Below are 121,896 nucleotides of genomic sequence, written 5' to 3'. Positions count from 1 at the left end.
GGGGGAGGGGCAGCTTCCCTGGAGACCCGCCCAGGAAGTGGGGTTCAATCTTCAGGGGAGGAGCTGCCTATGATGGGAACCAATTTGCACTTTTAAAGGGCCACTGGGTGGCGGATGGAGGGCTGGACACGGCGGGGTTTCAGGTAAGAGTGATGGGGTCCCCTCCCCGTTCCCGGGGAGGGGCCGGCACACAGGGGGCCTTGGTCTAAGGAAAGCCTTACAGCCGGTGCACAGGTCAGGGCTACTGTTTGCCACAGACTGGGCAGCCTGTCCTGTAGGCTCCTGTACACGAGGAACAGCCAGGCTGTGAATAACGCCCCTGACTTTGAGGCAGAGAACACCCCTGGCAACACACGAGGGGCTCCGGCTCCCAGCCCAGGCTGCCCGCTGCCCGGGCAGTGCATCCGGCAGGGCTGGGGAGGGGAGTGAACTGGGCCCGGGAGCTGGTCCGGCACATGACCCCCAAAGGCTCAGAGGCTGTGTGCGGCTGCCCGGCCACTAAACCCCTCTGCCACGGGGGTAGGGGGTATGGGCACCCCCAGGCGCTGGTGGCCTGTGGCATCAGTATGTGGCTTGGTCTGCAGGGGCCCAGTGAGCTGCCTCTTCCTACAAAGGGCCCAGGAGAGGTTGTTCCGCTAAGGAAGTTAATCCATCCTGCCCGGCCCAGGGGACTGGCTCTGCTTCTCCTGGGAAGACCCCAGTCTCTCTCCTGATGACCAGCTGATGACCAGCTTGGCCATGGGATCGCTGTGGCCGGGGAAAGGTGGGCAGGACAGACGCCAGCCCAAGTGGAATCTTAGGATCCCTCGTGTCCACCAGTTTCCTCGCTCTTTGTCTCAGCATGAGAATGGCGTGTCCCAGACCTGCCCCAGGTGGGAAGAGCGAGATCTGGTGGTGCGGGTGTTTCTTATACAGCGTTACTGAGCAGAAGCTGGCTAATATATGAGCAGAGGGTAACAAGGGGCTCTTTCCAGACCCCCAAGTGAGGAGGACAATTTATGCTTTGAAGTCTCTAGTTGGGACAAGCGTTTATTTGGGTGACACTGGAGGGATCCTCGTGGTTTCCTCACTGTCACTTTACCTGGTTTATGGGGCAGACAAGGAGTGTGTCCCAGTGCCCGTCTCCAGGTCGTGCACGGAGACTTGAGGGGCAGAGACTGAATGCAAGCCCCTGCCCTCCAGTGGCAGGGACAAGCTGGCGGGAAAGGCCTCTGGGCACTTACTCAGGGTCCTGGGACAAGGAGGGGCCTAGGGACTCCCAGAGGCTCCCTGAGGAAGAGACGGAGAGCTGAGCCTCTGTGAGGGTAGGAATTGAGGCTGGTTTCTCCTGCTCTCAAGGGAAGACTTACAAACCCAGGAGAGAGGCCCGCACGGGCAGGCCGGACCCCAGCCACCACACGGCTGTCCTCACAGGTCTCTGGGAGCCCACGTGGCGGCCTCACCTGACACCCTGGGATTGCCACCCCTGGAAAGACCCCAGGAAGCCCCCAAGGGAGCAGTAGGCAGGGGCTGGAAACATCCAGCTGCCTAAAGAGACGGAGGCCAGGGCAGAGGGCAGATGTCACCGAAGGGGACTTGGGCCAGACCACGGAGGCCAAGCCCTGCATCCCTGCCCGGCCCAAAGGCAGAAGGCAGGCGGCTGCTGGGTCCCCGACTCAGTCTGTGTGCGGTGTCCCTGCGGCTTCCCCTAGAGGCACAAATGTGAGCATGGATATTCCCCAAGGCCCCGTCCCTCCCCAAGGCCCCATCCCTCCCCAAGGCCCCGCCCCAGAGGGTCGCCAAGATTTCCCCTGCAGCCCCTGCCCTGCCACCCGAGGGCCAAGGGAGAGCCTCCACCCAGCCTGGGCCTGGACATTCAGGGGCCTCTGGGCACACGGGGTGGGGGGTCTTGGGCACATAGAGGGGAGTCCCGGGCACACAGGGGTGCAGACGGGGACTCCATGTGCTTTGTGGGCTCCAGCCATGGTGCAGACCGACTGACTGCAGAGTTTGGATTGTGGTTCCACCAGCGGGAGCCCTTGCTGGCCCCAGGCCAGGGCCGCATTCTTGACATCTCTGGAGAGATGACCGCTGTCAGAGATTTGGGTGCAGAGAAATTGCATTTTCAAACAAAACTTTTTTTCTGGTTATGGTGACAGACACCAGGTGTGAAACATCGAACACAATGAAGAAGGTAACTGTCTGCCGCGTCTCAGCCCTCAGCCCCAGGTGGCGGTGTGGCCAGCGTCCTTTCCACCTCTGTCCACTCACCCTCCTTCACTCGTTCATACGACTGCTGAGTGAGCACCTGCCGGGGGGAAGACACTGCCCCAGGCCCCGGGGACAGCGACCCCCAAGGACAGAACGCACAAAAGACCCCGCATGTGGGAGGTCTCACTCTCTATAAGATCCGCCCCCCACAGAACTAACACACACGCTCACACACGCACGCTCCTGTCTGTGCGCCTTTTCCCACGGGGCCTGTGTCACGGCATCTTCATAGAACCGCTGTTCAGGGCCCAGAATTGCTCAGTCCTGCAGACCAGGTTTGTGGGTGTCCCGTAACGGGTGTCATCTTTAGCAGTTATACTGGGAAGACCACGGGGTACACATGCAAAACCTCCGATATCCTTGTTAGGACAAATTGCTGCAGGCCCCTGGCCGGACCTGGAGGTTTCTGTGTTAATCCTGCTGGTGTGTGGCGCTGCGGCAGGCGTCTTCGGCCTTCGTGATCTCACTTTGTCTCGCTTTCCTTCTCGCCTGCGGCTCCCCCGTTTCTCATCCTTTGTCACCCGGTCTGCTTTTTAGTCTCTTTTGGCTGGGGCACAACGTGGGGGCCCAGGAGCTCCCCCGGGAGTCCTGGGCCGTCCAGGCGAGGAAGGTAGGGCTGTCCCTGCCGGACAAACACAGTTTGTGGCTGATGTACAGACACCTGTGAGCAGAAACCGTGGGCCAGACAGTAAAACCTCTGTCATCTCGAGACAAAGCTACAGTTGACAACAGTGGAAGCTACAAGCTGTTCTGAAGACAAACCTGGCACCAAAATCCTTAAAAATGACAGAAATGCACAAAGAAGCAAAAAGAGACGCAGTTGTGGTCATGAACTTTAACTCACCTTCCCCATCCATGAAGGCCCAAGTCAGCTGCGGGACGGGAAGGATAAATGATCAATGCTGGGGTCTAATAAATGCATCGAATTCTCCGTCCTGAACGCGGAGGCATGACAGAGTTACGTTGAGTTGACCATACATTTTTCACAAAGAAGATATCAATAGTTTCACCAAAATAAACAGATTGCTTGTATCCTGGGAGCACAGTAACCCGGGGTGCGGCCGTGTATGAAGTGCGAGACGCCCACGAAGACATGCAAAGTGGGGGGACCCCGCTATGACAGCACTTCTAATATACTAACACTTTGGGAAAATCTGCGTGTCATTTCATCATTAAATATGTGGACACTTACCCAAAGAAAAGTCTTGGAAGTACCCGTGGCACCAAACCCTGCCCTGGGCAGGAGCCTGGGGAGGAGGGGCGGGGCTTGGTGTGGAAGGGGCGGGCAGATCTTGCCTTCCTTCCTATAGCCTCTGCTAAGCTCTTCGGTTTTTTCTATGAGCAGGGATTACTTTTATTTTTTTTTTATTTTTTTGCGGTACGTGGGCCTCTCACTTTTGCGGCCTCTCCAGTTGCGGAGCACAGGCTCCGGACGCGCAGGCCCAGCGGCCATGGCTCACGGGACCAGCCGCTCCGCGGCATGTGGGATCTTCCCGGACCGGGGCACGAACCCGTGTCCCCTGCATCGGCAGGCGGACCCCCAACCACTGCGCCACCAGGGAAGCCCAGGGATTACTTTTATTAATAAGAACAACAAAGGCCCACATTCCTGGGAACTGAGTGGCCGTTGGTCATGACTGATGAGGCCGGGCTGGGGTCCGGGAAGACCTGCGTTTGTTTGAGCTCGAGGACCATTTTCTCCGGCCGAAGTGAGTTCAGAACAGCCTGCCCTGTTGGTTGTGGGTCTGTCGGCAAAACCAGCAACGCAGCAGGAGGACGGCCGAGCCCGCGGGGCCGGGCGGCAGCGGGGTCAGCGGGCCGAGGGTTGTGGCCGGTCAGGCACTGCCCGAAGCAGGCCGTGGGGCGAGGTGGTCCTGGCCACGGGGTGGCCGTGACGCCCCCGTCCCCTGAGCACGTCCCCCCTGACTGGTTCCTAAGTGCACCACGAGCTTGCTGGGCCGCAGCCTCGGGCTTATCCGCGAGCCGACCTCGCCCGCTCGTGGCCCTGGCTTTCACGAGCCTCCACCGCGGACTGCACCCCGCGGGACCTTCACCGCGAGGCCATCCCTGTGCCTGCGTGGGAGCTGTCGTGAGTGCGAGGACTTTGGGGCTGGTCCCCGCAGCAGCGCGGCCTCCTCGGGGCCGCCCTGCACTGGGAGAGGCCTGTGCCGGCGAGGACCCCACCAGCCAGCGGCCGATCTCCTTGCCGGGAGCGCACCGACGTGCGCGTGCCTGCGAGCTGCCTCACCCCGGACTGCTAGAGGGGCCGGCTGCAGGCGGAGCCCGGCGGGGCGACGGACACGCAGTGGTGGTCAGCGAGGGCAGGAGGACTGCGCGGGGGTGGAGGGGGGCTGGAGGGCAGGGCAGGGGCCACACAGGAGGCGGACGGCCCCCGTCAGGATGCGACCCCTCCCGGCCCTGCCTGGAACAAGCTCCCATCAGGACCAGGCGGCTCTCCTCCAACTGATCTGAGCTCTGCGTCTGGGCAAAATCGTTTGTTTTTATCTTAATTTCTCATTAAACCGGTTCCAGAGCCAGCAGATCAGGTGGTGATTCTGTAGCTTTATAATACTGGCACTGCAGCTGGGCAGATGGAATCAGCCAGGATGCCTGAGTGGTCAGGATGCGTGGATGCTTGGGGCCGTGAGAGCTCTGATGCTTGGACGTTGGCCCCAGGACAGCAGAGGCTGCAGGTAAATCTTCTTTCCACTTTCTACTCAAATGCTAAGATTTAGGCTCTAAGGGTGATGTCTCTGCTCAGTTTTCAGGGAAATCCAAAATCATCTCTTGTGAGCAGTGGATCGGAGGAAAGGGCTCGGGGGGCAACAGGCAGCCCGGGGTGAGAGCCTTGTGGACGGCGGCCTGGGCCAGGATTCCGGCTCCTCAGCGGATGGCTGCACCTGTGGCCACAACTGGCTCTCTGTCCACACTTGTCCTGGCTCCTGAAACCTGTCCCCATCACCTGTCACTGCCCTGTCGTTCCTCAGGGGTCAGGTGTGACGGGTTACATCACAACCAGAGGAGGCTGTCCGTGTCAGTGACGTCCACGCCGACAGTGTCATGACACGGTCCCCAGAGGCAGCGGCAGAGGCCAAACACTGTCCTTCTCGCTCGGCTATCCCTGCCTCCGCGCCGCATCTCCCCGCCTGCCTGGGGCCCTGTCCTCACTGTCCCGGCCCCCGTATCCAGTATTCCCAGCCTCCCCCCGCAGCCTCTCCTCAGAGCCTGGGCCCGTCCAGGCACAGCTGCCCCTCCTGCAGAGGCCAGTCTCCCCCGTGGGGAGGGGCTGCGCAGGCCCAGCAGACCCTGATCTCGGGGCACCGGGGCAGAGGGGGCCTCTACCTCATTATCCCGTTGCCGTCTCTCACCTCGTGTCACAAAGAATTAAAATCTATAATAAGAAAATTTAAGAGCTCCCATCAGCTCCTTCCCGGCCATTAGCCAACCGCACGGGGGTATTAATCTCCTCATCTCCCTTTGGTCTCAATGAATTGTGATAAAAATGTCAAACAATTAGATTATATTGGCCGAGAGAGCCGTGTGATTGATTGGCAAGGCAGGACGCATCCCTTGAATCACCCTGACCAAGGGGGCGGGCTGCACGCTGCAGTACATCCCCCGGGACCCCCTCCGAGTCTGCGTGGGCACCCGGTCCATCTGAGGTCAGCGTTGGTGCAGTGAGCAGGGCTGTCCCCAGGGATACCTGCTGCTGGGCGTGGGGGCCTTGGGGACCAGAGTGATGCTGGGGGGAGGGGAGGGGCAGGCAGCACCCGCACAGGACAGACCCCTGGAGGCGGTGGTCACAGGCCCCTCCCAGAGTCTGCCCCACGGAAGCGCTCTACACAGAAAGGCTGGCCCGTGGAGAAGCCCCGGGGTCTGCAGTCAGGCCCGAGCCGGGAGGGAGCTTGCGGGCGTCACTTCCCAGGAACCACGCCGCCGCCTTCTTTATAAGGGTGGAGACGTATTGAAAATTGATTTCTCTGCTGGAAACGGGATAATTAAACTGGTTGTTTCTATCTCCATCATCGTCATAATAAAATGAGAGGACAGTGGGCTGTGCACGGCATGAAGTAATACTGTATGTCTTAATGCAAGGGAACATTAATTGAATACAGATGGCCTTTCTTGAAGCGGCTGGGTTATATTTCAGAGATATGGGATAATGATGCCAGTTAATCATTTTTACAAGATATAAAATTACTGGCTCCTCCAGGACGATCATTAAGGAAAACAATTGTTCACAGTAATTGAAAATAGAGTTTTAATTATTTAATATAGAAATTAAACTATTAGAGACCAGCGTTGAATGAGGGAACTTAATAGAAATTTATATACAAGCGCCTATGAACATTTTAGCTTTATTAACCTGCCAATTTCTTAATCCAGATCAACCTGGAAGGGCTGCTTTAGCTGTGATTGTGAATTAACCGCTGGCAGAGGAGGGTGGGCCCGGGCTCCCCAGGCCCCAGGTGGATGGGGGAGCTGGCCGGAACCACAGGAAGCACAGGCTCCTGGGAAGCGTGGTGAGGGGCAGCCGTGCCCTCAGGTGGGAATCCCGGGGTGGGGGGGGCGGTCCAGGAGCTCAGAGAGCCTGTGCCTGGAGGTGTGAGCCCAGGGCCATGGCATACCAAGGCCAGGGTCTCCCACGCGGCGAAAGCGGTGGCCACGTCATGGAAGGTGGACCTTGGTCTGTGCTTGGTGATGCTGTTCCTCGGGATTCGATGAGGATGGAGGTGCAGACCCGGCCGGGAGCTGGGACCACCCACGAGGCAGGTCCTACAAGCATGAGCCCCCCACAGCCCGGCTGGCCCAGCTCCAGAGCCCACCGTCCCCGGGCCCCCAGCCCAGTCTGCTAATGCCCCCACTCACCCTCCGGTCCCCCCGCTTCCCCTCCAAGCCCGAAGGACCCTCGTCCCCGTGCATCAGATCTGTCGTGTTTGCAAGCAGCCTGTGTGAGGGTAGGAATGCTTTGAACAAGGTTTCTGATTAATATCTTGAAATGGGAAGTCCTTTACCATGTTGTGTGCAACCACCCAGGAGCTCACTGCGCAAAACACAGAGAAAAATCCAGAAACCATCAGAACACGGGCTTCTGCCTTTGTGTGGCTCTGAGGGCTTTTCTCCCTTTAATCCCCCCCCCCAATTTCCTACAATATAACATATTGTGAAAAGAAACTCCATATTTTAAAAATATGAAAATCACTATTTCCAAGACATAAATTCGGAAAACAAACTGAACTTTTAAGCAGGTGACTGACGAGCAGGAACCCACCGGTCCGATTCGCCGGCTGCCGCGGGTGAGGGACCGACGCTGCCGCCGGGGACCCGGTGGGGGGGGGGGGGCGGGGGCGGGGCCTGGACGCAGGCAGAGCGGCTGCGGGGACGGTGCTGGGCCCCGCTCCTCCCCATCCGGCCCGCCCTGGGTGCTGCACTTTCCGGGGGAGGGGCTGGGGCTCCTGGGCGACCAGCTCAAGGCCGTGGAGCCCATCCGGATTCTGGAGCTCAGCTTGGACCAGAGCCGACTGCCGATGGGGAAGTCGGAGGCTGGGCGAGGGCAGTGGCGGGATCTCCCGGGGCCCCCGGCCCCCCGTGCCCCGTGCCAGGGCGCCCCGTCATCCACCTGCGTCCTTTCTGGAACGTTTAGAACTTGCAGATCTGGTCGTCCTTTCTCAAAGGGCTGAAGGGCTGTCCACCATTCAAATTACATTCTGTCTCCTATTATTACCAATAAATTCCAAGCGATCTTTCTTCTCCTTATAGTTTTTAGGGTTACGCAGTTCTTTCATGCTTGGATATATTACGGAATGCCACTTCTGTTGTAGGAGCTAATTGATGCTGTGATTTGTTATGTCGCTGGGCCATAATTCAGAAAGTTATTGTAGCGGCTCTGGTACACGGAACGGCACTCACCGTTGAACATTTCTCACAGGAGCAGATGCAGCACCAGGTGAAAAATGTGACACTGCACAGATGAAATATTCCCAGAAGCTTTTATTCTTGTTGTTTGGGTGGCTGCCAACGTCCTTCTAGAAGAAAGCTCGTATTTCCAACGCGGCTTGATTTGAATTTATTCCCTGGTCATTAGTTAGTGCTTTAAAAAAAAAAAAAACTGGAACAAGCATGTGTATATATTTGAAAAAAGGAAAAAAATCAAACACAAAAGAGGGGAATCATGTGATTATGGTGAATTAATTATAGATTCACAGGAAGTTGCAGAAATAGCAAAGGCAGTGCAGCGCGTCCTACACAGCACACACTCCGCTGGGGAGTTGCCCCAGATAGCGGCAAACCAGGAACCCAGGTTGGTGCTGCAATCCGGGCTGTGGACCCGGTTCTGTTTCCACCACTTCAACAGGCATTTGTGTGTGTGTGTGTGTGTGTCTGTATTCTGTGTGTCTGTCTCTGTGTGTCAGTGTGTGGGAGGGGCACTGTGAAATGTTATCCCATGTATAGATTTGTGTCACTGTCACAACCGAGGCACAGAACCTGGCTTTGCCCCAAGGCTCCAGTGGGCCTGTTCTCCATCTCAGGTGTTCTGTCCTTTGAGGATGTTGTATAAACGATACCACAGGGCGTGATCTCATTGATGTTGGCTTCTCCACTCAGCACGACGCCCTTGAGGTCCATCCAGCCCCTCGTGGGCATTCTAGCAAGTAAATGTGCTGTTTGCTTAACTGTTAGAAGTGAAGGCATTTGGGTTGTTTCTAGTTTTTGCTCTAAGGGGATGGAGCTGCTATAAACATTCATGCACGTGTTTGTGTGAACCTAAGTTCCCATATCTCTGGGATAAATGCAGAGGCTGGGCCATATGCTAACTGCACCCACAGTTTATGAGCACCTGCCCAACTCTTTTCCAGAGGGTCTGCACCATTTTAGATTCCCAGGAGTGGCGTATGGGAGACCCAGTTTCTTTGCATCTTCCCCAGCATTTGGTGTTTGTCGCTGTCTTTCATTTTAGCTGTTTTAGTAGATATGGTAATGATATTTTATCTCGGTCTTAATTTGGGCCTTTTTCTTCTTTTTACTATTTGGGCTGTTGTGTGTCTCGGCCCAGGAATCTCAGCACTGCTCACTCTGCGCCTAAGAGCAGGGAGGCCACGCCGCAGGGATGCAGTCTCGCCAGCTGGTGTCCAGGGCACGAGGTCAGGACGGAGCTCCGTGCCTGCTCACGTACCAGGGGAACCTTCCCCTGCTGTGCCACCTCCCACGTGCTCAGCTCCTGGGCCTCCCAGCCCAGACGGGATGGTGGCCAGGGTCAGTCAGCCTGGGACTTGGCATCCTCTGGCCATTGGGTGGCTTCTTCCATCTGCCACGTGGCCCCAGAGGTAGGCGAGGCAGGCAGGGGACTTGAGGCCTGGTTGGGGACATGACTTCTGTGCGGACACCGCACCTGTGCTCGGAGCCTGGCAGGACGGGCCCGGGAGCCCCAGGAACACCTGGGCGCCCTGGAGACGGCACCCGAGCAGCCCCGGGGCCAGCGGCCCAGACCGTGCACTCTGCGGCCTGGCCTCAGCGGATCTGGGGGGCTGCCTGCCAGGACCCATGCCAGAAGGGGCTCTGACCCTCCCCGGCCCCAGCCTGTGCGCCCTCTAATGGGCTGGCTCCACCCCAGGGAGGCCAGGAGTGGGCTCACCCTCGACCCTCAGCCACAGACCTGGGGGCTCTCGGGACGCAGGGTCCTGGCCAGTCTGCTGCCCACACGTGGGCCAGGCTGGCCTGGGCACGGTGTGAGGAGCTCTCCCGGTGACTGTGGCATCTGTCCTCTTATGGCCACCTTCAGCTCCAGCTAAGTGTCCACCTCTGGGGACAGTGGCCTCTCCCAGGGCTCACTTTGCCCAGAGCGGTGCCCACAGGTGGTGGCTGGACGTCCAGCTCTGGAGGAGGCTCTGCTGCACGTCCCATAGTAGTGGGGGGCTCTGAGATCAGGGATGGGGCCCTCCCCACTCCCGTCTCTGGAAGCTGCAGTCACCCTGCAGCCCGTGACGCCCTCAGCCTCCTGGGCTCAGCCTCCGAGGCACGCCCGCTCATCCCTTCGCTCTGCAAGCACCTGCTGGCCCCGGCACGGCCTGGCGCTGGACAGTGCCCCTCTCCAGGGAGTCCCAGCCCGGTGGTTGGAGGTGACCACAGACTGTGACGCACCAGGAGTGGTCAGCGAGGAACAGGACAAACAGGGCGTCGCAGGCCCGCCCCCGGCTCCCCGAGGATTCCTGGCGTGTTCACACGGCCATTTCTGGTCCCGTGATTCAGGGGCAATGAGGTCCTGGACCCAGTCTGCCCACTGGCTCTTCCCGCCTGCCCCCTGCCCGGGACGCCAGGGCTGGCAAGGGTAGTGCCGGCCACTCCACTGAGAGGCATTTGCAGCGGACATCCCACCCCCTCACATCTCCTTGGCAAAGCCCCGTGGAACTGAGTGGGCGAGGTCCCGGGCTGGGACCCTGGGAGCCCTGAGGATACGGTCGCCTCTGCCCGGGACGTGAGTCCCCACCCCGTGGAAAGCTCTGGGCAGGGAGGGGAGGCCTGGGGGCTTATTTCACACAGCCACTTCCTCTCTTTGAGTTTTGAGGTGCTGGGCAGTGCTGGCGTCTGCGTCGGCCGGGGGTGCAGAACCAGAGCCGGTCCCTGCTTCCAGGGGCACAGAAACACAGCTCGGAGGTGACGCAGCTGTTTACTAAAGCACTTCAACAGACTCTGCCTCCCAGCGATTCTGGTCTAGCAGCCGGGGCACAAGGGACCCGGGGGCCCAGGCCGCTGTGGGGTGGGCCTGGATGCATTCCTCCCCCAACCCGTGCTGCCGAGCCCCCCGAGATGCTCTCCTCCCGCCGACAGGGCCCTGGCTTCACCGTGGAGGGAGAAGCAGGTTGCTGCCCTGTGCAGAACGGGGGCCGGGCGGGGTGGGGGTGGGCTCTGGCAGCGCAGCCTGGGAGGAGGTCACGGGCGGAGGGGCCGGGGACACCAGGGAGGGGGATGGCGGATGGTGGGGACGGGCTGTGGGGAGGTGCGGCCCCATCACACGATGGCCTGGTGCGGCAGCCCGTAGAGGACCAGGTTGAGGGTGACGGGGAGCCGCTCCGAGCCCTGCGGCTGCGGCCGGAAGAGCACCAGCCTGTCCTCCCAGGTCTGCAGAGCCTCATCTGTGGGGAGAGCAGGCGGGCTTGTGAAACGCGGGGCTCACGGGGACAGGATGCCTGCGGCCCAACCAAGGCTCACGGCGCATGCGGGGAGCACAGCAGAGGTGAGGGTGCTGCTGGCCCTGCCGCTGGTCGCAGCCCGGACAGGGACGCCGGGCGCGGAGGCAGCAGCCAGAGGCCAGCGCTCGCCCACCCCTCACACCTTCACTCGCTCATCTGCGCGCTCGCTCCACGAGCTTTTGTTGTTCGGCAACTACCTCCCGGGCACCCGTGGACCATGTGAGTTTTGAATTTGAAGCCCCTTTCGCCTTGTATATTTGAAAATTTCATGATTTAAATGACCCTGGGATGAACCTTTCTTAGTTACGGTAGATTCTCCAATCAACGTATTGCTAAAGCTCAGACTCCCTCGCGCTCCATTTAAGGTTTTTACACCAGAATCCGCGTGTAAGGCCGCTGCTGCACATGGACTTCAGGGCTCCATTTGCCTTGAAGGAGGAGTGGGTGGGCTCCCCGCCTCCCAGAGAACACACCAGGGCTTTTGGATTTGTGGGACTTGAGCTGTTTTGAAGATGAAGACGTGCCAGTGACCCACGTGTGTTTCCGTAAAGACATTCGAAGCCAGATCTCACTGTAGGCAGTGGCCTGTAGGAGGCTGAAGGTCTCTGTCAGGCAGGCTGACCTTCGGAGGCTGTGCAGAAACGGGAGAAGTGGGGGACCCCTGACCCTGCAGCCCGAGGGACGAGCAAGGAGGAAGGGCCGTTTCTAATCACCGTGGTGGACAGTTTCACCGGTTCCCCTCTTCTGAAGGAGGCGGGTCGTTCTCCCAATCGGCTTGCCAGCTGTCAACAGATCTGGAGAAGAAGCAGCCCTTCAGAGGGACCGTTAACAGCCCACAGGCTTCTGGGAGCCCCGCGGGGCTGCAGGACGGGCGGCTGCCGGCACGACTCACTTTCCCACAGGATGCTGGCCCGCGTCGCGTTGTCCCGCAGGACCGTCGGCCACTGGTTCGCCACGATGCTCCTGACCCCCACCAGACTCAGGAGGACGGCCGTCTCGACGGGCCCCTCCAAGGACAGTCGGGGTGCGCTGCAGGGGACCGAGCTCCTGGGGGCCGGGCCAGCACCAAAGGGCCCGGGCCGAGCCCTCCTCCACCCACAGCCCGAAGAGCGCCAAGTGTTGGACCGGGTATTTGGACTGACAGCTCTTAGGGTTCTCGAAAGAACCGAGAATTCCTCCCCCGCCCCCACCCCCGCCCCACACACAATTAAATACCATTTAACAAGAAAAGTCATTTCCGAGCCCTGCCAAGTCCCCCTGGGCGCTCCCAGTCATGCGGTGTGGGGCCAGGAGGGGAACCCCGCCAGAGGGTGTCCTCTGCTCCGCCCGCCTGCAGCCCACAGAGGCCCTGGGTGGGGGGGGTGACAGGTGACACGGGGAGCCGTGAAGCCAGGGTGTCCTCCCAGTTGCCAGCCGTCTGCTTCCTGGCCCAAACCCAGCTGCCTGAGGTTCCAGGCAGGCCTGTGGTCTGTGCCGGCGCCGTCCATCCATCCCCCCGCCCTGGGACTCTGCCGGGCAGGGTCTGGGGGCCGGATCACGGCATCCCAGCTGCCCAGGGGGTGCAAGGACAGTGCCCCAGGCGGACAGCCGTGGCTCATATGCCCCCCCAGTCCCTCGTCAGCTGCCGGAGGCCAGGCTGCAGGCTTGAGCCCGAGAGGAGGGGACCCCGGGCACCTCTTGCTCTGCGAGGACTCCACGTGGCGTCGCATGCTCTTGCAGGACCGCGCCAGGTCCAGCAGCACCACCATCTGGCACTCTGTGGTCACAGGAGGGGCGGCTCAGTGGCAGGGCACCCAGGGTGAGGGCGCCGTGCAGGCGGGGGTGTCGCCCAGGGCGAGGAGGATAGCGGGAACTCGGCCTGACCCGACCGAGGCTCCGACACCACTCGTCCCCGTCCTGGGTCGCGTGGGCTGCACGGGCAAGCCGGTCGTTATTTGCCTTGGCCGACCCACACCCTTCACGTCCTCCTTGGGTGACCGGGCCGGGCGAGGGAGGGAAGCCCACCCCGGGGCCTGCCACAGCTCTCCCTGCCTCGCAGAGGGGTCTTGGCTCCCAGAGGCCACCCATGAGGCACTCCGGCTTGCCAGGGGCTAGGCGTCGGTGGCCCTGGCCCCGTGTGCCCACTGAAACGGGGCCAGTGTCCAAAATGCAGCTCTTGGATGTGGGTGTGCGGAAAGCCCCACAGATGCTGAGGCCAAGCGTCAGGGGCCGTCCCCAGAGGGGGCAGAGCCTCCAGCTGTGTGAGGACAGGCCTGGCTGGGAACGGCGGGGGCACCCAGCGATGCTGTCACCCCTACAGGCGCCTGGGAGCCTATGATTTCTTCAGTGTCACTCACCGCTCGTCTGAGAAGGTCTAGAATTCAAGTTTCAGAGAAGCCTGTTTCTACCTTCTCCTGGGGTAAGAACGTGCGGACCCCACCCATATCGGCAGGGCCTAGGGAGGAGATGGGGTGACGGGCTGGGTTCAGGTATCCCGACCACGGACAGTGTCCACCTGTGCCACACACCCCAAGGGTAGGGGCCTCTCTGAGGGGTCCCTGAAAAGGCCCCCACTCAACCGTGCACAGTGGCCAGCTACCCAGCAATCCCCTCAGGAGAAGGTCACCTGAGGGCAGGCCAGACGACACTCACGGGCACCCTGGGGGTGGGCTGGGTGACGCAGGGGCCAGTGGACAGTGGGAGGGAAAACGGGGCCAGAGTGCCTGCATCTCAAGTAGAACAACTGGTGGGAAGGGGCTGTGACCAGCACTTTCCAGAAACACCCACCCAGCCTTCCTGCACTCTGCAGGCCCAGCCCTAGAGGGGTGACCCCTCCAACGCCTGACCCTGGCCAGGCCTCTAAGAGGAACGGAGGAGGGGCCCCCCAACCCAGGCCCCGCTGTGCCTTCCTAAAGCGCCCCCCCAGCCCTCCATCAGAGCACAGGGGAGACACCTGATAAGACACAGGGGCGCCCTGCTCTGTCCCCGTGTGGATTCGACTTGTGCCGGCGGGTCTGGCAGAGAGGCGGGCTTTTGGGGGGTCTCACCTTCCAAGTTCATGGCGGCCAACCTTTCTACCAATATGTGGGACAGGAAGCTCTCCATCCCGTAGAAGAAAAAGCCTCCGCAGCTGCCCAGCAGCTGCTCCCACTCTGCCTGGCTGCCAAGGGAAGGAGAGAGACCCGGGGTGGGTGCCTGCGGGAGCCGCGGGCTAAGGACGCGATCCGGAGCAGACCGTCCCCGCGTTCCGTTCCACACCCTGCCCCCGGGGCGGTTACTCTGAAAAGCCGCAGAGGGTCTTCCATCCGGCCAAGGAGCCCAGGTCCCTGCCCCAGAGGGCCCCGCCCCGACAGAGCCCCTCCCCTCCATCGCGCCCCGCCCTCTGGGGCCCCCGCCCCCTCCGCGAGGCCCCGCCTGGAGGGGCCCGGCCCTTGTGCAGGGGCGCACACACGGCGGGGGCCCAGGTCCGCATCCAGGATCTGGGGATCTAGGCGCCTCCATGCACCAGAGGGAAGGGTCTGACAGGACAGAAGTGGGGGTCAGGGCAGGAGGGAGCCTCGGCGGGACGGGGAGGGGGGAAGGGGCCGCATGCGGAGCGCCCCTCGGGCTGGCGCACCCCAGCCACCGCAGGACGGCGTCCCAGGAACCCAGATGCCAACCTGGGAAACTGCTTCTTCCCCAGATGCCCCGCCCATCTCGCAGTGAACGTGTCTCGGTATCTTTCCAAAATTTCCCGGGTCACGGAGACAGGAGTCAGCATTTCTGCAGCCAGAATCGGATGGTGAGAAAACTTAGGCGCACCGCGCGTGTGGGCACGGGCCGTCCCGGTGCCCTTGGCGGCTCTTGGTGTGGCAGGGCGGCCTGGGCCTTGGGCCCTCACAGACGGGGGCCCCGGGGGAGTGGAAATCTTAGTACTCCTTCCCTCCTTTGTGGAGAGATGAAAACACCAGCTCAGCAAAAGAGGAGCTGAGGAATCCTGTCCCCGAGCCGCAGAGGCAGCCCTCAGCCACAGCCGCAGGCCCGGAGTGGGGCACGGCGCCGCCTCGGGCCCAGGTCACACAGCTGTCGCCCTGACTGGCTGCAGACGGTGAGGGCGGGGTCTCGGAGCACACCAGTGTCCCCCTCCCGCCCACCGTCAGTGTAGCAGGAGGTGATGGAGGGCCGGGTGGCAGCAGAGGCCGAGGCACCCGGTCCACGATGCTCCGAGTGCTGTGGGCGGCGTATGGCTTGTGCGTGGGCGGGAGGGCTCACCTGGGCCTCGGGCCTCCTCGTAGGGGTCCACAACGACTGGGCCTTGGTTAAGGAGAAACAGGACCACACGCTCGCTGTCTGGGGCAGAAGCAGCAGCAAAGGATACATCTGAAGTTGTCCGCGTCGACCGCGATGCAGTCGGGGGGGATGATCCGGGACACGACGCGCTGCAAAGACAGGCAGGCGTCCTTGGGGATGCGTCCTGGGGGCACGGCCGGACCTCGGGCCCCGCCCGGCTCTCCGCCTCAGCGGGGCCTCGACCACCTACCTTTGCTCCCTTCTTTGCTGTGCCTCTCTTTCTGTGATCTTTACCTCTGCTCTCCTTTTTCACATTCCCTTCTGTTGAGACAATAACAAGAAGTGGTGATGTCCTGGAACTAGACAGAGGCCGTGGTACACGACGTTCGAATGCTTAAATGGTTAATTTTATATTACGTGAATCTCACCTCAATGAAAAAAACAAGAAGTGGTGTGAACAGTTGATTTCCATTTTTGTAAAGTTGAAATGGCAGTAATCTCTCAAAGGTAAAGGCTCACAGGGTTGGGAAAGGCCCGGGCCAGGAGACCTCAAGAAAGGAACGGCCGCCAGAGGTTCCCGGGCCCATGCGGCTGCCCAATCACACCTACCGGTGCACCTGCTGAGCTGGCCCAGTCGCAGAGGGCTGGGCCCTGCTGGCCCCTCTCCCTCTTGCAGGAGTATTTACACCTGCCCCCGCTGTGCTCCCATTCTGGTGAAGGTAACCGAAAATAATGCCAGTTTCCTTCATTCCCGTCTGGCCACCTCAGAGATGTAAGCGCTGATGTGGGCCTCTCTGCCGTGTCCCAGCCTTATGGGGGCACCGCTGGGAAGCAGCTTGCCCTAGATTTGGATGGCTTTCTCCACCAGGATGAGAAGAACTCCTGGTTTGCTAAGAATTTCTATTACGGATGAATGCTTTTTTTTTTTTTTGCGGTATGCGGGCCTCTCACTGTTGTGGCCTCTACCGTTGCGGAGCACAGGCTCCGGACGCGCAGGTTCAGCGGCCATGGCTCACGGGCCCAGCCGCTCCGCGGCATGTGGGATCTTCCCGGACCGGGGCACGAACCCGTGTCCCCTGCATCGGCAGGCGGACTCTCAACCACTGCGCCACCAGGGAAGACCCGAATGCATGCATTTTATCAAATGCTTTTTTTCCTGCATCATCTTGGATGTTTATAAGTTCGATTTCCCTTTAATCTGTTCCTCTGTGATACCTGTAAGTTTTTAAGGTCAGACTGGGTGATGAAATGTTGCATGTTTCTTTCTTTCTTTGCTACTCCTGAGAAGTTTGGGTGTCAGGGTCTGGACTGGCCAGAAGAAGGATGGCTTTTTTTTCTTCTACCTGGGGAGACATGTATAGACTGACATGAACGGTTTCTTGAAATTTTGGTAGAATTCAACAGAAAAATGGTAAAAGCAATATTTTTTGTGGGGAAATGTAAATGTATTGATCGTCCTTTCTTCGCTATGAGGCCGCTGGGTTTTCTTTCCTTCTTGAGTCTCCGAGTATTTTTGAATATATTGTCAAAAGTTGTTCATAATATTCTCTTAAATCTCTGATGCTCTTTAGAGCTGGTGTCTCTTGTATTTCTCATATTGTTTATTTATGTCTTGTCTGTTTTTTTCTGGATTATTCTCACCCAAATGTGTCTATTTTATGAGGTTATTTTTTCCCAAATAACTAATTTTTGTCTTTGCTTCCTATTTTGTTTTGGGGTCTGTTCGTGATCCTTTAAGCATTTAAAGCTAAAGGATCCTTCTAGATTCTGCTGTGGTAACATCCAGCCATCTTTGGCATTCCTATCATTGCTTCTTCTGAGTCCCGGGAGTTTTTAGAAGTCAGTGTTTTAAAATTTCCAGATGTATGGGATTTTAAAAAATCCGTCTTTTGGGAATTGGTTTCTAACTTAACCACATGTGGCCTCAGCCAGTTTCTGTGATTGTTTCACGTGCACCTGAAAAGAATGGGAGTCTCTAAGTCTTAGACGCAGGGCCCACGTGTCTGTTAAGCCAAGTCTGTTAAGTGCGTTGCCGCAATTCTCGCTGTTGGCGCTCTTTCTGCTTGTCTGACCTTTCAGTCGTGGGGGCGTGCGGGAATCTCCCATCGTGGGAGTGGCCACCAGCCTCGCCCCCGGTGCTTGTTACTTGCTGCTTCCCGTATCGAGGCTCTTTGATCCTCCCACGAACTTCACCGCTATCACTGTGTGATGACCCTGCGGACGACGCCCGCGGCGGTGAAGTCGGCTCCGGCGGACAGTGCGATGGAGGCCCTTTTGGGGGCTCGCCCGCCCAGCTCCTCTTTCCGCTCTTCTGCTTTCTGGCTTTTGTGCCCCCTTTCTGTTCAGGAGAGTCTCACGTGGCAGGCATCCTGTCTATGTGCTCTTGTTTACGGTGTCTTTAGTCGGCAGGTGTGCTGCACTCACTGGTTCGGTTCCTGATCTAATGGATGGGCCACAGCACCTTTTCGCCCGTGGGTTCTCCGTCCTCCCTGCTCCGTGTGTGCATCTCCACCACTGGCTCTTTGTAACTCGACTGAGGGGTTGGTTCACTTTTTTTTCTTATTCATTTTCCCTCTTTACTGGTTTGGAATTTATACACCAGTTATGCTCTTTCGTGATTATCCTTAAAGGTTTGCCATGAATATGTAACACTCAAAGGGCATTCCTCCAGCCTGAAGGGCTCAAGGCTCTGAGAACACTTCACTCTGGGACCTGCAGAATCCTTTTTATCCCCACTCCGTAATGCATTGAAAAGACTTCACTCACATTTATGCAGTATTTTTGTTACTTTATGGTGAGAGTTTGTATTAGGGTCTAGTTGCTGCTGTAACAAATTACCACAAATGTTGGGACTTAAAACAACACCAATTTATTACCTTACAGTCTGGAGGCAGGAGTCGAAAGGGGTCCCACTGGATTAAAGTCCAGGTGCGAGGGAGGCTGTTCCCCTTGGGAGGCTCCGGAGGAGAATCGGCTCCCTTGCCTTCTCCAGCCTCCAGAGGCGCCACGAGCCCCTTCCGCTACCTCCGCACCCTCCTGCCTCCCTCTTTTCAGAACCCTGGCGATGACACTGGGCCACCCAGACAATCAGGACAGCCTCCCCATCTCAGGACCCTTCACTGAATCACATCTGCAAAGGCCCTTTTGTCACATCAGGGCACCTCCTCTTGGGCCCAGGGTCAGGGCGTGGGCACCTTTAGGGACGCTATTCTGCTAACCCCACCAGGGGGTGGTCTGCTCCTCCAGACAGCGCTGGCGGCGCAGAGCGGTGGGGACAGGAAGGCCCTTTCAGTAAATGGGGCGTGCACAGCGGGGGACTCACGTGGGAAAGAGAGACCTGCCCCTTATCTCACACTGTGTGCAAAACCGATTTCGGATGGAAGGTATGTGAAGACGTGAAGGACAAAAAGAGAGACACATTTAGAAGACATCATAGAACCTTCATGATCTTCAGGTAAGAAGATATTCTTTATAAAAAGACTCCAAAAGCACCAGCTGTTAAGAGAAGATGGATACATTGGACTATATTCAAATATTTTGTTCACTAAGAGGTACCACGTAAAGGAGTGAAAAGACCAGCTGCAGACTGGGAGGACATCTGTAGTTCATAAAATGATCAGAAAATTTATACAAACCTAAAGAACAAAAGGCAGATAACCCAAGAGAAAAACTGGCCAAAGACTAGAACGGATTTTCACAAGTGAGGACATCAAACGGCCCATAAAATGTGGAAGGGCTGGGCTCGCCAGCAGCAGGGGCTGCAGATTGGGGGGGCTTGAGCCCGAGGCCCCGCCCGCAGCTCCTGGTGAGCCCAGCACCGTGGCCTCTTGGGGGCGCAAGACCTGTTCTCTCTCCCGTCCTTTGTATCTGGCCCATTAGCGTCCTTTTATTTACGCTGATTTCCTTAAAGAAGCATGTTTGGGACCTTGCGTTTCCATTCCCAAAGGTGATCTTTACCTTTTAACTGGGATGTTTTGACCTTGTGCGGAGACTGTGATTACTGATGTGGTTGGGTGGAAACACACCATCTTGCTGTTTGTTTTCTATTTGTCCTGTCTCTTCTTTGTTCCATGTCCCTTCTTTTTTCTGCCTTTTTCTGATTAATCATATTTTTTTTATGATTCCATTTCGACTTCCTCGTTGTGTACTAGCTGTACCTCTTTGTTTCTGTTTTCAGTGGCTGTGCTGGTCCAGTAGCCCGAGCCTCCATTCTCCACCCCCCACCAACCTTTGCTGCCCCACAAGTTACATTTAGATAATGCTGTAGAACCCCACGACACGTTGCTATTATTTTTCACTCCAAGCTGTCAAAATCTTTTTTTTTTTAAATTAATTAATTTATTTTTGGCTGTGTTGGGTCTTCATTTCTGTGCGAGGGCTTTCTCCAGTTGCGGCGAGTGGGGGCCACTCTTCATCGCAGTGCGCGGGCCTCTCACTGTCTCGGCCTCTCGTTGTGGAGCACAGGCTCCAGACGCACAGGCTCAGTAGTTGTGGCTCACGGGCCCCGTTGCTCCACAGCATGTGGGATCCTCCCAGACCAGAGCTCGAACCCGTGTCCCCTGATCGGCAGGCAGACTCTCAACCACTGTGCCACCAGGGAAGCCCCTGTCAAAATCTTTTAAAGAGATTTTAAATTAAGAAAAAAGCTTTAAATATTGACCCACCTAATTCCAGTTTCTGGTGTTTATTTCTCTGTGCAGATGCAGGTTCCCATCCTTTTTTCTCCTGCCTGGAGAACACTCTGCAGCATTTCTTGTGGGGTAGGCAGGCCTGCTGGGGAAGAATTCTTTCAGCTCACCTATTTCTGAAAAAGTATTTCACCATTGTTTTTGAGAGTTATTTTCAAAAATAACTGCATTGATAGATATTTTCTTTAATAATTTAAAGCCGTTCCTCACGGCTTGCATTGTTTCAGCCGAGAAGTCTGCTAACTCTCTTGTATTTGTTTCTGGATATATAATGTGTCTCTTTTCTTTGGCTGCCTGGAAAATACTCTGTCACTGGATTTAATCACTCTGACTACAATGGTCCCTGGTATGGTTTTATGTCTTGTTGGGGATTCATTGAACTTCTTGGGTCTGCAGGATTACAGTTTCCATCAAAATTGGGAAAAGTTGGCCATTATTAACTCAAATGCTCCCCCTGCAAAGACTCCAGTGACAGGCAGGTGCAGCCGCTTCACTTTGTCCAGCAGCTCACTGGTGCTCTGTTTCTGTTTCTGTTTTTGTTTTTTTTCAGTTTTTTCCTGCTGTTACTTCTTCAGGCTCACTAGTCTCTTCTCCTGTCATGTCAAGTTGCATGAATGCTGCCCAGGGCATGTCCCTCCTCAGCAGAAGTTCAGTTCTGGTCCGTTTTACATCTTCCGTGTCTTTGCTTACCGCCTCCTGGAACACCTGGATGATATTTCCAGGAACTGTCACCTGGGTCACCTCTGGTTCGCTTTCGATTGGCTTTTCTCTTAACCACGGGTCTTTGCATGCCAGGTGGTTTTTGATCGGACGTCAGACATTTTGAATTTTCCCTTGTTGGGTCCTGGATTTTTAAAAACACTCTATCCATCTTGAGCTTTATTTCGAGATGTGGTTAAGTTACCTGGAAATAGTTTGATCCCTTGAGGCCTGTTTTTAAGTTCTGTTGGTGGGACTAAAGCCAGTCTCCCTAGTGCAGACAGGCAATGCCCTCTGGTTCCTGTACCTGATAGCTGTGAATTATAAGATGTTCCATTCTGGCTGTAGTCTCCACACACGCTTGCACTGACCGGCTCTCAGCAGAAGACTGAGGGGGACCCTCTGCAGGTCTCTCCTCCCAGGACCGCCTTGGGTGCCCAGTCCCTCATCTCCTCACCTCGGGGAGACCGCCAGGCTCTGCCTGGTCCCCCCACCCCCGCCACCATGTGCTACAGCCTGTAGACTCTCTCCAGGCAGAAAGCTGGGGCTCACCTGCTTGTTTCTCTCTCTTGGGGATTGCTATCCCCCACTGCCTGTTCTCCAATATCTGAAAACCGCTGTTTCATATATTTTTCAAATTATTTATTTATTTATTTATTGATGTGGACCATTTTTAACGTATTTATTGAATTTGTGACAATTCAACATTAGCTCCCCGACCAGGGATCGAACCTGCACTCCCTGCATTGGAAGGTGAAGCCTTAACCACTGGACTGCCAAGGAAGTCCCTGTTTCATGTATTTTTGTCTGAGTTTTTGTTCTTCCAGCTGGAAGGGCAAATGTGGTCCCTGTCACCTCATCTTGGATGAAAACAAAAGTCCAATCTATCTACTTTTAATGTAATTTGATATTTATCGTAGTGCAACATACATGCAGAAAACTGCACACAGCACCAGTGTACATCCTGGAGAATTTTCACACCCCAGGCACATCCAAGTCACAGAACATGATCATGCCTGAGTCCCCAGCCACCCCCAGGCCAAGCCAGGTCCCCCTTGTCCTCTCCCTCATTGCCTCTCATCATCTGATTGATGACTAACTGTGTAGTTGGTTGGTTAGCACCAGTCCCCTCCTTTGAAACAGAAGTATGTGAGGCCAAGAACAAAGTTAAATTTCCCGTTCAGGGCACGTTTGGCACCTAACAGAGCACCGGCTCATAGCAGGTGTTCTCTGAATGAACCAGGGCCTCGAGAAGTATGGTAACATCTGATAACTATTTTTTGACAAGAGTTACATTCTCTTATCGTGAAAGTCACTTAAATATTTGCATTTTAAAGTCAAGTATCAGTGTAGCTCTTACCTGTCTCCTTTCTATGCAGGCGGTTCCACAGCATCTGGAGAGAAAACTCTCGTGACACGGAGGAGACCATCCCTTCATCGAACACAGAGAGACCTTCTAACGGCAGCTCCAGAAGGTGCCTGTCAGCGATCAGGATGACGTTGTCTGCGACCTCAGGCTGCACTGTGGGCGGGAACGCCAGCGGCTACCAAGGCAGCGGCAGACACCTGAGGGCCAGGCTCTGCCCCTTGCCACTGAGGCCGTCTGGCTGCTGCGCAGCCCCCGCCTGGCGGGAGACGCGGAAAGGATCTGAGCCGGGCACAGCTCGCAGGCACGCCAGCGCCGTCTTGGGGGTACATGCTGGTTTTGACGGTGCGGCCGGGTCACAGCCAGGACCTGGACAGAGGCCAGGCCATGGGGACATCGGGTCTCCTGAGGTTCTGAGGGCCGCCCAGGCTCCGCAGCCTCACCAGGGAGCCCCTTCAAGGGACGAACATCTGCACGAACCCCCCTCCCCGAGGGCCGTCCAGGCAGGGGCCACGGCCTCTGGGGACAGCTCCGTTCGAGGAAGGGTAGTGGCGCTCCCCTGACACCACGGCTTCTCCAGCCGCCGGGAAACCGGTGCAAAGGCTGAGGCCACCAGACATGTCAATGGAATTGATGTGTTTGCAAAGTCAAGTTACTTAAAGTCCAGCGGGTTTTCATCTGGGAACGTTTAGGGCAGAAGCTCCGTCACACAAGTGGTCACTGGGCTCCCGGCAGCTGCACACCTCGGCGCGGCCTGGGACCTCGGGCACCGGGTGGCTCAGCCACGGGGCAGGTGGCGGGGAGCAAACAAGAGCACTTCATCTTCCACGTAGGAAAGCAGCAGACTGCTGACCTGGGAGGCCCGTCTGCCCTCCTGCCGTCTGACGTGCTCAGGAGGGTGACGGCGACATCACCATGGTTTCTGCCCGGGCATCCGGCAGGGCAGGGGCATCTGCGGTTGCGTGGGCAGTGGCGGGGTGGCGCGAACCTTCCGGGAAGGCTGCCCCCAGCGGCCCCGCTGCAGCCACAGAGAGCGCAGCTCTGCCGGCCTCCATCCCACAGACACGGACCTGGGGCCCCACTCACCCTGCGGCAGGGACTCTTCCCTCTCCTTGTCTTTGCCCTTGTATTTTCCCAAATCCGCAACAACTGTGGGAATCGGCGCTCTGAAAGGCAAAGGCAGAGATTCAGTTTTTAAAACTCCATGAAAATCACTGAGAACAGGGACAGCATCTCCTCAGGCTGTTCCCACCAGGGCAGTGAGGGCCACAAGACTCTCCCGGCCCGCTGTTGGGGACCGGTCTCCTGAGATGCGGGCAGGGACAACAGGCAGGATGTGAACACACAGGATTCAGGATGCTCTGGCCTGCTGGCCAATCAGGGAAGTTCACCTGCCCGACTCTCTACCTTCTCTCCCACCAAACACAGACCCAAGGGGCCAGGCGCTTCACCGTGCTCTCCCCTCCTTCTCACACCCAGGCCAGCGGCTCAGAGGGCGGCAGGGGCCCGTACGGCGGGGACGCCCCCAGAAAAGGTTTCAAGCAGGGCCAGACTTCCTCCCGACGGCAGGCGGACAGAGCCCGGGCTTCTGTTCTCAAAGAGCCTGTGCACGTCTCCCGTTTAATCGAACGGTCCGATTCAGCGCAGAGAGAATCCCGCCAAGCCTACGGCGCTGTGGCCTCAGAGATGCGAGTTTCTACGAAGGAAACAGCTCTGACTTTCCCACGCCCACAGCCAGTCGCTCAGCTGGCCCTGGGACTCAGGGAGTGCTTGCAGGCCGCGCCCCGCAGCCCTGGGTGTCCCTGTACCTGTGCACACCTGGGTGCACCTGTGGGGACAGAGAGACGACACGACCCTGTACCTCGAGGGCTCGGGCAATCCAGACGGCGCCTGCTCTCCGCACCCTGTCCCTGAGCTCCTCAGGAATCAGCCCTCGATGGGTACCTGGCTTCCGGGGGGCAGCTGAGCAGCGGGAACAGTGGCCTCAGATACTCCTCCATGGGCTTCACGACCTCCGCGAGCCTCTGCACAGCGTGTTCTTCCCCTCTCAGGGCCGCGCCCTCTGACTCCTTCTTGCCCCAAAGACAGCCGCAGTCAGAGGCGTCAAAGGGGAAGAGGGGCGAGACCCTGCAGGCGACCCCCCAGGACAGGCCCAGCTCAGCAGCCAGCAGCCCCCCCACCCCCGACTCCTCTGCCAGCATCGCGGAGGCGTCTGCAACAGACTTGGCTCAAGGATTGGTCCCGTGCCTGGTCGGGAGCCTGACCCGGCGTCCAGCAGCGTCTGGGGGGTGGTCCTCGCCCAGGCCTCCCCACCCTGCCCTGCGGGGTGGAAGCAGCCCTGGCACCGGGCTCGGGGCCTCACCAAGCCTGGGCTCAGGGCCGTGTCCTCACTGTGTGCCTCAGCTTGGGTGTGCTCCCGGAACTGCTGGGCACTGGCCAACAGGGAGGAGAAGGCGGCTGGGCTCACGGCCATACGAGTCACCTTGCAGGAGCCTGCACAGACAGACGCCGCCGCTGTCCCCACACGCGGCTTCGCAGAACGCCCCCCGGGGCTGAGGGGACCGCGGGTGGGAACGGGTGCGCACGCTCGGCCTTGGTGCCGGTGGGCGCACCCCTGCACACACCCCGAGGGTGGTGCTCCGGCAGAACTCACCCCCGACCTGGGGCAGTTTGCCTTTGGCTGCGGGGATGAACTTGGATTTCTCGTAGGCAGCGCCATACAGATGGGTCCTGTTGGCAGGACGTAGGGTGGGGTCAAAGCCCGGCTCCGGGGATCCCAGAGGAGCCCCGACGACGAGGCCGACTCTGTACCACATACCCACCCTGCTGGGAACAGGAGCCTCCTCCCTGCGGTGCCCCAGCCAAGTCAGACACAGGGTTAAAACCGGCCCCTGGGGGGTCTGTGTGCGGTGCTGCCAGAGGCTGGGACACCAGCTTCTCCCCAGACCAGTGGGTTCTGCGCCACTTGAGCAGTGAACTTCAGACCAGGGCCACGTGCTGGCGGGAGGTGGCACCGTGCCCTCTCCCCTCCCCGGGTCGTACGGGCCAGCCTGGCCATCGTGGCAGAGGGACAGTCGCCCCCCGCCTCCACCCTCAGCGGGCAGCCCCCGCCGGCCTGTCTGTCCCTCGGCTTGGCAGCCCCGTGCTGTGTCCACAGGGACCTTAGCGGGCAGAAGCCTGGGTAGCAAGCCCGAGAACAGGAGAGAGAAGGCCTCACCTGTCCCGTGAGTGGTGCAGAAAGAGGATCCGAAAAGTGGGAGGGATTTCACTCAAGAAGTTAAAGTGCTGTTCGGTGACCCAGAGATTCTGCCAAGCCTGCGGGGGGCAGTCAGGAGTCAGCGCCGGGCGGCGGCTGCGGGGCCGGGCGCCGCCACAAGGGGGCAGCAGACGCACGCGGACTTCACCGCTGCCCTGGACACTGGCTCCGCCGGTACCGCCAGAGCCCGACCCGCCGCCGCACACCCGCAAAGGCACCGAGTCCAAAGGCGCACGGAAAAGCCCCGGCACGTCCTGCAGCACAGCTGGCGCCCTCTCCCCTCCCCGCGGTCCCAGCGCCCCCCGCGCAGACACCGGCAGGGCACGCGCAGGACCCGCGCTCCCGGCCCGCAGGCCGCGGGGGGCGGGGGCGGCCGGCGGTTCAGCCTGCCCGGACCCGGGTCCCCCTTCTCTGCGGGGAAGGGTCCGCAGCGGGGGCCACACAGCACCCCGCGGGCCGCCTCCCCGAAGAGCAGCGGTCGCTCAGAAGCCCATTCCCCACTTTCGGATGAAATGAGCTTCAGCTTTGCCCAAGCCGACCAGCGTCGGCACTCAAGCCCACGGAGGTGCGGAGGGGCTTCTGGGACGCTTGCCCCGGCGGCCAGCGGACACACGGAAGCCGTGGGAACGGCGCTCGGGAGGCTGCGGGCTGCTCACAGGGGCCACGGCCTCGCTCCAGGGGAGGCGCCGGCAGGCTTCCGCAGCTCGGGCGGCCCGCTGTGCGAGGCCCGGGCCCTCCGCGCTGGCGCACGTGGCGGCTGACCCCGCTGCCCTTTGCTGCCTGCAGAGTGTCCCATCGGTGAGGGCACCGCTTCTCGTCCCTTCTGTGGCCACTGGGCACCTGGGTGGGCTCCCTTTTTGGGCCACAAATGCTGCTGTGACGTCTGTTCTTTGGGGACCACCGGCCGCAGGGGAGTTGCTGGGGGACGTCGCTTCCAAAGGGGCCACCGGGCCCCACCCCCGCCAGGACCCCGCCTGCTCTCCCGCCCTTGGGGTTTGCACCTGTTCCCTTTCGGCTCTTCTGGTGGGTGTCTAGCAGTACCTGAACGGGGCTTTAAGTTTTCCATCTTCCTGATGAGCAGTGAACTTGCGCGTCATTTACAGAGTTTACTGGCCACTTGGGTATCTTTTGTGAAATTCCAGTCTTGTGATTGTTTTCTGTGGGACAGTCAGTCTTTCTCCTGCCGAGAGGGGACACCTCCTGTCTACACACAGGACACCAGCCCCTGGCCCCCCGCGTGTGTTGTATCTCCTCTGGGGCTTGCCTTTTGACTCCTGGGCTATGGTTTTGATGAACACAAGTTCTTACTGTCAGTGCAGTACAACTGATCATTCCCCCTTTGATGGTTAGCACCTCTGTCTCCTGTGTAGTAAGTCTTCCCTACTCCGAAGGCATGAAGAGGTCCCCTTAAAGCTTATTCTGAAAGCTCTGCTGTGTTACCTTCTCAGGTAGAGCTGCCCTTCGTGCAGGGCTGCACCATCCGCTCTTCTGCCCTAAGTGTCGTGCTTTTCATCTGTCAGGTGTGGATGGTGGGTCTGTTTCTGGGCGTTTTCTTGTCCCATCGGTCATTTTCTCCATTTGTGTGCCAATGCCACGCTGTCTTACCTTCTATAGTTTTAAATACGTCTTGGTATCTTGTGTAGTAAGCTGGCGTTTCCTTACAAACATCTTAGTATGGAGCCTTCCCCCACAAATACAGCTGCCTCTGGGCTTACTTAGTTCTTCTTGAATTTTCCTTAGGATAGGTTTGCAGTTTTCAGGGTAGAAGTCATGTGTATCTTTTGTTAGATTTCCCTTAGGTATTTGATTGTTTTTGATGTTACTGAAAACGGTATTATTCGGACATTGTCATTGCTTGTTTGTAACTGGCATGTAGAGATACAAGTCATGTTTACAGCCTTCAGCAGTGACCTGCCAAATCTGCATGTTAAATCTGTTATCGAGAGACTATGATTTTCAAGGCCCACAATCATGCTGATTGTGAATAATCAGTTTTACTTCTTCCTTTTCAGTGCTTCTGCCCTTTATTCGTTTTTTGAGTCTAATTGTTCCATTGAATAGAAGCAGTGATAGCTTTCTTGTGTCATTCTGACTCAAGGAGAAAATTTTTCAAAATTTTAGTATATAGTATGATGTGGGGTTTTTTTTGCGGTACGCTGGCCTCTCACTGCTGTGGCCTCTCCCGTTGCAGAGCACAGGCTCCAGATGCACAGGCTTAGCAGCCATGGCTCATGGGCCCAGCCGCTCCGCAGCATGTGGGATCTTCCCAGACCGGGGCACGAACCCACGTCCCCTGCATCGGCAGGCAGACTCTCAACCGCTGCGCCACCAGGGAAGTCCTGTGGTATGATGTTTGATATGGAGTTTTAAAGACATTCTTTATCAAATTAAGAAAATTATCTTCTATCTTGATATTTTGAAATCACAGACTGGTGCTGAATTTTGACAAATGTTTTTTTTGCGTCTATCAAGATGATCTTATGATTTTCTCCTTTTCCTCCTGTTAATACGGTGAATTATATTGAATGATTTAAAAGTATTAAACCACATGGAACACAGCCATTTGATCCTCATGTATTATCCCTTTTATAATCGCTGGATTTTACTTGCTAATACTTTGTGTCCACGTTGATGAGAGAGATTTTCCTTCCATGTAACGTCCTTGCTGGGTTTCTAGTATCGAGGCTCACTGGGCCTCTTTAAAGACAGTTGGGAAGTATTCCTTGTATTCCTATCCTCTGGAAGTGTTTTGAAGGATTACTTTTTCCTTCAATGTCTGGAAGAATTTATTGGCGAAGCCAGTTGGGTCTGGGATTTTCTTTGTGGGAATGTTTTTAATAAAAGCTGCCATTTCTTGCAGCGATATTATTCAGATTTTCCATTCTGTCCGCTTTGGTAGGTAATATTTTTGGGGGAATTTGTCCATTTCATCCAAATTGTCAAATTTATTAGAGTAAGGTCATAAAAAATAGTCTCTTACTAGCTTCTTGATGTCTGAAGGATCTCGTGATGTCTTTTTATTACCGATACCGAAATTTTTGTTTTCTTTCTCTTTTTTCTTTATCGGGTCTTTCTAAGTGTTTATCAATTTTATTAGTCTTCTCTTTGGAACCAACACTTGTCATGATGATTTCCTCTGCCGTAAGTGTGTTTTAATTTCATGGCTTCTGCTGTTCTCGTTCTTATTTGTTTTCTATTTTTCTTAGGTGTTTTTACTCTAGCTTCTTGAAATCACAGCTTAAATCACTGTAAGACCCTCTTTTGTATTCAAGGCTGTATTTTTCCTCCACGCCCTGTTCTGGACAAGTCTCCTAGGTTTTGATATACAGTATTTTTATTCTCTAAGTCAATTTAAAATATTTTCTAAATTCCATCGTGATTTCCTCTTTGACAAACTGATGATGATAGACATCCTGGTTAATTTCAAGGCAGTTGTGTGTTTTACAGGTATCTCTTAGTTACTGATTTCCGTTTTAATTTCCTTGTGGTTAGAAAACAAACTGAATGACTTCAGTGCTTTGGAACTTGTTGAGGCTCTCGTGGCCCAGGGCTGGTCACACTGGCGCAGCATTCCAGGCCGGGTCTGTCCAGACCTCCTGCACTCACAGATGCCCCACACGCTTCTGCAGGCCACTGCCTCTTCATCTGCTCATCGTGCCAGCAGCCAAGAGGGCGGCTGCAGCCTCCCCGCAGAGCCGGGGGTCTGTCTGCGGCTGCTCTGTCTCTGGCAGTTCTCTTCTGCGCCTTTGAAGCTGCATCACTGGTGCTCATGGATTCAGGACGGTGGTCCGCGCTGCCCGGCTCCTGGGCCGTTTCCCTCCAGTAAGGCATCTTAGCAGAATGCTCACTGCTTCTCACCTGGTAGTGTTTTCACGGTTCATGTACTGCTTCTCACCTCCTCCAGGCTGGCCTGGCCCAGAGCAGCCTGCACCCCGTCTTGCCTCCGCCCCATAGGAGGGAGGATTCCCATCCCTGGGTCACGGCACTGGCTCTCGGCCTGGTGACTTTTTTGGTTGTCACACCTGGGGAGGTGCTGGAGGCCAGGCTGCCGCTGAACACCCACAGCGCACAGGACGGCCCCACCACAGAGGGTCATCCTGTCCTCAGAGGTCAAAAGGAGGAAAGCAGCCGGGTCAAGGTCGGCCCATGCAAGTAACCGTGGAAGCCCCATGAAGGAGGAGGGTGGGCTTGACCAGAGCATCCGGGCCTGTTTTCTCTGTTGAGTTGCATCAAGTTTAATTTCTTTAAATCTCCAATTCATATTTGCTAGTCCAAATAAAAGCAGAGGTGCTATTAGCTACCATGCTCTGCAAATTTCTTTCAAAATTAAACTGTAAGACTTGACTGAGTATAAAACTTTTCTTCAAACACAGTGAGGGCTGAAAGCAGAGCCCCGGGGTACTGTCCCCCTCGCGGCCTGCTGCAGCCCCTGGGCATTTGTACTTGCGAGCTCGCTGACTCTCGCTGTCACCGAGGAGGTGGGTTGCTATCCCCCCACCGGGCCCATGAGGAAGCTGCAGCTCAGAGAGGTTGAGTGACCCTCCCGGAGCCACACAGCAAGCCAGGATTTGGACTCGGTCCGAGTATGTCTGCAGAGCCGCGGGGCCAGGGGCAGGGTCAAGGGCGTCCCTAGCTTGGTCACCTTGGATATGGCGGCCAGTCTCTGCTCCACGCTGGCAAACAGGTTGGTGGACGTCCTCTCCTGGCACCTCAGCCTGTGCTGCAGCTGCAGCAGCGCGGCCAGCTGTGAGCTGCTGGTGTTGGCCGTGGCCGTGAGCAGGACGTCTCGCATGCCCTCCGAGGCTGAGCAGCTCTGAAACAGACCACGGAGGCTGCCGAGGGGCCCGGGCGCCATCCAGCGCGGGTGGGCGCCCAGGTGCTCCTCCTGGCAGCCGGCACAGCCGCGGGGCGAGGTCAGGCCGGACCTTCACCGCTGTGCCCGCAGGCCTGCAGCTCAGGATGCAGGGAGGAGGGCTCGACGCTCTTGCCCTACGTCGCAGGAACACGAGCTTGGAGGGCTTCTGCTGCTCGTGCACCCGTGAGCCTCCGGGCAACCTCGGGGGGCCGGCCCCCTTCTCTTGGTGCCCACGGTGCTTCCTCCAATGAGCGCCACCCTTGAGGCAGAGCCCAATTGCAGCCTGGCTGGCAGGGCCACCAACGGAGGGAGCACCGGGGTCTCGGGGACCCTCCTTCTCCCCAGTGGCTAAGAGGGACCTTGTGGAAGGCGCCCAGAGCAGAGCGCACCTGAGACAGCGCCAGGAACTGGCAGGTGGCCGCAGGGTCCAGGGTGCCGACACACTCCACCATCTCCAGGCTGGCGGCTGCGGCGATGTCCAGGAGGTTGCTGCCCAGGGCTACCTGCAGGCACTGCAGCAGCACCTCGGACGCCTGGGCCAGGTACCGCTGGGCCAGCGCCATCCTCCTCTGCGGGGAGAGGCTCAGGCTCAGGCCGGCTCCGCAGGCAGGGCGCGCCCGGGGCGGGGCTGGGGGCTGGGGCAGGGGTACCTTCAGATCCCAGCCTTTCCTGCTGTGCCCCTCGGGGGTGGCCCTGAGGGCCAGCAGGCCGCCGTAGGGCCCCTTGCGGTCCTCGTCCTCCTGGATGATCTCCAGACACTCGCGGCTGTTCAGCTCAGCGCCCCCCTACGGAACACGCACCTCCAGTCGGCCCGCACGTCAGCACGGACGGCAGTGCCCGCCGTGGCCAGGCGTCTCTGTAGGACCCCGGGGTGAGGGCGCTGTGGGCGCTGGGCCGGCATCTCGCTGATTTGGGTGACCGGCAGGACCCTGGCCCAAGAGCCTGGTGTTCGGCAGGTACAGCCAGGGTGGGGCCTCGGCGCGCTCAGGTCAAGGGCCTTCTGTGCTCACTGCCCTTCAGTCCTTCAGAATCACCTCCCCCGGCATCAGGCCGGCCAGGACCCGGGGAGCCAGCTGCCAGTCTGCCCCAGGGGCCCGGGGGGCGAAGGCACAAACAAGGCCCTCCTGTCTGCAAGACAAGCCCCCTGACGGGGTCCTCAGGGTGCCAAGGGAAACTGCCTAGGGGGCAGCAGGCCCAGGAGGACTCGGGTTGAAGGGGAGCCCTGGGTTTGAGGGGACATGACACGAAGTGAGGCCTGGGGGGCACGTTTCCCCAGCGGCCCCTGCGAGTTGGGGTGTGGTGAGGGCCGCTTCATAGATGGGACGCCCGCTCAGAAAGGAGCTGTGTATCTGGTCCACGTCTGCCTGACTCAGAGCCACCTGCTCTGGTGCTCAGTAAATACAGGTTGAACAAGGGGCCAAACGCCATCAATTCACTCAAATGTGAGTCACGTCCTGCGGCCTGGAGACCCAGGACAGACAGTCACGGGCTGACCCCGGGGCCTGCACACCCAGCTGGGTCAGGGAAGTGGAGGCACCAGCCCCAAATCACACAGGGGTGCGGCGCCTGGCTGCTCGGGGCTGGGGGTCTCCTGAAAGAGCAGGGTCTACGGGGATAAGCCTGGCTGCACCGCCAAGCAGGTGCCTTCCAGTTGGAGGAGGTGGCACCTGCAGAGGCGGCTAGGACGGTGACCTGGAGCTTCCACGGCCAGCAGTGGCAGTGGCTGTCACCAGAGCTCCTTCCGAGGGGCGCCAGGCCTGCTGGGCAGCCTTGTGGGGGGTGAGGAGTGCTGGAGAGAAGGGTGTGGGCTTCTGTGCACTGATGCAGCTGCTGGGGTCAGGGCTTCACCTGACCGTATGGGTGGGGAAGGGGAGTGAGGGGGCGGGGCAGGGGAGTGAGGGGGTGGGGAAGGGGAGTGAGGGGGCGGGGGAGGGAGCGAGGTGGGCGGGGGCCCCCACTGTGCTATAGGATGCAGGTCCAGTGCTCAGGTGCAGGCCAGACGCCCAGGTGCAGCGCTGCCAGGGTGAGGGAGACACCAGGGACACCCACATTTGGGGTGGGGTGGGATGCCCCACTTAGGATGGGTCCGTCCTGCCCTCAGACCAGGACCAGCCGTGTGCCTGCCCTTCCTCTCCCACCCGTTCTTTGCAAAGGGTGGCCGCCCCTCCTCGGGCCTGTCCCCAAAGTCCCTGTCTCCGTCCTTCCCTGCAGGCCCCGGGCAGGGCTGCTGCCGCCCTTTCCTTCCTTCCATAGCCCACATCGCCCTTCTTGACGGGGATGATCAGAGACCTGTTTGCTACCTCAGTTCTTACTGAGGTCAGGTGAGCTCTAAATATCTTGTTTCTGTTTTTTAAGCGCAGGTGGTAGGTTTGTGAACCAGCCAGAAGCAGAAGCACATACCAAGAGGCTCTCCTCCCAGTAGAAGGCGGGGTGCAGGGGGTCTGCGTGCACGGCCAACAGGTGCAGGGCCTTCCCGGCCAGGCTCAGGAGCTGGGCACGGAGCTCCACGCAGCCGGTGCACAGTGGCTGCAGGCTCCCCAGCTGGGCCAGCACGGTGTGCGCCAGGGTCCGCTTCAGGGTGAACCACTTCTTCAGGGACACAGACCGCCTCAGTTACTCCACCCCCGCCCCAGAAACGCAATAGGCCCACCACTGCTGCCCCTCCCCAGTGGGACCCACCCTCTAACACCCCATGCATTGTGGCGAGGGTCTCCAAGGGTCAGGTGTTGGGAGGGTCTGAAGTCTGCTGATGGAACCTTAATTTGGGGCTGACTGACAAGGACATGAGTTTGTATGCAGCTCCATTTCAGGACTAATTTGATCCATTTAGAGTTACATCAAATTATTTGATTCATACTTCATGAAATCTAAGACAACGTCTAAAATGCCAGGACATGTTTCCCTAAAACAAATATTTTGCAAATGTAACTTATTTTCTCAACAGACTGCAGCTGACCTTTATGGACTCCTTACTGTGACGACATGGCCGTCAGAGCAAACTCGCGCCTTGGGAAGGGAAGCCGTCTGTGCACAGGGGGTCTCCCCCTAAGTACGACCCCGCTTTCATTAGCCAGTTAGACGGGGCCTTTCTGAGGCCCACCGAGCTGCTGGGGGCTGCTGGGACCTGCCGGGAGCTGCGGGGGCAGGGAACCCACTCTGAGGGTTCAGAGACCTCAGGGGGAGGCCTGTGAAACCTGGCCTCCTGGACTCCCACTGGCTGGTCTGCACTTCAGGCACACGGAGGTGGAGGCCCCACCGCAGCATGACAGCCCCCGTTGGTGGGGGCCCCGGGGGACTGGTGAGTGTCCGTGGACGGTTACCAGGCCGACAGAAGTGTAGTCACTGGGGCTCTGCAGGTAGTCGGCCAGCAGCTTGTCCACCGAGCCCTGCTCCAGCTGCCGCTCCAGGGTCTCCTCCCACGTGCGCTGGAGAGTGTCCAGACACACCTCCACGAGGCTGAGCTTGAGGTGCGCCAGCCTCCTCCCCAGAGGGCTGCTGACGTGCTGCAACTGAGACGCGCGTGCAGGCAGTCACGGCACGGGCGCTCCCGCCAAGGCTCCGCCTCCACCCAGTCAGCCCCGACGGGCGCGCGCGTGCCGACGTACGGATACCCACGAAGATGACGGCTGCACCCTCGCCCCCAAACCCCCTGCCCCCTCCGACTCAACCTCCTCCTTCTTAGGCAAACATGTGGCTACTTTCTGGGTCTACAAGGTAGCTTGCACTTTCTCGGAGTTTACACGAATGGAATCGTATAGCATGTACTCTGCCTGGCGAGCTTCACTCGGCGTGGTTACGTTAGGGTCCATCCACGTTGCTGCCTGTATGTTAATCCCTTCGTACAGCTGAGCAGTGTTCTGTCGTGTCGATGTGCCAGTGTGTTTACCCACTCACAGTCTGGGGCTGTTACAAATGCCACTGCTGTGAGCATTCATGCACACGTGTGTGTGTGAACACGTGCTTTCACGTCTCTTGCGTAAACAGCTAGGAGCGGGACGGCTGGGGCATACGGCGGGCCTGTGCTTAACTCTTCAGGAAGCTGCCAAACCACCTCCCAAGGTGGCTGCACACGTTGTGTCCCCACGGGCAGCGCAGGAGAGTCCCAGTTCCTCAGGTTGTTCTAATATTCAGTGTGGTCGGTCCTTCAAGTTGTAACCATGTTAACAGGTGTGCGGCGGTTTTTCACTGTGGTTATAATCGGCGTTCCCCTGACTCACTAATAACGTTGGCCATCTTTTCACCTGATTATCTACCATCCACATATTTTCTTTGGAGAAATGTCTGTTCAAATGTTTGGTCTGTTTTTATTGGGTTGTTTATGTCTTACTAAGTTTTGAAAGTCCTTTGTATACTCTGGAGACAAGACATTTGTCAGATAAATGATTTGCAAACATTTTCTCCCCGTCATCGGCGTGTCTATTCGTTCTCTTACTAGTGTCTTTTGAAGAGCAGCGTCCAGTTTATACATTTATTGTTTGATGGATCACACTTTTGGTGTCACACGTAAGAAAGCTTTGCTAAACCTAAGGCCGCCAAGGTGTCTCCCTGTTTTCTTCTAGAAGTTTGATAGTTTTAGCTCTTACATTTAGGCCTGTGATCCATTTTTGAGTTAATTTTTACATATGGTGTGAGGCGAGAATTGAAGTTTATTTTTTGGATGCGGACGTCCAGTTGCTCCAGCACCACTGTTCTAAAGATGGGACTTTGTTCACTGAACTCTCTGCACCTTTGCTGAAAGTCAGTTTTCTGTCTCTGTGCGTGTATCTATTTCTGGATTCTCTATTACGTTCCACTGATGTCTGTGTATTTTTAACCCTAAAACCACACTGTCTCAGTTCCTGTAGCTTTTATAGTGAGTCAAAATCAGGTGGTGTCAGTCCTCCGACTTTGTTCTTCTTTTTCAAAGTTGTGTTGGCTATGTTAGGTCTTTTGAAATTCCATATAAATTTAAAAATCACTTTGTCAATTTCTAAAAAACAAACAAACCCTGCAGTATCTTGATCAGGATTGCAGATAATTTAGGGGGGAACTGACATCTTAATAACGTCAAGTTTTCTGAGCCATGCACTTGATATATCTTTCCATTTATCTAGGTATTGTTTAATTTTTCTCAGCAATGTTTTGTAGTTCTCGGGGTACGAGTTTTCACTTTTTTGTCAAAGTTCATATTTATGCTGTCATAAATGGTGTTGTTTTAAAATTTTTAATATCCAATTGATCATTCCTAGTATATGGAAATACACAATAATATTTGTATATTGTTCTTGTATCCTGCAACCTTACTAAGCTCATTCCTTAGTACTAACAGCTTTATTATTTTGTAGATTACAGAGGATTCTCTATACAGATGGCCATGTTAGCTGTGAACAAAGACAGTTTTACTTCTTCCTTTCCAGTCTGGACGCCTTTAATTTCTTTTTCTTGCTTTGTTGAATTGGCTAGAACTCTAATAAAATTCTGCATCAAAGTGGTGCAGGACGCATTGCTGTCTTTTTCCTCACCTAAGGGGAAAGCATTCAATCTTTCAACATGTGAGCTCTAGTTCTTTTCATAGATGCCCTTTATCAGACTGAGGAAGATCACTTCTATTAATAGTTTGCTAAGAGTTTTTTTTTTTTTAATCAGAAATGGATGTTGGATCTTGCCAAATGCTTTTGCTGCATCTATTAAGATGATCATTTATTTTTAATTTTTAAAAATATATGGTGAGGGCTTCCCTGGTGGCGCAGTGGTTGACAGTCTGCCTGCCAATGCAGGGGACATGGGTTCGGGCCCTGGTCTGGGAAGATCCCACATGCCGCAGAGCAACTAGGCCCGTGCACCACAACTACTGAGCCCGTGAGCCACAACTACTGAGCTTGCACGTCTGGAGCTTGTGCTCTGCAACAAGAGAGGCCGCGACGGTGAGAGGCCCGCGCACCGTGATGCAGAGTGGCCCCCACTTGCCGCAACTAGAGAAAGCCCTCGCACAGAAACAAAGACCCAACACAGCAAAAATAAATAAATAAATTTAAAAAAAAAAGAAAATTCTAAAAAAAATACGGTGAACAAAATTGATTGAGTTTTGAATGTTAAACAAGTCCTGGGATAACCTCAACTTGGTATATAATCCTTTTTATACATTGTTGGACTTAATTTTCTAAATTCTGTTTAAAATTTTTCCATCTATATTCATGAAGAATAATGGCCTGTAGGTTGTTTTTTTTTTTTTTTTTAATATCTTTACCTTGTTTTGGTGTCAGCCTCATAGAAGAGTTGGGATGTATTCCCTCCTTTTCAATTTTCTCAAAGAGTTTGTGCAGAACTGGTATTAATTTTCCTTAAATGTTTGGTGGGATTCACCAGTAAAGCCATATGAGTCTGACATTTTCTTTGTGGAAAATCTTTGAACTACAAATTCGATTTATTTAGTAGACAGAGGGCTACTCAGTTTCTGTTTCTTTTTGAGTGAGCTTTGGTAGTTTGTGTCTTCCAAGCCATTTTCCATCCGTTTCATCTAATTGTCAAATATATTTTGGCATAGAGTCGCTCATGATACTCCCTTATTATCTTTTTAATGTGTGTAGAGTCTGTGGTGATGTCACAGCTCTTATTTCTGATATTGCTTATTTATGTCCTCTCTCTCTCTCTCTCTTTTTTTTTTTTTTTAATCAGTCTGGCTACAAGTTTATCACTTTACAGATCTTCTTAAAGAGACAGCTTTTGGCTTTATTGATTTTCTTTTTAATTTTTGTGTTTTCTATTTCATTGATTTGTACTGTGATCTTCAATTTCCTTTCTTCTACTTATTTTGAGTTTGATTTGCTTTTTCTCCTTTCACATTGCAGAGGGTGGTGAGATCATTGATTTGGGATCTTTTTCTCTTCTCATACAGGTGTTTAGTGCCACAAAGTTTCCCCTAAGTATTGCATTAGAGATATCTTAAACATTTGGATATGCGCCCCCTGCAGCACTGCAGTTCAAAATAATTTCCCTTTTGATTTCTTCTCTGGCCCATAGTTATTTTGATGTACGCTACTTACTTTCCAAACATTTGGGCATTTCCTCCATAGCTTTCTAGGTTTTTTAAAATTGAGGTAAAAATCACATAACACACTTACACCCTGAAGGGACAGTAAGCCCTGAATACGCTGAAATAGCTCTTCCTCTTCGGCAGCAGCTCTCTGGACCAGGTCGTGTGCCTCCAAGTAACACGCAGTTTTCTGTTCCGCATCTTCCTCATTTTGGGCAGATAACCTTTATTGGACGGAAGAGTGGGATTTAGAACAAGAATGGCAAAGCATTACGTCGTCAGTACTAACAAAATGTGTAGCATGTAATTTTCTTGTAATTATGATGTATATTTTATTAGTACTTTAAATTTTATAATTAGATGTTTTACCTGGAAATATATTCTCAATATATCTCAGAAAAAAATAAAAAAACAGGAGCGATCTGGAGGAATGCAGTAAGCACAGCATGACACTATGCTCATAACTAAACTGGTGCTGATACATCAGGTGAAGCAATGCCACAATATTAGCTGTGCTGGTTTAAACCCCTAATTTTCCTGTCTGTGTTTTTTTGCATTTTTTAAAGTTCTACATATACTGCTTCTATGATAATATTGTGTTAGGTTGGGTTTCACAGGCGTCAGGTTGCTTTTCCCGCATAAAGGCTGTTTGTAATACCCTGCCCTTGGTTTGCTTGTTGTGTCTTGGACGCTTGCGTGGCCCCGACCGCGGGGGGGCCCTGGGCGGGGTGCGGGGACAGGGGAGCGTCACGTGGGAGGGTTGTTGGCCCGCTGGAGCGGGGGCAGCGCCCGGGCCTCCCGAGGTGACGTGCGTGTGGCCGCGTGTGCACACGCGTGTCCGCGCCCGTATGGTCGTGGGAAGACGCGCGCGCCTGGGGCCAGGGCTGGGCCGGGACGATGTGGGCGGACAGAGCCCCCCAGAGGCTGCGGACCCCAGTACGTGTCTCTGGGGGAGGGTCGCAGAACCCCGCGGCCAAGCCCAGCCGTAGGGAGGCCCTGCTGGCGGCCGGCGGGGGTGGCCCGGGAGGAAAGCTGGGCGCGTGGGGGAAGCAGGGAAGCGCTGCGGAGGGCCGGGAGGGGGCGTGGGCCCACCCACCTCTTCATCTTGGCGCGCTCCAGCTTGATGTCCACACACTTCTCCTTGTGGCCAATGCTGGTAAACTTCTCCTCCATTTCCAGCAAGCGATTATCCATTTCCATCAGCAGAGCTGAGTTCTGGAAGGGCTCAGAGTCCCCCGGCTCCTGGGCGGCTTTGAGCTGGAGGCTCACACACCTGAGGGGGGGCGGGGCGGGGAGGCGCTTCCCTGAGACTCGTGGTCAAGGCCACCACCCACCTCTAGCTTCCCTCTGGGCGCAGGGAGAAACACTTTCCCCAGCGTTTCTTGACACCAGAAATCCTACAAGACACGCACGTTCTTTGGTCACAATGCCATAAAATTAGAAAGTAACAACTCCCCACCCCACCCCTCTCTTAAAACACTCAGGGGCAGAAAAGAAAACCCACTGGAAATGGAATCCGTTCACAGGTCACACCTGCAGGCTGCTGCAGGGGGCGTCAGAGGTGCCTCTGCTAGGGGCAGAGACAGAGCACAGGGGCCACGGAACCCATCCCAGAGGGAGAGACAGAACAGCCATGACAGAACAAGCCCTCTCCCAGCACAGGAAGAACTCAGCAAAGACCAAGAGAGAATACAGAAAACCAAAATCGGGCAAAATCCACAATTCCTTGGTCAGTGAAGCAGAAGCTGCTCTGAGAAGGCGGATTCAGCTGGAATCTGCAAACCCAACGTCGGAGACAGACCTCGCGGCTTCGCGCAGCTACGAGAAAGGCACCCACGAACGTCCGTGCTGAAACCGCGAGGAAACCGCTCTCTGGGAGAAGACAAACGACCAGGAGGATGGCTCGAAGATAAGCTGCGGATCTGAAAGCTGACGGTCCTACTTGGGGTCTCTCCTGCAGCCTCCCGCCTCCCAGGCAGCTGCAGAGACCCTGGCGCTGTCTCTGTGGACCCGACACGCGGCCCGGAAAACTGGCGAGCAGAGGAGCAGACAGACCAACAGACCCCAGGAGGACGTCTGACCGCCTGGCAACGTGGGGAGAGGAGAGGCCAGGCCTGCCCCAGCCTTAGAGGCTTCCCGGAGACGGAGCCACTTCCGGGGGAGCTGAGAATCCACGGGACACACAAGGCCACCCGCCCCCTCCCGAGAGAAATGCCTGCTGCCAGGAAGGGGTGCGGACGGACGCTGTGGGCACAGGGCCCTGCTGCCAGGAAGGGGTGCGGACGGCGCTGTGGGCACAGGGCCCTGCTGCCAGGAAGGGGTGCGGACGGCGCTGTGGGCACAGGGCCCTGCTGCCAGGAAGGGGTGCGGACGGCGCTGTGGGCACAGGGCCCTGCTGCCAGGAAGGGGTGCGGACGGCGCTGTGGGCACAGGGCCCTGTCCTGGGAGTCTCTGAACTTCGTAGGCTTGAAATTTGGCTTAAAGATTAATAGATGGAAAAAAGTAAACCACTATTTTCACGTTGATTAACATTTTTTTTTCTTTTTTTTTTTTTTTGCGGTACGCGGGCCTCTCGTTGCTGTGGCCTCTCCTGTTGCGGAGCACAGGCTACGGACGCGCAGGCCCAGCGGCCATGGCTCATGGGCCCAGCCGCTCTGTGGCACGTGGGATCTTCCCGGACCGGGGCACGAACCCGTGTCCCCTGCATCAGCAGGTGGACTCTCAACCACTGCGCCACCAGGGAAGCCCGATTAACATTTTTTCTTACAAAAAATTACCTGGCTTCTAGGTCTGTGGTCATGAATTCCAATATGGGCATTCGGTTCGGTCTCTCCTTCTTAAGAACGTTGAAGGTATCTATGAGCTTCTGGAACAGCTGGCAGACCTGAGGCAGGCCCAGCAGGGTCATGGCGGCCCCCGCTGTTCCGCCCCCTCCCCCCCGCCGCAGGCTGCACCGCCGGGCGGGCACGTGGCCGGCCCCTCACCACTGCCTCTCTCCTCTCGTTCTCGGTGGACAGGAGTGTGTCCGCCAGGGTCAGGGTGGACTCGTACCAGAACTGCTCACTGCCCCCCAGGTGCTGGGCCCTCTCGGCCATCTTCCTAGCTTGGCCGTAGTTCTTTTCCTTGTTTGCCAACCGTGCCAACAGGTGCAGGCATTTTGATTCTGCACAAGGATCGTCGAGCTCCTAAAAAGGAGGTGCGTGTTGAGACAGGACGGGGAGGGGCGGGGGGAGAGTGAGCGAGAGAGAGACAGAGACAAAGAGATAGAGAGACAGAGAGACAGAGAAACTGAGACAGAGAGAGAGAGACGGCAGCCGTGGCACCAGGCCTCTGCACACACTGTCTGAGCTCTTGTCTGGAGACATGCCTGCAGTGTGAGGGCGCAGGGCCTGGGCTTGATGCCTGTGTGTGTGTTAAAACCTACTCCCCTGACTCTGGAAAGCACTGACAGCCCTGGAAAGCCCGCTCCTGGCAGCAGGAGGGTCGGGTGGCGGCCAGGTGGAGGTGAGGGCAGCGCGTGGATGACTCTTTCGTGAGTCTGGGGGAGGCTGACAGGGAGGGTCACGGATGCACGGCCACAGGCCAGGAGACGGGACTGCGGCGCCTGTGGCATGTGGGTGTCGGCTTACAGCCCCCCACCTCCTTAGGCCACCTGTCCGCCCTCTGGTCCCCACTCCTGGCCCCCGGGAGCCCCTCCGTGCCTGTGCTCCTCTGCACCCCCCCCAGGGCCCACCCTGGCCGCTTCCCTTCAGCAGCCGCACGGCCTTCTCGGTCCCTTCCCAGGCCACGCTCCCTCTTGAGTCTGGTCTGCACACACCTGTCCCCCTGCCTAAGACAGAGAGCTGAACCTCCCAAGGCTGTGAATTTTTTGTACCTTTATTAGGGATGCTTCTCTCTCTGGAGTTCCTCTACAAAGAAAGTGTCAGCCTGTGTGGCTCTGTAGCTTCGCCCCACCCTCCCAGGGAACAATCCTGAACCTGCCCGGAGACAGAAGCATCCGCCTGAGGCCCTGGGAGCCGCTGACACTGCAGCCGAGCTGCCACCTCTGGGGAGGGAGAGACGCACACACGGGTGGCTCCGCTCTGTCCTGGGTTTTTCCCGAGGGCGTGTGTCCTCACGGGGGACAGAGCCCAGGAAGAAAGCCACATCTGAGCTGGGGGAGGAGGCAGGAGCCTGGGGCTTCCAGAAGTTGGCACTGGAGGGGGCGGGGCCGGGGGAGGGTCCAAAGACCTGTTCTCAGGGGCAGAGCACGCTCAAGAAACCCAGCAGACAGTAGTGGGGGCCTGAGGGGCTGAGCTGAGATCTGAGCGTCCAGGCTGGAGTCAAGCCTTTCTGAGGAGGCCGGGTGAAGCCCAGGCTTCCAGTGAGACCCCGGAGATGCCACAGACGCCTGCAGGGCCCACACCGATGAGCAGCAACAAAACAGCCAAGCGGGTCGGGGCCCCGGGGCCCCATCTATCTATCTGCCTCTCGGAACAAGACCGAAGCCCTCGGCCTCGCCAGGGGCGCCCATCCACACGCACATCGGGAGGCCGGCTCACAAACAGAAGGGGCCCCCCAGCACAGGAGGAGAAAGAGGCTCTAACACACTCTGATGAAGGAGCTCGAGAAACCAGAGGAGCCGACAGACAAAGGACGTGAAGGATGGGCCTCCGGCAGAGCTGGATCTGCACACGGGAGTGGGACGGGTGCTCTAGAACAGGCTTCAGCACAGACAGGTCCCTGCCTCCCAGAGAGAAGGGTCTCAGCGGGGGCACGGAGCTGGGGGGCTGCCACTCGGGGGAAGAGGCCCCACAGGTGCAGTGGGCCGGGCAGGTGTGGCCTCACCTGGAAGGCCAGGTACGCCTCTGACAGGAGCAGCCGGGCAGGCTGGTACAGGTCCATCTCCAGCAGGACTTCAGCCTTGAGGGTCCACAGCTGCGGGAAGGACATTCCATCCAGGCCCCTGCCGGTCTCTCCGTCTATCTTCAAAGTCTGTAAGACATGCAGGCCCGCCGGTGCTGCGTGGGTGCAGGGCCCATGCTGTCGAGCGAGGTTCCCCACCGGCCCCACACCCGCCAAGCCCAGCCCCCACTCCAGTGCCCGTGGCCGGGCTGTCCCCCGGGAAGTCTGTCTCTCCTCACCCACCAGGCCCACCAAGCAGTCCCGGGTGCAGGTGGCTCGCCTGGCCTGTCCTGCAGGAGGGCTCTGTGCACTCCGGGTCCCAGCCATCCCCCACCACGAAGGGAGTCCCAGGTGTGGCACTCCCATGGTAACAAGTGCTCATGACCTCGGAGCATGGGGTGGGGATGGTTATTTCCTTTACGGGCGAGCCCATATGAGGCGAGCCCACCACCGGACGGGGTCGGGGGCCGGCCGGTGGGCGCTGAGGCCTGCGAGGGCCTCGGCCTTTCCCCCTTCTGGTTGGCACGGTAGCTCTCCCGGGGGGGCACCCGCTACTCCCAGCCTGGCCTCTCTGAACTGCAGCTCAGGCCCTGCAGTCCCGTCTTCCCTGGGGACTTCCAGGGCCCGCAGGGCGGGGACACATCCCATCGGTCCCTGGATTTCCCAGGAAACCCCACACCAGGATTTGGAGGCAGCAGGCAGTTAAGACAAGTCCGAGCTTACTGGCTGGAGCGGGACCTGTCACTGCCCCCACTGGGCTAGGAACCGAGGTGCTTCTGCAGAGAGAGGCTACCTTATCCTTTGCTACGAGGGGCTTCATCTCTGCTTGCTGGGCTGGAGTGGGGGGCTCCCTCAGTGTTGGCAGACTTTCTTCTAATAGAGGTTCCTTATTTTTCTCCTTTTTCAAGGCAATTTCTTTTCTGCAGCTAATATAAGTAAAACAGGCATTATGCCAAGGAAGAAATACCATGGCCAGAGACACCTGAAAATGTTCAGTTTCAGTAGGAATCAAAGAAATACAGATGAAAATAGCTACAAGAAGCCGCTATCCACTCACGTGTTTACAAAGATTTTTTTTAATTCCCATGGTTTAGCAGCATATATGACTCCCAAATCTGCGCTCCTAGCCCATTCTCTCTTCCAGACTCCAGGCTCATGCACCCAGCTACTCGCCTGACATCCCGACCTGGATGTTTAACATGCATCTCAAACTTACATCCAGGCCAGAACTCCACCCCATCTGGAAAGGCAGCCCGCAGAGGCCCCTGCCCAGCCCCTGCTTCTTGTGGGACCCTCCATCCCCGTGTGCCCTCAGGACGCCGCCTCCTTCACCCGTCCCGCTCCCCCTGGCCCCCTGCACACGCCTGGTGCTGTGTCCCTCCGCCACGCGGCCCCAGCCCGGGAGACGCCCACACACGGGAGGGCAAGTGAGGAATGAACTGCCCCTGCTGCCCAGCCGTGGTGGGAGACGGGGCCTGGGGCTCGAGGAGACGTGGCCGAGAGCAGGGCCGGTGCCTGAGCGGCAGGGCAGCAGGCGGAGCTCCGCGGCTCGGCTGACTTACCTCACCTGCTCCACGTCGCAGATGTAGGCGTGCCCGACCACCTCCTCGTGGAAAGTGGCTGCTTCCCTCAACTTCAAATCAGAACAAACTAGGGCAAGTCTGGGGGGGCGAGAGGAGCGTCAGCCCTGAGTCGGGCTGCCCTGGGCTCAGCCAACTTGATACAAGTTGGTAAACGGGAAAAGGAATGGATAATCTGAGGCTATTTTCTATAATTTGTAAAGCTAAGCCAGATTACTAGGGAAACATAACAGACGGCTCCATCAAGTTCCAGCTGGAGCACGTTTCTACACTCGTTCATGAACTTTACTCCATTCATTCATGAACTTTACTCCACAGGCATTCATGAACTTTACTCCATTCATTCATGAACTTTACTCCATTCATTCATGAACTTTTTTACTCCATTCATTAATGAACTTTACTCCACACGCATTTATAGCCTCAGGGTCATCTTTCGAGGTCAAGACAAGGTGCCCTGGGTGGGGCTCTGACCCGTTACAACTTTAAGCAAACAAGCTCTGCTTTGATTCTTGTGTAAAACAGTTGTATTGTGAAATGATTTCAAGTTTCCAGAAAAGTTACACAAACACTACAAAGAATTACTACATCCTTCACCACCCAGGTTCTCTCTCTCTCTCTCTCAATTTTATATATGTAAAGATCTATTAAAATTTTATATAAAACTTCATAAAAATATAAAAATTGTATATATAAAAATTATTTCCTGAACTATATATAAACTTTCATATATAGTTCAGGAAATAATTAAAACTTATTTACACATAAATTTTATATAAAATTTATATATATCAAATGTTTTCCTGAACTATCTGAGAGTAAGTTGGAGACACAAAAATGCTCCTTTTTTCTACTTATTCTACTTCAGTGTGTATTTCCTTGGCATAATCATATTCTCTTAAGAACCAGGCAGAAATTTTAAAACTAAAAATACTATTTTTATGTTTAAGTATTCTGATTTATTTGGCTTTACAAATCGTAGGGACTTTATTATTTATATAAATCGTCAACTGCAGAATTAATATTTTAAAATCTTATTTGGTTTTATATTGCTTTGGGAAATATTCACTTTAGCCACTTGAATGTCTCCCAGCTCCCCCCAAAATAAAGCAGGTGGCACCAACCGGAGATGGTAGAGGTCCTCGAGGCTCTTGCTGTCGACCACGGAGGCCGCAATGAGCACCTCCAACTGCAGGACCGGGATGGCGAGCTCATGAAGGAACACCTTCTGCAGGGCCTCGACCAAGTGGTCCAGATAATATAAACTGTACGCCTACATCAATACACAGCAAACACGTAAGGTCAAAGACGGGGGAAGGGTGGGCCCCCAGCTCACAGGGTCTTCCCTCCAGAAACTCTGTCCACACAGTGCCACGTGCACAGGGGCTGAACTAGTGTCTGTTGAGGGAAGGAGTGATGTGCTCTCTGCCTCCTGTCCTTCAGTTAATGGCTTTCAGCTTGTCGTGTGCAATCTCCTGGAATCTTCAGCACCCAAGTATAAAGATGCTCACAAGAAAAATCTGTCTGCTTTCATTCAAATTAATGTCTTTGTTTCATTTCTTTATATACACATACAATTGCTTTCAAATTCAATATAGACAGAGACGAACTAATACTTCTTATAATGTCACACTAGGTTTGATATTCTCAGTAGAAAATTAGAGAAGTTGGATGAGCTATTTTAAAAATCTGCTTAAAAGCACTGAAGAGTGAACAATGCAGGCAAAAATGACTGGGCCGAGACATGGAAGAAGATGTGAATCGAGAGATGTGAACCTGGCACCTTGGGATACACGTGTCCTGGGATGTCTGTTGACAGAAGAGGCAGCTGAGAGCCTGAACAGCACCTGTGACTCTTCCTTTGCAGGTGGAGTTGAGGGCCCACTGAAGGCTAGTGCCCCGACTGGGTCCCCAAAGCCCGCACCTGAGGCTCAAGGGCAACGAAATAAAACAGCCCTGTCAGGGGTTACATCCCAGCCCAGTGGCATGTGGGTGGCCTGGAAAGCGTGTGTTTTTTTGAGAGACTAATAACTGATCATCCCTGGTGAGGCCGACACTAAAAGATGATAATAGGATTTAAGGGGCTTCCCTGGTGGCGCAGTGGTTGAGAGTCCGCCTGCCGATGCAGGGAACACAGGCTCGTGCCCCAGTCCGGGGGGATCCCACATGCCGCGGAGCGGCTGCGCCCGTGAGCCATGGCCGCTGAGCCTGCGCGTCCAGAGCCTGTGCTCCACGGCGGGAGAGGCCACAGCAGTGAGAGGCCCGCGTACCGCAAAAAAAAAAAAGGATAGTAAGAACCACATTATGCCAATAAATTAAAAATTTTATATTAACTGGAAACATCCTAGAAGAACACAACCCACCAACATTACAAAAAAATTATAAAATCTGAAGCATTCTGTAACTATTAAGTAAATTGGATCCATATTTGAAAATCTTCTCAAGTAGATCCAGGCCCAGAAGTCTTCACCAGGGAATTCTTCCAAACGTTTAAGGAAGAAATAACAGCTAATCTTATACAAATTCTTCCCCAGAAGAGTTCAAAAAGGGAACACTCTCTAATTGACTAAAAGGTCAGTGTGATATTGTGATATAATAAGACACATACCTCTGGTCTTTGTTCTTGGTTCCTGGCACTGAGCTCCTACAACCCTTGGGATTTTGTGGTTCATAAGCCCCTTTCACCCACACCTGAGTTTACACTCGCAAGGTGACTCCTGGCCATCCCTACAGAGCTTCAGGATGGGGGCTGGCGGTCGGAGGAACCAACCACATGATGGGAGAGTGAAACCCTCAGTCCCGTCCCGACCTCTGGGGCGGGGGGAGGGGCTGGAGGCTGAGTTAATTCCCAACAGCCCGCGAGCCGATCAGCCGTGCCCTGTCCCGGAACCTGTAGGGAAACCCTGCGGGAAGGGGTTTGGAGAGCTTCTGGGCTGGTGAACGTGTCCACCTGCCAGGAGGGTGGTGCCCGGCACACCCCAGCTCCACGGGGACAGACTCTCCCGTGCTCGGGACCCTTCCACACCTGCCCCATGGACCCCCTCATCGGGCTGCTCATCTGCACCCTTTACGACATCCTCTGTAACAGACCAGCGATCTAGTTAAGTCAAGCGTTTTCCTGAGTCTGGGAGCTGTCATGGCAAACATCGAACCTGAGGAGGGGGTCATGGGAACCCGACTCATGGCCACACTGCATGGAGTGCAGTGGCCTGGGGACCCGACACTTGAGACCGGCGCCTGGTGGGGGCGGCCTCGAGGGACGGAGCCCTGACCCTGTGGGGCCTGCACTGACCATGGCACATAGTGCCAGAACTGAGTTAAATGGGGGGTCACCCAGCTGGTGTCCACGGGGAGCGGAGAACTGGCTGTTGTGCGGAAACCCGCACACCTGCGGTCAGAAGCGCTGGGAGCAGAAAAGTTTAGAGTCAGTGCAGCCTCTTACCACTTCCTGACAAGCGTGTAGTATGAAAGGAAAATTAAACACCAATTTCCTCATGAACACAGAGGCAAACACCCCGAACAAAATACTAGCCAGTTGAATCTGATGATAAGTGAAACGAATAATATGTCTCAACCAAGTTGACATTATTCTGATAAGCATTAGGGAATAAAGTAAGGAAAGAGAAAAAAGCCATTATGTGATAGATGGAGAAAAATACTTGATAAACATCTGTAGCCATTTGTGATTAAAACTCTTAGCAAATAGAAACAAAGGAACTTCCTTAATCAATAAAGAATACCTATAAGCACCTACAGCAAACATCGATGACACTGAGTGAAATGCTGAAGCCCCCTTGCTAAGCCAGGGGGCAGGATAAGGAGGTGTCACCATCTCTGTTCAGCGCTGTGCTGGTGGCAGCCAGTGGAATAAGGAGATAAAAAGTGTAATGATCGGAAATGAGGAAAAACCTTTGCGGACGAAATGCAGACTCTGTGTATACACATAAGAGCCAAAGAATCTACGGATCGATTACCAAACTCATCTAGAAGTTAACTAAACTGATGGCTGCAAGGTCAAGATGAAAACAATTATATTTCTAGATTTCGTCTGGAGTTTAAAAAAATGAAACAAAAGAGGTATATTTATAACAGCAGCACAAACATCAAATACATAGAAATAAATCTAATGTGTGTAACCTCCATGCATAAAACTCAAATCCATTATCAAGAGAAGTTACAGAAGACCTACGTCAATAGAGAACTAGAACATGCTCATCGACTGGAATATTCAATGTGGCAAAGACGCCAGTTCTCCCCCAAACCAAAAACTGATCTCGAGATTCAGTGCAATCACAGCCAAAACTCCACCAGGGTTTCCAATGGAAGCCAACAAGCTGACTCTAAAAGACACATGGAAACAATGGACAATGGAAAGGACATCCAAGACCTTCCTGAATAACAAGGCCAGGCAATGTTCTCTCCCAAGCAGTCAAGGTGACGAACCTCAGGAGCTCAGACAGTGAGGTGTTGGTGCAGGTGTGGACGCCTGATTCATGACAAGCGTGGCAAAGAAGCCCGGCAAGCGATTTTTCAGTGAGTGGTGTTAGAACATTCAGATTATCCAGATCGGAGAGCTCAGAACCGGATCTTTCACCTCACAGCACACACATGAACCAACTTCAAGTGGATCTAAATCTGACATGTAGAAGTATAAAGCTTTTGGGAAAATACCATAAGAGGACATTTTCATGACCTTTGGGAAGGAAAACATTTTTTTAAACAGGACACAACAAGGCACTAGTCATAAAGGGAAAGATTAATGCTTTTTCGTACACTAAAACTTGGAATCCGTATTCACAAGAAGACCTCAAGACAGTCAAGGCCCAGAGTGGAGGGTGACCTGCTGTCCTAAACTGTCAGAGTGTTTTTTCCAAGACAGATAAGGAACTCCTTCAATTCAACAAGGTAAAGACAGAGGCTTAATAAAATATGGGCGACCGATTGCACACGCAGGCCATGAAAGAGGACATTCAAGTGGCCAAAAGGCGCTGAGAGGCGTCCGGCCTCACCGTAGTCAGGGAGTGTCCGGCTGAGCCCAGTGAGAGGCCCACGCCCCCCAGACGGCCAGGTGAGAAGGCGGGCCTCACGGCACGACCACTGCCAAAGGCAGTTTGTCAACATGCTGTAGTTGGAGATACACGTGCTCCGTGACCCAGAAACGCCGCTGCCGGGTGTGCCCTCCAGGCACGTGGGCACGTGGGCCCTGAGACATCTGTAACAGGCACGCTGGAGACAGCCCCGTGCCTTCCGTGGCTGAAGGACAGACAGGCCGTGGTCGAGTCACCAGACGGAATACTCATCACCGACGATGTGAACACAACCAGACACACGAAGCAGCGCGGAGGATTCCCGCGGACACCGCGCTCCAGAGAGAAGCCAGCCATGGGCGTTTAGAGGCCGAGAGTCTCTATTGCCACAAGCACAGAAACCAGGCAGGTGCGGGGCTGAAAAACAGCCCCCGAAGTAGCCCGGCGCTACCCCTGGAACCTGCGCACAGGTGTGATCAAAGTAAGGATGCCGAGCTGGGGAGGTTGCCCTGGATGATACAGGCGGGCCCCACGTGTCATCGTATGGGCCCCTGTACGTGGGAGATGAGACACAGACACAGCGGAGAAGCCACGTGACGACGGAGGCGGGGGGTGGGGGAGGTGACGCGGCCACAAGCCCAGGAGCCCCCAGGAGCTGGAAGAGGCAGGAAGGACCCTCCCCTGGGGCCTCCAGAGGGAATGTGGCCCCGCCGACATCTTGACTTCGGCCCGGTGATACTGACTTTGAACCTGTGGCCTCCAGAACTGTGAGGAAACCCTTTGTGCTGCTTTAAGCACCTGGTTTGCGGTGGCCAGTCACAGCAGCCGTGGGGCACTCCCAGGCATGGCTGAATTTCACGTGCAGGAGTGTGACCTGTGCGGGGAATGCGTGAGGAAAAGTCCCCGGGTGCTCAGGGAGGGGGAGGGGGCTGGGGATGGGCCTGTGGGAGGGTCTGGGGGCTCATGCCCAGGAGGCCCTGCTTCACAATTCCCTGAGCAAAGCCCTGTTTCTGCGCATCCCTCTCTGGTCCCACTTCACACCAGAAAGCGTCAGCTGTGACAACAAGCCAGGAGGCAGGACACGGACACAGGCCTGGGACGGCATCTTCAGGTCCACTCACCGGCTTCTGGAGAGTTGACCGGTTGACGGCAAAGTTGCTCTGATCCTGTTTAAATACTGATATAGCTTCTTCGGGGCAAGCGTAGGAAGCCCACTCTTCTATGCTTGCTGGTACGTCTTCAAGGCGTTTGCCAGGAGTGGGGCTTTGAAACTGCAAAGCAGGAAGCCAGGCTCTGCTTTAGGAGGTGGAGCTCAAAGCAGACACCCAGGTGGCCCCACAGGAAAGGACGGGTCGGCAGCGCCTCTGGGGACGTGCATGGCGCCCTCCCTGGGCTGCCAGCCCGACGGCAAGCCACGCCGGACCCACACGTGTCTCCACTTCCTGGAGAGCAGTGATGGGGGAGGGAGGCGGGGGCGTCCCCAGTGGGGACAGTGAGGCGGGACAGCCGGGAGGGGTGCTGCCGTGAGCACAGCCCCAGAGACAGGCAATTCCTCCGGTGACAAGGTGACGTGCAGCACAGGCCCCCAGTGGATGGAGAGAAGGTGCTGTCCCACTCCACATGGCCAGGGCCCAGATGCACCTGGGCAGAGGGAGGGACCCGCTCTGGGAACGCAGACGACAGACCACAGGGGAAAAGCCAGACCCTCCCCGTGTCACCTCCTAACACCTGGGGCAGGGGGACAAGAACCACTGGCTCCACTTCCCAGGGGGAGAAACCGGACAGAGCAGCCGGGACGGCTCTGCCCCCTGCGGCCCAGCCTCTGGGACGAGGAGCCTCAAGGGCGGCTGGGGCAGAGCCTGGCCACCGGGAGGGCACGGTCACCTGCTTCGAGGCCCTGCCCTTGTCCTTGTCTCTGTCCTTGTCCTTGTCTCTGCCCTTGTCCTTGTCTCTGTCCTTGTCCTTGTCTCTGCCCTTGTCCTTGTCTCTGTCCTTGTCCTTGTCTCTGCCCTTGTCCTTGTCTCTGTCCTTGTCTTTTTCTCTGTCTTTGCTTTTCTCCTTCTCCTTTTGAGGCAACAATGAATGTGAACTCGCTGCTGCTGGAATTCTACTTTCTGAAATTGATTTTCCTGCTGTTAATAAAGAAACCTGGGGAAAGAAAATCCGAATTTGCAACACTGATAACAGAGGCGGGTCCCCCTCCTCCCACGCACTCAGGTATGAGGGCAGGTTGGGAGGGAGTGGCCAGGCCATGAGCCGCCTGGCGCAGAGGTGGTGGCAGTGCCCCTCGGCGGGTGGACACGCGGCCGCCCTCCTCTGCCCTCGGGGGGCTTCCTCCAGGACTCTGGGCCTGCGGGGACGCACAGCTGACCCTTAAGAAGAGCTTGTCAGCCCCATAAAATGAATTAACGTCTCTAATGAAGAACACACTCAAGTGACTTTTAGCGGTTCTCAAAGAATCGCAGAGCTGCTGCATGGTGGGTGGTGGGTGGTGGGTGGTAGTGGCCTGGGGCATCTTCAAGACCCAGGACGGCCTTCCCAGTCCTTCCTGCTGCCAAAGGGCGATGACCCTGTTGTCCCCAGCACATGGCTGAGGGCAGGGTGCAAACCTGCCCCCAGAAGAAAGGCCTGTCCTGCCGACACTGTCCCACGGGGCGGGCACCGACGGCGAGAGGTCCTTGAGAACAAGAGTCGACCAGGAGCTGCCCCGGGGGCCCCGTAAAGAGGTGGTGGGAAGGAGGGCAGCTCGGAGGCCATGCAGAGGGGGCATAGAGAAGGTTCTGGAAGCCCAGTGGCAGCGCGGTGGAAAGACAGGCTTCTGCGGGTGGTTGGGCAAAGGCGCTGGGGTGAGTCTTGGGGAGGAGGGGCCACTTTGTAGGGAGCAGCGAGGCCCTCCCTCCTCCCCTGAGTCCCCAAAGCAGGGAGGGTGCTGCTGGGAAGGAGGGGAGAGGGACGCTGTCCCGGGAGAGACACAGGACCTGTGCAAGTGCAGGTTCCCGGGGCCTCACCTGCCAGATGCGGCGGAGAAAGGTGTAGGCCATGAGGCAGTAGTCCTGGTGGCTGGCGGCGCTCGGGGTCACCACCAGGGCCAGCAGCGTGTAGGCGCGGGCCAGCATCTCAAGCTGCCGTACATTCCGAAGCTTCTCCAGGGAGGGGGGCCCCGAGCCCTCAGCCCCCGGGCCCTCCGGGGCCGCCGGAGTGGACACCTGCTCTTCTGGAAGACAGGGGCCGCTGGGTGTCCTCCCTGCCCACCCCCTGTGCCCGTCTGGTCCCCAGGGGCCCCTGCCACCCGGCCTGGGGTTGAGACTCTTCCAGAGGGGCGTGCCACCTTCACAGGGGCCACCCTCAGGGACGGGCCTCCCAGGGCTCCCCCAGCGGAGACAACAGGCCCACCTGCAGGGACGCTGCAGCCACCTTCGGGGCAGTGAGGGGATGCCGCCCCTCCCTCCGTCCATCTGGCTGGGCTCCCACCACCTCCCTATCACGCCTGGGCTGGGCCTTCCTGGTGGATGAGCTCTGCTGGAGCGGGAGGGACCAGCAGCCGGGGAGGCAGGGCCCTGACCTCGCCAAGCCCACAGGGCGCTGGCCTGCAGGGGCGTCGCAGGGATAGCGGAGCCCAGGAGCCCCTCACGGCGGGCGGCCCCTCCGCCCGCCACCGCGCCGCTCACCTGTGGCCCCCGCGCCTGCGGCTCCCGCACCTGCCGGCTCTGGGGAGCCCCTGTCGGGCCGCATCCTCAGCAGGATGTCGATCGCCCACTCCAGGTGGAAGACGACGTCTTCAAGAGGAAACTGGTTGTGGTACAGCCACTCGCTGAATTCCATGATGTAGTCAACCTTCTGCCACTCACTCTCTGGCTTCTTTGGGATTAAACAGAAAAGGGTGGTAAAGACACACACCTGCCACTCAGCAGCCCGAGGACCACACGGCAGGTGTTGTGTTCCCCCACCTCCTAGAAACAGAGGGGCTGCTTCTCACCCGTCTCTACCGTCACGAGACCACCAGGCTTGGCAAGACCTCCCACGTGCAGCGGGCAGCAAGACCAGAGCCAGGCGAGTGACCCCGGCCTCTGCTCCCTGCGGACGCCCCGCCACCTGCCCGCCGGACCCCTCGCGGGCCCCGCGTGTCCCTCCCGCCTCCGGGGCGACGCCAGCCTGAGGGGCTCTCTGCGGGCGCTCCACCACCAGCCCCGGGTCTCCTCCGGCACTTGGAGGTATGGACGGTTCTGTGGCTCCCAGGGCTCGGAGGGCACTGAAGATGCTGCACCGTGCAGTGTGCAGCCCGAGTCAGACCCAGTATCGCTCATCAATCATCACTGCACGAAGGGAGGAAGCTGCCCTCCCTGCCCCCCCGAGAGCGGAGCCAGCCTGCCTTCCGCTTGCCGGGCCCCAGGCCCCACACCCCACACCTCATGCCTCACATGCCAGGAGGATGCGCGGCCGGAGGTGAGGGAAGGGGCCGGTTGGTGGGACACGCAAGGTCAGGGTGGACTCTCCCCAGGACACTGCCTGACGTCACCAGGGAGCGGGGGCATCCCAGCCCTGAGTGGGGTCCTCCCCCTCATTAGCAGGTGGGCAGAAGGGAAGAAGGAGTGGCCCTGAGCAGTGGGGCCTGGAAGCCAGGTGACAGATGACCACGAGTGCCAAGGAGGGGTCGGATGGGGCCTCAGAATGACCGTGACCATGTGGTCACGGGTGGCTTTGACAAGAGCTGTGCGAGAGAGACGATGGGGACAAGGGCGGTGGAAGAGGGAATCGTCATCGTTTCAACAACGGTGCTGGGAGAGCAGGCAGCCACACGCTGAGGAAAGGAGCAGGACCCCAACTCGCACCAAACACACGGCTGAGCTCAAGACGGATCAAAGGCTCAAATGTGAGAGCTGAAACTATGAGAGCCTCGGAAGGAAACGTAGAAATCTTCGTGACCGCGGATTACACGCTGGTTTCTCAGCTACGATGCCATGCGCGTAAGCAGCAGAAGAAATAGACAAGCTGGACTTCGTCAAGATTATGAACTTCTGTGCTACAAATGACATCATCAAGAATACAAGAAAGCAGTTGAAAAGACAAGCCACAGAATGAGAGGAAGGTGCCGAACCTTGCGTCCGACAAGGGACTTGTATCCAAAACATAAAGAACTCCTACAGCGCAGCAATAAACACACAAGAAACCCAACTTTTTTTAAAAGGGCAAAGGATTTGAATAGACATGTCTCCAGAGAAGATGCACAAATGGCCGATTAGCACAGGAAAAACATGCTGCCAGTTACTACGTTAGTTACTAGGGAAACGCAAGTCAAACCACGACTCAGGTAGCTAAAGACAGTCATCACGTGGCCTGGGAGTTCACTCCCAGCTATGTGCCCCAGAGAACAGCTGTAATGTGTCTGTGCAAACACTCGCACACGGCTGTCTACAGCAGCCCAGTCACAAGAGCTCCTAAGAGGAAGCAACACAGAGGCCCATCGGCGCAGCCTCCGTCCACACGATGGAGGACTATTCAACCAGCAGCGGTGAAGCCCGGACATGCGCTTCAACAGATGGAGCTTGGACGAGACGTCCAGGGAGGGCAGCCGGACACAGAGGACCCACCTCGTCTGGCTCCATGCGTGTAACGCTGGCTCACTGGGGCCGGCGGGGGTGGGGGGAGGGACACAGTGCCCACGGACCTGGGTTTTGGGGGGCTGGTTCTAAAATTGATTGTGATGATGGCTGCATAACCCCGTGAATTTACTATAAAGCACCTTGTACCCCTAAGAAAAAGGAAGCGAAGGAAGGAAGGGGCAGAGAGCCTTTCCACGGAGTCTGTGCAGAGGGTTCCGGCAGCTCGGCTCGGCCAGCAGCCGCCCCATCCATAGCACCGCCTGCTCCCCCGGCACAGCTGCCTGGCCCCAGGAACCCTGGCCTGGGATCCAGGCGCGAGACGCAGGGGCACCCACGGCCGCTTGTAGTGGGCCCGGGCCTCTGCTTGACCGATGGGTCATGACCGCACGGCCATCGATGGAGCCTGTGTTCGGACCCCTTCCTGGGGACACCCCGACCCTGGAGCGCTCTGAAAACCTCGGTGGGATCTGCTCCGTGAAGGGGAAACGTTCTGCTCAACAGAAAAGCCTGTCAGGTGCCTGCCGCAGGGCACGTCTTTGGGGGCTTCAGTCCCACAATCAAGGGGCCTTCTTTCCCCCGAGGCAAGTCCCACAAGCTCTGCACCAAATCAAGGTGCCCGCCCTCCCCCAAATCTCCAAGCGCGTCGAGAGGAACACGTGTCTTGGCTTCTCGGGGGCGGGGGCCGTCCCCAAGACCCCGAAACCCCAGAGGCTGCAGAGCCCCGCGGCCCACCCCCTGCCCTCCCCACACGGCCTCACAAGGACTGCGTCCCTCATGTGGGAGGACAGGCTCCGTCTGCCGCCCCGGCTCGTGTCCCGCTGCCCCCCCTTCCTTCCGGTTCTCCCGAGGGGCTGGGCTCCGCACCGCCCCCCCTCCCCCCCGCACCTTCCCACCCCCGGGGGCTTCATCCGCAGACACACGGTGAGTCAGAGCCAGACCTGCAGGGCCTGGATGGCGTGGAGGTAGCAGGTCAGCTCCCCGGGGACACTCATGGAGTTGAGGGCCAGGCGCCGCCACATGTGCGCCAGATACTCCTCACTCTGGTCTTTGAATCTCTGAATTTCCATCACGAAGTTCTGGCCGAGTCTAGCCTTCACCACGACCATATGTTTGAAAATCAAGCTGAAGAAAAGTAAAAGAGAGAAATTAGCGCCTGGCTGGTGAAAGCCGTCCCCATATAGAAGGCACACCCACTGGCGTGTCTGTGTGCGTTCCTGCTCACGCAGAGAAACAAGGAGACCTGAGTGCCTCGGGGGTCTTGGGTCGTGCTGTGTTTTGCTTTTTCCGTTTATCATTTGTGTGTGTTGGGCTTAAATCCCCTCCCTTCGTGTGTTGACTTCTTGGTAGGGAAATAAAGTCACCAGGGGAAAGGGGAGAGTGGGGGGCTGAGGAGGGAGCCACCCTGTTGGGGGGCTGCAGGGGAAGGTACCCCGGGGGGGGGAGGCGCGGGGAGGGGAGGCGCCCTGGGGGGCCTCAGGGACTCACAGGCGGTGCGCCGTCCGCGGCAGCACCTGCAGGGCCTCGTCCAGCACCTTGAGGCAGCCCTCCCAGTCATGCTGGTCGGCGTGGCTGTGGAACAGCAGGCCATACAGCGCGGCCCTCAGCGTCAGGTCATCCTCGGCCCCTGCGGTGGGAGAGGGGGCTCAGGAGGGGCGCCGGTCAGGGGGTCTGGGGATGGAGGTGCTAGCAGCTGGGGGTCCACAGGACCGAGAGGCCCCCAGGGAGCACTCGGGACACAGCCGCCTGTCTGGGACACCCCGGGCCTCATGCCGCAGAGCCGGACAGCAGGTGGGACCGCGTGGAGATCCAGCCACAGGACCTCGTCATCTGCGTCCCTTAGACACACGCAGAGCTGCCCTTCCAGGGCCGGGCCTCGAGCAGCGGGAGTGACCCCGATCGTGGGAAACACATCAGTCCTTTTGGGACTGAAGGCTCAGGGGCTCCTCCCGGGCAACACCTGCACTGCTGTCCTCCCTCCCCCACCTGCCTCACCTGCACCAGGTGCCCCCAGCTGCCCCTCACCCCACCCCGCCAGGCTTTCTCGGGCCCCGCAGTCCTCTAAGCCCTTTCCCTTTTGGAAACTCCCGTTACTCTTCCGTAATTTTAAAAATAAACAATGGGAGCGTCAGGAAAGAAGAAGCCTCTCCCCACCAGCCTCGCCCAGGCCGCTCGAGGGGCCGCCTCAGCCGCGCCGTCCAGTAAAGCAGAGCCCCTGCCCCTGGTGCCAGACACTCATGTTGTCCTGTTTTACCTCGCTGACCGTGTAGCTCTCTTTCCCGTTTTTGAATCGTTATAGCAAAGGGGTGAACACGCCCGTGGATCCTGCCGGCATGTTGTCCGGCTGCTGGCTAAGAGGACAGCACCAACTCACACCACTTAGGGCCTGAGGGCTCACCGTGGCCCCCCACTGCCAGCGCTGGGACGGAATACAGGTGCCCAGGAGCAGGGGGATTGAGGCACGTGACCAGATAAACTGGTCAACGTCTTGACACTTGGGAACGTGGGTTCCATAGCGTGCTTTCCTCCTCTCATCTCGGCCGGGCCAACTCGGAACCACACGCCGCGGTGGTGAGGGCTCTTACAGTCAGGGCTCTGCACCCCCTGGTTGGCAGCAGGGCCACATGCCCCTGGACGTGGCAACCCCGCTTGCCAGAAATTCCAGACGGTGCCTCGGACGAGCAGGGAGAGACTGCCCGTGCGAGTTCACCTGCTGAGCCGTCGGGGCCATTTGTTACTGCAGTGTGGCATCTCGTAGCCTGACTAATGCAACTGCTCGTGCATTACAGAAATGGATCATTTAGCCGCTAAACTTGATGCCAGTACTTTGCCAGTGTTTACTTTTTAATTTTCTCATTTCTCATTATTTAAATTTTCACGTATTTTGAAAGTGTGCCTCTTTGATCACTCTAAACTTTAGGCAGGAATCTTTCCTCAGAACATTGCTTTGCTCAATTCTACTTTCCCATTGTTTCCTATGGCTTGAATTGTTAACGCTGCTAAACCATTTAGCTGAGTATGTTTCAGCACGTGGAGTAAAGCGTACACGGGCTCCACGCGCTCCGGGCGGTGCCGGGACCCCAAGCAGCCGGCTCCTCACTGGCCCTTGCAGTCCTGCGGGTCTGGGCTGCTGTCTGCATCTCCCTCTGCGGCACCAGCAAACAATCTTACCTGGGGGTCTAGAGTTCAACTCAGTATTTAATTACACACGGTCACATCTTTGTTCACTATTTTAAATCGAGTTTCTCTCTCTCGTAGACTCTGAGGCACCTGATGGAGGGCCACGGCTCTAATCCACACATTCACGCTTTGCAGTACACACCGTGGCCCTTACGCTAACAGGGATGATAATTTTTTAGCAGATAATCATTTTTTATTTTAGAAATAAATTATACAATATGTTTTATTTTATTAAGGTCACTACTTTTTTTCGCAGAAGTATATCTCCACATTTTTATGGAAGTGGAAAAGTGTGATTTACCTGTCAGAAAAACCCAGAGCCTAGATTTCAAGGCTGCCTGGGAGGGCGCAGGGTGGCCCTGAACTGGGGGGCCACCTAGGCTTGGGGGGTTTCCTCATGCTTACAGTGGGGGTCCCCGATTGCTCACGAGGAGCCCTCACCCTCACCGTGCCTGCCCGAGTTCAGGGCTGAGCAGGCATTTCCCGTGGTCACTGCCACGACTTCACCTGTTCTACACAAGGCTCGGGATCTAACAACACCAGGCCCTGCCCGGCCTCATGTCTGCGGCTCTGTCTGTCCTGCATCTACAAACCTGAGAGAAAACACCCTTCCATCGTCCCTCCACTTTGGAAGTCGGCTGTGGGCCACTGGTGCAGAAGCAGCGTCTTCCCTTTTTCCTAAAGCAAAAACAAATCAACAATACAGGCGTTTGAAAGTTGCAGTTTCTTCTTTCACCAGTTTGTTTTTCATTTGGTTCAGCATTGAATTACAGAAGCTGCGGCTAAATTTCTGAAACACTAAGTCACAAAAAGTGGAATCACATTTCCCCTGTAAGAGAAGGCGCTCCAGTTCAAGGTTCACTACCTTAAAACACACACACACGCACAGACTAGCCCTGCAGCACAGTCTACGGCTTATAATGACACGAAGCAGACAAGTCAGTTGTATAGCTTTGAGTCAATAGGATCAAAAGCACATTAGGAAAACTTATGGGACACGAAAAAGCAGGGCTCAGGGGGAAGTTTACACCTGCAAATGCCGACACTGAAAAGGAAGAAAGATCTCAAGCCAACAACCTAAGTTTACACCTTAAGGAACCTGAAAAAGAACAAACTATATCCAAAGTTAGCAGAAGGAAGGATGCTAAGGGTTAGAGCACAGAGAATAAAAGGGGCAGAGTCAGTGAGCCAAAAGTCGATTCAATCCAAAGTTAGCAGAAGGAAGGATGCTAAGGGTTAGAGCACAGAGAATAAAAGGGGCAGAGTCAGTGAGCCAAAAGTCGACTCAATCCAAAGTTAGCAGAAGGAAGGGAGTGCTAAGGGTTAGAGCACAGAGAATAAAAGGGGCAGAGTCAGTGAGCCAAAAATCGACTCTTCGCAAAGATCAACACAATAGACAAACTTCAGCTAGACTGGCAAAGAAAAGAAGAGAGAAGCCCCAATAACTAAACTCAGAAATGAAAGTGGAAACAGTGCTATCAACCCTACAATGATAGCAAGAACTATAATAGAACCCTACTAGCAACTGTCTTCCAACAAATGAGATCGCCTACAAGGAACGGAAAAATCCCTCGAAACACTCAAATTGCCTAAGCTGACCCGAGAAGAAATAAAAAATGGCAACAAACTTCTAACAGTAAAGACTGAATCAGTAATCAGAAACCTTCCAGTTAAGAAAATTCCTGGACCAGCTGCCTTCCCAGGTGAATTCTACCAAACATTAACAAAAAGAATAACACTTATCCTTCTCAACTCTTCAAAAAATTGAAGAGGAAGGAACATTTCCTAACTCATTCTATGAGACTAGCATTACTTTGATAGGGGGTCCAGATAAAGACATCACAAGAAAAGAAAATTATAGACGAATACCCTTTATGAATATAGATGCAAAAATTCTCAACAGAGTAAGTTGCTGAATTGCAGATCAAATCCAACAACACAGTAAACATATTATTCACCACGACCAAGGGAGATTTGTCCCAGGAACACAAGGCTGGTCCAACCTAAGGAGTGTAACCCATCGCCTTAATAGGACAGAGGAGAAAACCACACGATCAGCTCAACTGATGGGGAAAAGGCATGTGACAAAATCCAAAAACGTTTCATCACAAAATCTCTCAGAAAACTAGGAGTGGTGGGAAAATTCCTCAACACAGTAACGTTATGAAAAACTCACAGCTAGCGTGATACTCAAAGGTGACAGACTGACGCCTTCTCTTTCAGATCAAGGGAGGTCCCCGGGCCGCGACCTACTGCACTCCTGGGTGACGGCGGAGGGGGAAGGAGGCCTCACTCCCCGAGGCCCACCAGATGCCTGTCCACTGTCAGGCAAAACCTCCCTGGGCCCTGAGTGGGTCTGCGCCCCCACCCTCCCTCCTCTCCCCTTTCCTACTGGCGCTTTCTAGGTCTGAGTTAGGGTTCCCTCAGGGATGGGGGAGGACAGAGCTGAGCCCTGAGCGCAGCCAGGAGCCGCCCCGCCTGCCCCGCTGGGATCTCACGGGTGTCAGCGTCCCCTGTCCCCCATGCAGCCGTCGTGTTCATTGCCTAAGTGCTTCCACGGGGCCCGTCTTTCCTCGGGAGCCTCGCCCACCGTGCTGGAGGAAGGACGCGAGAGGCGGCCCAGGGCACACCTGCTTTCTGGCCTCCGTCTTGTTGATGACGCTGATGACCTCCTGAGCGGCGCTCTTGCACTTCTTCCTGTTGACCGCAGAGGACAGCAGCGGCAGCCAGGTGTTCCAGAAGTGTCGGGCGGCCTGCATCACCAGGGCGCTGCTCCCCGCGATGCCCCCAAACCTGGAAGGGAAGGTCTGACCTGGACAGGTATAGGCGCCGAGGGGAGGGGTGGGGCCCCAAGACATCTCTGCAGGACCAGGACGGGCTCTGCTCAGGGCAGCCCCGCCGTGACCCGCTCACGAGCTCCGGCTCCCCGTTCCTCGGGCCCGTCCTGGCTCAGACGCTCAGGGCTGCCGGGAACACCCGGGGGTGAGGTGGGTGTCACCGCATGGGGCAGGCGATGACCCTGGTCACAGGGCCACTGGGGGAGGGGCCGGCCTCGGGGACAGTCCCCAGCGAGCACCACGCCCCGCAGGCACCATCGTCCCCACCCAAAACACGCACCCCAGACGCGCCACGCACACGACGACCCTGGCCACCAGGGGCCGCAGCCCACCTCGCACTCTCTACGAAGGCATTGGCGGCCGTCAGGCGCAGCTGCTTCCAGCCCTTGAGGTTATCCATGATGCTCCTGCCCTGGATGCAGGCTGCGGTGCTCAGCATCTCCGCCACCAACTCAGCCTCCACCCTGCAGACAGACAAGCGCCACGGCTCCCAGGAGGCTCCTAGGGGAGGGAGGTGCCGCCGAGAGGGGAGAGCCCTGGGGACACCCCACCCCGGCCCCTGGAGAGAGCCCTGGGGAGTCCAGAGTAACGTCATGAAGGTCCCCAAGCCAGAACTAACTGGCTGAGTCCAGTCAACCCGCAGAACCATGAGACAGAATCATAAGCTGATGTTTGAATGACTAATACGTAGGGTGTCCTGTGCGGCAGCAGCAGCAGAACAAGGCGCCCACCCCAAGTGAGGCCGGGCCCTGCCGGAGCGATGGGGCCCCGTTCCCCGTGCCCCAGAGCACGTCTTGTTCAGGGGGCCTAGGCTCTGCGCTGAGAGCTCAGAACGTACAATTTAGACTCAGCAACGTCAAGGGTGCCGCGAGCTCTCTTCTCTCAGCCAAGCCGTGGCTTGTGCACGTAACAACCACACGCACGTCCCTGCAACTCGGCTCAGGGGGCACCAGGCTTACTCTAGGAGAAAAGCACTGGTTTCTGGGTAGACCTCCCCGCCATGGCCTGGGAGGCCCCAAAGGCAGGTACCCGCCTGCAGGAGCCAGCTGCTCCGCCACCCTGCCCGTCAGGAGTCTAGGGGAGAAAGAGGCTGTCCCTCCGCCTACAAGGATCTGCAGGGCACGGCCAAGCTCATGCTCTAGGGGTGAATCGGAGGCTGGCCCCGTCCCCCAGGATGGGCGTGCCAACCCAGCAGGAGGTGGAGGAGAGCCTGGCCCCGCTGGGCCCTGGCGTTGCTGTCCTGGAGACCTGGATCTTTAGGACGTGGTCCTTGGGGAGAGTCTGTCAGTGACAACTGGGTGATCTGCTGATGGCGACCACCTGTATGCTTACGGCTTACTCTGTTCTATCAGCCACTGAGAGAGCAATGTCGAGATCTGCAGCTGTAATTGTGGCTGTATCTAACTTTCTGCTTCTTGAATTTTGAAGCTCTGCTGTTAAGTGTATACACGTTTAAGATTCTTATGTGTTCTTGCTGATTGAACCCCTTTATCTTTGTGAAACGCCTCTCTACCTCTGATCGCACATCCTGGGAGCTTTACTCCAGCCCCACGGCGTTCTTGCAGCTGCTGCCGCAGAGGCCACCTGTCCCCCTCCTTTTACTTTTCACCTGTGTCTTTGTATTTGAAGAGTGTCTCTTGAAAATGGCTTCGAGTTGGGTCTTGCTTTTTGGGTCCAGTGGGCTAAACTCTGCACTTCAACTGGAGTGTTGGTCCCTTTACATTTAACGGGTCTGTTGGTGTGGTTTTGGGTTAGACCTTCCATTTTGCTGTTCGCTTTCCTTCTGTCCCATACGTCCGTCCTTTCTTTCCTCCCCTCCTTTGGATTAATTGAATATTTTTAGTGTTCAGTTTTATCTTCTCCATTGGAGGTCTAGGTATAATTCTTTTATTGTTTCTGTAGTACTTGCTCCAGAGACTGCAACATACATTCCTAACTAATCACAGTCTGTGGTGAATTAATATTATACCACTTCACAGACGGTGTAAGAACTCTCGATATACCCCTCTCTCTCCCATTCCCGTCCTTTGTGTTACCACTGTCATACATTTTATTTCCACATTTGTTAATAATCCCACAATGCAATGTATTTTTGTTTGAAACAGGCGTATGTCTTTTAAAGAATTCAAGAACCGAAGGGGGGAAAACCTTTTATGTTCAGCCACACAGTCACCACCTGGGGCGTTCTTCACTACTTCCTGAACTGAGCTGCCTTCTGGCGCCATCTTCCTTCAGGCTGAAGAACCTCCTTTAGCATTTCTTGTTCTGTGGGTCTTCTGGGAATGGACTCTCTTAGTTTTAATTAATCTAAAATGGCTTGATTTTGCCTTCATTCTTCAAAGGCTATTTTTGGTGTATACAGAATTCTAGATCGACAGGGTTTTTTCTTTTTTACCACTTAAGATGGTTTACATTGTTCCTGTTGAGAACTCGCCTCTCATCCCTGTTTCCCTGTGTGCAATGCATCCTTTTCCCCTTCCACCTTCCTTCCAGGGTTTTCTTGTCACCTTGGTCTCCAGCGATTTGCCTACAATAAAAATAGGTGTGGTTTCCCTCGTGTATATCCTGCTTGGAGTTCATTGAAAATCCTGGATCTCTGGGTTGATACTGTTAATTCAATTTGAAACAATTTCAACTATTACATTTTCGAATATACGTATTCCCACCTCGCCCTCTGGTCTCTGTCCTTCTGAGACCACACCTGCACTTGTGCTGGCCCATGGGCTCTAGCCCACTGGTCCCCAAGGCACTGCTCCTCCGTTTTTCAGGACTTTCACCCTGTGCTTCAGTTTCCATAGTGTGCTGACCTGTGTTCAGAGTTACTGATCACTTCTCCAGTGTTCAAATGTCAAGCTCTCCCACTGATATTTCCATGTCAGAGATTGTACTTGTCATTTCTAGAATTTCCACTTAGTTCTTTAATTAGAGTTTCCATTTCTTTGTTGGAATTCACCACCTGCAATTTGCCCATTAAAATCCTTTCTTTCCTTTCTTGTATTTACAATAACTGTTTTAAATCCATCGTCTGCTAATTCCAACATCTGTGTCATGTCTGAGTCGGCCGACTGCTTTTTCTCCTGGGATGGGCCACAGTTTCTTGTTTTTCCACATGCCTGGTGATGTTTGCTGTTACGCTGGGCGGCGGGCGGGGGGCAGGGGGCAGGATGGAGGGCTGTCTTGCTGAGAGTGTGGATTATGTTGCCTTCCTTTCAAGGAAGGTGGGGTTTCATTCTGGCAGGCAGTGGATTCACCTGTGGCTCACCCTTATCCTACTGAGATCTGGACTAGGCGTCTTAGGGCAAGACTCGCGTGGCCCTTAGAGCCCAGCCCCTAAGGCGTGGTCTTCCTGAATGCCCCGGCGGTTCAGCAAGGGCTCCCTGACTCTCCTGGGTCAGCACGGGGCCTCTGGCATCTCTGTCACCTGCTTCCTGCCAGGCCTGCGGGATCTGGCCTTCTCTGTCCAGGAACCTCCTCGCTCGTCTTGCATTCTGTGGAGTCCAGAGGCCCCAGCAGCCCCAGGGTTTGGTCTCTGCCTCCCGAGAGCATTTCTTCGGTCTGGGCTCCAGCTCCCGGAGCTGCAGTTTGGGCAGCGCCCCGCGCCCCCAGGCAGAGCGCGAGGGTGCACGTGGGGCTCACTTCTGATGGCCTCTTCTTGCAAGAAGCGTGGCCTTGGGCCATCTGTTGGCCAATGTCTGGAAGCAGTTGTTTCATGTATTTTGTCAAGTTTTACAGTTTTTTAAAACAGCACAAGAGTATGAGATCCACTGTGTGTCATGGCCAGAACTGGTAGAAAAAGTGACTTTTAAGTTCACATAAAAACCGAACAGTGATGATGATTATGTCAAATAAAAGTGCTAAACAAAGTAGAAAGGTAATCTCTGTTGGTCTGTTTTAGGGATCTACATGAAATTCCTATTAATATATATTCCTTTACATTAATAGTATAAATATGAACCTGATTCTGGTAATTACACACTCAGAGGTGAGAATACTAATTGATTAGTAACTGCACTATTTTTCACCAAGATCTGAAAACTATTTTCACTATTACTGTGAAATGCTATCATAAAAATTACTGTGACCAATTCCACACTGAGTTTCTTTACATAACTTGCAAAATAGAAAAAATGAGCATAAAAATTTGAAATATGTATAATTGTTTTGAAAAAAGGTGCATCACCTGCGGTACATGCCACGTGCTGAAGTTGACCGCGGATCCTGCTGACTGGGGACCGGGTCCAGGGCTCTGAGGGGCCAGCAAGACCACCGTGCAGTCGGCATCCCCTAGAGAGCCAAGGGCCGCCCACCTCTGCCTGTCCAGCCTCCCAGCACCCAGCTCCAGGCCTAGACACAGCTGGCCCTCAGTGTGGTGAAAAAGGGGTCAGGTCCACAGTCAAGCCCGGGTAGGGGTGACCCCACTGAGAGTAGTGACACCGAGCACCACTAGAGGACAGCAACAGTCTACAGATGAGTTCTCTAAGGTCTTGAGGTGAAAACCAAACTTTTACATAGCCTTGCGCGACCTCCCCTTTCCCTATTACCATATGTAAACATTTATATTTTTAGCCTATTTTATTATAAGAATTGCTGTTTTAAAATAAAAGTTAATTTAAGGGTCACTGAGGAAAGAACGGCGAAGCTGGGGCACACACCCATCACCGCAGCAGGCACCCTGCCACCCCGTCCCCTGACAAGCTCTGCGGTGCCGGCAACGAGTAGTGAAATCAGCCTTAACTCCGCTATAAGAAGACGAGGCAGCAGCCCTCACACACCGACTCTTTCTTTATGAATGTAGTCTTTTTCTTTCTTTTAGAATTAACCTTCTAATTTTTATCAAAGTGGTACCTACCACATGGTTGAGAACTACTCCCCTACCCAGCCCCCAGTCCTATTCCCAAGAGGGAATGACTCCTAGGTCTTCAGCTCTATCTTCTAGCAGGTATACGCTTTCCTCCAAAAAACTGGCTTCTATCTTGATTTCCCAAAATCATTTCCCAATGATTTCCCATTCCTTCTAAAATGATTTCCCAACATTTCCCAATGTTTATGAATTTTAAACATTACCTACAGAAGTCCCTTTTCCCAACTTATGAATATAGCTGGTCCCAGCATTACTTTTAATTCCCTTATTATCTTTGTACCTCAGAATATTCAGCTTCTCAGATGAGGGTCTCACGCCACCTGTCCTCGTCCCCCTTCCCGCTGCTAAAGTATGTTATCTGTGCTTTTACTTTACTTTCGTACTGTCAAAATTGTAACATTGATATTTTACTGGGTAACCACAAATAAGCCTTCTTTGTCAAAATGCTAATCCTAACACTGGAATATCAATAAACACCAAGATAATGTCTGTGTTTTTCACTGAAGAGGCAAGCTATTACCTTTGTTACCTCCTGGCATTTCCAACTGGCTTTTCTCCCTCCCTCCTTTACCACAACACCTGTAAACTCTCCACCACACTGGGCCCTCCTCTGGCCCTGCCCGCACCCCCAGGGCCCTCCCCTACATCCTTGCCGAGGAGGCTCTCAGCAAGCAGTGCAGCTGGGCACCTTTTCTGGACTGCATCTCCATTTCCAGCATCCAACATCTTTCTCTTTTCTGGGTTACTCCCTTGTTTTTCTGGAGTGTATCCTCAATTAACTTTCTAAAAACAGGTGTGTGACAAATACATTTTCTAGGTCCTCATCTGTTTAAAAGTAGCTTTCTTTACCAGGATACTTGAAAGTTTGGGTGAGTTAGAATTACATGTTGAAAACTACTTCCACTTAGAACGTTCCACTTTCTTTTAGCTGCTAGTGATGGTTTCTGAGAAGACTGATGCGTTTCTATTTCCTTCTTCTTTTTCTTTTCTTCTAAACGCTGTAGGATAGTCTCCGTATCTACCGTGACCTGATGACCCCATGACGTATCTGGATGTGAGTATCTCTTCATTCTTCTCGCCGGTCATTTAGTGGGAGGGTCAGTCATGAGACGGTGTCCTCTGCTCAGGGAAGCTCCTGCTTTTCACCCCTTTCTTAAGAACGCTTTCTCCCCTCTTTCTGGAATTCCAATAGCTGGGTTTAGGACCTCCTACTGTTTCTTCTGGCTTTTCTGTCACATTTCCTTCTGTCCTTCTTCATATATTTCCTGCACGGTTTCCTCACACTTTATCTTCTAGCCCTTCACTGACCTTATTTTCAACTTCAGAAATTACCTTTTTAATTTTGAAGAGCTCTTTGGTCCTTTTCCTTTTATTCCTCGTTCCTTCTCCATAACACATTTTAACTTCTAAATGCTGCATCTTCTCAAATACCTTGGACGTTATTATTATTATTTTTTTAATACTTCTTCTGATCATCATGTAATCTGTTCTGTGGAATGAATTACAGAAACCTCAGCTACAGCTAGAGTCAGGCCAGGCCTGTCAGGGAGGTCCCACGTCCGCCACGCACCGCAATTACCCCAAACAGGAAGGGGCCTCACCTACATCTCAGACAGGAAGGGGCCTCTACTCACTGTGCAGCAGGAGGAAGGAACCTTCCCTCCACCCCCAACAGCCCGGCCGATCAGAGTCCGGCACAGACAGCCAACAGGAAGCCTCGGTACTTTGGACCCCCAACTCCCCCAGTGGACTCTGGCCATCACAGCCCCCCCTGACTCCCCCTTTTTCCTAGAAAAGCAAGATCCCCCTCCTTGTTTTCCACATTTCCTGTGGTCCACCGAAGTTTGCATTTCCCTAATTGCAATTCCTCTGCTATTCCTGAATGAACCCGCCTCTCCTGGTGAGATAACTGGACATATTATATTATAAAAGCTGACAGTTTCTTCCAGAGTAATTTTCCCTATTTCTTCTCGTTGGTCTTCTCTTCAGAGCTGAGGGCCTCTCAAAAGTCTGAGGAACCTCGGTTCACACTGGAGAGTGTGTATAAGATGCTGTGCGGAGCTCGGAAGGGCTCGTCTGCTGACGAGCACAGCTTTACAGTTGTTGGTGGAGACCAGTGTCTGGTGGGGACCCCTGTGCTAAGGACCAGAGGCTTCCGGGAATAACCCCGAGTCCCTGGCTGCTATCAGATGTCCTGCCGGGGGGCCGGGTGTTCCGTGCGCTACCGCTGCGCCTTCTCCATCTCCGTAGGCTGGGCACCTGAGCCAGCGGCCCCCTGGCCGTCACGGAGCCCTCGGCCCCCACCTGCTGCACGGTGAGGCCAGGGCAGGACGTTCGAAAGCCTTTCAGAAGCCAAGTCCTTCTCAGGATGGATTGTTGAGCAAAAGCCACCTCCGTTTTGGAGGAAAGGCAGTCACGAGGGAAAGCCCCTTGCGGGGGTGGGCGCAGTGAGACATGCTGGGCTGGCCTGGGGGCTCCGTCCAGCCTCTGCTTCAGCTGCCTTGGTTTTCACGCCAGCAGCTGCCGGGGCTCCCCGCTCCGCCTCCACCTGCTGGGTGGCCTTGGCCAGGGCCTCAGCCTCTGCCTGCCTTGGTTTCCTTGCTCCCAGTGCGGGCACGGCAGCCCCTGCCCAGGAACCGCTGCAGGGACAGATGAGGTGCGGGTGGGGCCTCCACGGGAGCTCGGAGCAGCCTGTGGCCCTGGCTGCATGCGAGGCGGGTGACCACAGCTCGGGTCATGGTCACTTGTCAGCCCCCAAACACCCACGGGGGTGTCCCACGCAGGCCCCAGAGCAGCTGCTGGGACGTGGCGGCCGCGCTCCCGCAGCTGGCCCCGGGATCCTGACCGGAAGAGGCTCAGGCCTCCACTCCCATCACCCAGAGGCAGGAGGCCAGGCCTCCCTGGATCCGGCCTCGAGCGGTCAGCTTGGCTGTGCGGCCACGATGGGTATCTTCCTGGCCTGGGGGCCAGGATCCCGTCTTTCAGGAAATAGACTCAGAAGTAAGGCAAAGAGAAGAGCCTCAAGGGAAACAGTCTTTACAGCAGAAATACTCACAACAGAAACAACTTTAAAACAACCTCCTGTTTAGGAAGACGGAAGGATCAGAAGCCCTGATTACCGACGAGCTGAACGGGGCCGGGGGCACAGGAGCAAGCGGCCTGGAGCGCCTGCGGCCATCCCGGGCGCCCTCGAGAGCCCGCCGCCAGCAGCGCTCGGGCAGAGAGGAGCCAGTGGCAGGGGGGCTATTTTCATTTCACTGAAATCACCCTTCAGTTACTTCCGAATTTACGTGGCCTCCTAAGTCGCCTGCTCAAAACTAACTCAACAAAGCTGCCTGCCTGTGGGAGCGGCCGCCGGTCGAGCCTTGCGGCCCTTTCGGCCTCTGAGCCCCCGTCACGCCCGCAGCTGGCGGGGCTCGTGGGGCCTCGGGACCCTGCTGAACACGGCTCTCCAGGGGCCGCAGCTGAGGCGTTGCCCCGGCCGGCGCGGGGCTGGTGGGGCGGCTCCAGGGCCGAGCGGGTGAGGCTGCCCCGCCTGGCGGGCTCAGAGGACGCACCGCGCCGCAGGGACACAGGTCGGGCGCTGGGGCGACTCACGGACTGAAGGCCTGCAGGTGCTTGATGCCCGTCTGGATGGCCTTCTGCGAGCAGGCCATGGTGGCCTCGTGGTCCCGGGCCACGTAGGTGAAGTGGGTCAGCCGCGTCAGGGTCTGCAGCTCCACGAAGGGGTCCGACCAGCTGCACTCCAAGGCCATCTTCACCAGCTGCCGGTGGCGGGGGAGAGGGGCGTCTGTGAGTGGGTGGGGGGCGTCTCTGCTGCCAGCTCACGGCTGACATCACATGGATGGGTCCAGTGGTCACCCGGCCTAGGCCGAGTCACCTGCAAGGCTGAGGCTCCAGCTGCCAACTGCGGCCAAGCCTGGGTGGGGCTGGTGGGTTGAGGACAAATGTCCCAGTGTCCACACTGCGTTCCTGCCACATGGGCAGCCCTGCCCTCTGACGAGCCAGGAGACCAGACTCAGGGGCCCTGAGGGGACCCTCGGCTCTGTTGGGAGCGCTGTGCAGAGAACACGGCAGGGCCGCTGGCCACCTGGGGCTCCTTGTCTCAACAGCACAATTCGAATAAGCACCTCGAGTTGGGGAGCCTTGTCGGGGCACAGCCCCTGGAATGCCTACCAGGCGCCTAGTGACACCTGCGTGGGCCAAGGGGGAGGAAGGTGACTTCTGGGGGGACGTGACACCTGTGGGGTGAGGGAGCGACAGCTACCTGAGCGAAGGGGGGCACCGTGAAGTCCATGAGGCCCAGCCCGTTGCAGGAGTGCATCTCCAGAGCAATGAGGACTCCGGTCACCGAGTTGATGCCCTCGTTGGCACTCTGGTGGGAAGGAAGTGCAGAGGGCCCGTCAGCCCCGGGGCTGGAGAATCTGGGCTACTCGGGAAGTGACCCTGTGAAACATCAGCTCTGCGGCAACGATCGGAGCTGTTTGTGTAAGTGTTTGTCTCCGAGCTACCTCTTCACGTAATAAAGAGGAGTAGGCGCTGCAGCCCCCAAGGTGGCCCGGAGGCTGGCTGAGCCGGCCAGAGGTGGAGGGCAGGTGGCCAGGCACAGCGGTGGCCCTCTGCCTGGAGGCCCCTCCCTTGGTCCTGCTCCAACCCGGTGCTCACTCCCGGCAGGCTCAGATGCCCCTCCCTGATGGTCCCTGCCTTGCCAGCCTCACTTCCCACCTGAGCCACGTGTTCTGGCTCCAGCTGTGGCCCCAGGGAACCTCCCACTGGCCTCCATCCACGGCCCACGTCTGCAGGAGGAGAAGCCGTGGGGCTGGCCCTGCCCCCTCCCCTCTGGGTCCCTGCATCCTCACCCTGACGGCCTTGCGTTCACAGCTCAGGTGGCCCATGGGGCCCTGCCAGGGAGGTGTCCCCCAGTGGCCTAGATGCACCTCCAGATAAAGCCACAGCAAGGTGTCACCGAGGGTGGACAGAGCCCCCAGAGGCCCAGTGGCTCTTGGTGGACGGTTAGAACCGTGGCCAGTCGGCTGGAGGAACGAGGGGATGTTCCAGCGGCCAGGCAGGCAGAGGAGGCCTCACGCCCCATCTCTCGGGGGTCGGCCTGGGCAAGGACGGACCCTCCTGAAGGGAAGCACCCCTTCCGCAGCCCCGCCGCCCCGTCCCCCAGGCTGCTCGCCCTCGGGTGGGGAAGACTTCAGCGGGGGCGCCCCCCGGCCGGCACCTGCTCGTCCGTGCCCAGGCGCGGCCCGATCTGCTGCCACAGCAGCTGCTTGGCCTTCACCCACGTGGCGATGAGCTGCTGCCGGGTGCTGACGGGCACTGCCTCCTCAGGCACCGTCCCGTTGGTCAGGTTCAGGGCGAACTCGCAGACCTGAAACAGAGGTGTCCTTGCTCGTGACACCTGAATCCAAACAGGGGACCCGAGCCAAGACCCAAAGCTGCAAAAACAAGCAGACCCGGCGCTGGGTCCAGAAGGGACGGTGGCCCGAACACGCCCTAGTCCTGGGGCTGAGGCACAGCCTCAGCAGGAAGGAGGCGCCGCTCCCGGCCACCCCTGGGGCAGTCGCAGGCTCTGCGCCTCCCTCAGACTCACTACGGAACTCACCTTCGCTCACGTTCACTAGGAATGGGTGAGGGGTCATCCGTGCTTGTCAGCACCCATCAACATCCCTCCTCCTCGACTGGGAAGACCGCCACACAGTCCACGTCCCCGGGAGACGCAATCAGGGCACAAACAGCCCCCTCGGTCACCGTGGAACCACCCGTATCCCCGGCCTGTGCATCTTTCCTTTGGTGTTGCGGCTTTCCTGTTCTGAACTGGCACTGGTCCTATTTTTCTGGCCTTATGTCCACCTTTTTCTGAGCTCTGGGACTTGCAGGGACGTCCCCACCACTGACACCCAGGTGTTCTCGTTTGTTTCCTTGCTCTTAGAGAAAGCGTGTCCCCCCACCCCACGCCCCATTTCTGGGCAGCTGAGAATGCCTGCAGCTTCCTTCCTGAACTGCTCTCCCACTGAGGCCTGCACTGCCCGGGGTCTGCCACTCCCCCGGCTCCGATCCCACCCTCGGGCGCGGCACCTCCACTGCGGTCCTGACTTCAGAGGCGGCCTCAGGGTCTAGCAGCGTATGAAGTGGGTTTGAGCGTGTGTGTCTTCTAGACTTCTCTGGCGTCAGGGCTGGGATCCAGGCGATGATCAGGCCTCGTGCCAGGGTGCTGCAGAGCGTCGCCAGCAGCGCCAAGTCTCTGGAAGAGAAGCATGTCCGGGCCAGGCCATCCCAGGGAGGAAGCCATGGTGACAGGACTGCCTGCGGTGAAGGCTCGTCCTCCACCAGGCGGCCTTCACGCCTGGGAGACACCTGTGCCGTGTGGGCTGGACTCCTCAGGGAGTCCTGTGGGGCCTGGACAGAAAGGCCCACCTTGCCACCGTGCCCACTGCCAGGCCGTCCAGCAGGCCCTCCACTGGGCGACAGATGGAGCGGGCTTGGACCAGAACCTCCCTGCTTCTTCCTGAAACGTCTCAGCACCAAAACATTTAAAACCATCAAAAGGGGTCCGAGCTGTGTCTACGACAGAGACACGGACACCCGCCTAGAAAGAGAGGTGCTCCCGCAACCCCTACGGTCCTGGGGACCCTGCCCGGGCCTCGCGCCCAGAGGAGAGGTGAGGGCACTGGCAGGCCGTCCTCCATGGCTGCTCCGTCCTATTCGCGGTGTAAAAATCCCCATGTGCACATGTAGCTGCGTCCTGACTCACTCAAGCCTTTCTGCTTCGGGATCTGGTGGAAAACTTTAAAGCTGAGTGTTTAGACTAAATGCCCAAGCAGCAGAGAACACAAAGAGAGCTTCACACAGTCACCCTCATTAGGTGAAGGTCTGGCCTGACTTGACGCTTTCACACTTCCAACTTCAGGTAGTGAAAACATCGGTCTCTCATGAGTTCACACCACCTGGATATGAAAACTCCCGGACACTGATTTCCAACCCGCCCCAAATCAGACCAAGGTCGGTTTCCACCCCTGTTCCTACGAGGCTTGGGCCTCGCCAACCTCCCTCAGAATCGCACTGTTTGCAACAAGAGTGTGACAGGCCAGGAAGCTGCGTGGCAGTGGTGCTGCTGGGAATCCGTGTAAGGGCCCGAGGGCGTCTGAGCACCTCATGGATCCCCACACGGTGCCCTGAGGCTTAGAGAGGGTGAGTATCTTGCTCGGGGTGCACGGCCAGTACACAGAGGCCGTGTCACTGCTACGCACTAGGTGAGGGTGGCCCCGCACGTCCCACCCCACAGCTCCCGGCCCGATCCCAGGGTCTCTGGCAGGGGCAGGATGGGGCCCTCCTGGGAAGCCAGGATGCACACAGCGACCGGCAGCCTCACCCACCCGCTGTGGCCCATGGCCTTGACGATGCCCAGGAGGGGGTGCAAGGCGTCCACGAGCTCCCTCTGGCGCCCGGCCGTGATGAGGTGCTGGTTGTGATTCAGGACGTAGACCACGGCGTTCTGCACGAGCCACGCCTCCTGTATCATCTGCCCAATGTCGGCCGAGCGCAGCCAGCTGTTCATGGTGTACTGCGACAGGCCCTCTATCCAGGTCCTACAGAAGGCGTGCGTCAGGCTCTCCCCGGGATTAAGACCCTTCCCAAAGCGGCAGGAAGACACCAGTGTGAAGCCATCCCTAGAGGCCAGGGGTCAGAAAGTTGCCCTGCTGGGGGCTGCCCCCCACTCCCGCTGAAGGACCCAGCCTGCCCATCTCCTCCCACCTCCACCCCATCCGCCTGGCTCTCCCATCTCCCTGCTGGACACCCCTCGCCCTGCCCCTCCCTGGCCGAGGACGGACCCCTGGCCGAAGCTTGCAGGCCGCCAGTCCAGCTCTGCACCTGCCTGTGCCCAGTCTCCCCGGCCCATCACACGCAGGCTGCCCTCCTCCGTCCACATGGGCGCGTGGGACCTGCTGGCCTCAGACCAGCGCCTGGCAAGCCCTTTCTCTAAAGGGCCAGACAGTTAGTACCCTGGGCTTCGACAGCTGCATGGAGTCTCTGTTGTGTGTTTCTCGCTATTTAACTTCACAAACTTAAAAGCCATCAAAACCACTGTTAGCTCGTGGGCTGTACAAAAGCGGTGGTCAGGTGTGGCCTGGGCCCTCCCCCAGGCGTGGGGAGCCCAGCCCAGACGGGAGCGGCGGCGGCCCCTGGGAAAGGCCGCGGGCTGCGCTCTCACAGGCGACTTAAAACACCAGGACAAACCCCATCTGCGCAAAATCAGGGCCCTCCTCCCTGTGCCTCTCGTGGGCAGAGGGAGTCCGGCGGCATCCCCAACCCCTCCACAGCAGGCGGGTGTGCGGGCCCGTCCACTGGGTGCAACAAACAGGAGAGTGTCCCCTGTCCGCATTCAGCGGGAAGCAGCCAACAGCCTCGGCTCCTGCGACACCGCAACGCGGACTCTCACTCACCACCGCGTTCACCTCTCAAATATTTAATTTTAGATGAAACAATGGCTAAAAACTGTGGTTGCTTCCACAGCACCTCGATTTCATGATTAAACCGCACTTGGCATCTCACGTGGGCAAGTCTCTGGGGGTTCTCTGTGGACCCTCTTTCCATGCACATACTTCCCGGGACAGTTTCCCATGGCCAGCCCCGACTACCGCTTCCCTCCGCAGACACCAACTCCCTCACATCTCGTTTCCACCAATAACGAGGAAGACTAACCACAGCGTGAGCTAGTGAGCCGTGCTGGACAGCCGGCCACTTCCCTCACATGTCTGGGCGCGGCCCGCGTCCCAGCCTGTGCCCCCGGGCCACACATGAGCGGTGCCAGGTGCATAGGACGCGCCCCCGCGGCTCCCCTACCGGTACGTGATCCACTCGGCGTTGTCCTCTGGGGACTCGGGTATGTAGCCCACCGGGTGCTGACTCAGGTCCTCGGGGGGCATGGGACGGTCATTTAGCTGCACGCCCTCTGATCGCAGCAGGTGGACGGTGGCCTGCAGAGGAAGTGAGTGGAGTGGAGGAGAGGTCCCGGGAGCACAGGCCCAGCGCGATGCCCCCGGGGCCTTCCCAGCCCCTGGGTCCTCCCTGCCTGCAGCAGCCCTTCCCCCACCCCATGCCGTTGCTTCACCCGTACACGCTGCATCTCAGAGAGAGCCCGGCTCCTTTCGAGAGCACAGCCTGAGCCCCCAGGGACACAAACGTCCCCTTGTCACACCACAGGCGTCCACGGCAACCCAGTCCCCGTCCCTCCACGGCTGCGCACGGAAGCCCTGCAGGCTGACAGGACCAAGGACGGGGGGCAGGTGGCCTTGCCTGCCTCCCGGGGGTGATGCCGGCTCCATCCCTGGCTCCGCGGTCACCTGCCCCCAGCTCTCAGCATGGCCTGGCCCTCAGGAGGCGCTCAGCAAACCCTCACTGAACGAGCCGGGGAGCTCTGGCCAGGTTACCCCATCGACCCCCAAAATAAACAACCTCGAGTGGCCCCAAGAATCCCGAAGTTACAAAGTATCACCAAAATCAGCACCGCGTGCAGGCGCGGGATGCCAGTGCCAGCTTAGACCCGGCCCAGCCGCCTGGCTGACGCTGGGGTCTCTGCATGCTCCCTGCAGGGCGCGGGAGCGACCCCAGGTCAGGGCTGAGGGGGGTGGCCGCCAGCAGCCTTCAGCGGCCTCTGAGCGGCTGAGATAGGACACACGCTCCTCCCTTACAATGGGTTCAAAGTGCTTTTGAAGCTATCCCCACGCAGAGGGCACTCCCAAATCCAGTAACCATCAGCCTGCGGTACCTACGTCACCGTGGATTCACAGTTCAAACATTACTTCTAAGGAAAATTAACATCTACACCCCTCACGATACATTCTGATTTATATCTTTCTCCCAGAAAATCTCCCAAGAACCCGGGAAAACTTCCCTAAAGGACAGGCTCCTTCGGGAGCAGGGCTGGGGTATAGGGCCACGTCCGTGCAGAGGCAGGTGACACGGGGGCCGAGGGGCTGTGGGCAGGGACGCACCTCAGCGTTGATGAACCCCACCTCCGCGAACTCGCGCAGCAGGCTGGGGGACACCGGCCTCTGCAGGGTGGCGTCTGACTGGCCCGAGGAGTCCTGCTCCGCGCCGTCCCCGCCCTTCTTCTTCTTCCCTGGAAACAGCAGAGCGGCAGGATGCTCAGAACCCGAACAGCCTTTCAGGGAACGCGGCGCAGCCCCGGGTGCGGCGGCGGGGTCTCTGCGAGGTGGCACTGTGCCCAGGAGGGGCTGGCAGAAACCTCCCAAGCGCAGGGGCCCCACGGGGTGGCGAGGTGTCCCCACGGCCAGCGTGGCCGCGGCCAGCCTCCCGCCGATTCCCTGACAGCTGGGCTCTTGGTTCTGTTTGCGCTATTCTGCCCCTCGAGACGCCCCGGCCCCGCCCCCAACACCCAGGCCCCGGGCCTCCTGGGACTGCCTGCAGGTCCCCCCATCCTCACTGTCCGCAAGACCAACCTCTTCCAGAGACCTGCAGGCCGGACTCGTGCGGACCCAGCGCTGACGGGGGAGCAGGCCCAGGCCCACGCTCTGCCCGCAGGCCCCCGCCTGCAGCCCTGGGTCCCCTCGCTGAGCCCCGCGGGCCCCGCAGCAACCCCAGGTCGCCTGGGGAGATCCCGCCAGTGCGGGCGCCCAGGCGTGGCCCCGGGGCCTACCTCGCCTGAGCCTCGCCTGCCGCTCCACCTTGCCGACGTCATACGCGAGGCAGAAGCGGCTGGCCGTCCGGCACACATCCCACACGCCCTGCTTCCGGGCCACCTTGGCCAGCTCGGCCCAGATCTGTACCCTGCACAGGTGCACGATGAGCTCTCTGCTCGGGAGAACCGGCGCAGGGCTCCTGCCACGAGCCCAATAGACGCCCCAGCCTGGACGCGAGGCGACGGGCAGACCCGCGGGGGTGCTGCCCGGGGCCAGGCGAGGGGGCGGGCAGCGGTCCGGTGCCCCCGCCGCGACGACCCAGGAGCCCCCGCACGCCCCCCGGCCACCGCCCACTCACCTCTCCTTGGCGTTCCGGCCCTGCAGGCGCTGCACGTGCCCCGCGGCCTCATCCACGCTGAGGGAGTGGTGCCGCGCCTTCGCGTACAGGTAGGTGAAGCGGCCCCGCTTTTCCCCGGTGGAAACTGAGGGTGGACAGCGGGACGGGGCAGTGACGCGGCGGGTCCCGGGTCAGGGCACGTTCCCGCAACCCCAGCGCGCAGGACTCTGGACGGGTGTGGTGGCGCCTCCCAGGCGTCTTTTGACCTTTTCATGAAGATTAGGTCCCACTAGCTGTGCCTTTGTAGGGGAGGGGCGCCGGGCACCAGGGGCAGCTGGTGCACAGAACGACCCCCTCTGCACCCGCCAGGCCGGCCCCAAGAGCCTCCACCTGCGCCCAGCACAGTGGTGGCCTCTGTCCCCACGGCCCCCCACCTTCAGGAGCCGACTGGCGGGGACCCCGCGGAAGGCCCCCGCCTGGCCAGGTACTCCTGCCCGGCCCCTCGCCGAGTGAAACGCACCAAGAGAGCCCGAGCGTGTCCGGGGCGGCTGCCCACTGGGCCCGTGCCCCTCACAGCCAGCAGGACAAGAAGGAAGCACGGGGTGGCACTGCCACGCCCTGGACGGGGTGACAACAGGACCTGGTGACGTGCGGCGGCCACAGAGACAGCACAAGGTCCGTGGCCCACCGAGGCCAAGGGTCACATCCTAGAGCCATCCCCCAGTCCACATCCCAGATCCACCACACTGGCCACCGTGGGCTCCCTCCGCGGCTCCTATCTGCAGACGGCAGGGGCTGCCCGGCTGAAGGCTGCCGGGGGAGCCAACATTAAGGGAGCCCTGGGCGACCTCAGGTGGGACTCTGAGAGGAAGGGCGCCGGGGTGCTCCAGAGCCGGGCGCTAATCTGCCATCTGCAAGGGTTCGATATACTTGGGGGTAATGCAGAGAAGCCCAGGACCCCCATCCTCGGGGGGGACAGTGGCATGGGGGCAGTGCCCCCTAAAGTATACGAGGAAGCCCTGACCCCCAGAACTCCAGAATGTGGCCTTGTTTGGAGATGGGTCTTACCAGGAAAAATCAAGTTAAAGTGAGGCCATTAGGGTGGGCCCTAATCAATTACGACGGGTGTCCTTAAAAGGGGAAATTGGACACAGAGAGAAACGGGTGCAGAGGCAAGCCAGCCGTGTGGGCCCCGGAGACAGGCCCAGGCGGCCCCTCCCTCCAGCCCCTCGGTCTCAGGCTTCGGGCCTCCAGGCTGTGTGAGCCTCCCCCCTCGCCACGGGAGGTGCTCTGTCGCGCAGAGTGGGGACAGGAGGCTGCACACCAGCACCTGAGGCCCGTGTGGGCGGAGGTCGAGGGCGGGTGGGTCAGGCGTGTGTGTGCTGCTGAGAGAGCCTGCACACCTTTGGCCTCGTTCTCACTGTCGAGCACGATCTGGAAGGTGTCAGGGGCCAGGGCCAGGCCCGCGGTCACCAGCAGCGCCCGCTTCTTGCGCACACTGTCCTCCGGCATCGCTTTCTTTGCCTGCAAAGGGTAGATGGCGTGATGAGCACCCGCGTCGTCCAGAGCAGCTCCGCTGCCCGTCTCTGCTGAGCGCTCCTGGCCTGACGGGGCCCCGCCCCGGACGCCTGCCCTCCCCAGGCACAGAGGCCCCAGGGCCCAGGTCCGGGGGGGTGGGGCGCACCTGCTCAATGGCCAAGGTGGCCTTGTCCTCGGTGCGCTCGGGGACCTGGCACGGCGTGGCGCAGAGGTGCAGGCGGTTGAGGGCCATCCTGAGCGTGTCCTGGTAGAGGCCCAGGGTGTCCAGGAGCATGGCCTTCCTCAGGTGCCCCATGGCAGGCTCCAGCCGGTCCGCACCCTCCTCAATGTACGCCATCTCCATGTGCACTTGGCAACGGAACAGGACCATGAGGCTGCGGGGACAGACAGCATTGCAAGAGCCCGGCGGGGCTGTCGCGGGACACCCTTGGTGCCTGGTTTTCCAGCCCCGCCTTCTGCCCTTCGTTACCCCAAGGACCCACGGACGACCAAGAGGTGGTCCCTGCAGACCACAGGAGACCTCGGAGCCCACTGGCGCACCAGGGCCAAGGAGCGGCAGCTGGGCCCAGCCGGGCTCCACACTACAGAGAACGGCTGCGGCATGAAAGCCAGGTGGCGGGCTCAGCAAACGCGGGGCGCCCGACGCTGCGTCTCGTCCAGCACCCCGGGAGGCTCCTGGCGTGGCCAAGCAGGTGAATTTAGCACAACCGAAGCCCAGGCTTTGCCTCAGCGGATGGGCCGTCTCGGCTCTGCTCTGAGTTCTCTCCATCTCATCGGCCGAAGCACACACACCCCTGCTCAGAATGCCTCTCGTGGACCCGTGGCCCTGCCTGGCGTTTGCTCCTGCTGCTGCCTCTGCTGGAGCCTCCTGGGCTGGGCGGGGCTGGAGACGGCCGTGTCTAAGCTGGTAACACAGTCTGCTCAAAGCCTTTCATCCACAGCACGCAGAGCCCCATGCCACAGCCTCCACCCTGGACGCGAGCATCAGAAAAGCCAACAAATTTGGTCGAATTAAAGTTCTAGGAGACCCACGAGCCGACCCTCAGCCACGGCAAGGCATCAGCGTCACACGCTAGGCCTGTGACCTCAGGGAAGAGGACGCAGTGCCCAAGGCGCCTGGAGGCTGGCGCTCCGCTGCTCGGGGGCCGGGAGTGGCGGGCAGGAGAGGGCACCTGGTTGATGCCAAGGGTGAGGTCTGCGCTCCCATCAGGGAAGCAGGTTCCACGGACTCTGCCCGGAAGCCTGGACAGCAGCCAGCAATAGGCCACTTTCTTCTGTGTTGAGGCAGTGGAAGAGGAGGCCCACAGAATGGGAGCTGGACCAGCACCGAACTGTGTGCTCTGGGCAGCCTGACCCTGAATCCATAATGCGAGACTCATCCAGGGCGGGACCACGCGAGGAGCCATCTGAGGCAAGCTGACACCACAGAGAGAGGGCTACACAGAGGCACAGCCCTGGTCAGGGACAACCCGGCAGGCGGAGAGGGCTACACAGCGGAACAGCCAGCATCAGGAACAACCTGGTAAACCATTGGCTCAAGGAAGCCACAGAGATGATGGTGAGTAAGCACAGCAGGCTCGAATGAGAGACTCCGTCCCTGTCAAAACAGGATGAATGGGACCAGATGAAAAGGATTAGAAATGAGTAATTTTCAGAGTTCCTTCTGCTTCCAACTGTGATCAAGTCTCTGCCACGAGTATCCACTGTGAAGCTGGACCAAACACAGCACTGGGTCTGAGCAGCACAAGCCTGGGGTCCCTGGAGGCGGGAACTCAGGAAGGAGCCCGTACCCTGCCTGGAGACAGTGTCCCGTGGCATCGCGGGCAGAGCACTGGGCCCAGAACCAGGGCACCTGCCGTCCACAGGGAGGGTCTCTGCTCTGGGCTGGGAAGGCTGCTCCAGGCTGGAGAAGAGGAGCCGGGTACCAGAGCAGCTGTTGCAGGCCTGCCCACCAGAGAGGAGAGAGCTGGGTATCCCTCACTCACACCCCGGATGTCAGCCGAGCCCACGGAGATCGCGGGTGCAACCGGGCTAGAGGTTGAGCCCCACTGAGACAGGCTGGAAGACACTGTAACCTTCCAGAGATATGGCCAACAAAACAAGAAGCCAGCTCTCAACCAGTAACTGAAGTACCCAAGAGAACAAAAAGCAACACTCTCTTTAAAAAGATCACAGAATCCACAGACTCCACAGTGCACCAACCACAACATTCGGTACACAATAAAAAACTACTGGACATGCAAGGAAACAGGAAAAGGTAACCCACAGTCAGAACGTAAGAGGGGCCAGATGCTGGGTTTTTATCAGAAACTACGAAGGCCAGAAGAAAATGAAACAACCTCTTCAAAGGGTTTAAAGAAAAAAAAATCTGTAAACCCAGAATCCAGCAACTGGTGAAAATAATCCTCAAAGATGAAGGTGAGGTGAAGTCATTTTCAGATCAACAAAAGCCAAAAGAATTCATCCCCAGCAGTCATGCATTACAAGAAGAAAAGAAAGGAAGCCCCTCAGGCTGAAATAACAGCAGAAAGAATCTGGATCTGAGGGTAAGAAAGAAGAGCGAGCCTGTGGGACTGACCAAGAAGTGGGCAAATATAAGAGACTATTGATTTTCTCTGTAATTTTCTTTAAAAAACCACTGGCTGCTAAAAGCAAAACAATGACCTGTAAGATGAGGCCCACAACACATTGAGAAGTAAAAGACATGCCAACAACCACACAAAGTGGGGTAGATGAAGGGAAATGCGTGAGGTTTTCCCTTTGCCGGGTGGGAAGCACCACTTCACACAGACTTGGCTAAGGAGGATGTGCACTGTTAGCCCTACAGCAATCCCCCCCACCCCAAGGGTACAGTGGACAAAAAAGCTGATAGAGGAAGTAAATCCAATGGTAAGAAATTCAATTAACCTCAAAGAAGGCAGGGAAAGAGCAGCAGCAGAACAGAAGGGACAACTGGAAACAAATGATGAGATCGTAGACAAGTTCAAAGCTACACTAAACGCAAAGAGACTAAACACTCCAGTTAAAAGGCAGAGATTATCATACTAGACAGAAAGAAGTGAGGCCAAACTACATGCTATTAAAAGCTGTGTTCTACACTTTAAATTGCAAGATCCACAGGGATGAGAATTGAAAGGATGGAAAAAGAAATGCTTCAGACGGGCCCAGATGGTTTCACTGGATTCTATCAAACATTTAAGGAAGAAAACACCAATATTGCACAAACTCCTTCAGAAAGCAGAGGAGGAAGAATCCTTCCCACCTTCCCAATTCATTTAATAAATTCAGCATGACCTTGATGTCAAAACCTGACAAAGACATTACAAAAGAAGAAAATCACAGGCCAACGTCCTCATGAACCTACACGTAAAAATCCTTAACAACACGCTGACATATGTCAGGACCATGCAGAGAATGCAAGGTTGGTTCACCACTCAAAGTTCAATCAGCATAATTCACCACATTAAAGAACAAAAGAGAAAAGTCACAGACCTTTTAATAGATGCAGAAGAAACATTTGACGGCACTCAACACCCACCCATGATTAAAAAACAACACAACGAAGGGACATTAACAATGTTTGTATTCTATTGTGTGCAATTATATCTCAATAAAGTTAATCACAAAAAGAACTGTCAGAGGAAAAGAGGGCAACTAGAAGACATTATTTTTAAAAATCAGGCAAATATGAAAATAAACTAAAAGGATATTTTGGAAGAAATAGTCATTAAAATTTAAAAACATAGGCTAAAGAAAGGAAGGAAAATTAGAGAATTTGTAAAATAAAAGAGTACTAATGGCCTGGAGGAAATCTGTCAGAATTCAGCGTGTCACACATGGGGGGTGGGGCCGTGAGCGTGGAAAGTTCGCTGGGGGCGGGGTGGGGGGGGTTGGTAGCTGGGCTAGGAGCCTGAGCCTGTCATACATCCCCATGGGATTCCAGAAGGAGAAACTATTTTCAAAATGGGTAAAAATCCCAGATTTGAAGAGAGATGCACCTCTTCACAGCCAAGACCCCCAGGTGCCGGCAGGAAATGAACCATACCGGACACCCTGGGGACCCCCCTTGCCCACCCTCAGGCTGACAACCAGGCCCCTGGCTCCCCTGCCGAGACCCCTGTTCCGAGGGCTCAAGTAGGCGACGAAACCCAACCCTAATTAATCACAGGAGCAGACACCCTGCGGCTGCAGCCCCTCCTGGGTGACCCCCCACAACTTCTCTCTGCCCACACACCAAGTCCCCGTCTCCCAGACCCCTTGTCTGCCAGGGACCAACTGCAGCATCCCCATGGGCTGCGACCCCCAGCCGGGGGGCCTCACTGACTCACCGCCCACTCCACCTTCCCTCCTGCGCCTGTGCCCACAGGCCCTGTGCCCTGCCATCCCCCTGCCATGCAGCCCAGGACCCTCCTGACAAAGCCCTATCTCCTCAGCCCCTCTCAACCTCAGATGGGTGCCGCCCGGGTGCCCCCCAGCCTCCCCCCTGCAAGGCCCTGCCCCCCGCACTCCAGACACACCTCCCCCACGGCCTGCCGGCCTCTCAAGCTGGCCCTTCTGCGGGGAGCCGTGGAGTCCTGCTGCCCTTCCTGCCCACTTTTTTGGGAAAATGAGTTGGACTTCGTCCTTACCCCAAGGGTCTCCCGCCCGCTTGTCTCCCCCCGGGGGGAGAGCCCAGGACCGCCACCTGTCCACCTTCTCCAGGACCTCCGCGATGCTGGCCAGCGACTTCCGCAGATGGTGCCGCAGGTCGTGCTGCAGCAGCGGGAGGCAGGTGTTCCACTGCGTGGCGCACACCACGTGGATGACCCGCGGGTCGCCCAGGCGCACAGCTCGCCGGAGCACCATGTCCAGTCTCTGTACTATATTCAGCTGGGTCTGCACAAAGGACAGTGGCCCATGTGTGAGGCTGGGGGCAAACGCGCAGCACAGGGCGAGCCAGGGCAGCCCCGGCCGACCCTGAGCCCAGGAGGCCGCGGGGGGCCCGGGCCCACAGTCTGAGTCTGTCCGTGGAAATGGCGTGCGTGATTTTCTCTAGAAGGGCCTGGCTCGGTCGAGACCCTGCCTTAGAACGGGCTCTGCGCCCTCTGGGTGCGTCTCTCCTCTGTGAGCCCATCTGAGCGAAGCTGCTGATCTCCTGGCCCTGTATATTTATGGGGCCCACGCCCAGTGACGTCCACTACCCAGTGAACAGCTCCTCCAGTCCGTGCCCCACATGCCCTGCCCAGCAGACAGGCGCTGGCCGGCCTCAGCCTGTGCAAGGGGCCTCACCAGCTCCATGCCTCCCTCAGTGCCCACTAGGGCTGCCTTGCCGCCTAAGCTCAGCCATGTCCATGGGCCCTGGCTTCTGGCACCTGGGGGCCTCCCCTCGTGCTGCTCCCAAGCCACAGGGACCAGCACAGGCTTGGGGTTCAGACCCTGTGACTCCTGCCTGCCAAGATGTGTCCATCAAAGCCTCATTGAACCGGTGCCCCTGAAGGGCCCCTGGCCCGAGGTCCGAGGCCGACAAAGGCAGAGGGACACAGCCCTGCAGTCTCTGCGCCACCACCAGCCAGCACCAGCACGCGGTCAACAGGTAGCCCACGACCTCCCTCGAGAAGATCAACGCCGGCAGGGGCAGCCACCTGGGCAAGTCCAAAGGGAACACGCACATCCCCCAGGTGGCCTCGAACTCGCGGAGCCCCGGCCCAGCTGATCGTCCCCTGGCAGAGCTCACGGCACCGACGCTGCCTCTCCTGCTCCAGAGGGGCAGCACAGCCCGGCTCCAGGGCTCCAGAGAGGGTCCCAGGAGCTGAGCCAGAGGGCGGACACCTGGGCCCCAAAGAAATGCCAGCCGCCATCACTCTGTTTCAGGGTATTTTGGTTCCCTTTTTCCAACTGCAGGATTCTTATGAAAGAACATAAATGATTGCTGGATTCCTTTTCGGGCGGTGGCTGCTGGACCAGCTCTGACTGCATTACATAGGACGCTGAGCTCACATGGTCTGTCACTTTGCCACCGTGTTCACCAGGCTGCCGTGCGCCAACTCCTCAGAGAGACAGCTGCCTCCTCAGTAAATACCAGTGGAATATTCTAGACAAGTCAGGGATTTCCAAAGGGGGCAGCGAGGGAGGAACGCTCGTGTGGGTCCTCTGGACCTGCCCTCCACCCTCCCCGAGGTCCCCCTCCCCCATCCCGTGATGACCTCACCACTTCACTGGAGCCCCTCTGTTTCCCAAGCCCAGCGAGGCCGACAGCCCCGCACTAGAGCCGGGGCAACGTGTGCCTTCCTGGACCTGAGTCAGGATGGCAAAGTGCTCTCATGGGGACTCAGCGATCACCAATGGCAAGTGTTATCAGTGTGCTGGGGTGGGCCACTCCACACAGGCCGCAGGAGGGCTTGGCCAGAGGATGGTCCCACCCCAGCCCCTGGCCCAGAGAATGGGCTGCATGAACCCAGACGTCCGCCAGGCCAAGGTGGCCCTGGGAGCCGTGGGGGGTCCAGCTCCATGCCGCAGAGGAGGACGGCAGCCGGCCTCGGCAGCTGGGGGCCACCCAGGCCCCTGGAGCTCCTGCCAGAGAGGCCACAGTCACGGGTGGGAAACCAGGGCACAGGGGGCTGTGCCTGTCAGGTCTCCCCCCCAAACCTGGCACCAGTCAAATCACAGGGTCCAGGGAACCTGCACAACAGTTCCGCATCTGCTGCGGCTCCCAGTCGAGGACTTACCTCCACAGCCTCTCGGGTGTAGATTTTCATTTTGTTTGCAAGTCTTTCCGCTTCCAATTCATACTCCAGGCATTCGATTTCAATTAGCTCCCCGGGACCCTGCGGGGCACAGGAGTTGCTGTGTAAGATGGAGAGTTTTAACGAAAGCGATCACGCACATTCATTAACTTCAAAGACCATTTAAAAATATGACTCGTGTACTAGGTAGAAATTCAACAAATAAAAATTAGATGATACAAATATATATAAGAAAAACTTAAAATGTTTCCAAAAGATGCAAAGATTTGAATGAGAAAGCTAGAAAAAAATTGTTTTTCACCTTTGATAGTTAATTTCACTGGACACAGAACTTTTAAATAACTACACCAACTTCAGACAAACGCTCTGTTACGAAACTTGGCCGATTTCTTTCATTGAATCCCTGCCGGGTTTGGACGGGGCGTCCTGCTGGAGGCGGCGGGGTGGCGGGGGCCTGGGATTTGCTGGGTGGGTGGCTGACACACACTTTACTTTTACAAACTGCTCAGCTGTTTTCCCAAGGGGTTGCCGTTTCCCATCCCACTCCTGGCCATCTGGGACGGTCAGTCTCCAGCTTAGCCGTCTACTAGGTGTGTGCTTGTGAGATAACAGCTCACAAAGTTTCCTCTTATTGTTTTCTCTTAACGTTTTCCCCAGAAGTTTTATCATTTTAACTCACGTTTTGGTTTATGATGCATTTTGAGTTGATTTCTGTCCACGGTATGAAGTGCAGGCCGATGCTCACGTTCTCGCACGTGGTTGTTTCCTTGTCCGGTACCATTTGTGGATGAGATGCTCTGTCACCCACCGGAAGCCTCTGCACCTCATGCAAGCTGGAGGCCCCGGGCTTGTGGGTCTGTTTCTGGACCCTGTCCTGTCCCTCAGTCTCTGTGAGTCTCCATGTCAAGGCCACCCTGTCTCAACCATGGAGACTTTATATCAGGTCGTGCTCGTCTTCTGACATCGTTCTGCTTTTTCAAAGCTGCTTTTAGCTATTCTAGATCTTTTGCATTTCCACATAAATTTTATACTCAGCTTGCCAATTTTTGAAACACTCCTGCCGGGACTTTGATTGAATCGCATTGAATGTACAGTTCAATCTGGAGAAAACTGACATCTTAACAATATTGAGTCTTTTGATCCATGTTGTTATCTTTGCTTTAAATAGCCAATTATCTTGTCAAGAGATGTACAGATTTTTCCGTCTCTGTGTGACTCATGCGGCTCCCCTTGATGGTCCTCCTCACTATTTGTGTGGATCCAGATTTCCGCCTGGCATCATTTTCCTTCTGCTTGAAAAAGTCCTTTAAAATTTCTTGTAGTGTAAGTCAGACTCTTTCAGATTTTGTATATTTTAATAAATACTTATTTTGCCTCTGATTTTCAAAGATATTTTCTCTGAGTGTAGATTTTTTAGGTTTATAGTTTTTTTGGTTTTGTTTTTTTATTCTTTTTCGGTACGTGGGCCTCTCACTGTGGGCCTCTCACTGTTGTGGCCTCTCCCGTTGCGGAGCACAGGCTCCCGACGCGCAGGCTCAGCGGCCATGGCTCACGGGCCCAACCGCTCTGTGGCATGTGGGATCTTCCCGGACCGGGGCATGAACCCGTGTCCCCTGCATCGGCAGGCAGACTCTCAACCACTGTGCCACCAGGGAAGCCCGGTTGATAGTTATTTTTAATTTTATTTTAATATTTTAAGGATGTTGATCTTATGTCTTTTGGCTTGTATTATTTCCTACAAAAAGTTTGCTGTCATTCTTCTCTCTGTTCCTCAGTACATAATTTCCTGCTCTTTACAGACGATTAAATTTAGAATTTTGAGCCGTTATTTCTTAAAATATTTTTTTTCTGTCCCCTTCTTTCTCTATTCTTCAGGGACTCTGATTACATATACATTAGAGTCTGCTTCAAGTCGTCCCAAGCTCACTGATGTTCCCTATATCCTCCTTAGTGTTTCTCCTTTCTGTCTCATTTTAGATAGTTTGCATTACTATACCTTCGAACGTCTGCTAATGTTTTTTTCTGAAATGTCTACTCTGCTTTATTTTTATGTAAAAATTTTAATTTAGGTATAATTGACAAATAAAATTGTATATATTTAAAGAGTAAAGTGTAAAAGCATAGACACTGTGCAATGATTCCCATAAGCAAATGAATTAATACGTCCATCACCTCACATTGTTATTGTTTTGTTTTCTTTTTGGTGAGAATGCTTAAGATCTTTCTTACCAAATTTCAAGTATACTCTACAAAATTCTGAACTGTAGTCACCAAACTGTACATTAGATCCTCAAAATGTATTCGTCTTAAAGCTAAAAGTTTGTCCCCTTTGATCAGCACCTCCCCACTTCCTGCACCCCCAGGCCCTGGCAACCCCCAGGCTATTCTGTTTCTCTGTCTGGCTTCTTTCACTGAGCATATTAATCCACACTGTCACAAATGGCAGGATGTCCTTTCTCATCGCTGAATAACACTGCATTACACACACACACACACAATTTTCTTTATCCATTCATCCATCAACTGACACCTAGGTTGTTTCCACATCTTGCTTTTGTGAATAATGCTGCAGTGAACATGGGGGTGTAGGTATCTCTTTGAGATCCTGATCTCATTTCCTTTGGACATACAAACAGAAGTGTGATTGCTAAATCATATAGTAGTTCTATTTTTAATTTTTTAAAGAACTTCCCTACTGTTTTCCATAATAGCTGTATCAATTTACATTCGCAACAACAGAACGCGAGGGCTCCCTTTTCCCCACACCCTCACCAGCACTTGCCTCGTCTTTCTGGTGACAGCCATTCAGACAGGTGCGGGGTGCCACTCACTGAGGTTTTGATTTTATCTCCGATGATGTTGGGCACCTTTTCATGTACGATTTGAGCATCTTCTTTGGAAAAATGTCTATTCAGGTCCTTAGCCCATGTTTCCCATTGGATGATGATGATTTCCTACTGATGTATGAGTTCCCTATATATTTTAGATATTAAACCCTTATCAGATACATGGTTTGCAAATATTTTTCTCCTATACCATAGGTTGCCTTTTCATTGTGTTGTTTCCTTTGCTGTGCAGACACTTTTTAGTTTGATGTAGTCCTACTTGTTTACTTTTGCTTTTGCTGTCATATTCAAAAAATCATTGCCCAGAACAATGTCAATAAGTTTTTGCCCTATGTATTCATATAGGAGTTTTACGATTTCAGGTCTTAAAGTCTGTAATCCATTTAATTTTTGTGAGTAGTGTAAGGTACGGGTCCAATTTCATTCATCTGCATGTGGCCAGTTTTCCCAGCACCGTTTATTTAAGAGGCTGTCCTTTCCCCACAGCGTTTTCTTGTTGCCCTTGTCAAAGATTAGTTGACATTATGTGTGTGGCCTTATTTCTGGGCTCTCAATTCTGTTCCCTTGGTCTGTGTGTCTATTTTCATACCAGTACCATATGTTTTGATTACTATAGCTTTGTGGTATAGTTGGAAATAAGGAAGTGTGATGCCTCCAGTTTTGTTCTTCTTTCTCAAGAGTGCTTTGGCTCTTCCGTGGTTCCGTACAATTTTTTTTTTCTATTTCTTGAGAAATGCCATTGGAATTGCAATAAGGATTGCATTGAATCTGTAGGTGATTTTGGGTAGTATAGACATTATAACAATTTTCATTCTTGCAATCCAGGAACATGGGATATTTTTCCATTCTTTGTGTCTTCTTCAATTTCTTTCATCAATGTCTTCTAGTTTTCAGTGCACAAGTCTTTCAATTCTTTGGTTAAATGTATTCTTAAGTCTTTTACTGTTTTTGATGCTATTGTAAATGGAATTGTTTTCGTAATTTCTCTGTCAGATAGTTCATTTTTAGTGAACAGAAACATAACCAATTTTTGGATGATGATTTTGAATCCTGCAACTTAACTGAATTTGCTCATTGGTTCTAATGGTTTTTGGTGGGGTCTTTAGAGTTTTCTCTGTATAAACAGGTTATGCCAAATGCAAACAGAGACACATTTACTTTTTCCTTTCTGATTTGGATGACCTTTATATCTTTTTCTTGTCTGACTGTTGTGGCTAGAACTTCCAGTACTATGTTGCACAGAAGTGGCAAGAGTGGGCACCCTTGTTTTATTCTTGGTATTAGAAGAAAAGCTTTTATTCTTTCACCATTGAATATAATGTTAGCTGTGGGCTTGTCATATGTGGTCTTTGTTATGTGCAGGTACATTCCTTCTATACCTAATTTGTTGAGCGTTTTTATCATGACAGGATGTTGAATTTTGTCAAACGCTTTTCCTGCATCTATTAAGATGATCGTATATTTACCCTTCATTCTGTTAACGTGATATATCACATTTATTGATTTGCCTACGTTAAACCATCCTTTCAACCTCAGGATAAATCTCACTGATCATGGTGTTTGATCTTTACAATGTTCTGCTGAATTCAGTTTGCTAGTATTTTGTTGAGGATTTTTGCATCTGTGCTCATCTGGGATATTGGCCTGTAATTTTCTTTTCTTATAGTGTCTTTGTCTGGTTTGGTATCAGGGCAATGCTCACCCTGTAAACTGAATTGGGGAGTGTTCCTTTCTCTTCAATTTTTTGGAAGAATTTTTGAAGGATTAGCATTAGTTCTTCTTCAGATGTTTGGTAGAATTCACCAGTGAAGTCATCTTGTCCTTGTTTGGAGATTTTTTGATTACTGATACAATCTCCTTACTCACTGGTCTATTCAGATTTTCTATTTCTCCATGATTCAGCCTTGGTAGGTTGTATGCTTCTGGGAATTTATCCATTTCTTATAGGTTACCCATCTTCCTGGCATATAATTGTTCACAGTAGTCTCTATGATCCTTTGTATTTCTGTGTTATCAGTTGTAATGTCTCCTCTTTCATTTCTGATTCTGAGTCTTCTCTTTTTTTCCTAGTCTAGCTGTTTGTCAATTTTGTTTATTTTTTCAAAAAACCAGCTGTCAGTTTCAATGATCTTTTCTATTTGTTTTCTGGTCTCTATTTCATTTGTTTTTTGCTCTGATCTTTGTTATTTCCTTCCTTCTGCTAACTTTGGGCTTTGTTCTGTTTTTTTGTTTTTTGTTTTTAGTTCCTTGAGGTATAAATATAGGTCATTTATTTGAAATCTTTCTTTTTTCTTATTGTAGGTGTTTTTGGCTATGAACTTCCCTCTTAGGACTGCTTTTGCTATATTCTATAAGTTTTGGTATGTTGTACTTCCATTGTCCTATGTTTCAAAATCTTTTTTTCCCTTTTGATTTTTTCTTTGTTCAGGAGTATGTTGTTTAATTTCCATACTTTTGTGAATTTCTAGCTTTCCTCCTGTTGCTGATTTCTGGTTTCATACCACTGTGGTCAGAAAATCATCTTAAATTTGTTGAGACTTGTTTCATGATCTAACACAGGGGTCCCCAACCCTCGGTCCGTGGACCAGTACCAGTCCACAGCCTGTTAGGAACCAGGCCGCACCGCTGGAGGTGAGCGGCAGGCAAGCGAGCAAAGTGTCACCTGCCGCTCCCCAGCACTCACATTACCACCTGAACAACCCCCACCCACCATCTGTGGAAGAACTGTCTTCCTTGAAACTGGTCCCTGGTGCCCAAAAGGTTGGGTACCGCTGATCTAATGTATGATCTGTCCTGGAGAATGTTCCATGTGTGCTTGAGAAGAATGTGTATTTTCCTCCATTGAATGGAATGTTCTACGGATGTCTATTAGGCTCATTTTGTCTAAAGTGTAGTTCAAGCCCAATATATACTTATTGATCTTCTGTCTGGATGATCTATCCATGTTGAAAGCGGGGTATTAAAGATTCCTACTATTGTTGCATTGCTGTCTATTTCTGCTTTCAGATTTGTTAGTATTTGCTTAATATATTTAGGTGTTCCAATGTTGGATGCATATACATGTACAATTGTTATATTCTCTTGACAAATTGATCCATTTATCATTAATGATACTATTGATGCAAAACTGCAAAAATCACATCATCTCAACTGTATGAATTGCACTTAAAAAAGACTGAAAGGAAATTTACCAATACAACAATTTAGGCCCTCCTGGTGAGGGGATTTTGAATTCCTTTCCCGTTTTTGTTTTTGTTTTTTGCCTTTCATGTCAAGATCACAGTGAGTAGGGGTGGTGCACCCAGTCCCTGACCACCTACTTTGCTGTCCATCTTCTTCAAGTCTGAGAGGCAGTCAGAGGTGATCTCCCCACATTTCAAGATCAGAGAAAGATGAGCTAATTCAAAAAGCAAAAGAATTCTGGAAACAGAAACAAAACAGCATTGGGTCAACAGGAGACACAAGAAACACCCACCTGTGGGTAGAATAAGCCTTCAGCTGTCATTTAGGGGAGGCAGGAATAAAATAGAGAAGAGAAATCCTATGGTGAGGGTCCCTAAGCCCAGCCCCCTCTGGCCCTGACACAGGATTTGGAGGGACTTCCACTGACTCAGGGCAGGTGCAGGTGCAGCCTGATGAGGGGCTGTGAGCCCTGGGCATCACCATTTGAGCCCTTGGTGGGGGGCAGGGGTGACAAGAGACAGACACACATTTCCTCGGGGCCGGCTCTTCCTATCCTGTGACCAGAGCATTCATAGTCACCAAGTGCCAATCGTGGTCTTTGTGGAAATCAGCAGGTTGATGCTAAGATGTGCACGGAAGTGCAAAGGACCTAGGCTCTCCTAAGCAACTCCGAAAAAGAACAGTCAGAGGACTAAACTGCCTGATTTTAAGACTTAATATAAAACTGCAGGAATCAAGGCAATGGTTCCCAGCCTGACACCATCACGTCCTGATGAGGCAGTTCTCTGCTGGGTGGGGACCCGTCCTGCACACGGTGGAGTGTTTAGCAGCACCCCTGGTCACCAGCAACAGTGGCCACCAGCAGCGTCCCCAGACATGCCAGCCTCCCTTGGGGATAAGCCAACACCTCCCTGCTCTTTCCGAGGCAGGCATCATAACCTGACTGTGGCTGGACCACACGGACTGCACTTGGTCAGCTCCTCTCAGGCCCGCAGTCTCACCCCCGCCTCCTTCTAGTGACCGCGACCCAGCTTCCGCCCACTCACAAGGAATGCGTCCAAAGCAGAGGAGCCCCGGCAATGCTAACCCTTGCCTTCACCTGATACGAAAACTGAAGAGTGCCCTGTGCTGACAGTGGTCACGGAACCCCCAGGGGAGGTAAACCCTCGGTCCCACTGGTAGTCAGGTGCCAGTGTTAGCTCTGGCCCCTTTAAGTCCTCCTTAAGTCCCCTGCGCCCCTTTTGGTGGCTCGGAGCACAGCTGCGGATGCCTCTGGATTGTCGTCCGCAGACCGGTCCTGCCTGTGTGTCAGTCCCCACAATGAACTTCCTAACTGCACTTTACAGAGCTGCCTGCTTTGTTTTTCAGTCTCAGAGACGCTTCTCAGCCGGGAGAACATTATCCAACACCTCCACCTCCCAGCACCCACTCCGGAAGCAAGCACCCTGTCCGCTGCAATAGGCGCCCTCCCGTCTCCCTTCAAGGGGGTGGGTGCAGGTCGCTGCCCTCTGCCCCGACCCGTGCAGCCCGGACCTCCAAGCACCCTGGTGGGGCCTCCAGACCCACAGCCCCTCTGACTTCCCCGAGCTCCAGCCCCCTGGGCCTGTTGTGCAGGGAAGAAGGGAGAACCCACAAAGGGAGCCAGCACTGATTTTCAGCGCTTTTTCGGTCTTAACCTCACAGAACTTTTATTTCTACCCGAATTCTAGATACAGACGCTCAGGTGGGGAGGGGTCAGCGGGCGCCTCACAGACGGCTGGAGCCTCGGGGCTGAGGAAGGACCTGACCCCACAGACAGCATCTCCAAGCGGCTGAGCCTGTGACCCAGGCCAGCAGGCGCCACGCCCCTCCCAGGCCTGGGGAGCAGCTGGGCTGAGCACTCGGGAAGCCACATCACAAGCCACATGCAGTAACCTGGCAACCGCGCAGCCACAGGCCCACAGGCGGGGTGGGGGAGGGGGGCGTGTGGCGGGCGCGGGAGCAGGGGCGCAGCTGGCTCCGTGCAGGCCACATGCCGGGGCTCCTGCGGGAGCCAGGTCAGCGCCCACCGACCGGGCTGCTGGGCCAGAAGCGTGGGGACTCCCTGACGGGTCTAAATGGAGCCTGGTCCAGGATGCTGGGGGATGAATGTCAGCTCAAATTATTCTTATCTTAAATAAAACACAGCTGGGGACTTGCCTGGTGGCGCAGTGGTTAGGAATCGGCCTGCCAATGCGGGGGACACAGGTTCGAGCCCTGGTCCGGGAAGATCCCACATGCCGTGGAGCAACTAAGCCCGTGCACCACAGCTACTGAAGCCCGCACGCCTAGAGCCCAGGCTCCGCGACAAGAGGAGCCACCGCAATGAGAAGCCCGTGCGCGGCAACGAAGACCCAGTGCAGCCAAAAATAAATAAATAAATAAATAAAAATAAAACACATCTGTACATCAAAAATTGTTTTCAAAGACCTGAAAAGTAAACATACTGACACAATTGATAACTATACTGGAATTGGAGGGCTCAAATTTTGAAACAGAAAAAGCTTTTGCAAGTCCTTAGTAAAATGATTTACAACCTACTTTTTAAAAACTGGGCAAAAGAAATCATTGGAAAATTAATGAGAGAAAAAATGTCCGCAAATATATGAAAAAAAGTTCCACCTCGCCAGCAGGGAGTGGACTGCAGTGGAGTCAGTGCAGTCCCAGGAGGCAGGGCAGGCGTCCTGGCGCCATGCGGTCCCCTCTGTCCCCACGGCCCCCCTCTGGAACCTCCCAGGGCCCCTCAGGGAGGCTGTGCCCAGGCACGGGACGAGCAGGACCTGCTCTGAGTTAGAGCAACTCAGAGCACCTGATGAAAGAGCTGAACTGGGGGTACATTCCAGACCTTCTTTCAGCCTCTGGCTCAACTACCAGTTCCCAGGAATCCGATCCAGGACTGAGCTCTGAGCAGTGCTCGCAGGACTCAGGCAGCAGAGAGCTGACAACGGAACTGCTCAGGGAGAGGCACGCTCCTCTGCGGCTCAGCTGTGAGGCGTCTATTCAGAAGGTGTAAGATGGTGTCATAACTTGAAAAGCACTTGTGACTAGAAGTCGAATTTGACCTTTAAAAAGTATGATGTGAAGTTTCATAACCCAGGTGCTGCCAAGCAGTACACACCTCAGGACATGAAAAGACTAGAGGGAAACACTGACACCTCCACAATGCTTGACACTTGCTTCCGTAATGATGGTTGTGTGGTTTTCCACATTTTCCTATAGCTACGAAATGCTGTACATAGATGTGAAACTGCAAAAACATAAACACTTACTTTTCCTCTCTGACTGAAGGCAAGTTCTGGTGATCGTAATAACTTAAACATTTATAGGTATCCTTCAGAATTTTGTTGGTATCTTCAGATAAATCATTTTTATCCAGTTTTCTAGAATATAGATTGATTTAATCAAATATTAAATAACCAAAAGATCCTGTCAGATTTCTTTAAATTATCCTAAAAAAATCTGAAGTCCATGAACTTGTGTCCTCACTGAACAGAAGGCCTAAGGCCTAAGACCTTCTCCTTCTCCATTCTCCTGATGACCTCTCACACCCTCCTCCCTCACTGCCAGCCCAGGCTCTATCTCCTTCCATCACTAAGGACGGATCCCGAGGACCCCGTGCACAGGCCCTGTACCCAGAACGAGTCCCACACCAAGAGCCCACCGAAAGGGAGGCTTGGCCCTTCCCATCTGCCCAGATCCAACCCAGACCAGCACCTGCCTCCCCCTGGACAGCTGTCCTCCCCACTCACACCGGGATCTTCTCACTCACACGCTGGAATCTCCTCACGCACCCACACCAGGATCTCCTCACACCCCGGGTTCTCTTCGCTCACACACACCGGGATCTCCTCACCACACACACCAGGTTCTCTACCATCTATTTCCCTCTCGCCACAGCAGGTCTCTACCTCCGTATAATCTCCCCCATGCACTGTCACCCAGTCCCATGAGGGTCTCACCCACGACTACTCTCTTTTTGTTCAAGCTCATGGTCAGGTCTCAAGCTTCCTCTGGCAGGGCCAACTGAAGCATCTGACATGGCTGCTGTCCCTCTCTTCTAAAACCACCCTCCTCACTGCTGACGAGCTGCACTCACTCTGGCATCCTCCCCGGAGCTTCTCAGCAAAGGGAGGCAAGGCCGAGCCCGCCATCCAGCCTCACCATCCCTGCACGTGTGCCCCCCGCCCCCCCGGCACAGAGACTAGTCGGCGCCTATCCCCCTTCCCAAAGCACTTACGCTTTCAGCACATTAATCTGGAAAGTGACAGACAGGCTAATAGAACTTCTCTCTTCTTCCTTTAACTGAAGCTCATCCATTAATTCATGTCGGACCTGTTGTAAGATGAAAACAGAATATTAACAGAGATTTGAGCAAATAATTAGGGAAAGACCAGATATTTTATTTAGCTATTATTTTACAAACATTCCTCCTTTAAAAGTAAAATTTCGTAATTAACAATTATTTTCTCAGTTATTATGCTTTATGTTTAGTTTTTCTTATACAATTTGATTCCTATATATAAAATTAATAGGTGATGAATGCTCTTTACACACTGTTGCCGTAATTACTTAAATTACTAATTTTCTGCTAACTTTTTAAAAAATCAGTGCTGTTAAGAAGGAAATATTCAGTCACAACGAAGGAAAAGATTTGGTTTTGTTCTGTTCATGCCGGTACATACGTATGTATGTTTTTGTATCTCTCAGTGGATGGTCTTGTCTGTTTTTTATACATAGTTTCCTGAACAATGGCTTAAGAAAATACTTCTTTCTACAGTTTGGAATATTCCAACTTACCATAAGAGCAAATATTTGTCGATACTTCTGTGGCGCATTAGCCTTGATGAACGGGGCTGCAGTGGCACAAAACTTCGCGGCCTCCTCGTTTCTTCCAGCTTGTAGATAACACTCCAGAAGCTCCCTGGATAATACAGAAATCGTCCATGTTAAACCTGGATGAAGTCATTTTCTGCTGCAAACGCCTAATAACCCGGTTATTATATTTTCATGTTTTACAAATTTCAGAAAGATGCAGGGATTGGCCAGCTCCTTACCCCACGCCCAGTATGGGGCTCACTGAGCTGAGGCCGGGGCTGGAAAGCTCGGCCACTGCCTGCAAAGGGAAAGGGGCCTGTTTGGCTGAGTACCAAGGATTCAAACAACGGTGTTTTACAGAAAGAGCATAGTTTTACTTATTTTCAGTTAAGGCCTCCCCAAATAGCTGTAAGGCAGGTAAGGAATGCCTGCACACTCTGGATTCCAACTTCAGGGCCGACCCTCTGGGCCCCGCCAGTAGCATCCACAAAGTCACTGGCCGCAAACAATGCCACCCAAATACAGGAAAGTGTCACCGAGCGCCTTTCAGCCCGCCTGGGGACCACTTGCTGACATCCACGCAGGGCTGTCTGTCCCTGGGGTTATGCGCTCAGGGCAAGCTTCCCTAAGTGGGGCCACCTGGATGCGTGAGCACTCGGGCCAAGCTGTATGTTGCTAGAATGTCTACTAGATTCACAACTTATTTATTTTCAAAACCACGAGCCAGGACTATGACACAGGCTCCCACTTCCCGGGTTCTGAGTAGAAGCACGTGTTTTGTGGTAACACCTGTCTGATCAGGACACTGTGATGCCATCTGCAGAGTTTAGAAACGTGTGCAGACAAGACACACAAAACCTGATTCTAACTTCGGGCTAGAAAGCATTGCCAGGGCTGCGGTGTGAGATGTGGTCACGGGAGGGGGGAGGGGAAGGCCAGCGTCTGCCGGGTGTCTGGGGACTCACAGCATCAGCTCGGCCCGCCAGCCTTTGTCATCCTCCTCGGTCTGATTCAACACACTCACGATTTGGGAGAGGCTGGGGATCAGGCGGTGGTGATACCCAGGCTTGCGAAATGGCCTCACCATTTGCCAGTAGAGGACCGATGCATTATACACCAGGAAGTAATACCTGGGGCACAAGAGGAGGGTGGGTGAGCTCACCCAGAGCCAGTCCGTCCTGAGCCCCTTCCTGAGGGAACCCAGGGCCTCTGTCTCTGGCAGGTGCAACAGCCCTGCCCGAGCCGCCCTGGCCTGGCTGCCAGATATACATGTCGGGTGGACGCAGCATCCTCCCAGAGGCAGCCACGTGCCCTGCTCAGCCGCGTAGGTGGCTCCAGTTCAGACCCCGCCACAGGCTCCTGGGTCCAGACCAGAGATCCCATCACTCTTTTGGCCATTCTGAAAAGCGATCAGCTCCCCATAAAAGTACCCAATGAGGAAGGCCTCCTTCGGCTTTCAAGGGATAGACAAGAATGGGCAAGTGCAGGGGGCATCGAGGAAGGCTGCCTGGAGGAATCACCCAGGAGAGCAGTACAGGGAAAGTGGCTTGGGTGGGGTCCCCGTGCGAGCGGATGAAGTGCACGGTGGGTGAGGAGGAATGCTGGGGCAGAAGCAGAGCGCCCCGAGAAGCTGGGCCTTTCCTTGAGGGCTGCAGGAGCCCCCAGGAGAACCCGAGTGAGGGAACCCAGGCGCCTCTCTGGAGGGGCCACCTCTGCCTTGCAGGACCCAGGTACCTGGCGGTGCTGGCTGTCTGATGGATGGTGTTGCCGATGACCGCTGCGACCCAGAGGAGGGCGGGCCAGGCCCAGCAGGAAGGCAAGGCTGCCTGCTCCTTCGTGGGGTCTACTCAGACCCCTCATCAGCCCCCAAGGCTCCTGGTCCTCCCCAGGCAGTCTGCATGTCCCCCCAAGACCCCTGCAGTGCAGCACTGACCAGGCCCCTCCCCAAGGGTGCCCACAGCGTGGGCTCAGGGCTCCAGGGCATGGTCCCCCTGAAACACCCACTGTCCTTAGAACCTCTGGCTCAAGGCCGGGCCTTGCCATCCAGATGTCCCCGCTGAGGAAGGGTCTGCGGAGCTGGGCCCTGTATCCCCTGCACCTACGACAGGGGCTGGCCAGCGGAGGCCATCCACAGCGACACTAGGAGAAGGAATGAATGAACCTAGGGTTTATACTTAAATGTGCTTTAAACGTTGTGTCCTGTTTAAATAGGCTGTATCAATACCAGTTTGTATGCAAACTTAACAATTTCAATAATATTTAAGCAGTAATTAAGTAGAAAACTGTGCTGGAGTTTCAGGGGAATCAAACCTCCAGACACGAAGCCGTGGGCCAGGCGATCTGCCAGGGGGAGCACAGGCCGGTGGGGGCAGGGCAGGGAGGGAGCCCAGATGCCAACCCCCCAGAGAGGACAAGAAAGGGAGGTGCCTGGGGACTGGTCAAAGGCGAGGTTCCCACAGAGAAAGCAGGCAAAAGGCATCTGCAGGTCATAGAGACCTTTGCACAGGGAAGAGGGTGCAGCTAAAGGGTCCAGTGTGCACGCGGCCCAGCTCCAACGCTAGAGGCGTGAGCCCACAGCCATAGATGCAGTAAAACACGAACAAAACAAGACAAAAACCCCGGCGTCCAAACAGACAGAACCACCTGGTAGGTTCTGGTTCTAAACCTTGTACACACTCAGTTAGAAACGGCTGTTCCGTCATGCTCACCTTGGTTCTCCTTTTGCAAAGTTGATTGCCTTCATATACTGAGTCACGCAATTTTCAAATTCCTCCTAAACAACATAAAGAATGCACAATTAGATCAAATTTGCTACTAGAACATCAATCACTGTTCACCGTCACTCCCCTGAACGTTAAGCCTCTCTGAAGACGGCCTGGCCCCCAGGGTGTCAACAGGGGGAGTGGACGCCCACAGAAGCTCTCAGGAGCTCCGCCCCCTCCCTGGAAGCCTGGAAGCCCACCCCCACCCCACCCTGCGCCCCACCTGTGCTGCAGGCACCACCAGGCACGGGGACACAAAGGGCAGAGGTCAAAAGGACACAAGCCAGACCCCTCAGGGAAAAGCACAGATGGGAAATGCGGCATCTCACTTCACTGAAGAAGAATCTGGTCACCCAACTCCCAACAAAGCCGTTTTAAGGTGAGTCTAGCCTGACGCCGTCTGGAGGTGGGGGAATTTTAACTGCGGCGGTACAAGCCGTGGAACTTTGAGGAGAATGGAAGCAACCTCTCAGGGGAAAAACACAGTAGGACAATTACATATTCATTTCAGGATGGCAAGCTAGCTAAGGGTGCGCTTCACCTCGCCAAGACACTCAAGGCTGTGCACACCAAGCCTTCATGATCCAAAGGACAGTAAAGAAAATCCGGCGGAAGCAGCACGCAGGGCTGGCGGGGACACTGGGACAGGGCCCAGAATCGCCTCTCACCATGTTTTCGGTGGACTTGGGCGCACACAGCTGGGCCCTGCACAGGTGCGCTCGGCCCAGAAACTGGGTGACCGGCCCCTTCACCTTGAAGTACATCCGGATGCAGTCCTCGCTCATCTCGGGCTGCCCCATCTGCGCAAGAACACAGACCCACCCCCAGGAGGTTCGCAGAGGGGGCGGCCCAGTGGACCACCCACCAGGGGCTGCCGCTTCCCGATTCTAGTACAAACCAAGAAATCGGGGTCCCCTGAAGGCGCCTCCCTAGGACCCCTGGGATTAATCACCTTCAGGGCCTGTTCTGCACACAAAACAAACAGGTCGGGGCTGAAGCTTTCTGTGGGGTCAAACTCTGATTTCCCCAGGTTGGCGGACTTGATCAACTGATAAGCCCTCTTCAGGGACGCAGCATCTATCAGGACAGGAGTTGAGGCAGATTTGGTCATCACGCAGCCATTGCCCCTCCAAGCAGCAGTGGGGACGGTCAGGAGGACCCGGGACAGGGCTGGGGTCGGGCAGGCAAGCCCGTGCTGGCCCCCGCGCTGGCCCGGTCCTCTCCGGGGTAAGGAGCCCAGCAGCGAGATGCCCCGAGCTCAGCCCTCCGGGCCCCGCAGCAGCTCTGCGGCTCCTGCTTCAGGAGCAGCGTGAGGTGAACAATCCTTGATGAACGCTTAGGAAGGACGAAAGGCTTCCTTTTAAAAAGGCGCCTTAGTTTGCCCAAGTCAGACAAATCCTCGAAGTGCTGCCTTCAAGGGGTCACTGGATCAGGCAGGGCGGGGGTCAACAGGGTGGGGACAGCCTCCCGGTGGGAGGGCGGTGACCGGCGGGTCCCGGGGTCTCCCCAGGGGCGGGGAGCGGGCGGTCCCGGCCCCCGCACCCACCCTGCTGGCTCTCGGCGCGGGCCAGCTCCTGCATTATGACCGGGTCCATGGCGCCGGCGGCTGAGGCGCCCGCTGCCCAACGTCCGCTGGCTTTATCTCCGCGGCCCGGGGGTTGCCTAGCGACAGAGAAGGGCGCCGGACCTACGGGTCGGCGGCGGGGCCATACTTGTCCGGAGGCGAACCGCTCCGGCGCCCACCCGGTGAGAGCGCCTTCAGCCCCTCGGAGAGGACGTGAGGGCGAGGCGCCCGCCTGACCGGGGTCGCGTCCTCGCAGGCGGGTCCGCAGGCTCTGCCCCGCCTCCCGCCCCTGCCCACCCCCGTCGCGGGGCTGCCCAGTGCAGCTGCCACGGGTTCCGATCTGGGTCCCTGCCGGTCCAGGATGCCCAGGGTTCGGGCCCTGACCCTCTGCTGAAACCCCCTCGCAGTCTCCCACAAAGCGGTCCTGCATTCCTTAGCTCATTCATTCATGTATCCTGCAAATAGTTAATTGCCCCCTGCCACTGGCCGGGGCTGAGCTGGGCCTGAAAAGGCAGCCGGGTGGACGGCCGCCCCCGTGGGGAGAGGACATCACACCCGCACGGAGTAACTGTGCGCCCGGGGCGCCGCCAGGGCCAGCGCGGGAGCCAGGCCACTTGTAGAGGGGTGTGGTCCCGAGGGGGGTGTTGGGGAGAGTGCCCCAAGCTCAGGGCAGTTGGGCTGAGGTCTGAAAGAGGGGCCAGGTGCTGGACAGAGAAGGAAGGGGAGAGGATGTCCAAAGAGTAGCGCTTGCCAAGGCCTGGGGAGGGGCACGCGGGGTGGGGGGCACAGCAGTGCGGATGGGGGTGGGGGCAGGAGAGCGCGACTGCCAGGGCGGTTCTCGTTCCTACTGCTTTAAGCGGTGTGCGTGGGTCTGAGCATGTTCCGTGGGCGCCAGGTGAAGACTGGGTGATGGACGTGGCGCCAGGGAGGGCCAGGGGACTACACACCTGGGGGTGGATGGGGGCACGGGCCAGCCTGGGGAGCTCCGGGAAAGGGCGGGTGGAGTGGGGCTCAGGAGGACGTCGGGCCTTCTCTGTGGGACATGTGGATCGGGTGCTCAGAGCCCACATTTGTGGGAGGTGTCTGAGCTGGGAGGAGAGGTCCGGGGCTGGAGGCTCAGGCCTGTGAGCAGGTGTGCAGAGGTGATGGCGTGCGGGTGAGCTTGCAGAGGGGGAGCGTGGCGGGGCGAGGAGTGCTGGAGGCAGCTCTTGAGACCCCTGGGCCGTGGGCAGGAAGCAGGTGCGGGGGAGACTGGAGAGGTGGACAGGAGGCCTGTGCAGGGCTGAGTCCACAAGCCAAGGCAAGGGGGAGAGAGGGATCGGCCAGGTCAAATGTGGCCCAGACAGTGGTGAGGTGAGCCCTGGGAAGCCAGTGTCGGGTTTAACAGCACCCGGGGGAGGAGGCCGGTGACTCAGGAATAGCTACATCTCTAATTGGAGGGGGGGAGGGGGCGGGTGTTGGAGGGGGTGGAAGAGTGAGCGAGGGAGAGGAGGCAGAGGGAAAGACTTGGGTACATAATTCTTTAAGAAGTCTGGCTCTTAATGGGGAGGAAAGAGACTTGGGGGAGATGATGTAGGGCCTTTGGTGTCTGGGGAGGTGTCTTATTAAAGGTAAAAGACAATTAAGCACTTTTCAAGTTGATGGGCTTTTATTCGTAAACAAAGTGATCATGGGTGTAAAAAATCCTGTGGCATCTACAAAACTACTACAACTACTACTAAGTGAACTTGGCAAGGAGCAGGATACAGTGCTATGCGTGGATATCAATTGTATCTGTGTATACTGACAACCAACAGAGAAGGGCAGAAACGTACCATTTAAAATAGCATCAAAACCAACTACCTTGGGATAAATTTAACAAAAGATGTGTTAGTACTGTTCCACTGAAAACTACAACATCTTGCTGTGCGAAACTCCAGGAGACCCCCGTGAACGGAGAGGATCGCTGAGCTCGTGAACTGGAGCTTATCTGTGACATGTCCTTCTCCCCAGGCTGATCTTTCTACTCAATGAAATCTCAGTCAGAATCCCAGAAGTGCTTTCCTGGAAATTGAAAGCTGATTCTAAAATTTATATGGAAACACAAAGGCCTGGAATGGCCAAGATAGCCTTGAGGAAGAAGAACAAAGTTGGGGGACTCAAACTCCTGGATTTCAACACCTACTCTAAAGCCGCGGTGTGGGCTTCCCTGGTGGCGCAGTGGTTGAGAGTCTGCCTGCCGATGCCGGGGACACGGGTTCGTGCCCCGGTCCGGGAAGATCCCACATGCCGCAAAGCGGCTGGGCCCGTGAGCCATTGCCGCTGAGCCTGCGCGTCGGGAGCCTGTGCTCCGCAGCGGGAGAGGCCACAACAGTGAGAGGCCCACGTACGACAAAAAATAAAAAATAAATAAAGCCGCGGTGTTTCAGACAGTGTGGTGTTGGTGAAAGACAAATGAATGGACCAATAGAACAGAATAAATAGTTCTGAACCAGACCCACATGGATTCGGTCCATTGCTTTTGCCACATGTGCCACTTCAAGGGGGGAAAAGGAAAGTCTTCGCAACAAGTGATGCCAGAACAAGTGGGCCGTGAATTGCCTGGAACCTGCATCACACCATGGACAGAACTAATTTGAGACGGACCATAGGTAGACTTTAAAAGGAAAATTTAAGTGCGTACAGCTTCTTGAGTAAAACAAAATACTTCACCACCCTGGAGCAGACAACGGTTTCTTAGGTAGGAAATAAAAAATGGCATCAAAGGAAAAGAAAGAAAGCTGTCCTCATCCAAAGTGAAGCCTCTGCTCTTCGAAAGGCACTGTTAAGATGAAAAGGCAAACTACAGGGTGGTTGAAAATAACCACAGTGAACATCTAACAAAGGACATGTATCCAGGTTATAGAAAGAAAGCCAATAGATCAATAATAAAAAGACAACACAAATTTTGAAAGATGGGCATAAACTTGAATAGACTCTCAAAAATACAAGATATTTGAATATCCAATAAGCACGTGAAAAGGTGCTCAACATCGTCAGTAATCAGGGAAATACAAATTACAAATTTTCAAAAAGAGATGTCGCCGTAGACCCACTAGAACGGCTACAATGGAGACAGCCGACAAAGGTGGAGGTTGGGATTCTTCCGCACTGCTGTGGGGATATGAAATGTGCTATCACTGGAAAATGATGTTTTTAATAAAGTTGAACATCCCCCTACTCTCTGACCCAGAAATCCTTCTCCCAGGCATTGACCCAGAGGAATGACCACATGTATGCACAGGGACGTGTACGAGAAATTTACACAGCAGCTTTATCCTGAATGGCCCCAAGGTGGAGACAACCCCAAACGCCCAACGGTAGACAGTTGTGGCACAGCCACGGTGGACCACAACTCGGCAACAAGAGTGAACCAGCCACACGACCCCGAGGTGGATGAATCGGGGCAAAAGCACCAGGCGTGGAAACCATCTGCACAATCCCATTTCCACGAAATTCTAGGACAGGCAAAGGGACACTGAGGTGACAGAAATCGGGTGGGGGCCTGACTGGGGAGGGGTGGCATACAAGGTCCACGTCTTGACTGGACAGTTGGGCACGTGGTCGTATGCATTTTTCAAAATGCAGCGAAGCGACATTTAAAGCAGGGGCATCTTCTTTTACTGTGATGACAGCCAAGCCGGAATGAACCAAGAGCTGGGCCCACTCAGAGCCGGGGTCCGCGGGCCGGGTGGGTGGACCAGAACCAGGGGTCAGCCGGCGGGCGCTTTGCCTGGGAAGCTGAGAGAGGCCAGGTGGTCTGGGGAGGACTGGGCGTGGAGGAGGGTGAGCGAGTGGGTGACAAGAAGCTCCTGTGGGCCCTGCATTGTGGGGCTGTGAACCCCGAGTGGCACCCCCATCACCAAGATGCTCCCGCAGGGCACAGCTGCCCAAGTCCAGGGTGAGAGAAGGTCCCCTGGGGCCCCTGTGGGTGGGAGGCTGAAGGAGCAGGGGAGGTGGGTGCAGGCATCGGGCGGAGGTGACCGGGAGGGGAAGCTGGCGGGCAGGGTGGGGTGGGTCTTGGTGCCCTGGGCGGGGCTGGGCTCTGGTGCCGTGGCTGCCAGAGCCCAGAAGGCCAGCCTGCAAACAGGAAAGTGTCGTGGATGATTTGACAGTCGGCAGCAGAGGGGCAGTAGAGCAGATCTCCCTCACCTGGCCTCCCAGGCTTCAGGGAGATCTTGTCGTACTCTGTCTTCTCCCCTTCTTCCTCGGGAATAGATCCCAGCTTTTAGCAGGCACAAGACGTCCCCAGTTCCTGCCTTCCTTATGACCAGTATGGCCAAGTAACCCAGCTCTGGTCACTGCAATGCAGCCTTAGGGGAGTGTGCTCAAAGGGAGAGCAGCCCCTTCTTTGGCCCTTTTGTCTGCTGGTGGGACAGTGGCTATGAAGGCTGGAGCTTGAGCATCCATTCTGTGCCATGAAGAGGAAACCTCTGTGCTGGGGTGAAGGAGGCCGGGTCCCCTTCTGTGGGCAGCTGCTCAGTCCTGGGTAGCCTCATGTGAGAAAGAAGTAGACTTCTCTCTTGTTGAATTCACGGCTGCTTTGTGTTTCCTGAGACACCCCCAACCGACATCCTCACCAGGGCTTTAGCTGTGCCCGCTGGTGAAGGTTAGGACGCAAATGCAGATCACAGGGCAGTAGGAGGGAGGGGAGACGTCTGACACATTTTCTGACAAGTGTCTAAGTTTTCTTAGATAAAGTTTAGAGCCCAGAGCATGATGAAATATGGATACACATGTACACACATGACAAAAGAAGTTCTCCCTGGATATCACTTTGAAACCTAAACACCCTTCTTCCTCGGCGTCCGGAGCCGTGCACCACCTTGGAGGGAGAAGGCTCCAGTCCCTGTCAAATTAGCCAGCAATTAGTCCTCACAGATGGTTCTCAAACATGTCTTTGTTTATTCATAAAGACATCCGGCACCATACGCATAGCAGTTATACAGTATTTATTCCCACCGATGAAGTGTCTCACAGACATTGTGTAGTAAGACTTTCAGAGTCCTAGAGCATTAAATATTAAAACTCCTGTTTCCAGTTTTACAGCAGCCTTAAATATTAAGAGTGGAAAACAAAAGTTATTTTTTGCCGGATGGTATTTCATTTAGCAAAGACAATTCAGGTCAGGCCCACTCTTTGCTTTACTCCCCAAGAATCAAGTTGGAACTTGTGGGGCGCCACGCGTTTCCCCCTGAAATCCTCCTCCGCTCCCTCCAAAAGCTGAGCGTGCAGAGGAGCTTGGATAGAAGGCCGGGCGTCTGCCCAGGTGGGGCCCACTGACCGCCCAGGAGGCAGCTCCGCACAGCCCTCCGCGTGGCTGCTTCCCGCCTGTGCCCCGCAGCCCCGTGGGCTTCCCTCTGGGCTGTGAGGAAAGGTCCTGCTCCTGCGAGCACTGCGCTTACAATATGCGCCTCAGTATGTAAGGTTGTCCTGCGGTTTCTTCTCAAACAAATAATTGGGAAGCTTGTCCTTTTTTCCTTTTTTTCCTGCGCTCTTGAACTGGTTTTCATAACATTGTAATTATGTGTTTCTTAAAGGTCACTAGAGCTTGTGAAACTGGACATTTTCTCTTCTTGTTTTGAGCAGGTGTGTGTGTGTGTGTGCATGTGTGTGATGTGCGTATATGTGCTTTTGTGTATGTGTGTGTGGGTCTTTGTGTGGATATGTACGTGTGCATATATGCTCGTGTGTGTGTCTGGCGTATGTGTACATGTGTATGGATGTGTGTGTGTGTGTGTGTGCGCGCTGCACGCGTGTGTACTGTTGCAGCTCTTTCGCAACACTCTCATCTGTGGTAACTGGCTCCTCCTGACTCAATTTGGTAATTTATATTTTCCTAGAAAAGCATTCATTTCATCCAAATTGTAATATGCATGGGGTTGAACAAAGTAGTCATTTATGGTTGTTTTCCATTTTCTCTGTATCCGGGGCTGATTTTTCTTCTTATTTCCTTATTTTCTGTATCTCTCTTTTTTTCTTGATTAGGCTAGCTAACTTATTTTTAAATGTTATTGTTTTGCTATTTTTAAGAACCAGCTTTTGGATTCATTTATTGATCCTATCATTTTTTATTTTTTAAATCATTAATTTCTTCCTTGGTTCTTATCTCGTCCTTCTGTCTGCTTAACTTAGCTGTATTTTTAGTTCTTATTGAATTGGATGCTTGCTTTATTATTTTCACCTTTTCTTAGTAATTAATATAAGTAAAAAAGAGTGACTTTTCATCTGAGCGCTCTGTTAGCTGTATCCCGTGATTTCTGATATATAATGCAGAAGCCTGATTCTCAACTGTTGAACTGTGTTTTTATACAAGTAGCTGGGGGTGTGGCAGAGAACCCGCTAGCCCATTGATGAGGAAACCGGCATCCTGGGCTTTGGATGCAGCCTCGGGTGGAGTTGAGGAGAGTGAGCCCTCAGGAAGTGGCCACCAGAGGGGGATGGTGCTCTGACGGCAGCTGTGGGCCCTCCTGCCGGCTCTCCACCAGGCTCCTGACCGCACGGCTCCTGACCGCACGGCTCCTGACCGCACGGCTCCTGACTGCACGGCTGGGGCCCCAGGGCTGAGCATCACTGAGGGCGCTCCTTGGGCTGATAACTGCCTGGATCCCATGGGCTCGGAGCAAGGCCCCGAGGGCTCCCAGGCTGTCCAGGGCGTCCTTTGCTGCTTCTGTGGTGAGGACAGGGGCAGGATTGGTCAGAGAAGCTAGTCTGTGGACAAGCCTGTGAGAGTATGATGGTGGCGGCTCCTGGGCTCCTTCCTTGTCGGCTGGGCAGTGATGGGGGATGACATTGCAGAGCGGAGACTCTCCCCCCCGGAGGGGACACCACAGATCACCCCGGAACAGTCCTGGGTGGAGACAGTGGAGGGCACGCGGTCGGGGGATTGGAGGTGGGTGCGGCCGGCCCTTGCAGGCTCTGCTCTGCAGCCCAGAGGCACCTCTGGATCCTGGCATCGCCCACGCCCACGGGTCCCTCACCCTCTGCTCTGTGGCCAGGCCTGCCCCTGCCGTGGGTGGTCCAGCTCCCCGATGCCACAGGGACCTTGGACCTGTCGTTGACTTGAGACCGTTTTTCTTTGGGGGGGTGAGCGGGCCTCTCACTGTTGCGGCCTCTCCCGCTGCGGAGCACCGGCTCCGGGCGCGCAGGCTCAGCGGCCATGGCTCACGGGCCCAGTCGCTCCGCGGCATGTGGGATCTTCCCGGACCGGGGCACTAACCCGTGTCCCCTGCATCGGCAGGCGGGCTCTCAACCCCTGCGCCACCAGGGAAGCCCACGTCTAGCATCTTTACTGTCAGAATTCAGGTGCTATATCTGTTTTTAGTCCTTAACATAACCTCTGCAATAAAATATTTGGGCTCCCAAAGTAGGGGCAGAAGGATTTTTGGATACTCGACAGCTGAAAGGATTTGAAAGTGTCCAGTTTTCCTGTTTCAGCTTCAGTGTGACACATTAATTACAAGGTCACCTTTGGCCAAATAGAAGACTGGCGTTTCCTTTGTGCAAATGAGACATGAGAAAACTCTCTGTGATGTTTGTTGTGATGCAGAAGGACCCAGGCAGAGCCTTTTATGGGAAAAACCGGCCTCGGGCTCCACCGGCCTCTCGCAGCCTCTGCCTCGCCCCGACAGAGGCCGTGAAACGAGTTTGCCCCCAGAGCCCTGGCAGGGAGGAACCCGGCTGGGGCGTCCACGCGCTCACGCACGCCTGCTTTCCTAGCCCGTTTGGAGGCCTGCTTCGGGGGGCCTTGGGCGAGACCTCCCTCCTCCGACTCAATCTCCTCTCCCAGCTCTCCCCCCTCCCCTTGCCGGCAGGTTCCAGGGCAATTCGGGGCGTTCAGTGCATGTTCACAGTTGTGCAGACATCACACTGTCCGCCTCCAGGACCCTCTGATCCCCGAGCGCCAGCGCCCGCCAGCGCCCGCCAGCGGCCCCTCCGCATGCCCCTCCCCCAGCCCCTGACAACACGGATCTGCTTCCTGTCTCTTTGGAGTCACCTTTTCTGGACACTTCGTATACGCGGAATCATATAACACGTGGCCTTTGGTCTGGCCTCTTCTACGGAGCACAGTGTTTTCAGCGTTCACCCCCGTTGTAGCGAGTGTCAGGGCTTAACTCCTTCTCGCGGCCGAGTCACGTTCCGGGGGTGGCTGGACCACGTTTCATCTATTCACTCTCACCTGTTGATGGACATTCGGGCTCTTCCCGCCTTTGGGCTACTGTGAATCGTGCTGCAGTGAACATCTGTGCACAGTTTTTGTTTGAATTCTCGTATTCAGTTCTTTGGGTGTATACTCAGGAGTAGAATTGCTGGGTCTTATGGGGTTCTAGGTTTAACTTTCTGAGGAAATCTCATCTCTCTCCCATACAGGAGCGTGACTGCATGCACTCGGGTGTCTATACAAAGCACACAGTTTATAAATATGCTGCTGACATAGGTTGAGTCATGTGTTTCCTTATATTTAAAATAAGCATTAGCGGAGCTCAGCGTCAAGCAGCCCCTGTTATCTGTTTATCAACTGTCATTCTGATGTGAAAATTCATACCATTTGAAACTCTCTTAGCTGCGCTGAATTATGAGGCAGAGCAGGGAAGCTGATTCTCTTTCATTTAAATACATCTTGGGCTTGAGCGGTTTTGTATTTATAAAATAAATGACTTGTGTGGTTTCTTAAATTAAAAATCTTAACAAATGTTATCACTTAGATGAACACAATTAGGTGAGATCCTCAAAATAATAAAAGGCCTCTTTCAGAGCACTTTGGGTATAAAAATAAACCAGCGCCTCTTGGGGGAAGTTTGTCATCTTTGCAGCAGCAATTCCCCAGGGGCTGGTGGAATGGAAGCCGCGTGCAACCGAGGCAGCAGGTCCGTCCGCGGTTGCTTCTAGCTGGACTTGGCCCTCGTGGGAGGGTCTGAGTTAATAGCGCTTTTGAGGAGTGGGATTATACGCTGTGTTTCTGCCTTAGCTGCTTCTAGCCGGACTTGGCCCTCGGGGGAGGGTCTGAGTTAATAGCGCTTTTGAGGAGTGGGATTATACGCTGTGTTTCTGCCTTAGCTGCTTCTAGCCGGACTTGGCCCTCGGGGGAGGGTCTGAGTTAATAGCGCTTTTGAGGAGTGGGATTATACGCTGTGTTTCTGCCTTAGATGGTCAGGCTTTTTCTGTATTTATCCCAGAGCAAAGGATTGTTTGGGGGAATAAAGGACTCAGACCCCACGAAAACACGTTCCCTGATTGTGGCCGTGGACACTTGCCCCGTGGGCAGCATTTCCATTTGTCTGGTGTCTTGGGTCCCCACGCAAATCGTCTCTCCTTTAGGTGCCGCCCCAGGTCCCTGTGTGTCCCACCTGTCAACCAGGGGCACCTCATTCGTCTGAGGGAAGCTGCGGAGCTCAAGGGTTTCAAAGGACTGTCTTGGCTCTGGGTGGGCGGAGGGAGGGTCCCCAGGAGTTGCCACGATGGAGACCCCCGTCCCGGGAAGCGCACTGGGCCCACATGGGGCTGAGGCAGAAGAGTGACAGTCCCAGCAGCAGGTCACCTTTGACCCAGGAGACCAGAAAGGAGCGTGTGGGTCCGTCCAGCCTGTGCCGGGCCCGGGCTTGGCCCCCACCTGGTATCTGCCGGCTCCTCCCGCAATGGCTGCAGGCCTTCAGCTTCCACGTGGGTCTCTGCAGGGCGAGCTGGCGGCCTTTGGGGACTGGGCCCCAAACGTGAGCTTGTGTCAGGGGAGGGGGTCTTCGGGCCAGGGTAGAAAGCCAGGGCTCTGGTCACCCATTAGAGGAACCCTGCGTCCAGACTGTGTGGCCTGTCACCAGGTATCTGGGGCGAGGACGGGTCAGGGTGGGGTGGGGCTGACTCCTCCTTACTTGGGCCCCCACTCAGTGGTGACAGCGCTGGAGGAGGTGGTGGCTGTGTGTTTGACCTGAGACAGGGCTCTCTGAGCCCGCGAGCCTGGCTGTGCTGGTGGACGCATTAGGGTTAGGGTTAGGTTAGGCATTCACTTTCTGTAGAAAGAGCTATTTTTCTGAATGTGTGTACAGAAAAGTTGTCAAAATTCCTCCTCTGGAGACGCTGGGCTCCAGCCTGCGCCCGAGAAGCTCAGCACCCCTTGCCCGACTGAGGCCATCTCTGCTGGGAAGCGTCTGGCTCCATGACTCACGCGGCCCCCTCTCCCGTGCGCCAGCCTTGTCTGGCCTGTCTCTGCGGGAAATCAGCCCGGGGTAAAGTCTTTGCTGTCAAAAGCATAAAGCAGACGCAGACGATGATGACAGCTCGCTATTCAGAGCACGCCGTCCAGAGGCGTTGGCCTGGCCTCCTGGCTGAGCTTAGCTCGCCCCGAAGACGTTATCTGTGCTTCAATGTTGATAAAACCAGAACAAGCGACCACCATGCTCCTAGCTGTCGTCATGGGGACTAGAAATCCAGGATCGTGTTGTTTGTTGTTACCAAAATGTTGGATGGATGTCATCCTGGCCCACCGCACTCACCGGGCTCTCTTCACCCCCAGCCCTGCCTGGTGCCCACCTGGGCTGGACGGCAGGTGAGGGGTCAGTGGGCAGTGGAGGGGAGAAGCCCACCCGAGCTGGCTTCTGTCCGCGGGAGGAGTGACTGCAGCTGACCCAAGCCCGGGCGGTGCCGGAGCCGCTGCCCCCGCCTCCGAGCCCAGGGGCCTGGTCCTGCCCTTCCGTCTGTGCGGGAGCCCAGCAGCCCTGCCCGCCCACACAGAGCAGCCACTTCTCTGGGACCCGCTCTGCAGGCCAGCGCCAGGCCGCATCTCTGATTCCCTCCACGCCCACCATCTGCTTTTCCCAGGAAGCCCCTCACCGCCCCCCGTGAGGATGCTGCCTTCCGTCAGAACAGTGCCTCCCGGGAGTCAGCTGCCGGCCTCTGTGTACCAACGCTTTGATGCTGATGTGTGGCCCCGCCCGTGACCAAAACTTGCCGAGCTCGCTCTGACGTGCAATTTCTGCCACTTTGTGTTTTCATTCTCTGAGTTTAAACACGATTCCCCGCCCCCTCCGTTTTTCTTTGAAGACCCTGGCCCTCGTCCTTCCTGTTCTGCTCATTGCTGGCTGAGCTGGTGCCGACTGAACCCCGCCAGCCAGGAGGCACCCTCCCGTGCCCAGGGCCCGCCACTGGCCTCTCCATCCCTAGCTTCCCCGTGGGTGAGGGCCGGTGGTGCGGGGTGTGCTTCCCTGCCAGTGTGGACGCCGAGTGGACTTGGCCTTGGGTGTGGCCCCACTCGGGGCTGACCAGGGACGATGGGCAGGGAGGTGGTGGATGCCGCTGTTGTCAGAGGTCGCTCCTGGGGACCCTCTGTGCAAAGACCTGCTGGGTCGTCTGTATCTGGGTTTGCATGAGTCGGCTCTGTAATCGTGAAAGACGTGTTTTCACTGGTTTTAAAAAAATGTATGAAAGGGAGCCTTAAGACACCCTATTCTGATGTGGCGGAGGACATGGTGTTTTCCTACCACGCTGATTTCCAGAACAAACGCGGCAGCTTGTCCAGCACGTGGTGGGGGACACTTGCAGTTCATAGATGGCATGAGGCCTGGCCCGCGGCTCCCAAGCTGCTTACCATGGGCTCTGCTCGCCTGATGATGTCGTTCTGACAGGTTGTGCAAAACTTTATTTTCAGTTAATCGAGTTATATTCTAAATACAGCCCATGGAAGAGCTCTCTATTTAAAAGGAGCTTTGCTGAGCCTCGATGCAGGAGATGATGCAGGAGCTGATGCAGGTGATGCCAGCTCACTTTATTTTCCTTAAAACCAGGAACAGGCTTCCACAAGTGACTGACACAGACCCTGTCACTCCGGGTCTGAAGGAGCCCCTCCCACAGGCCGGCTTCCTTTCGCACGTGGAGCTGGTCCAAAGGAACCATGTAAAGTAAACACTCTCCGAGCCGAGTCCCGTTGCCCCATTCCCAGTGCCACTGCAGACATGGACTTTTCCAGAAAGCACTTTGGCCCCAGGACATAGTGAAGTCATCTGTCTCGGGCCAGGCACCAGGAGTGGAGTGGACAGGCGGCACCCAGGTGAATAACTGTGCACGCTCTGTACATGCACAGTGCATGCACACTCACACACCTGGGCACGCCTACATGCACACACTTACGCACAGGTGTGCACACACCCATGCACTCACGCACCCCCACACGGACAGGTGTGCACACGTGTGCACACGAGACACACACACCACACTCACCTGCAGGCCCAGCCACACACGGACGTGTGCCCTCCCCCCACCCCCCTCAGCTCCACCAACTCCTCATCCCTTCTCCGTTTCTGCAGGTTTTCCATTTCCAGAATGTTACAGAAAAGGAATCACGCCGTGCGTAACCCTGGGGACTGGCTTTTTTCAAGGAGTGTGGCTGCCTGGAGGCTCACCGGGTCGTCCCCTCGTTTCTAGGGCTGAGTAGCTGTCCGTGGTCTGGGCGCGTCTCAGCTGCCTTATTGTTGAAGAGCATCTGGCCTGTTCCTACACTTTGGCTGTTATAAATAAAACTGTCATAAACATTCGTGCCCAGGTTTTTTGTGCGAAAAGAATGTTCCTTTCTCTGGGATAAACGCCCAGGAGTGCAATTGCTGGGTCATGTAGTAATTGCATGTCTAGCTGTTTTTAAAAGCTGCCCAGTTGCTTTCCAGAGGCCCCACCATTGTACCTCCTCAGCAGCTGTATCCGAGGGATCCATTTCCTCTGCCTCCTGCCAGAATTTGGGATTTTTTATTTTAGCCATTCTGAAAACCGTGTAGTGATACCTCATTGTGGTTTTAATTTGCATTTTCCTAATGGCTATGATGTTGGACATCTTTTCATGTGCTAATTTGCCATCTGTAGATCCTCTTGGTGGAAAGCCCTTTGTGACTTTAGCTCATTTTATAACTGGGTTATTTGTTCTTTCTTTTTTTTAAAAAAAAAAAACTGTTGAGTTTTGAGAGTTCTTTATATGTTCTAGATACTAGTCCCTTGTCAGATATGCAGTTTTTAGTTTTTTCTCCCAGGCCATAGCTTATCTTTTCCTCCTCTTAATGGGGTCTTTCATAGAGCAAATGTTTTTGATTTTGATGAAGTCCAGCCCATCAATGTATCCATTTATGGACTGAGCCTTTGATGTCAAGTCTGAGAGCTCTGCTTAGCCCTAGATATTGGAGATATCAAACATTTTCTCCTATGCTTTTTCTAAAAGCTTTATGCTTTAAGTTTCACGTTGAAGTACGTGGCCTGTTTTGAGTTAATTTTCGTGTAAGGTGTGAGGTTTCAGCCAAGGTCCTTTCTTGCCTGGGTGCCCACTTACTCCGGTGCCCTTTGTTGAAAAGGCTGTATTTCCTCCGTGGGATTGTTTCTGTGTCTTTCTAACAAGTCAGTTGAGCACATTCGTGTGGGTCTGCGTCTGGCTCCTCTGTCCTGTCGCACTGATCTGTGTGTCCGTCCCTCCATAGACACTATCCAGTCTTCCGAATAAGTCTTGAAATTGGATAGACAAATACCTCCACTTTTTCTTTTCTTTCTTTCTTTTTTACTTTTCCATATACACTTTAGAACAACCTTGCCTGTATGTATGAAAAAAATTAACTAGAATTTTAATGAGTTGTTGTAAGCCTGTATATCGATTGGAGAGAGTTGATATCTTTCATTGATTCTTTCATTATCATTTTGTAGTTCTTACATAAAAGTTCTGTACATGTTTTGGTAGATTTATTACAAGTAAATCTTTCTTCCTCTCACCCTTCGTTTTCTTCCTTTCTTCCTTCCTTTTGTGATTTAAATGTCATTTTATCTTTAATTTTGATTTCCATGTGTTTATTGATAGTATATAGAAATATAATTGATTTTTTTGATCTTGTATTCTGAGAACTGCTATTAGTTCTCGTAGTTTTTTGTTTGTTTTTGTTTTCTGTGAGGTTTTTGTTTTGTTTTGATTTCTGGGATTTTTTGATAGTCATTGGGATTTTCTACATAGACAGTCATGTCATCTGCAAACACGGACAGTTTTATTTCATCCTTTCTGGTCTGTATGGCTTTTAATTCCTCTTCTTGCCTTATTATGTTGACTAGAACTCCCAGTACAATGTTGAATAGGAGTTATGGGAGTGGACATCCTTGTCTTGTGCCTTGTTTTAGGGGGAAAACATTTAGACTTTCACCATTAAGTATAAAGTTAGTGCAGGTTCTTTTTAGATGTTCTTTAACAAGTTGAGAGTTTTTCTCTATTCCTATATTTCTGAGAATTTTCATCATGAATGTATATTGACTTTTTCAAATGCTTTTTCTGCATCAGTCAATACGAACACATGATTTTTCTTCTTTAACCTGTTCAGATGGTAGGTTACACTGATAGATTTTCAAAAACTGAACACAGCCTTTCATCCTTGAAATAAACACACTTTCGTGCTGTATAATTCTTGTTATGTGTTGCTGAATTCTATTTAATGATTTTTTATAAGGATTTTGTGTCTATATTTATGAGGGATGATGGTCTGTGGTTCTCCCTTTTTGTACGGTTTTGGTATTAGAGTAATTACTAGCTTTATAGAGTGAATTACAAAGTCTTCCCCCCTCTTATTTTCTGGAAGAGTTTGTATAGAATTGGTGTTAATTCAACTTTAAATGCTTGATGGAATTCTCTAGGGAAACCATCTGGGGCTGGAGATTAATTTTGGGAGAATCTTTTAATTATAAATTCAACTTTCTTCATAGTTATAGGGCTATTCAAATTATTTATTCATACTGAGTGTGTTGTGGTAGTTTATGTTTTCTAAAATATTGGTCCATTTCATCTAAGTTCTCAAATTCATGTGTTTAATTTTGTTTGTAGCAGCTCTCCCTTTATTACCCTTTTGATGTCTGCAGGCTCTAAATTGATATCCCCTGTTTCATTCCCAATATAAGTTATGTGAATTTTCTCTCTTTTTAATCATTCTTTATAGAGATACGTCAATTTTATTTATATTTTCCAAGAATCATCTCTTTGTTTCATTGATTTGCTCCATTTTACTATTTTCAATTTCATTGATTTCTGCTCTTTAGTATTTCCTTCCTCTGTTTGCTCTAGATTTATTTTGCTCTTCCTTTTCTAGGTTCTTGACGTGGGATCTTAGATTGTTGATTAGACATCTCCTCTTTTCTAATATATACATTTTAGTGCTACAAATTTACCTCTCAGCCCTGCCCTAGCTGCATCCTACAATATTTGATGTGTTGTATTTTTATTTTAATTCAGTTTTGCGTATTTTTAAAATGTCCCTTGACACTTCCTCTTTGACTCATGGGTCACTTAGAAGTGTGTTGTTTATTTTCCAAGCATGTATAGTTTTACCTGTTATCTGTTTGTTATTGATTTCCTTGTGGTTGGAGAACACCCCCTGTATGGATTCAGTTCTTTTAAATTCGTTGAGGTTTGCTTTATGGCCTGGGGCATGGTTTATGTTTGTATATGTTCCGTGGCCACTTGAAAGAATTCTGCTGTTGTTGGGTGGAGGTTCTTTAACCGTCAATTGAACCCTGTTGGTTAACGGCATTGGTGAGCTCTGCCATATCTTTGCTGATGTTCTATCTTTCAGTACAGGGAGACAGACGGGGTGCTTAACTCCCCAGCTGCAATTGTGGATTCGACTATCTCTCCTCTACATTCTATCAGTATTGGTTCAAGCATTTTGAAGCTCTGCTGTTTGGTACGTACACATTTAAGACTGCTATGTATTCTTGGTGAATGGACCCTTTTATCATTATATAATATCCCTCCCTGTCTCTCTGTCTGTAATTTCTTTGCCCTGAAGTCTATGCTATCGATACTAGTGTAGCCACTTCTGCTTCGTTTGGTTAATGTGTGCATCGTATAGTTTTCTTCATTCTTTTGCCTTCAACCGGCCTGTATATTTGAAGTGAGCTTTTGGTAGACAACAAATGGTTGGGTCATGTTTTTTAAACTACTCTGCCAATCTCTATCTTCTATTTGGTGTATTTAGACTATTTATATTTTTAAAATTAAGATATAATTCACATACCATAAATTCATCTTTTTACATGTACAATTCAGTGGTTTTTAGTAAATTCACAGTTATGTAACATCACCACTATCTAATTCCAGACATTTTCATCACCCCAAAAGGAAACCCCATGAGCAGTAACCCTTCATCCCTTCTGTTCCCCAGCCCCAGACAACCACTCATCTACTTTGTGTCTCTATGGATTTGTCTATGCTGAGCGTCTCCTGTAAATGGAGCAATACAAATGTGGCCTTCTGCAACTGGCACTCTTCACTTAGCCTAAGGTTCTCAGGGTTTACTCGTGTTTCAGCATCAATCAGCAGTTCATTCCTCTTAATGGCTGAATAACATTCCATCATTGGAGATGGCATATTTTGTTTATCCATCATCAGTTGAAGGATTCGCGCACACTTTCTTTAATTCAAAAACTTGGACCTGAAAAGAAAGGACTTCAGTCACACAGAGGCTGCTTCAGATGAACACAGATCATCAGAACGTGAAGCTGCTCTGTGTGCTTGCCAGCGTCTTCTTTAGAAACCGTGAACACTAGCCATTTCTAAAAGCCCACATGGAGGTAAATAAAGAGTGCTGTTTATAGACAGTGAAAACGAGCCTGAGGCCAGAGCCTCCTTGAAAGAACGAAAGCACCAGGTGACCCAAGCACCCTGCAGTTTGGGGCACCCTGTGTCTGGAGTCCTGTCCTCCCCGAGCATCCTCCTCCCCCAGACCTCACCAAACCCAGCAGGAGTGCAAGGTCACACCAGAGGGGAGGGTAACCTTGGGGGCCCCTCTCTGCGGGAAGAGACTTGGCCCAAAGGGCCTCAATGAGTGGGGAAGAGGGGACTGGGCGGTGCCTCGAGAGGTGGGGAGTGTTCGGAGGAGAGAGCAGGGGAGAGGGGGCATCCTCTTGAAGAACAGAGCACTGGTGAGGATCAGCTCGTATACCGTCTGGGGAGACCCTGGGGCCACTGGAATGGTGTTGGGGTGAGGCTGCCGACAGCGCTGGGGTCTCTGACTGGGTTCTCAGATCAGGGACCTGACCACGCCCCACTCTGCCCACGGGGAGGATGGGAGCGCCCTACTCCCTGAAATTACCTCTAGGCGGGAGACAAACAAATGAAGCAAATGCATCCAGAAGTGAGCAGGAGAAAACCAGGCAGTGTCCTTGAGCCGTGAGCGCCCCTGGGATGTGCTGGGAGGCGGGCAAGGCCTGACTCTGGTGGGCCAGAGCATCTCTGTGGCCAGAATGAAGATCAGAGACCAACTGAGGCGTGGAGCCGGTCCCGGGTCCCAACCATGCAAGCATGTTTCCAGAGGAAACGCTTAACAGTCCTTGGGTTTTAATCAATATTATTCAAGCTACAAATTTAAATGTCTTTCCTTAAGCCTCTAGGCTGAACTCACAGACCTTGTTATATTATTTATGGATTTATTAATATTGGCATAAAATAATAAATGTCAGTCATCTTACTCGCCATTTGATTAATTCATACACACGACAGTTTCCCTAAGCATTTAACGTCGTTTACACATTCAGACAATCTCCTCCAGCAGCTGAAACTGCAACCACGGATTGGATTGGCCACTTCTTTCAGACCCTCAGACCCTCCGGGGCAGCCCCCCAACCTGGCGAAACCTCCCTGCACGGCGGGAAAGCTTGCACGGCAGCCCTGTGGACGGGCAGGGGTCAGCGAGCAGAGATTCCTCGGGGCGTGTGGACACAGAGCGCCTTTGGGAAAGCACGCTTGGTGGGGGCAACTCTAAAGTCACCGCCGGCCACAGTGTAGACTCGCGTCCTCAGGGCAGCTGGGGGTCACCCAGCTGAGAGCCTCCGCAGCTGCCCGGGGTGCAGTGTCACCCCAGGGGCCCAGGGTGGGGCTCCAGCCGCTCCCTGCCTCACAGGCAGCTCTTGGAGCCCCTCGTCTTCCCAGAGGTGACGTGCGGGCAGGTGTAGGGCCGGAGCACGTGGCTGGAAGGGCCCCCAGCCTGCTTCTACAGCGGCCGGAGCAGGGCTCACTGTGACCCCGGGGGGGGGGGTGCCTGGGGCGGTGGGCTCTGTGCAGGGTCCGTGCTGCCTCACGCTCAGGGCCCCTGCCCGATGCAGCCTGTCCCCGGGCCCGGGGACCCTCTGGTGCCCAGACTCCGCTCGGCTTCATCCCCCAGGGAGAGCTTTGCTCTTTGGGCCTAGAAGGAAAACACCGTGGACAGAGCAGAGGGAAACAGGATTAAATGCCACACCCTCCTCGCAGACTCGGAACCGGAGGGTGAGGCCCCGAGAGCTGAGGGCGTGGAGCCCCCGAGGCCAGCGCGCAGTGGGCGAGGGCAGCAGCCCTGTCACAGGGGCCCCGAGAAATGTGACCCGGCTCCACCAGTTCCGGGGGTTCCCGGGGTCTCGGTGTGCGGGGCGCCCTGACTCACCTCCGTGTGAGGCCCTGGACTGAGCGAGTCCCCTGCCCTCAGCCCCCCTATGGCTCAAGTCGTCCCCCTCCCCCGGCCACTTAGTTAAAACCCCTGGTCTGTAGCCTGGCGGGTATTTGAGAACAAAACTTCTTGTTTCACGAGCTCCTCGCAGTAGCCGTGAAACCCTGCAGGATTCCCGCTTGTCCTGCAGAGCCCAGGCAACCGGAGGGAGACAGCCCGTCCCCTTTGGGCCCCTGGACAGTGCCTTCGCCCTCCCTGTCCAGCCGGCCGCCCGCCCACACTCCGAGCCCAGAGGGGCTACGCTGCAGGGCTGGGCCTGGGGGAGGTTATGCCCACGAACTCTGCTGAGGAGGCCCGAGACCACCTGGCGGAGGGGCTGGGCAGGGGCGCCTGGCCGGGGTCCCGGCACCTGGGGCCTCCTGCTACCCCAGGGGTGCGCTGGCCCGGCTCTGTGGTCGCACACAGACCCCTGCACCCAGGGTCGGGGAACAGGCCGTGCGAAGATGGGCTCCCCCAGTGGCAGGCCATCTTCCACTCTCGCCTCAAGAAGAGAAATAAAGCCTCCTGAATGTTTCCGTATTAAGCCTGAGCAGGTGCAGGGAGACAGAACCGTCCCCGCCCTCCAGTTGCGACGACCTCCGTGCTGAGATGGGTAACTGGGGGCTGCACGGACTCGCAAAGACCTCGTTAGGGAGGGAAGGGTCCGCAGACCGAGGGGTGAGGGCCCTAAGAAGGGTCTTCCGGCAGCGGCCCTGGGGACAGGGCTGTCCACCCTGCTGGACTCCTTCCCGTGGCGGGGAGCGGAGGGGTGGGTGTGGACGGGCCCCTCCCACGGGCGCCTCTGCAATCCCCAGCAGGCAGTGCCTCTCACAGGGGACTGGGGCTCATGGCAGGCCCCGGAGGTCAGCGGCTATGTCTCCGAAGGTCAGCCTGATGCCCTGAAGGTCAGCAGTTCTGTCACCGTCCCCGCACATGCCGGAGGAGGGCAGAGACACACCGCAATGGCCCCCAGGACCTGCGCACCTGAGAGGCCGTCTGCCCAGAGGAAGCCACAGCCCAGCCCACACGCTTCAGGGGCCTGACTGCGCTTCACCCAGGGTCAGTATGTGCGGGCGACGGGAGGTGGGATGAGCTGCCTCTCAGCCTGGCTCTGGGGAGCGGGGGGCGGCCGGGGTGCCATCTGTACGGGGCTGCCCCAGACAGCCGGGCTAAGTGGGGGGTCAGTGGGCACAGGAGCGGGAGGGGCCTCACTGCCTCTCTCCAAAGCTCAGCTGAAATGCCCTGGGGCGAGGTGGATGGAGGGGCCCGGTGGGCCCAGTGGGACTCCACCTGCCCGTGCGCCCTCCAGACTGAGGGGCCCTCGAACACACTCTGACAGAAGGGAAAAGCTGCGATCTTTGAAGCCACTGCTGTCGGGGATGGCGCAGAAACCACTGGGCCACCCGCCCTCCTTCCTCCTCTGGAAGGACGGACGGAGGACGCAGGGCTGCTCTCTCTGCAAACAGTCCGGCCCCTCTTCCTGGGGCATTTCTGGGACACCTGGGCCTTTTCCATACATGCCGACAGCGGGTGTGCCTTTCCCGGGGCTGGGGCATCAGGGAAGCCTGCAGAGCTGAGAGGGTGAGGCCTGCTCAGAGGGCCCCCCAGAGACTGACCTCTCCATTCTGACTTCCCACCCCCACCTGAACCCGCCTTTGGGCTCCCAACCCCTCCTTTCATTGAACCCCTTCCCAGGGTTGTCTGCTTTCGTGAAGTTCCTGGGTGAGTCAGACCCCGTGAATGCGAGGGCTCCCCCTCCAGGGTTTCCGAGCTGGCCTACGGAGGGGCGGCGTTGGCCCCTGCATCCCTACTGGTCCTGCTTCCGAGCCCATCACTGGATCAGCCAGCATCTGCTTTGGGACAGATTTTGAGGGGTTGGGGTTCTGGATCAAGGAGCACCAGCTATGATTAAACATTGGGGGCCACGGTTAATTACACAGATAGAGGGCCAGCGCCCAGCCTTGGAGGGAGGGTCAGCAGACAAAAGGCGGCTCTTGGCCAGGCACCCCGAGGAGATTTGCCCTTGGTGTTCCAGAGCCACCTTCTAAAATCAGAAAGGATCAGAGCACGTGTGCTGATGAAATGCCACATGCTTCTACAGGGAAGAACTGTTCCGGCTCATCGGGGCGGTTCGTCCAGGGATGGATGTGTAAACACGAGGCGCGTCCCTCTGGTCCTAGGGAGACCCGACTGGGGGCGATCTGGTAAACGTCAAGTTCCCGTCACATCTCCCGAGCCTGTGAGCACAGAGCGTCCTGTGTGTCTGTCACCACCCGCCCAGCTACATGGCCAGTCCAGGCAGAGAAACCCTGGGTGTGCGTAAGTGCACTCAGAGCGGCTTCTCCAGGCTGGACCGTGGCAGGGAAGCGGAGTGCCAGCTTCAGGATGGGCTGGTTCAGGCTGAGGAATTAGGACGAAGAATGACAAGGGCTCCCGAGAGGGTGGGCTCTGATAATGGCTTCCAAGGGCACAGTGGTCTGAGCATCTCCCAAGGCTCTCCTGAGAGATGCTGCTGGTCTGGAGGCTGCTGAGCCTTCAGCTTGCCCCGGGCCGACAGCAAGGGGACCAGAACCTCCCGCTCTGCCCCTGCTGCGCACAGCTCCGGCTTCATCAAATAATCCCCCGAGGCTCTGGGGCTCACCGGCCAGACGGGGGCCAGGGCTGGTGAGCAGCTCCCCCACTTGGAGTCAGCACTTGTGGCTCCTTGGTGAGCCTCCCAGGCCAGATCCCCCGGCTGGGAAAGGCGGAGACAAACAAGGCCATTTGAGGGTTAAAGGAGGAAAGAGGCTTGGCGCAGCCCGGGGACCAGGAAGCAGTGTGTCCTGCGTGCACACTGGGGAGATGGTCTGTGCCCGTTTAACGCGGCCTCTGGTGCCAGTGCCACGCCGCACACATGGCACGGAATGAATGATCACTGATTGCGTGCAGGGAGGGGTCAGGTAGGGGAGCAGGGAGGGGGGTGGGGAGCAGAGAGGGAGGAGAACGCAGACTCCAGAAGCAGGTGACACTGCTAAGATCTCAGCATAAACAGCCAGGACCTAGAGCCCTGTCAGATTACACGTGTCAAGAGGTCAGCCCCGTGTGCTGCACCGTCAGACAAGGGCCAGGGCTCTGGACGGGCTGGTCACAAAGACAGCTCCAGTCCTGAGATACGCTCCTGCCCCAGAAGCAGGAGTGGAGCTGGGTGTGGGGGGACTGCCCCCCAGGGTAGCCGGCTCCGTCCCTCCCTCCCACGGGGGGCAGAGCCTAGTCCTCAGAGGCAGCCGGCTCCGTCCCTCCCTCCCACGGGGGGCACAGCCTAGTCCTCAGAGGCAGCGTCCTTCAAAGCCTGCGTGCGTGGATTGTAGCTGTGCTTGGAGTCTTGAGAAAAGACCCTGCCCCTCAATACTGTAATAAATCACTTGAATCAATACTTAAATCAATCACTTGAACCTCCCAATGGTATAATAAATCACCATCGTTACCA

General features: G+C 55.2%; 1 protein-coding gene across 1 annotated transcript; it reads right to left on the bottom strand.

The window, feature by feature from the left end:
• Positions 1-11,256: 11,256 nt before the first annotated feature.
• CFAP46 (cilia and flagella associated protein 46) lies at positions 11,257-99,994 on the bottom strand (the record flags this gene model as incomplete). The annotated part of the gene is made up of 58 exons (XM_082855190.1): positions 11,257-11,381; positions 12,152-12,232; positions 12,331-12,467; positions 13,113-13,194; positions 14,465-14,577; positions 15,077-15,179; positions 15,669-15,704; positions 15,775-15,835; positions 15,937-16,007; positions 22,434-22,595; positions 23,526-23,605; positions 24,384-24,508; positions 24,802-24,932; positions 25,093-25,169; positions 25,657-25,754; positions 30,338-30,508; positions 30,940-31,119; positions 31,201-31,335; positions 32,951-33,139; positions 33,871-34,059; positions 37,651-37,786; positions 38,659-38,835; positions 40,340-40,446; positions 40,547-40,747; positions 42,390-42,536; positions 43,240-43,372; positions 44,009-44,107; positions 45,151-45,299; positions 50,175-50,324; positions 52,062-52,267; positions 52,737-52,911; positions 55,592-55,775; positions 56,139-56,277; positions 58,424-58,508; positions 60,461-60,623; positions 61,000-61,131; positions 69,126-69,292; positions 69,796-69,903; positions 70,756-70,905; positions 71,613-71,778; positions 72,911-73,123; positions 74,379-74,512; positions 75,530-75,657; positions 76,195-76,325; positions 76,536-76,659; positions 77,918-78,038; positions 78,199-78,427; positions 82,738-82,928; positions 84,758-84,856; positions 90,942-91,041; positions 94,092-94,202; positions 95,060-95,154; positions 95,620-95,743; positions 96,603-96,767; positions 98,346-98,410; positions 99,068-99,199; positions 99,352-99,476; positions 99,946-99,994. The coding sequence occupies 58 exons, from the start codon at positions 99,992-99,994 to the stop codon at positions 11,257-11,259; spliced, it is 7,656 nt and encodes a 2,551-aa protein (XP_082711316.1).
• Positions 99,995-121,896: the final 21,902 nt, after the last annotated feature.

This window comes from Leucopleurus acutus (assembly GCF_964270905.1).
Source record: "Leucopleurus acutus genome assembly, chromosome: 14".
Classification (NCBI taxonomy): Eukaryota; Metazoa; Chordata; class Mammalia; order Artiodactyla; family Delphinidae; genus Leucopleurus; species Leucopleurus acutus.
The sequence above is the reverse complement of the archived record's forward strand: the minus strand, read 5'-3'. Positions and strand labels throughout refer to the sequence as shown.